General features: G+C 45.6%; 3 protein-coding genes and 1 long non-coding RNA gene across 6 annotated transcripts; 2 read left to right on the top strand and 2 right to left on the bottom strand.

Moving 5' to 3' along the window:
• Positions 1-39,279: 39,279 nt before the first annotated feature.
• On the bottom strand, positions 39,280-44,374 carry UQCRB (ubiquinol-cytochrome c reductase binding protein). The gene is made up of 4 exons (XM_069600575.1): positions 43,946-44,374; positions 41,113-41,184; positions 40,114-40,280; positions 39,280-39,466 (listed from the first exon to the last, which is right to left on the bottom strand). The coding sequence occupies exons 1-4, from the start codon at positions 43,962-43,964 to the stop codon at positions 39,389-39,391; spliced, it is 336 nt and encodes a 111-aa protein (XP_069456676.1). The 5' UTR covers positions 43,965-44,374; the 3' UTR covers positions 39,280-39,388.
• Positions 44,073-50,361, top strand: LOC138445961 (uncharacterized). Of its 2 annotated transcripts, none has more exons than XR_011259066.1 (3): positions 44,073-44,187; positions 46,768-47,186; positions 47,387-47,508. It is a non-coding gene; the product is annotated as an uncharacterized lncRNA (long non-coding RNA). The 2 variants fall into 2 exon arrangements; XR_011259067.1 differs by lacking the exon at positions 47,387-47,508 and adding an exon at positions 48,310-50,361 and having other exon boundaries at positions 44,085-44,187.
• MTERF3 (mitochondrial transcription termination factor 3) lies at positions 50,069-71,112 on the bottom strand. 2 transcript variants are annotated; one of them, XM_069600574.1, is made up of 8 exons: positions 70,754-71,112; positions 67,124-67,472; positions 65,476-65,628; positions 60,957-61,146; positions 56,379-56,526; positions 55,930-56,001; positions 54,392-54,553; positions 50,069-50,334 (listed from the first exon to the last, which is right to left on the bottom strand). In XM_069600574.1, exons 2-8 carry the CDS (start codon positions 67,455-67,457, stop codon positions 50,140-50,142), a joined length of 1,254 nt encoding a protein of 417 aa, XP_069456675.1. In that variant the 5' UTR covers positions 67,458-67,472; positions 70,754-71,112; the 3' UTR covers positions 50,069-50,139. The 2 variants fall into 2 exon arrangements, with proteins under 2 accessions (XP_069456675.1, XP_069456674.1); XM_069600573.1 differs by having other exon boundaries at positions 70,631-71,110.
• Positions 70,907-141,679, top strand: PTDSS1 (phosphatidylserine synthase 1). Its single transcript, XM_069600572.1, has 13 exons — positions 70,907-71,469; positions 85,770-85,861; positions 98,824-98,868; positions 101,609-101,733; positions 108,663-108,821; positions 112,521-112,672; positions 114,699-114,840; positions 117,555-117,667; positions 120,372-120,437; positions 129,137-129,236; positions 137,487-137,555; positions 138,559-138,628; positions 140,594-141,679. Exons 1-13 carry the CDS (start codon positions 70,985-70,987, stop codon positions 140,701-140,703), a joined length of 1,728 nt encoding a protein of 575 aa, XP_069456673.1. The 5' UTR covers positions 70,907-70,984; the 3' UTR covers positions 140,704-141,679.
• Positions 141,680-143,321: the final 1,642 nt, after the last annotated feature.

Here is a 143,321-nt window from a genome sequence, read left to right as displayed (position 1 = left end):
GAGAGAGAGAAAAAGATGTCTGTTTCATTCAGGAGTTTCACTACCACAATCAGAAGGAGAGGTTGCCAAAACTAGGGGTCCCCAACCCCAAGAACATGGGCCATGCAGCAGGAGGTAAGCAGCGGGCAACAGAGCAAAGCTTCATCTGTGTTTATAGCCACTCCCCACTGCTCACAATACCACCTGAGCTCTGCTTCCCACTCCGTGAACTCAATAAATGTAACATGCTTGAATCATCCTGAAACCCCCATCTTCCATGAAGTCGGTCCCTGATGCCAAAAAGGTTGGGGACCCGTGGCCTAAAGTAATGAAAAAGAAACATTCAAGCTGTTCTCCATTTAAGCCAAAAATCAGATTGGTCTCTCTTGTTCATTCATGGGTTCATTGACACATTCAACCAATACCAAGCCCCCACGTTGGAGGTACAGTAGCAAACGAAAGCCCCGTCGTATGACTCATTTGAAAAGACCCTGATGCTGGGAAAGATTGAGGGCAGGAGGAGAAGAGGACGACAGAGGATGAGATGGTTGGATGGCATCACCGACTCAATGGACGTGAGTTTGAATAGACTCCGGAAGTTGGTGATGGACAGGGAGGCCTAGCATGCTGCAGTTCATGGGGTGGCAAAGAGTCGGACACGACTGAGCGACTGAAATGACCAACTGATGATGATTACAGTCTATCGGGGGAGATGGACAATAAACAAAATAACCAAATGAACACATGCTATTCAGTTCAGCCTCTCAGTCGTGTCTGACTCTTTCGACCCCATGGACCGCAGCATGCAGGCCTCCCTGTCCATCACCAACTCCAGGAGTTTACCCAAACTCATGTCCATTGAGTCGGTGAGGCCATCCAGCCATCTCATCCTCTGTCATCCCCTTCTTCTCCTGCCTTCAATCCTTCCCAGCATGAGGGTCTTTTCCAATGAGTCAACTCTTTGCACCAGGTATCATAAGTTTATCATAAGTTTATGATAGGTATCATAAGTTTAAAAAAACAGAACAAGAATAAAGCATTGGGAGGGGGTGCCAGCAGGGCAATCTGAGGACATGAATTTTGATCAGAGCCCTGAGCTGGTGAGTATCCCTGCTCTGCCAGAGACAGCTCTTCAGGCAGAAGGAACCATGAGGGCAAAGGCTGGGAGGTGTGAAAGCCTTGGCTCATTGGAAGCAAGTCCTCACAGTCAGGACCTTCTGGACCAGCTCAGGGAAGCGGGCCACCTGTATCTGAAACTCAGGCTTCTCTGAGTTCTTCCTGCACTGTCCCTATCTAGAGCCCATCCGTGCATATAATGATGACTTGATGTCCCGAAGACACGATTGACTGGCAGCTAGGTAGTGCTGACCGACCTGTGGACGGGCCCCATCATCACGTGATCGATTAACACCACAGATTAACATGTATTTATAAGCTGTGCATATATTTGTACATGTGCCTTATTTTTGTGGTATATTTTCCAAGAAATATGCCATAGAGGTTTAACATACTGGGAAATGGTCACTTTATTTTACTCCAGACATCTCAGTATAGTACAAATGATGACAGAAAGATTCATTTGTTTATGCTTGTTTTTTGTCTTGATACTAGGGGATAACCAAGAAAACATAGTTTTTAGCATTTGTATCTCTCCTTCATTTCACTGGAGGGGAGCCCCCAGGGCCTTGTAATAATCTGGTGGACCTGCCTATCCCCTGCTGAGCTTAGCTCAGAATAATGCCTGGTAAACCCAACACAAAGGTGAAAGTGTTTGTTACTCAGTCATGTCCAATTCTTTGGGACCCCATGGACTGCAGCCCACCAGGCTCCTCTGTCCACGGGATTCTCCAGGCAAGAATACTGGAGTGGGTTGCTGCGTCCTCCTCCAGGGGATCTTCCTGACCCAGAGATGGAACCCACATCTCTTGTGTCTCCTGCACTGGCAGGCGAGTTCTTTACCACTAGTGCCACCTGGGAAGCAACATGATTCCTGGGAAACAGCCCCACAATGCCATTCAGAGCTCCCTCGTAACATCTTCATTCCTCTTGATAACATGTTGGCTTTTTCCTGAAAGGACAGCTCGTCTTCCTTTTCTTTTGCATAATTATAAACTGCCACAACCTTTTCCAAGAGCCCAAGGCAGGTCCTCTTCAGCATAAGGATCTCTATGCTCAGCCACCGCCACTGTTTCTCGTTGTAACATTCTGGGAGAGGAAGTGGAGGGGGCGTTTCAGATATGCTGCACGTATGTTTGTACACAGCAGATATTTGTACATGTTTGTGCTGTGGGGGGGCCGGCTTCCCAGTTGGTGGTAGTGGTAAAGAACTCACCTACCAATGCAGGAGACCTGGGTTCAATCCCTGGGTCGAGAAGATCCACATGGAGGAGGGCATGGCAAGCCATTCCAGTATTCTTGCCTGGAGAATCCCATCGACAGCAGAGCCTGATGGGCTACAGTCCATGGGGTTGCAAAGAGTCGGACACAACTAAAGCGACTTACCATCCATGCAGGTGCTATGTAGTAAAATACATAAAGTATATAGAGTGTCTAATGCTGTGTGTACATTTTAAAAGTATGAGGCTCACTTTTTATTCAATGCAATATTAAAATTAAATCAAATGTTGAATTTTTTAAATTAAAAATTTAAAGATATTAATACCTTTATAATTTATAATATCTATAACTCCTCTTGCTGAGTGACTCTTAATGACTTTTACATAAATTGTAATATATTAAATTACCATTGAAAATCAATTGATATAAATATTGAATAATAATATCAATGTGATCAAATTTTTCAAAACATCATTCTCACAGTCATTTTTCCAACAAAAATATAACAGTTGGAAAGTAAAGTAATTTCTTAAAATTATTTGTAGTGAATTTAACTTTTTATTTTAACTCAATATGAGAAAGTAGCTTTAGCTGCTAGATATTCATTTGATATTGCATTAATAGACTTTTTTTTCCAGCACTTGACCTAATTACTGGTGGAATAATTTTTGTAAAAGAGATTTATAAACAATAAACAGATTTTTATTAAGTTAACTCTTTGCATTTAATTCTCAAAGACAAAGGCTCTAAGGGGCAAACACAAACAATATTCACAAGGCAGCTAATCTCAGCCAACAAGCACATATAGGCCACCTCTCCAAATGCAATTCCAAGATGGTGCAGTCAGTTGAGAGGAAGACCTCCAATCACAGCCATCTCATCACCATAGTTTTGTAGCACTAATCTTCCATACATTTTGTGCATTTTCCATGAAGTCAATGTCAAAGGTGCTGGTATCCAAGAAAACCTATGGAGAGAAATTAAATAGGATTAAGATTTTGTCAAATAGAGTTGACCTTTGGAGGGCCACAAAGGACTGTACTGTGTTGTTTTTTTTGACACCCAAGAACCAGTGTTCACCCCCCGAGGTGCCCCACTGCCCTGCTAAGAAGCATGTGCCCTAAATTGTGAGCTCCTCAGTCATAAGGTCTGGGTCCTTTTCGTCCCTGTATTCCATCCTCAGCAGAGAGAATTTCATAGAGTTGATACTGTTTAAGTATTTGATGAGTGAGGGAAGGAGAGAGGAAGGTAATGACTGAGTTAGTGAAACAACCTGTGCTCAGACGCTCAGGCATATCCAGCTCTTTGCAACCCCACTAACTGTAGCCCATCAGGCTCCTCTGTTCATGGATTCTCCAGGTAAGAATACTGGAGTGAGTTGCCATTTCCTTCTCCAGGGGATCTTCCCAACCCAGGGGTCAAACCCCCGTCTCCTGCATTGGCAAGTGGACTCTTCACCACCGGTGCCACCTGGGAAACCTAGTGAAACAATAAATATTGTTAATCTGAGACTGTTGTACACTGGAGTCCTCAGTGGAAGAATGATGAAGGAAAAGAAAGAAAAAGAGGACATTCTTGGAAGGAGAAGCAGGGAAGGAGGGGCATGGAGTGGTTTTCAAGTAAGTGAGAGGAGATCTGGGCCTGAGGGTGATAAAGCTCTGTGTTGGAGAGGCAGCGTGGCCTGGCAAGAAAAGCAAGCATCTCAAAATGAAAGCTCTTTGCTTCACTTCCAAATCTAACATTGATTGGCTAAGATTTTAAGCAATTTAGTAGCCTCTGTCTCAGTTTTCCAACTTTCAAAATGGCGAAGATAAACGTGTTTCTTATAGAAATGATCAGAAGTAAATAAGATGTCAAAAGCTCTGCAAAGGGAAAGTAAGTATAAAATATTGAGCCTGAGGCGTGGAGAGAGATGGAGGGGCCAGGCTATGACAAGCCTCAAATGCCACGTGGAGATGCAGAATGGACCAAGGGGAGCACCGCTGCTACAGGTGATTGGAAAGAGCAAGAAGACTGACGTTTACTGAGTGGCTGTTCTGTGTTAAGCATGTATCCCTTACCTTACGTAATCTCCTGAGCCAATCTGTAAAGTAGATCCCGATATTGTCATTTTGCAGCTGAGAACACGAAGGCTCAGGAATATTAAAGCTGTTAGACTATTAAAGCTGATACAATTGTTGACGGATTGGGTAACGGCTGCCAGGGGAAAGGAAGGAACAAGGAATGATTCCTAGGTTTTTGCTTTATCACCAGAAGAATAATATTGCTACTTACTGAAACTGGGAACACTTGGCAGGACGAGGTAGGGGCAAGTTTAAAACTTGGTGTGGACATGTTGAGTTAGACATGGCTCGGAGACATTCAGATGGAGGAAAGTGGGACGTTGGAATTTTCCATGTGAAGCTCGAAAGAGAGGTTAGAGTTGGAGCTGTAATGTGGGGACTCATCAGTATAAATGTGTTTCCTTCTTTAAAACCATGTTACTGAGACTACCGAAGGAGTTATGGGTAGAGAGGGAAAGAAGAATGATGTTAGGAGAATGCCGCATGTAGAGGTTGGGAAGAAAGAACAAGCGGAAGCACGTGGTGCCCTGGTAACCGCGCGAGTCGAGTGTTTTGAGAAGGAAGGGGTCACCAACTGGGACAGATGCTGCGGAGAGGGAGAAGATGAAGACTGAAGGTGGACCTCGGTGGCAGCACGGAGGTGACTGGCAACTTTGTCCGGAGGGATCTCAGGGTAGTGATGGTAATACTGTGCTGTGCACAGTCGCGCAGTCATGTCCGATTATTTGCGACCCCATGGACTGCAGCCCACCAGGCTCCTCTGTCCTTGGGGACTCTCCAGGGAAGAATACTGGAGTGAGTTGCCATGCCCTCCTCCAGGGGAACCTTCGCAGCCCAGGAATTGAACCGGGGTCTCCTGCTTTGCAGGTGGATTCTTTACCAGCTGAGCTACTAGGGAAGCCCAGTGATGGTAATAGACTCCCTAAAATTGGGAGAGAATTGAGGAAAGTGTGAGATGAGCAAGAAGCAGTGAGTGTAAACATTCCTTTGCAAATTTTTTGCCAGGGAAGGAAAAGGGGCTGTATGCAGAAGGGGAGGTTGGGTGAACAGAGAGTTTTTTAAAATGTGGAAGATGTTACAGAATGTTGATATGCAGAAGGGAATGATGAACCGGAGAAAGGTTGATGAACCAGGAAACCGAGGGGAGACGTAGCATGAGTGGAGGGGCTCCGCATGAGATTAGAAACAAAAAAACCAACAAAATTGATCTTTCATATCGAGAGGGAAGGCAGGACATGTGGGTCAATGTACAGACAGGTTGTTCCTGTGGCAGACAGAGGAAGCAGTTCTCTTCTGATTGCTTCTAATTTCACTTCTATTTTCACTTCTATTTTCACTGTTGTGGAAGTAGAGGCCCTCACGAAGAGTGAGGGAGGGGAAGGGGGGACAGTTGTTTAAGGAAAGAAGGAAAGTATGAAATAGTTGTCTTGGGAAAGAAAGAATGAATTGACGAGAGAAAGAAGGTAGGCTCACGAGCTGGTGCAGAGGGCCTACTGGAGACTTATGTGTCATGAGTTTAAAGAAGGAAAAGTCAGCTTGTGCCTCTTCCCCCAGGTGAGTTAACTGCTGGGGTGCAGGCACGGCAGAGTTGTCAGAGAGTTGGACTTGATTAGAGCTGAGATGTTTCCAGTGTCATGGAGCAATTGCACGAACAAGAATTTGAGGGCACATGTAAGAGAGCGGGGCTTCCCTGGTGGTGCTAGAGGTAAAGAACCCGCCTGCCAAGGCAGTAGACAGAGGAGACTTGGGTTTGATCCCTGGGCCGGGAAGACTCCCCTGGAGGAGAGCATGGCAACCCACTCCAGTACTCTTGCCCAGCAAATCCCATGGACAGAGGAGCCTGGCGCACTACAGTCCATGGGGTCGCAAAGAGTCGGACACAGCTGAAGCAACTTAGCACGCAGGTAAGAGAGTAACTACCATCACAGACTACAGAATCCGAGCTGGGTAAAGAGGGAAACAAGCAGGTTGGGAGGGAAGAGAGGCAGTGGTAAGGGACAGTGAAAAAGTGGTAAAGTCAGTGGGTTTGAGATGCGGATAAGAATAAAGAAATGTTGGTGTGGGAGTACTAATGGAAGGGATGAATGTGGGATGCTGGAAATCACAATCTTGAAGGCGGTGCAGTTACTGAGAATGGCAAGATTTAGGATAAGACCACGGGAGTAGGTGGTTAACAGGGGCTGCAAGAAAAAGGTATGGGAAATGACGAGGTCATGGGACTGAGGCCAGAGTGTTGAGTGGATTATCTCTATGGATGCTAAGGCCACCAAATGTGATGACAGTGGGGAAGACTCAGAAATGCAGCTTCAGGGATCCTGGCACAGTGTTTCGTGATCCTCATGATGTTCAGTCTTCATGTAGGAATCCCCATCTCTGCAGCTGTGCTGAGTTTCCATTCCTCGCAACCATAAAGCCATAACGAGTTCACCAGGAGCTCCTCCTATTTTCCACTAAAAAAATAAAATAAAATTGACTTTCTATTTTATCTCCCTTTAATTATGCTGACTAGAGCTAGCAGGAGAGATAAGATGAGGTTGGGTCCTAAGGTAGACAAGCAGAGGAGAAGACTGAACACATTTCTATTTATTTATTTTTGATAGTAGACTGGACCAGGTTGCTCTAGAATTACTCTGAACTTGGAGAGTTTTAAGATATTTGGAATCTCCTTTATTACATACTCTAACTATGGTGGATATAGGCTGTGCTTGACACATGCAGGTCAATCAACCACATTTTGCTTTTTAAATTCCACTTTTAAACTTTGATCTTTGTCTTCAGTTCAGTTCAATTCAGTCGCTCAGTTGTGCCCGACTCTTTGTGACCCCATGAATCACAGCACACCAGGCCTCCCTGTCCATTACCAACTCTCGGAGTTCACTCAAACTCATGTCCATCAAGTCGGTGATGCCATCCAGCCATCTCATCCTCTGTTGTCCCCCTCTCCTCCTGCCCACAATCCCTCCCAGCATCAGAGTCTTTTCCAATGAGTCAACTCTTCGCATGAGGTGGCCAAAGTACTGGAGTTTCAGCTTTAGCCTCATTCCTTCCAAAGAACACCTAGGACTGATTTTTTAGATCCCTAAATATCCTTTTTTGCAAAGGAACCACAAAAAGTTTCCAGTCAGCTCATACTGGGTTCTATTGATTCTGGGACAAGATTTATGATGAGTTATAATTCAATTGAATCACTTAGAAAAAAATCATTTTCAAAAAAAAAAAAAGAAACGAAGGAATAAATGAGAAAATATACACAATGATGTCATTTGACAGATTTTGTTTCACCGAGACTCACTGAGTGGGCCTGAAATTTCCAACAGCCGCTATGTTTGGGCTGCCTTTGATAGAGGGGAACCTGCAGGGAGACATAGCTGTAGCTGTCCTTCCAAAACACAAAGAGATCATGCTCAGAAACGAATTCCTACAATGGTTGCTTAATGTGTGGCAGATGTGCCTCATGAGCTGGAATAACATCCAATTGCTGGTCTTTTCCCTGTTTCTCTGCAGAAAGACCATGTAACAGAAATGGATCTATCTGGTGAATTATCACTAATGTTCTCTAGATGCTTTGGTGTCCCTGTGGGTTGGCCCAGATAACTTGGAAACAGCTGCTGCCCAACAGAACACATGGAAGAGACAAACAAGTGCAGCACATCCCAAGACAAAAACAAAATCCTCAAGGACGTCCCCAAGCCTGTCATGTCATCCAAAGGCACTTGGCATATGGAATTCTTGCTTTCCTGCCCAGTGATAGCACCAGCAGTTTGGGAGAGGTATTAGAACCCAAGGCTCCTGTGGCTGTCTGCCTTTTCCTCACCAAGGAGTCATAAAGGGATTCTGGACATAAGCCAGAAAACTTGCCTACACATTCCCAAGTCCTAGAACTAACCACACTAAAACCTACAGCTCTGTGAACCAAAGCACTAGCAGCCCCAGCCCAAAACAAATCCTGGCACGAAGAAGCTCTGTTTGGTGAGTTATTTTCAGAATGGGTGCTTAATGCCACACTGTGCATGTACGTATGTGCATGTTTAAGCTCTTTTAGGTCCTGAGGCTTTCTATGAAAGAGGGGAGGGAGGCAGGAAGACTAACCTCAGTTCCTGGGTGAGAAACTGAGATGTGAAAAATAGAAGTAAATATCTGTATTAATTAGAAGAAAACTAACACCTGATGGAGAGTTCCTTAAAGGTGCAGACTGTATCTTACTTATCTTTGAGGTGTTTTGAGGATTAAGAACTAGTATATGACTTGAATGCAAATTGCATGTTGGAGGAATTTTGGTTGAAATTAAATGTGTTATACCTACAATGCTGCAGGTACATATAGTGTCTCATATGATCCTGGAAACTATCCTATCAGATAGATGTAGTCCCTCCCGTTTTATAGATAGGAAAGCAAACTCAGAGAGGTTCAATAACTATTTTGAGGTCACGCACAACTGGTAGAGTACAGTCTGTAAATATCAAGTCTTGACTTCTCCTCTCCTGATCATTCTTGTAAATTAGCAATTTTACTAAACCCTGCTCAAGGCAAGCCTTGACCACAGCACTTAAACTGTGTTTGTCTGTCTGTCTTTGCACCCAGAACATGAATTTCATGAAGGCAGGAACTTTTCTTAGGTGGTACGTTTAAAGGAGAACAGTATACCCTGGGGCTGGTGTCTTATTTGCCTTTGTATCCTTATTGTCTGGCTCAAGTCTTGGCCTGTTGTAGATAATTATATAAGTAGGTGGGAGGTGGGAAGGAAGATTCAAGAGGGAGGGGACATATGTATACCTATGGCTGATTCATGTTGGTGTTTGGCAGAAACCAACAAAATTCTGTAAAGCAATTATCCTTCAATTAAAAAACAAATTTAAAATTAAAAAATAAAGACACATAAAAATAAATAAAATTAAGACATAATGTAAGTAATAAAAACTTGAGTAAATCAATAAGCAAATTGACTGTGAGTCTAAACTAATCTGCTGCTGCTGCTTCTGCTAAGTCGCTTCAGTCGTGTCCGACTCTGTGCAACCCCAGAGACTGCAGCCCACCAGGTGCTCCTGCCCCTGGGATTTTCCAGGCAAGAACACTGGAGTGGATTGCCATTTCCTTCTCTAATGCATGAAAGTGAAAAGTGAAAGTGAAGTCGCTCAGTCGTATCCGGCTCTTTGCAACCCCATGGACTGCAGCCCACCAGGCTCCTCCATCCATAGGATTTTCCAGGCAAGAGTACTGGAGTGGGGTGCCATTGCCTTCTCTGCCAAACTAACCTACACAGGAACAAAACTCTGGACATGATCTGCATTCAGGAATTTTCATACATATTATTTAATGAGTGAGTCTCACCGTGAAAACGATTTCTCAGTGATTACTTCTTCCATCCCTTTGACCATGTATTGTGGAGACATGACTGGAAAGAAGCAGGCTCTTTTGGGAACAGAACTCTCAAAGCTTTAGCACAAAAGAGCTCTTGAAGGAGACCTCCAAGTATGACTAGGCCTGGTGATGGGGTCTTGTCATCCTCTCTCCAACCATCTGCCACCTACTTTGCCATTGCGGGTGTCCCAGAGGACCTGTGGCCCTCCACCCCTGATCCCACATCAGTATTATCCAATCTCTGGCCTTTTTGTCTTTGTTCACATGGACCCCTTTGCACCGGATTCTTTTTTTCCTGCTCCATCCTCTGCCTACCTACCCCCAACTCCTATTTAACGCTTATGACTCAGTTTAGATGCTACCTCTTTTCAGAGGCTTTCCTGGATTTCTTTCCAGGCTGGCAAATACAGCTTTACTTGGTATTCTCATGTGTTCTCCTGATCACATTTCTGCCTTCTACTAGGCTATGAGTTTCTCAGGGGCACAAAACTGTGGCTTACTCATCTTTGTCTCACCATATCAGTGGGAGCTTAGAAAAGAAAAAAAAAAAGAGGGAGAGAGAGGTTTTCCATAGCTGATGAATTTGGGACAGTGAAACATAAGGAAAGAGGGTAGAAGTTTCCAAAAGTGGAAGACTACTTAAAGAAAGACTAAACTGGCTGGAACATTTCAAAATATCAGAGAAAAGAATGCAGTTACAATAGGACCAACAGAGGGACAGAGACAGGAGGGAACAGAATGAACTTTCTTGGCGTTTGCTGCCTGTAGCAAGGGAACAGGCCATAGCAGAAGCAATCTGATTCTCTAGGTATAGACATTGCTGGGGTTTTTGTTTTCGTTACTTAAGTGATTCTTACGGCGTGTGCTGGACTTTTTATAAGTTTAAATGGCTGAGCCAGCTTTGCATATTGCACATATTCTGTAGAAATGAATATTTATGCTGAGTTAGTTGGACAAATACACAACTCATTGGAGTTTCTTTCCCCAAAGCTATCAAAGTGAAAGAAACGTCAAATCCATGTATAATGGGATTTGCTGAACCTTCATCCCACGCCTCTGCCAACGCGGGACTAGGAGAAAAGCGATTCCATGTCTGTTAGGTGGTTAAAAAGTAGTTGCATAAAATCATCACTGCGTATCATTTTCATAGGGCCCCAATTCACTCACACCAAGTAATTCTAGAGTTAGGAACCTTTCCAGAGAATTCCTGAGGCGCTATACCGGGATAAAATCTGGCCCATTGTGAATATAAAATGGCAATTTTATTTAAACAGTTGTAGCTCCTTGGGTCTCTTCTGGCTGACTCTAATACTGCTCCTTGTCTATATACTTTGGACACATTTTCACTTTCCTCTAGAAAGAGTTTTATTGCTTAATCATCTTCCTCTTGCCGCCTCTCCCTTCTAGCTGAGTTCTGTATTGGAACAATGGAATAATGTTGGCTTGGGAGCCTGTTGATGAATTTCATAGCAAAGCTATCACTAATAATCCCTAATGTATGTTCCTACCTTTGGCACAATGACCAAGCCTCTTAACCTTCCTACGCCATCATATTTCCAGCTGTAAAGTTCAGTTGATAAGTCTTAATGCCTCAAGTTTCTCAAATGCTACATAGCCTATCATTTCTTTGCCCAGAGTGAGTAATGACTTTCAACAGCCAAATCTAAAAGGCTGACTTCAGTTACTGTCCCACCTGTGACACTTCTCTGGCAAACATGGGCTAATAAAATGCACATGACCTGGAAAATCTGTAGTCCTTTTTTTGCAAGGTATTTCTAGTTTATGACCATGAATTGAACTGATTACTCATTGGCCAAATAATCTCATCATCAGATTTAGCCAACAGGATGAATGTGAACCTCATCCAATAATAGGTTATAATTTAGTTTTTGACTAGAGAGAAAAAATAGATTGATTTATGCAGCCAGGAAACAGGTGTTGGGTATGTGTGATGTGCCAGGCATGGTGAAGGGTGGTAAAGGTATTGGTTGGTTATATTTTCCCTAATTGGTGAGAATGAGCTAACCAAAAAGGAAAAGTCTCTTAGAGTTATGGGTAAAGCGGTTCCCATGACAGTGGGTGTTGACAAGGATGCTTACTGGAGCCCAGTGGGTAGTGTCTGAGCAAGGACTCCATCCTGGTTCCACTCGTCTGGTACCAGCTCCGGATGGCCACGATCTTATCCTTTGTCTCTACTAATCCTTTGGCCAGAGTAAAGGACAAAACCCACCTCTTTGGACACAAGTGGTGTCCATGGTAGGGATGGCACAGCTGCTGAGCCTAGATTTGGAAATTTCCTTTACAGTCTGTCCTAAGAATTCCCCTCAAGTAATCATTTTGTCTTTGCAACCAATTGTCTTGAAACAGAAGCCAGTGTTTACTGCCTTGATGGTTATCCCATTCTGTCCCTTCTTCAGCTCATCTTCAATGCCACTCACTATGAGATCTAATCATATTACTTTATGGCTCAGAGAGCTTTTTTTTATTTTTTATTTTTTTTGGCTCCTATGTATCCACCATGTCAAGTGCAAACAATTCAAACTGTTCATGTGAACTGAGGTCATTTCTACCTCTTTAATGAAATATATTACAGTGAGAAACCATAGCTAACCTTTACTGACAGCCTCATATGCACCTGCTACTGCTGCTAAGTCACTTCAGTTGTGTCCGACTCTGTGCGACCCCACAGACGGCAGCCCACCAGGCTCCCCCGTCCCTGGGATTCTCCAGGCAAGAACACTGGAGCGGGTGTTCTTCCCACTTTCATTTCCTTCTCCAATGCATGAAAGTGAAAAGTGAAAGTGAAGTCGCTCAGTCGTGTCTGACTCTTTGCTACCCCATGGACTGTAGCCTTCCAGGCTCCTCCACCCATGGGATTTCCCAGGCAAGAGTACTGGAGTGGGCTGGCATTGCCAGTGTGCTAAATGTTTAACTCATTTTGTCCCCGTAACAAGAGTATGAAATTTATATAGCTATTAGCCCAGTTTACAGATGAGCAAAATAAAGCCCAAAGAAGGGTAGTCACTGGCCCACAGTCAGCTGTCTCAGGGCAGAATTGGAAGTCAGACCTAGACCTGCCTGCTTGACCTCAAGCCTTCTCTGCTTGCTGCCTCTTGGCAGACTAACAGTGACCCCCTTCCTCCTCACCCCCATCTTAACAGGGTGGCCCAGGGCAAGAGGACAGGTGGGCATCCCCTGAAACCGTGTCCCTTTCCTCACAGTTCTTGACGAAGGCAGAGACCTGCAGACCAGCTTGCCAGCTGAAGGCCAGAGTCCTGAGGGACACAACTGCAGTGTGAAAGAGAAGGCCCCTTGGTTCTGAGAGACGCCGACAGCTCCCTCGCCCACCACCCCGAGACAGGACAGGGCGTCATAGACGTGTGGAGTCATGCTGGCAGACGCCTCCTTTGGACAAAGTAGAGGAGGCGTCCTGCGTGTCTTCGAGTTCATTTCCGCAGAGGTCTCATCTTCCTCCCCCGCTGTGCCCACTTCTTCAGTGCCGCTCACTGTGGGATCCGGTCACATCACCCCTCAAAGGGCTTCTCTGGCCACTATAGGTGCCCGTACGTGGCAACCCCACGCCACATGGCGTGACCTCTGCCTCTGTGGGGTCCACGGCACCCCACCCAGGTTCTGTCAGCTCGAGGATTTTGTTTCATGACCCCGACGGCCACTAAATCCCTTGAGGACCCACGCAGCGGCCTGTTTTTTTTTGGCCCCGGGAGCCCGACCATGCGGTGAAGGGTTGAGCTCCATCCTCAGCTCTCTGAGCGGCTTTCCTTTGCACCAACCCACCGGCCACACCTCAGCCCAAAGCAGAGTGAACAAAGCCCCCCGTCTGTGTGGCCTAAGCCCCGGGTTTGCGCCACCAGCAGAGCATTCGTGTTGCAGACGACAGAGTGCCTCTCTGGCCCCTGCTATCTGACCCCTGGCCATCCTCCCAGCCACGCCTCGTGGTTTGATCCGCTCCAGCCTCACCAGCCTCCCGCCGCTTTTCCAAACCAAGCCCGTTCCCGCCTCAGCGCTTGGTACACTCTGGAGAGTCTCTTCCCCCGCTTTCTTCAGGCCGTCTCAAGGGTCCCCTCCTCAGACAGGCTGCCCCCAGGCACCCTACCAAAATCGCAACCCCGACCCCCTTCTCCGGTCCCAGTTCCTCCACAGCACTGACCCCTGCCTACCAAATCATCACTCCCCTCTTCGTCTGTGATTGCTGTCACCTCCAGTAAAACATAGGTTCCTTGAGGACGGGAATTTTGTCTCTCGCCTCTCAGAACAGTGCCTGACACGCAATAAGCGCCTAGTGCATGTCTGTTGGATGAATGAATGACTTCCCTAAGGGACTGTGAGGGCCGCCAGAGCCGGCAGTGTGTCCCACCCACTCTAACCTCCAGCGCCTAGACGGTGGGCCCAGGACAGACCACGAGCCCGTTACTGACTTATGATGCGGATTAGAGGTACGTGGTGCAGAAAAGCACCGGGCCTTTCCTGAGTGCCCCGTGACAGACCCCTGCCATGTGCCTTGGGCGCAGGGCTTTGTTTCCTGCTCACGACATCCTGAGGGGGCTGCGCCTCCACTCGATGGGGCAGGAGACGCAGTGTCAGAGCAGAGGCCGTGTGTCCCCCGTCACGGCTAGTGAGGAGCAGAGCTGGGATTCGAACCCAGCTCTCATACCAAGCCTCTATTTCTTCCTTCGTCTTGCCTCTCCTGAGACCCTGGCTACATTCAAACAAATGGATATTTGATTCATATATAGTCCTGTAATTAATGAAGTAAGTCAAAGCGGAAAATTCAGAAAACTTTTTTCTAAGGAAGTTATTTTACCGTCTCTGACTTTGAAATGTATTTTTCCCATAGGTCAGTGATATTTTCAGCTTTCAAGAGGAAATAGAATGCAAGTGATTATGATAACAAACACAACAGGCATTGAAACCGATTGTGAATATAACGTGCTGGATAAAGCATAGCAATTGTGAGGCATAAGTTATTGTTATTGCCTTCAAATTAGCCACATCTTTCTCAGAAAAATTAATTAACTTGCTCTTGTGGCTCTTCTGCCTCAAACTCAACATAAATTTATTGCTCAAAAAAAAAAAAAAAAGACAGACCCCAAGGGGTTTTCAAATACACTCCACTCCCCAGGTCTCAGTGGAAGACTTCCTTTTCTTATAGGTGAGCTTGGGGCGTTTGGGCTGTGCCTTGCTGGGGTGTGAGCAAGAATGCAATACCAGACAGAACTCTTGCTCGAACTGTTCAGAGAGGACCGTTTGGAGACTGGGGGCATATTTTGCAAGAGGAGTGAAGCTTGGAATGATTTTATAAAATTACTGATTTTTAAATGTTTTGCATTTTCCTAAGTCTGAAGTCAGTACCATTGCCAAATGACGCCGTTATCCCAGCAGTTGCCGTCCGTGTGCTCAGAGTCAGTTAAGGACATGTCAGGAGCCAACCAATCTGCCTGTAGACATCTAGAGGCACTGGCTTGCACTGCTTTGACTCAATAAAGGTTTTGCAGCGTGATCATCCTGTCAATTAAAATGAAACAGCACAAAATGTAACAAAGGTTGCCCCTTTGGCTTAAGAGCTAACTTGTCTTGGCATTAAATACAACCTGTGTACTGTTGACTTGTCAGTTACATTGCCAGCCCCAAACCCTCACGTGGACTCCAGATCCATGTGTCAGTATCTCCATTTAGATGTCTAATAGGCATCTGAGAACTCACACATCTCTGCACTTAACTGGCCCTTCATCTCACCCGTCAAAACCAGCTTCTACCACTGTCTGCCTCATCTCAGCAGGGGCAACTCTATGTTCCCAATGGCTCAAAACAAAAATCCTAGAGTCATCCTTGACCTCTCCCTTCTCTCACACAAGGCATCTGGTCTACCAGAGAGCCTACTGACTTTGAAGTGAAGTGAAGTCGCTCAGTCGTGTCCGACTCTTTGCGACCCCATGGACTGTAGCCTACCAGGCTTCTCCGTCCATGGGATTCTCCAGGCAAGAATACTGGAGTGGGTTACCATTTCCTTCTCCAGGGGATCTTCCCGACCCAAGGATCAAACCCGGGTCTCCTGCGTTGGAGGCAGACGCTTTAACCTCTGAGCCACCAGGGAAGCCCACCTTTGAAATATACCCCGTCTGGCCCCTTCTCCCCACTTTCACTCCACCACTGGTGCTGCCCATCCTCATGGTTCATGTAAACCTCAGCAGTTGTCTCCTAACTGATGCCCCTGTTTCTGCCCCTTGTACCCCACACCCCAGCATAGTCTCCAAAGTGATTTTTTTAAGCAAATGTCAGATCATGTTGTTATACTACTCAAAACTCTCCAGCGGTCCCCCCATCACTCAGAAGATAAGTCAAATTCCTAATACGACTCTGGTGCCTTTATTACTTCCCTAGGTCTTCTGTAACAAATTGCCACAAACCGATCACTTAAAAAACAACAGAAATTAGTCCTTACCGTTCTAGAGGCCGTATGCTGAAGTCAAGGTGTCGGCAGGGCTGTGCTGCCTCTGGAAGCTCTAGGAGATAATACACTCTTGCCTCATCCAGCTTTCAGTGCCTGCCAGTGGTCCCTGGCTTGTGACTCGTCTGTCACTCCTATGTCTTTCCATCACCTTGTCCTTGGTATATCTACCTTATAAGGATATGTGCAATTGCATACAAAGCCCACGTGGTTAGTCCAAGATAACACTGCAGCTACAGAATCACTGTGGATGGTGACTGCCTCCATGAAATTAAAAGATGCTCGCTCCTTGGAAGAAAAGCTATGACAAACCTAGACAGCATATTAAAAAGCAGAGGTATCACTTTGCTGACAGAAGGTCCATATAGTCAAAGCTATGGCTTTTCTAGTAGTCATGTGTGGTTGTGAGGGTTGGACCATAAAGACGCTAAGCACCAAAACTGATGCTTTCTAACTGTGATGCTGGAGAAGACTCTTGAGATTCCCTTGGACAGCAAGGAGATCAAACCAGTCAATCCTAAAGGAAATCAACCCTGAATATTCATTAGAAGGACTGATGCTGAAGCTGAAGCTCCAATACTTTGGCCACCTGATGCGAACAGTCAACTCACTCGAAAAGACCCTGATGCTGGGAAAGGTTGAAGGTAAAAGGAGAAACGGATGGCAGAGGATGAGATGGTTAGATAGCATCACTGACTCAAAGGACATGAATCTGAGCAAACTCCGGGAGATAATGGAGGACAGAGGAGGCGGACACGCTCCAGTCCCTGGGGCCACAGAGAGTCGGACACAACTGAGCGACTGAACAAGTCAAGATCCTTAATCATATTTTTGTCATAGAAAGCACTATTCACGCTTTTGACAATAAGAGAATATTCACAGGACCCAGGGGTTAGGACACAGACATATATTCTGGGGGCCATCATTCAATCGCTGTGGGTCCTGCATAACCTGCCCTTGACTCCTCCCTGGCCTCATCTCCTGCTTCTACATACTCACTGGCCTCCTTGCTGCGCCTTATGTGTTGCTGTTGTTGTTTAGTCACTAAGTCGTGTCTGATTCTTTTGCAACCCCATGGGCTGTAGCCTGCCAGGCTCCTCTGTCCATGGGATTTCCCAGGCAAGAATAGTGGAGTAGGTTGCCATTTCCCTCTCCAGGGGAATCTTCCTGACTCAGGGATAGACCCCACATCTCCTATACTGGCAGGCGAATTCTTTCCCACTGAGTCACCAGGGAAGTTCAAGTTCATTTCTGCCACGGCCCCTTTGCATTTGCTGTTCCCTCTGCGGGAATGCTGGCTCTCCCACCTCAGGTTTTAACTCAACATTCATCTTCTCAGTAAGGTCTTCCCTGGACACCTATGTAAAATTCAAATGCCTCCTAGCATTTCATTTACCTCTTCCCTGCTTTACTTTTTCTCCTTAGCACTTATATTGCAGATTTTCCCATTTTATCTAACTTATTATCAGTTTCACATAACTGTCTATTGTCTGTCTTCCCCCATCAGGATGGAAACAACCCAAGGGCAGGGGCTTCCGTCTGCCTCATTCACTGACACATCCCCAGCACCTAGAACAGTGCCTCGCTTGGAGTCTTTCAGTGAATATTTGTTGAAGGAATAAACGACTGAGCACTTAGCTACTCGCTACACACTGTGCAAAGGGTCATCACCTCATTCTAATCCTCACAACAATACAAGATACAAACTGTTATCCCCACCTGCAGAGGGAGAAACGGAAGCTTCCAAATTTAGTAAGGCACCCAAGACCACACAGCCATTTGAAACCTATCCTGGATTCAAACCTGCCTGTCTGACCCTAAGCCTGTGTGCACAGTGGCTACAAATACCACTGAACTAGCTTGCTAGGGCTGCCATAACAAAGCACCACAGACCATGTGGCTTAAAACACAGAAACATATTCTCACAGTTCTGGAGGCTACAAGTCTGAAAGCAAGATATCGGCGGTGTTGGTTTCTTCAGAGATCGCTCTCCTTGGCATGTAGATGGCTCTCCCCTTGCTGTGTCTCCGTATAATCTTCCTGGTATGCATGTCTGTCCTGATTTCCTTTTCTTATAGGAACACTCAGTCAAACAATAGATGACATCACTCTAGTGGCAGAAAGTGAAGAGGAACTAAAGATCCTCTTGATGAGGGTGAAGGAGGAGAGTGAAAAAGCTGGCTTAAAATTCGACTTTCAAAAAAAAACTACGATCATGGCATCTGGGCCATCACTTCATGGGGAACAGATGGGGAAAAAGTGGAAACAGCGACAGATTTTATTGTCTTGGGCTCCAAAATAACTGCAGATTGTGACGGCAGCCATGAAATTAAAAAATACTTGCTCCTTGGAAGAAAAGCTATGACCAACCTAGACAGCATATTAAAAAGCAGAGATGTCATTTTGCCGACAGATGACAAAGCTATGGTTTTTCCAGTATTCATGTACGCATGTAAGAGCTGGACCATAAAGAAGGCTGAACACTGAAGAATTGATGCTTTCAAATTGGGGTGCTAAAGAAAACTCTTGAGAGTCCCTTGGGCAGCAAGGAGATCAAACCAGTTAATTTTAAAGAAAATCAACCCTGAATATTCATTAGAAAGACTGATGCTGAAGATGAAGCTCCAATACTTTGGCCACCTGATGCAAAGAGCCGACTCACTGGAAAAGACCCGGATGCTGGGAAAGATTGAAGGCCAAAGGAGAAAGGGGTGGCAGAGGATGAGATGGTTAGATAGCATCACTGATGCAATGGACATGGATCTGAGCAAACTCTGGGAGATAGTGGAGGACAGAGGAGGCTGGCATGCAGCAGTCCATGGGGTTGCAAAGAGAGCTGGGCATGACTTAGTGACTGAACAACAGTCAAATTGGACTAGGGCACTTTCTTAGGACCTCATTTTGGAGGCCCTGTCTTCAAATAAAGTTTCATGCTGAGGTGCTGGGGATGAAGACTGCAATATGTGAATCTGGGGCACACAGTTCAGCCCATAGCGCCACTTCTCCATCAGACAGTCACAAAAGAAAGGGCTCCCCTATTCTTAAATCTTTGATCCATACTTCATTTCTCTCTGACATCTTTAATCTTCTGATCTTGAGTGGCTCCTTCTGTTTCACCCACAAAAACATATAAATCCATTTAATTTTTTAAAATCCTGAGGTTTTCCATCCCCTTCAAGTTCATATCCGCTCTCCACTGCCAAACTTCAAAACGATCCTCTTTTTTCATCACTTAAAATCATTCTCCTCTCTGGGGAGGGAGGTGGGAGGAGGGTTCATGTTTGGGAACGCATGTAAGAATTAAAGATTTTAAAATTTAAAAAATAAAAAACTAAATGAGTTAAAAAAAAATCATTCTCCTCTCACCACCATTGGTATTGCTTTTGTTGAAGTCACAAAGCCCAGGCCAGTGGCTTCTTTCAAGCTTCCTACCCCTTCACCCACCTTTGCGCAGGGCCCAGTGGCCACTGGCTCTCACCTCATGCCCTGTGTTCATCTCTGACAAGAGGATGCTCCTTGGCTGCAAAAGGGAAAAGCAACTCGGGGGTAATTTCCGATTGTTGGAATAAGAGGTGATGTTTTCAGGGTTTGGTATTCAGGGTTACTACTTAGAACTAGGCCTTCCCTGATAGCTCAGATGGTAAAGAAACCGTCTGCAAAGCAGGAGACCTGGGTTCTATTCCTGGGTCAGGAAGACCCCCTGGAGAAGAGAATGGCAACCCACTCCAGTATTCTTGCCTGGAGAATCCCATGGACAGGGGAGCCTGGTGGGCTACAGTCCACGGGGCTGTAAAGAGTGGGACAGGACTGAGTGACTAACACTATCATTTAGGACTAACCCTAAATATAGGTTACCATGGCATAGTGGGGACACATTGATACTACTTGCTCACTGTTTATCTGAAACTCAAATTTGTTTGTTATATGGCAGTTCCATAAATATTGAATTTAGGTGAATGGCCTCTCCTGACTTTGCACCTTCAGCAACATCTACTAGTCACAGTGGTGATCTGGGGAGTGAGGATAGCAAGGTGGTGCCCAAAATGGGCAAGGATTTGAGGAAAGGAGAACATACATAAGAGACTGTAAGTTCAGCTGACTAGGAGAGAGGTAAGCCCACCTAGCAAATTCCCAGAGATCTGGAAAAAAGATGCACCAAGGTACCTACCTTATGAAAAAGAAGTTCAAGCCAGTTGATTTCAATATGAAAGGAAGCAATCATTCATATCATCTGTAACATAACTGAGAATACTTCAGCCAAGACAGAGTGATATATATGTACCCAACATGACTTCAGCGACTGGCTAACAAGAAAGCACTCTGGGAATATCCCACCAGGAATACAGTTAGCCTTTGGAAGATCCTGTGAAAGATCTGGCAGGTGTTCACGCGCTGTAGAACTGTCTCTAAACAGTGCTACGTCCACGTTAGTGGAAAGAGCTACTGAAGAAGTTTCAGCGCTACCATCAGGTTTGCAAACTAGCATTACGAATGTGATAAAATATGGAGAGAGTAACATGGAAACTGACATTCCCATAGGTAAAATAGATAGCCAATGGGAATCTGCTGTATGGCTCAGGGAACTCAAACAGGGGCTCTGTGACCGTCTAGAGGGGGGGGTGGGGAGGGAGATAGGAGGGAGGTTCAAGAGGGAGGGGACATACGTATACCTATGGCTGATTCATGATGATGTTTGACAGAAAACACAAAATTCTGTAAAGCAATTGTCCTTCAATTAAAAAATAAATTTTTAAAAATGTATGGGAAAAAATATCTCACTACAGACGTGAGTGGTGCTAAAGATATGGGAATTGGCTTGAAAGGCTGTACAGGCACCTTGTATTGAGTGGGACGTCAGATCCGGGATCCAGCAGATCCTTGGAAGGGCCTGTTTCACTCACCTCCTACTGACCCCACTGGCTATAGAGATGGCCAAACAGGTGACACTTGGCACTGGCCAGGTAAGATGAACAGCAGTTTATTAATCATGTATACTCACAGCCTGGGAGGAGGACCCTGAATGCCACATGAAGTCATGAGAGCACTGTACTCAGGAACTGAGTGAATAACCAGGGACTGTGGGAGGCAAGCTTTGTAGTATCAAGGTGTGTGTGTGTGTGTGGTGGTCCCTGGCTCCATCTGGAGATGCAGCTGGCCTGTTTGAATAATTCTGTGGGCTTGCAGGGAACTGGAGCCTTCTGTTCAGGGATGAGCAAGGACTGTGCTGGTTCCTGTGATGAGGTTTGTTTGGCCGGTGGATCTTACCTCCAGGAGCCATGTGGGAAGGGGAACCTGTAGTTAGGCCATTCAAAGCCCTCCTGATTTTACAAGAGCTGTCAAAGCAGCACAAAATATGGGGCCTTGATTTTAGACAGCAGGGCTCCCCCGGGCCCCGGCTCCCCTTGGTCCCACATGTTCCTTCTTCAAGGAGGATTCATCCCTGTAGCCTAAAGCTGGTCCCACCACCATGTCATATCTCCCCGAGACGAACGTGACATGCAAAGTATTGTTGGACATCTAGGACGCCACCAAACTTGAAAGAAAAGGTTGAAAGTATGACTTTTGCTTCACTGGCTAATAAATGCACGTGGCATCTTCTGAGGATTGCTGTTTCCATTGTACCGTACCTCCTGAGGAAGACAGCTTGTGGGAGAAACTATAATACTTCTCATGTACCTCTCGTCTTCAGACTTCTGTTCAAATCGTGAAAGGTCAACTGTGGCCCTAGTGGTCTAGAGGCTTGGAAATGCCCAGGGGGCCCTAGGGAAACACAAGCAACCCCTTCACATCTATTCTCAGCACCCTTCTCCCCTCACTCACACTCACTCTCCCATGTGTCTGTCCCTAGGGCTTTCTGTGGATTTTCTCAGGAGCACTAGCGCCTGGTCTACTCTGGAGCATCAGATTTACTTTCCTACCTTTGTGGTGAACATTTCCACATGACATCATTAATTAATCAATCCAACCATTTATCAGACATTTAGTGGGTAATAAGTGTTCTAGATACAAACATACCTGAGGCATCTTGCTGTCTCCATGGAGTCTACACTTGAGTGAGGGGTGTCGTCCAGGCACATAAACTCAACAGTTCCAACATATTATTACCATCTTCTATCCTCAGATTGATTCTTCCTTTTCCAACTAAAGACATCACCATCCCACTGCCTGCTAAACCTTACAGCTCCAAAGTCATATCTGTTTCCTCTCTTCACCATCCTCACACGTCCCACTGAGCCAACAGCATAGCAATATAATCTCAATAAATAAACGACTTTGTTACAGCCCCTTAACCTCCATCTCCAAGCTTACTACTCTAATATTTTAAGTTATCGCTCTTAAGGTGCCTTTTAAGCATAGATTATTGTCTACAAAGGGTTGTACTTTCTGCTTTATGCATATTGGCTATCTATCTTTAAAAGATCTTTTTAATCAAGGTTCTCCTGATGTTTAAGGTGAAATGTCTAAAACTTCAAAGAGTCTGAAAACTCCTTTGTCTAAAAGACCAAAACAAGCCATCAAATACGGTCTGGTTTTTTAAGGCCAGATCTGAAGTGGGGAAAGAAACATCTCCGCTGCTGAGAAAGATGCTGATAGTGCTGTTCAGAAAGGGACCCAGAGGACTCCAGTTTTAAACAAACTGTAATAACAAGACACTGTCAGCCAAAAGGGAAAGCTGATCCCCCGACGCGAAGGGTGCCAGCGATATACCACCTTCCTCTGCTCAGCGAGGCTGCTGACGCCCGATGACGCACCTCCCACCCGCTTTGTGGCAGAGCCGATCAGTTCCCTTTGAATGAAATCTTTATTCAGTTCAACCGCTTCAACACTCCTGGGGGAAGGGAGAGAGGACAAGAGAACGATTCCAGAAACAATGGAGCCCCAAACGCCAAGTTTCTGTTCTTGTTACTGTTCAGGTTTTGGCCCCGGGAAGACGGTCTCAGTTCCATGTTTTTCGTTAAGCTGGTTTGTTTGGCAAAATCCACTGATAAATACAAAACTCTGAGGTCAGTCTCACCTTACTCGGAAAAGGGGGGAGCTGGGAAGAAGGTCAGCTTTCTGTGGTCGAGGAGACTCTGGAAGCCACTGAGCTGCTGTTGACAACAGGAGGCAAAGATATGGGCCAGATAATTTTTTCTTTACAAATGTGTGAATCTAGAACTTTTTTTTACCCCCTCTTTACAAACCCAACATACAAACGATCCTTTGTTGAAGGCTTCATACCAGAGCCCGGGTGGGGGAGGGGAAGACAGGGCGGATGTGTGGGTAGAGTGAACCGGATGGAATCCATAGATAGAGGTCAAGATGTGGTTTTTTTAGGGAATAAACGCCCAAACTGATCCCTGCCTCTTCTCCCTTATTTTCTTATCCTCAGCTACTCATAGGCAGTCATGTCTTGCCCCGTATAAAGGCAAGACGGTGAGGGAAGTGGGAGAGGGCAAGGGCCTGCGTACCTGCAGAGCAGGTGGTCAGTCTGGGAGAGTCAATAGCGGCTTCTTGGGATCCAGACTTGTTTCCCTGGTGTTGTGACCCCCTCCGCCCCTCCCCTGGGCCCCTGCAGCCACTTTGCTGCTGCTGCTGCTGCTGCTGCTAAGTCGCTTCAGTTGTGTCCGACTCTGTGCGACCCCATAGATGGCAGCCCACCAGGCTCCACCGTCCCTGGGATTCTCCAGGCAAGAACACTGGAGTGCAGCCACTTTACTCCAGGTCAATAACATTAGCCATTTTTCTCTTCCCGGTATTGTCAGCTGCTCTCGCATAAAAACAGAGTCTAAATGTGAAGAGGAATCCATTTCAATGCTGGAAATTGAAAGGCCAAGGTAAATAATTTTGTGTCAACACTTGTCAAATCATAATAAGTGCCATGCTTTAAGTGCTTCCTAAGCGCTAAGCACAGCTCATTGGAAAAGACCCTGATGCTGGGAAAGATTGAAGGCAGGAGAAGGGGACGACAGAGGATGAGATGATTGGATGGCATCACTGACGCGATGGACATGAGTTTGAGTAAGCTCTGGGAGTTGGTGATGGACAGGGAAGCCTGGCGTGCTGTAGTCCATGGGGTCACCAAGATTCAGACACGACTGAGCGACTGAGCACCATTCTGCATGCTTACCTACTTATCACACAGTCTTATGAGATGGGTAATATTATCATCATCTCATATTATATAGGTGGGGAGATAGGCTGAGAGGCTTAGCAGCTGGTCTGAGGTCACACAGCTGGAATCTGAACCCAGGCAGTCTGACTTCAGAGCCTGTGCTCTTTAACCGCCCCCCACACAGACCTGGCCTGTCTCCAGTATGTGACTAGTGGCAAGTAACCTAGACAACACTCCCCCCTTTCCCCCACCACCACACACACACACCCACTTATTTCCATGGATAAAGGACAGCAAAGCAGGGTTGTCCAGAAGGACAAAGATAATCACAGTAGGAGAGGGTAGCAGCTGCACTGATTTCCTGAACCGGCTGAGATTACAGGTCTCACTGTGCTGGGCCAGGTGCACGCCCCTCCATGCCAGGATGCCAGCCAAGCACTCAGAGAGGGCTGAGCAGGGCCTCACCACTGTGTTGCTAGTGATGGGTGCTTATCCTGGTGGGAGGGAAGGCAAAGCTAGTAAACTGCCCTCCACTGTGAAGGAGACTGATGTGCTAATACTGGCATTTATATATATATGAAGTAGACATGTTGCATGTCATCCAGTGACCCACCAAAGAGATGTAGCTTGGATTCAGTCTGTGGACTAGAAAATAAACATCATGATGGGCATAACACAGCCAAAGGTCTCCGGGTTGGTGTCTTCGTCAGTTCGGGCTGCTCTGTACAGACAGAGAGGCCTAGGCAACAAGCATTTAGCTCTCACAGACAGGATGTCCAAGATCAAGGTACCAGCAGGACAACGTCTGGTGAGAAATCGCTTCCTGGTTTGTAGACAGCTGTTTTCTCATATCCTCACATGGCAGAGAGCCGAAAAAAGAGGAAGCGCTCTTGTATGTTTTCTATAAAGGCACTGATTGCATCTTGGTGGTTCCACCCTCATGACCTAATTACCTTCCAAAGGCTCCATCCAAATACCATCACATTGCGGATTGGTGTTTCAACATATGGATTTGGGGGGAGGGGGGACACGAACATATGGTCCCTAACAGATGCCATTCTATAAGTCTGCATCAGCATCGTTAAAAATTACGCACACGCACACAAGACACAGTCCTGAATTGATTCAGAGAGAGCTCTGGCTCACTGATGAGCACCTCTACCCAGGCCTCATGCAGCCAGAAACTGTCTCATTGTGTTCAGCGTGTCACCCTTGTCTCCCCACTATTCCTCTGCCTGGAATATAGAAGTGCTCAACTTGTTGCTGTTGTTCAGTCACCCGGTCGGATCCGACTCTTTGTGACCCCATGGTCTGCAGCACCAGGCCTCCCTGTCCCCCATCTTCTCCCGGCGTTTGCCCAAATTCAGGTCCATTGCATCAGTGATACCATCGAGCCATCTCATTCTCTGATGTCCTCTTCTCCCTCAGTCTTTCCCAGCATCAGGGTCTTTTCCAATGAGTCAGCTCTTGGCATCAGATGACCAAAATGCTGGAGCTTTAGCTTCTGCATCAGTCTTTCCAATGAGTATTCAGGGTTGATTTCCTTTAAGATTGACTGGTTCGATCTCCTCACTGTCCAAGGGACTCTCAGGAGTCTTCTCCAGCACCACAGTTTGGAAGCGTCAATTCTTTGGTGCTCTGCCTTCTGTATGGTCCAGATCTCACAACTGTTCATGACCACCAGGAAGATCACAGCCTTGACTATATGGATCTTTGTCAGCAGAGTAATGTCTCTGCTTCGCAACACACTGTCTAGGCTTGCCATGGCTTTCCTGCCAAGCAGCACTCGTCTTCTTATTTCATGGCTGCAGTCACCATCTGCAGTGATTTTAGAGCCCAAGAAGAGGAAATCTGTCACTATTTCCACCTTTTCCCTTTCTGTTTGCCATGAAGTAATGGGGCCAGATATCATGATCTTGGTTTTTTCATATTTAGTTTTAAACCCGTTTTTTTCACTCAGCTGCTACTGCTGCTGCTGCTCAGTCACTTCAGTTGTGTCCGACTCTGTGCGACCCCATAGGTGGCAGCCCACCAGGCTCCACCATCCCTGGGATTCTCCAGGGAAGAACACTGGAGTGGGTTGCCATTTCCTTCTCCAATGCATGAAAGTGAAAAGTGAAAGTGAAGTTGCTCAGTCGTGTCCAACTCTTAGCGACCCCATGGACTGCAGCCTACCAGGCTCCTCTGTCCATGGGATTTTCCAGGCAAGAGTACTGCAGTGGGGTGCCATTCACTCAGCTAGAACTGTTAAATTCAGTTACACAGACTGTCCTGTTTCTCCATGTAATTAAGGTCCATCTATACCTTCTCCCCAAAACTTCCAGTGCGTTCATACCTCACTTAGTGGCCCCTAGATTCTGACCACACTAAACCACCTCTATTGACTCACAGCAGAGATGGCTACAACTTGCAGTTATTGCCAGTATTTTCATAATTGAAAGGAAGCAAAATTTCCAGAGTAAAGATCATACTGGGTCAAGAAGAATGTAAAGATTTTCCAGACTATCAGAGAGAAATCTAAAAATACTAATATCTCTATATTTTGTTTAACTCAGTCACAACTCCTCCATTTAAAAAACAAATGTGTCCAGTGAAAGAATCTCTTCAAATATTTAAACAGCTGCCTTCATCCATCTCTCTACTCTCAAGCCCCTATCTTAAATCTCTGGACCAAAGTCCACAGATCCTTTCCTCCTAGGAATGATGAAGCTATGGAATTAAGGTTATAAATTCAGTCAAGCTCCAGGACCAAGTTCCAAGTTGAGGTGTTAAGGTCTAATGTTGATATTTTGCTTTTTAAGTCAACCAAGTCATAATTTGAAACAGTTGTTCATCGGCAAATCAATTTTCTTACTTTTTTCCTGATCTTCAGATAACAGTCTCAACAATTAAAAGTTTAAAATGGGGGTCAGTGAGCTAAGCTATGTTTTTAGGTCTCAATACTCAAGTTCGTTAACTCACAAAATCTTATACCAAAATTTCAATGTGAATTGGAAAGAAAAGCAACTGGGAGGAAAAAAAAAAGAACAATGAACCATTGCCCAAAAATGTCTGTTCCTTCTTTTGGCTCACGCATTTGTGCTGTGAATGTTTGAGTAAGGTAAAGACATAAGGTCCTCCCTCTAACCCCGGAGACCAGTTCCAGGCATGAGTCAGCATGTTCTCTGTCTTCTCAATCAATTTCCAGTAGGAAGCTCTCCCTCTGAGAAAAGGCATCTGATTGTGTTGCTTCTATGCCAAGTTCTGCTGACCAAGTTAAGTCACTGAGTCTTGCAGTTTTCCAGTTAAGGGCGTTAAGGTTTGACCCTTGCTTTGGAAGGCAATTTAGGACTTATTCTTTCTGTCATCGGCAAACTTCCAGGGAAGTACCACAAAAGCAACTTTTTCCTAGTTGGGTATTGAACATCATTCGAATGGTGGCAAAAAAAAAACACAATGGCTTATATTCTGAGAGCTCTGCCAGCAAGTGAGATCCAAAATACTTTATAGATGATAACAGTGACACAAGACATATTGAAGGGTGAGAGAGTTCCAAGATTTAAATTAGAATAGTGCTTTCTGGTGAGATGCATGCTATTAAGAACTAAAAGAGAGGGTGAAGAAATGAAGTTAAGGATTGGAGAATCATAAATATCTTACTTATGAAGAAACGAAGAGAGAGAAGGCATTACTGTCAGGGGAGGTTTGGAATTTTGCTTTTTCGTATGGGAAATACATACATGTTTGAAATTGGTGATCCTTAAGCAGAGGTGCCCAGATGATTCTGAGGATTTTTTTTTTTTTTTTTTTTACATACTAAATCAGAATCTCTGCAGCAGTGATGGGTGAGGGTTAGATATGGATTGTGGAAAAAGCACTTCAGGTAGTTCTGACATACACTCTGGTTAAGAAAGCTTGTACCGCATACATGTCTTTCTTTCTTTATTTCTAAACTACAGCTTAATTTTTCCAGTGCCGTTATATTAAAAAAAAAAAAAAGCTCAGGTTATAAAAGAAATTCATTGAAAATTTGGAAAACATGGAAAAGTACATTTAAAACGTCTAAAATCTCCTCTAAGCCTTTTTTGGGCTTCACTTCAGTGCTCGGGCTTCTCATTGCGGTAGCCTCTCTTGTTTCAGAGCACAGGCTCTAGGCACGTGGGCTCAGTAATTGTGGCTCACAGACTTCGTTGCTCCATGGGGTGTGGAATCTTCCGGGACCAGGGTTCAAATCTGTGTCCCTTGCATTGGCAGGTGGATTCTTATCCACTGCACCACCAGGGAAGTCTTGGCATATTGTCAATATCCCATGTACTTAGGTTACCTTTGAGAATATCACGGAGTCAATAAAATTCCAACAGCCATTCCCTACATTGTTGGACAGCGGTGCTATCCATAAGCTTGGAATTAACATCCATGTATATAAATCTCTACATTTTTGTCTATTTCCTTCCCCCCCTCCCCATTCTGAGATGTACCTGAGATTACCCAGAATCAGTGCGGCAAATGGCACGTCCTTTGAAAGACTCTTGGAATCTACTGACTTTGGGAAAGATCTTGTCTAACCTGCACACCCACCAGGAGTATATTTAAGTGAGAGTGACTCTGGTTTTTTGTTTGTACACTTTTAAAACAGATTGTGTGACTTCGATTTCAAGTTTTTTATTATAATAATAAAGTTCTTTTGGAGAATGGCAGCCTGATAAAGGACCCCAGTGTACTTAAATGAGCTGCCTGAAGAAGAAAGACCGAAGAACTCACTGAGTTCGTGTTACGCCCCCCTCAGGCCTCCAGCCCAGGCTCCTCTTCCTCCAGGATGATGCTCCTGGTGACTGGTTCATTCCTGCAGCGTACACATGGTGGCGTGTCCACATCAGGGCCCCCAGCATCCGAGCATGCTCTTGGCGAGTCTCAGGAGGTAATCCCCAAGTGTGAGTCCTGGTGGAAGGCAAAGCCCTTCCTCTTGTTACCAGAGCTTTAGAAGCAATGCACCCTCTTCTAGCAGTTGGCATGGGGTGTCTGGTCTGGGCTCCACCAACTGGATGTTCCACCTCAATCAAGATTTTGTCTTTTGGGGACAACACAGGCACAGAGCTAGAAATTAACCAGGCCAGCAGCAGGGTCCAGCAGCTGCAGTGGCCAGTGCAGGGCTTCAGCTTCATCCTAGGGCAGGACGGGGCACTGTGTGTCCTTGAGTTCATCCATCCTTTTCTGGAGGCTTCTCTCTTGCCTTCTGTGATAGGCTGAATAACAGCCTGCATCCCCAGAAATATCCTGTAAATCCTTGACAGCTGTGAATATGTTACTTTCCATGACAAAAGGGACTTTGCAGATGTGACTCAGTTAAGAATCTTGAGATGGTGAGATTGTCCTGGACTATCTGGGTGGGCCCAGTGTAATCAACAAAGATTCTTTATAAGAAAAGGTGAGGGAGAGGGCATTCGTGATGGGAGAAGGCCATTAGCTGATGGCAGCAGGGATTGGAGGGATGGAGCCACAAGCCAGGCAATGCTGGCAGCCTTGACAAGCTGGAAGAATAAATGAACAGAATCTCCCACAGAATCTGCAGAAGGAATCAGCCTTGCTGACCCCTTGATTTTAACTCCCTCAGACTTATGGGCTTCTGACCTCCAGAATGGTAAAACAGTAGATTTGGCTTGTTTCAAGCTAAGTTTGCCCTGATTTGTTACAGCTGCAGTAGGGAACTCATACACCTCATACACCTTCCATTGATTTCATGATATTCTCCAGATGAGATGTCTTTTGAATTCAGCCACAATCCATTCCAGTTGCTTATCACCCACCCTCAGCATGGGGTTGGATCCATGCTCCATGCTTCCACGTCATCCCCTGCTTTCCTTGATGAAGCCCTGCTCACTCCGAGTGGTGACACTCTACCAGCTGGGCTGCCTCCCTCTCCTGACTGCAAACTCAACAAGCAGGGAAGTTGAGTGTGCTCCATCTTTGGACCCCAGCATCTGGGACAATCTGTGAATAAATGTTAGTAAAATGAACAGATCAGACCTTAACTGTATGTAAACATGTGCCAAAAAGGTGAAAGCACCTTGTTGTCGTTTAGTCACTTAGTTGTGTCCAACTCTTTTGTGACCCCGTGGACTGTAGCCTGCCAGGCTCCTCTGTCCATGGGATTAGCCCAGGCAAGAACGCTGCAGTGGGCTGCCATTTCCTTCTCCAGGGGATTGTCCCCACCCAGTGATGGAAACCGTGTCTCCTGCATTGGCAGGAGGATTCTTTACCACTGAGCCACCAGGGAAGCCCTGAGAAGTTAAAAAAAAAAAAAATCATTTGAATAGATGGAGAAATATTTCACATTAAGTTCCTTTTCTATGTGTGTGTGATCCCATGGTCTGCAGCCTTCCAGGCTCCTCTGTCCATGGGATTCTTCAGGCAGGAATACTGGAGCAGGTTGTCATTTCCTCCTCCAGGGGATCTTCCCGACCCAGGGATCGAACCCATGTATCTTATGTCTCCTGCAATGGTAGGCAGATTCTTTACCACTGTGCCACCAGGAAAGCCCTCCTTTTCTGTAGACAATGGACATTATTTAAAAATGGTATACTTATCTGAAAGTGAAATTCTGCTCTGATTTATGACAAGAGTTTTAAAAAGCTGACTTTCATGTGAACATGAAATACTAAACATACAATATGTTAGCGAAATCTCTTGGACAGAACTGAAAGCAGAGCAAATGTAATCAATTTATGATATTACTAAATCCTAAGGGGAAATGAAATGTCCGTTTCAGGAACACTGGGCGTGTCCATGTTTCTCACACTTCAGTATTATTGTAGGACACTCCAGCGGCTCTTTGCAAAATCTTGATGGTCTGCTAAACCTGGCTTTATCCAGTCTGGTGTGAAACACACATTTAAGACACTTGGGCTTAAGAGAGCTCTCTCCCTCGCATGACAGGGAGTTTTAAAGGATTTTCTCCCCTCCCCACCCCCACTGTGTTCCCTAAATTTTTTAAGCCCTTGGACTCTATCCTACAAAAATGTAAAAGCACAAGTGCACACAGATATTCGCTGCAGCTCTATTTGTAACAGCATTCCCTTGGAAGCAACCCAAATGTCAATCACCTGGAAAGTGGTTGAATAAATTACAGGACATCCATAATCTGGAGGGCTGTGCATTCCTTAAAAAGAATGAGGTAGTTTTATACACCGAGTACCTGCTTTAAAATCATAGTTCACTGCTCTGCTCAAAACCCTCCGGGCCTTCCAGTTGTATTTACATAAAATCCAAACTTCTTCCCCGGGAAGGCGCTAGTCGTAACAAACCTGCTTCCCAGTGCAGGAGATGTGAGATGTGGGTTTGATGCCTGGGTCAGGGAGAGCTCCTGGAGAAGGGTATGGTGATCTGTTCCAGAATTCTTGCCTGGAGAATCCCACAGACAGAGGAGCCTGGAGGGTGATAGTCCATGGGGTCACATAGAGTCAGACATGACTGAAGCGACTTAGCGCACCCAGGGATAAAGCACCCCACGTAGGCACTGTGCCTGCCTCTCTGACCTCGGGGTTTTCTCTCCCTTCTCCACTGGGATTCAGTGTGATGGCCTTCTCCAGCAGCGTCCCCTTACTGGCTCCCTGCCACCACAGGTCCTTTGCATTTGGTGTTTTCTCAGCTAGGAACGCTTTGCACTTGACCTATGTCTCTCAGCTTTAGTTACACAGTAAAACCATCTGCATTCCAGGCCACATCCCAAACCGATCAATTCAGATTTTAGGGAGTGGTACCCAGGCAACACAGTGGTTTTGGTTTGGGTTGCTTATTTGTTTTTAAGCTTCCCAGGTGGTCTCCTGCACAGAGACCCAGGGTGGGTTCCCCTGGTGGCTTCTCTCCAACATTCAGGACACAGTTTAAATGTCACTTCCTCAGAGAAAAAAATGATTGCACTACTTTTAAAGCTGGATAACTGGTCGAGTTTAAAAAGAAAAAGCAAAGCAAAGGACAAGTACAAAATGACATCGAATTTGTAAACACAAAGACGGCAAGTATGAGATGGCATACCCCGAAAAGACAGCAGAGCAATATAAAAGCAGATGGAATTTAAATTTCAGTTTGCCCACTGGCTAACTGTGATCCTATAGCCATTACTGGCTCTCTATGAGCCTGTATGAAAAGCAGATAATCATACCCACCTTGAAGAGTTTTTTTAAGGAATAACAAGACCACATCTGGCACATACTGAACACTAGGTAAATAGTATTAGCCATGATTAAGTAACAAATGGTTTGTTGAAGCAGTAATGTCTCAGAATTTAAAAAATATAGAAAATGTCAAATGTCTGGGGATCAGAGAGGGCTTCTCCAAGTAAGTGGAATTTTACTTTTGTCTTAAATAAAGCTAGAATTTGGCAAGCAGAGAGAATGGTGAGGGTTTCAAGCGGCACCCCCAGGAGCAACAAAGGTTAGAAGCAGAATTTTGCAGAGTGCATTTGGCGAGAGGGAGTTAAACAAAAAGAAAGAGTTTGCCCAGAAAGACAGTGCAGCCCCATGTCAGGATGGGTGAACCTTCTGTTTTCTGTCATATAGCATCTTTTTAGCACTGGCATTTCCCTGAATTAAATTGTGTGGAAGAGTACATCTCTGATTGGAAGCAGATCCATCAGGCATAGAGGCAGAGAGGGGGTGGCAGGAGACACTGCCTTCGACAGGAGCTTGTGTGATCTCTTGGATGCTGACTTTGGGCTATGAATTGGCCAACCTCAAGAAAGCAGGCTTGTAAGTTTTCCCAGGGACAGACCACAGACTAGTTCTGCTGCCCGTGGTGCTCCCAAGGGAAACCTCGACTACCCTCAGGGCGTGGGAGACCAGCTCTGTGTGAGTCAAGGTTCTCAGCTGCAGGTCAGGCTCCTGCAACCAAGGGATATTCAACGAAGGACCTACTAAAAAAGGACAGGCAAGGTTAAGGGACCAACAAGAGATGGATGTGGGGAGGAGGAGAGCTGCGGGAGTCCTCCGAGGGACGGCCGACCGGCAGCCCAGCAGGAGTGAGCTGGGGGAACAGACACCCCAGTCCCTCTGCTTGTCTGTCCTCTTCTGCAGGTAACTTCCCATTGGCCGATCCCAAGTGAGAAGCCAGAGGACAAGGCGTCCGTAGATGCAGGCCATACACGTCAGTCTCTGGGGCGCAGAGTGGGATGGAGATGTGCAGAGAGTGGATCTGGAATATCCAGCAGGGGAAACAATCTTACAGAAAACAAGTGCACAGAAGGGGCTGATGACCGGCTCACATCCGATGCTGGGAAAGGTTGAAGGCAAAGGAAGGGAGCGGCAGAGTATGAAATGGTTACAGCATCTTTGACTCACGGGTATGAATTTGAGCAAACTCCGAGAGATGCTGAAGGACAGGGAAGCCTGGTGTGCTGCAGTCCATGGGGGTCGCAGAGAGTGGACACGACTCAGTGACTGAACAAGAACAACCCTCCACGGATCCCCCTTAATGGGTCTCCTCCTCGTGTCTCTTCCTCCCACCTCCACCCCTGCACATGAGCTTGATCATCCAGCCTTACCAACTGGACCTCCTGCTGCTGCTGCTAAGTCGCTTCAGTCGTGTCTGACTCTGTGCGACTCCATAGACGGCAGCCCAGCAGGCTCCCCCGTCCCTGGGATTCTCCAGGCAAGAACACTGGACCTCCTAGTATCTCTCAAAAATATACTCAGCTCACACCATATACCCAACTCCACAAGGATTAAAGATTTATGGTTTTACTTCTCACAGCTAATAGTACTAGATGAAAAACCTCACTGGATATTTATATAACCATGGAGTAAAGCAAGGACTTCTCAAACATGACCTTAAAGGCAAAACCACAGAGGAGAAGACTGATAGACTATACTACATAAAAATTAGAAGCTTCCATTCGACAAACCCCACTATAAACGAAGTTGAAAAGGCATCCAAAAAATAACCAGAACAACATTCAAACAACAGAATAAGAAAGTATCTTTTTAGCAAATTTGAATAAAAGGAGTACTGTCTAAATATATAAAGGTCTCATGCAAACCGACCCAAATTGGGCAGGGACGGGGGAAAGCAGGGGAACCAAGAAGAAAACTAAACAAATAAAGAAAATGCTGTGAAAATAAAAATAGATGCATAGGCAAAGGACATGAACATGATAAAGGAGGAAAAACAACTTGGTAATAGCATATGGAAACATGTTTAACTACTCAATCCAAGAAACACACATTTAAACAAGAAACCCTTTCTCCACCCAAATTCACCAAGATTGTTCTTAATGAAATACTTGGTACAGGCAGGCGTGCACTGAAAAGAACCCTCATGATTGCTTACTTGTTGTTGTTGTTTAGTCGATAAGTTGTGTCAGACCTTTGTGACCCCATGGACTGTAGCCTCTGTCCTTGGGATTTCCCAGGCAAGAATACCGGGGTGGGTTGCCATTTCCTTCTTCAGGGGATCTTCCCAACCCAGGGATTGAACCCACAACTCCTGCATTGCCAGGCTGATACTTTGCCACTGAGCCACCAGAGAAAGTACAAATTATTACAGTCTTAAAAAAGCAAATTGGCAGTTCAGGATTGAGAAACTTTTAACATTCATCCCCCTTAACCTCACTTGAAAAATTTTGGGGATTTTTACTTGCTGGAATCTACTCAAACACTCTCCTGCTCACAAAGTGCAAGCACCTCAATACGGCGTGCAGCTTCCAGGCTCCACCACCCTCACCTCCCAGACGCCACTCCATAAGTGTGAAGTCTCTTTCCTTGGCAGACGCCCTGCTTTGCACTTTCCCATTTGCCTTCCTCCACTTAGCTTGGCTGGCTGTGCTCACTCTTTTGGATTCCGCTAAGTTGTCAGTGGGTGTTCTCTGATCACCTGCCAAATTGACTTAGTTTTCCCTTTTCCACGTATCCGTAACACCCAATGTAGTTTTACAAGTAATTTACACACTTGTTTACATATATTACATATTTATACATCTATTTACATGTCAATCTCCACCATCTTGGTTTCTCCCTTTGTATCCCCTGTACTGGTGATTTTCAAGTAGAGGCAATTCTGTCACCCAGAGGAACATTTAACAAATGCCTAGAGACATTTTGGGTGGCCAGAACTGGAGGAAAATGACGATGCTACTGAACACTCTACAACGTACAGGAAAGCCCCACAACAAACAATTCTCCAGTCCAAAATGTCAACAGCGCCAATGTTCAAAAAGCCCATCCTACACCTAGCTTCTGCCTAGCATGAGACACAGAAAGCACACACCAAATATATATATATGTGTTGTTGTTTAGTTGCCCAGTTGTGTCCGACTCTTTGCGATCCCACGGACTGCAGCACTCCAGCCCTCTGTCCCTCACCATCTTCCAAAGTTTGCCCAAGTTCATGTCCACTGCATCAGTGATGCCTTCCAGCCGTCTCATCCTCTGATGCCTTTTTCTCCTTCTGCCCTCAATCTTTCCCAGCATCAGGGACTTTTCAAATAAGTCAGCTGTTTGCATCATGTGACCAAAATACTGGAGCTTCGGCTTCTCTGTCAGTCCTACCAGTGAATATTCAGGGTTGATTTCCCTTAGGACTGACTGGTTTGATCTCCTTGCTGTCCAAGGGACTCTCAGGAGTCTTCTCCAGCACCACAGTTTGGAAGCATCAATTCTCTCCCGCTCTGCCTTCTTTATGGTCCAGCTCTCACAACTATACGAGACCACCAGGAAGACCACAGCCTTACCATACGGACCTTGGTTGGCAGGGTAACGTCTGCTTTCCAGCACAATGTTTGTTTCTCATTGCTTTCCTGTCGAGAAGTAATCGTCTTCTGATCTCATGGCTGCAGTCACCATCTGCAGTGACTTTAGAGCCCAAGAGGAAAGCTGTCACTGCTTCCACTGTTTCCCCTTCTATTTGCCATGAAGTAATGGGGCCAGATGCCATGATCTCAGTTTTAATATTTAGTCTAACGCTGGCTCTTTCACTCTCTTCCTTCACCCTCATCAAGAGGCTCTTTAGTTCCTCTTCACTTTCTGCCATCAGAGTGGTATCATCTGCATATCTGAGGTTGTTGATGTTTCTCCCTCCTGTCTTGATTCCAGCTTGTAACTCATCCAGCCCAGCATTTCTCATCATGTACTCAGCGTATAGGTTAAACAAACAGGGTGACAGCAGACAGCCGGGTGGTACTCAATTCCAATCAGTTGTTTCGTACAGGGTTCTAATTGTTGCTTCTTTATTTTATATATATATATAGATATATATTTTAATGTATATGTGTGTATAATGAACAAGCCCAATTTCTTCTTCCATACGATGGTTGTAATTATATCCACGTCAGAAGGTTGCAGGGAGGATTAGAAGACAACACACGAACAGTGTCTGCTACAAGACTGATACTCCATCAATCAATATTAGTTGATCCTAACAATAAGTGCATAAATTAAAAATACAGACGAGGATGTTTTGTTCCTAAAATAATGACTCATTTCATAAACTGCTTCATTTTGTAGCTGAGATGTCCATCTTTAAAGGATAATGATTGCCTAAATAGTTGGCATCTAGTTTCTAGTTTACTGGCACACCACGTTTTAAATGTATGTATAAGGAATTAGAAGCTGAGTCTTGTAAAACAAATAATTATCTTTTCTGACTTATAGATACAATTTCATAGGCATGTATAAAAATTTTCTTCAAAATAGAATACTAATAGAACAATGATTCAATTGAATAATGTTAGCAGAAATTTCACAGGGATTTATTTTGAAATTACATTTTTGGCATTTATGCCAAAATAGGCAAATGTATTAAAATACAAAGTTAAGCAAATAATACATTTTTTTTCAACTGTAGGTGAGATATAGTCAGAATCCAGAATAACACTTTAAATAGTTTGTCATAATATATAACCCACTCAAATACTAACAAGCTTTCTGTAATCTATGCTAAAAATTAACCTTTTAACAATTCAGTTCTTCCTCCTTGCTCAATTGTTAACACATACAAAGAAATTTCTTAGCAAAATATAGTTCAGAGGCACCATCTGACCTGAGATCTCAGCTTATAACATGTTGTGGCTTTTATTTTATGTTTTTTTATGTTGTGGCTTTTAATATGAACACCAGTATAACCAGAATTTAAACAAATTATGGCAAATAAAATATATGTATTTTAACATCTTTAGACTTTATTAAGTGTTCCTTATACAGTCATCTGGTATGTTTAAAGAGTGAGCAATCATATAAAAGGAAATATGGTCAAAACTGATTGAAGTAATAAAATCCTGAAACTAAATAACATCTCATAATTCATTACTCTCATATATTAGATTTCATTACATCAGTATATAGCTTAGTAGTAAATTCTCCTGATGGCCATAAACCTCATAAGGTGTTGTCATCCTGAAAAATGAAGGGGAAGGAGTGGGGGTACACAGTGGATAAACCTTCAGCAGTGGCGGTGCTGGGTCCCTTTAAGTCAAGTTGTAGCGCATCGCCACCTAGTGGCTGAATCTAGTACCTCACTCTGATAAAGGAATCTTTCGCCCTTTAAAGTTTGTCAAAATTTTCTTTCTGTAACAAAAATATATGTCGAATGTACATACCCACTTCTGATTGTTTCAGGAATTTTAACTACAGGCACACTTCCTTTATTAGGTTTCACATATATATATTTTTTACAAATGGGAGGTTTGTAGCAACCCTGCGTGCTGCACGTTTATTGGTGCCAATTTCCAAGAGCGTTTGGAACTCATGTCTTTGTGACATTTTGGCAATTCTTGAAACATTGCAAACTCATTGTATTTGTTATGGTGATCAGTAATTTCTGATGTTATTAGTATAAGTTGCTGAAGGCTTAGATGATAGGAATTTTTAGCAAGAAAGTATCTTTTAGTTAAAGTACATATATTGGTTTTTTAAAGCAGTGTTACTACACAGTTAATTGTACAGTTGTAATTCTTACATGCACTGGGAAACCAAAAACTGTGACTCACTTTATTATAGTATTTGCTTTATTCTGGTGGTCTGGACTTGAACTCACTGTATCTCTGAGGCATGCCTCTAAATACAAAAATTGTTTTTCACACTTGTTCAAGGTAAAATCCCAGTTAGAGATGGTCTACCATACACAGCACTGGCTTGTGGAACACTGTAGACTGCAGGTTCCACGATTCCTTTCCCTACTTGCTGTGGTTCTGTGTTCTCACTTTCAGCGAAGTAAGCATTTTAGAATTTAGGGGTGGGAATGATGACATTATAGAATGGTTCTAAAATGTAACTGGACTATAGCTTTACTTTTAAATATCATTACTATCCAACGCTTACAACAGATCTTTTTTTTTTTTTTGGCTGCACCCCTAAGCGTGTAGAATCTTAGGTTCCCTGACCAAGGACTGAACCTGTGCCCCCTGCAATCAATGGAAACACGGCATCTTAACCACTGGACTGCCAAGGGAGTCCCACAATAGACTTTAATGGTCATTTCCTAAGTGGAAAAGCCACTGGGAGCTGGAAAGTGTCTCGCCTTTGTCCACTTTTTATTTTCTGATATCACATTCCTGGCAAACTAGGAGGTGCATCCTCTCTCCTTTTGTTCAGTAACTTTCGAAGTCTGAAAGCCAGTCTGTGTGCTGTTTATATATGTTATGCTAAGTCGCTTCTGTCGTGTCTGACTCTGTGATCTTATGGACTGTAGCCCGCCAGGATCCTCTGTCCACGGGGATTCTCCAGGCAAGAATACTGGATGGCGTGGGTTGCCATTTCCTTCTCCAGGGGACCTTCCCAACCCAGGGACTGAACCCACATTGCTTATGTCTCCTGCACTGGTAAGGATTCTTTACGACCAGCCCCACGTGGGAAGCCCCGTGCTATTTACTTCAGATAAAACAACGTCCCTGGTGTTTGTTTCTTGCTCCAGCCCATTCTTGTAAGGAAGGCCCTGCTGGGGCTTTGAGATATCTTGCTAATCTACAGTAGCAACATAAATTGAGTAGTTATTCAGAATAAGGTTTAGAACTCCAAAACTCCAACAATAATTATATTTATTTAAAGTAATACATTTACAGACCAAATAGTTCTACACTGTACGTTTCAGGTTTAACCAACTTCATAAAAATACTTGAGAACAGCTGAATTATTTCTTTGCCCATTCTTCTCTCTCTTTTCTTTCCCGAATAACCTCTTTCAGATACGGTTCAAGGTAGAATTTATCCTAAAGAATGAACAAAAGAAAAATATTATATGCCATCATCACATATTGATATATCCCAAATATTCAACAGGTATTAAACAACAAAAGAAATCTACAAAACTTATTTCCAACTTAAGAAAATATATTCTCAAGCAGACTAAAAACTGTCTGCTTTTCATTTATGTAAAATGCCACAAAAATACTGTAATAAGCCGTTCTGATAGGTTATCAGAGGGTCTGTCAAAGAGAAAGGAATGAGAGCCCACAAGTCTGGCCTAGTTTCAATGCAGCCCAAGGGGTGAGGGATTGCTTCAGAGTCCTTTCCAGGAGCCAGAAAGCCACTAAATGGGCCGATCACATAAACACCCTTTCTTCAGGCGAGCAGAGTGCAGAAGGAGAGCATGGCCTGGGAGGGAGAAGACCCGGATTCTACTCCTGTATCTCTGTCTCAGGGATGGGTTTAGTGATCCGGAAAGTCACTTCATCGCTAGATCTCAATGCGTTTATCTCGAAAACAGAGCTAACATTTGCTCTAAGCCCATGAGACTGTCGTAAGGATGGAGATCTGACACGACTTTTAAGAACTCTGAAGCACTATACAATCAATGTCGTTTCTAATATTCAGCCCTTAATGGCCAGCATTATCAAATACACAAAAACTGTCCTACCTCCTCATATTTTGTCCACTGCTCTTTAGGCAGGATCTGCTGCCTCATGCTGAGGTCCAGTGCTCTCTTAATGCGAAACACTCTGTCATTATAAAGGTTCTCAGGAAGCCTTCTTATGGCTTCTTTTACATCGTCATTCTCATGTATTGTGTCATCTCGCATTAAGCCTATGGTAAAAAACAAAGTTAGAATGAATATGCATCTTGAAAATAACTTTTTAAAAAATAAGTAAAATTTTGACTTATAACTTAAGTCATTAACTTGGGTGATATATCCAGAAATAATTATGATGGAAACTCAATGCTATTTCACATACAATAATGGGTTATTTAATGGATTATTTCTTAAATGGTACTGTGGAAACAATGAGTCTTTAAAATATATTTCCACAAAGTTCACATTTTATCTACAGTAATTTTAAAAACATTTAAAAATGTCGACTGTGTTTTTAAACACTTATCAATAAACCACATCTCTACCGTATTATAGTTTGTAATTCTGAGCTCAAGGAATTAAAGAACCTTAAAATGACAGTGTACTAAGGAACCATTAGCATTTAATGGTGCTTCCATCAGGCTTCAGTTACAAAAGATGAAGTTCACCACAAAGTATAAAGTTCTAAATAAAGTTCAGAATCAACTAACTGTAAAGACAGCAGACAATTTTAATATTTGAAAAATCTCTACTTTCAAAGTTCACATAACTTAAATTTTAAAATGCTAAGGAGAGGAGCTGAGAGAGGGAACATATAATAAGGAAAATGTTCTGCTCTCATATTTCAAGAACATAAATCATGTCCACCTCATACATTTGGGACAATTCCATCCCTCTCTTCTCAATAATAAAAAGGAAATGGATTTAACAATAAAATGACTTAATTTTAAAATTTAAGGTACACAGGTACGAATAGTTCATGTATTCTGAGGATCCATACTAACTTCTACAAAAGCACTATACTCAGAAAAAGAAGAAAACAAAATAAGAAGCACAAATACTCACCCAGTTTATTGAACCCGGCAGCGTTGTAATACCATTTTCGAATACCCTCCAGCCACTTGCTTGATGCTGAAACTGATAAGTCAGACTATTAATTGCTAATAATCCTACTTCCTATGCAAACACAGGAAGGAATTTCTTTTAAAAGCATATACTCTATATATTGTAGGTAAAAACTGCTTACCTTGTCTATCAACAAAAGTGACTGCAGGTAAAAACTGGACAGTAAGGAAAAAGGATAAACTCAAACACCTGAAAGACCTATAGGTATGATTACAGTCCCTCACTATCTGCAAGGGACTGATTTCAGGATCCCCCTCAGATACCAAACTCCAAGAGGCTCAAGTCTCCCATATAAAACAGTACAGTGTTTGCATATAATCCAAGCATGTTTTCCTATTTTAAATTTTCTCTGGGCTGTGCTTAGTCGCTCAGTTGTGTATGACTCTTTGCAACCCTATATGGATTGTAGCCCGCCAGGCTCCTCTGTCCCTCAGATTTTCCAGGAAAGAATACTGGAGGGGTTTGCCATTTCCTCCTCCAGGCAATCTTCCCAACCCAGGGATCAAACCCACATCTCTTGAGTCTCCAGAGGGATTCTTTACTACCACTGCCACCTTAATACAATGTAAGAGCGATGTAAATAGGAGTAAATACAAAATAAATGCTATATAAATAGATGGCTGAGAGCAGCAAGTTCAAGTTTTGTTTTTTTTGAACTTTGTGAAATTTTTTCTTCAAAATATTTTCCATCAGGAGGTTGGCTGAATTCTCCAGTGTGGAACCAGTGGATACAGAGGGCCAACTGTACTGCCACTCCAGCTTTTCAAAGTCAAGCATCCCATTCCATTATGTCCCCTTGCTGCTGTTAGAATTAAAGGAGTGGGGGACGGAAAAGAAACTGGGAACTTCTCCATCATTTGCAATTTCAGAAACAGGTTACAGGAAATAACTCTTTTAATAACTTTTCAAGGGAGCTGGAGTTGTATGAAAAGATGAGATTTCAGGATACACTAGCAGATTAAATGACCCCCATCTTCCAAAACTTTTATTTTACATTACTTTTATTTCACTTGGCTACTCTCTTTAAAAATGTATGTATTTCTGGGAGGGTTTTGATCCCATATGGACTAGTAAAAAGAGCACATTTCCCTCTTCCCCAGCAGCTAACTTTCCTTGGAGGGAATGAATATTTCAAAGCGTATGAGGAGAAACAGGTAATGTTAAAACTCTTTCCGAAACAGAACTGAGCTTGATGGGTTACCCAGTAGGAGTTAAAGGCAACATGACAGTGTCTGATGTTTACAGGAGAGATGTGGTACAGAGAGGGAGGTATGGAAAGTTTAAATTTTCTTTTAAAATTTTGTCTTAGGGATAGTCCCTAACCAAGGAAGGAAAACAAACTCTCTTTTGATTCAACCTCTTAGACATCACAGCTTTGGTAACTCTCTTTGGAAATTAAGCACCAGGTGTATAATGTTGCTTCTAAAATAACAACAAATCGTCAACAATCTACAGACACATTTGTAGGAGAGAATTACTTGAAAACATATTTACCAGTGATGGTAATAATGTTTAATATCCACTGAACACTTACTGTGTGCCAGGCACTATTCTATTTGTTTTACTCCCATGCCTGAGTTACTTACAACCCGCAAGTCCTTGCAAAAGAGCAATAAGTATTACATGAATTATCCCATCCAAGATCAGAGGCAGCCAGTGATGGAGCTGAGGCCAGGTCTATGTAGTTTGCAAACACAGCACTGAAGCACAATGTCTTCAGTAGTTGTCTAGTTAAGGAAATAATGAATTTTTAAATGTCTCCGCCACTCCCCCAAAGCTCAATGTCATTTAGGTTAACGAATTGTTCTGGTAATCTGGTGTTTCCTAATAGCTTCACAACTGTTGGGGATACCGAAATAGGGAACAACGTTTTTTAAAAAAGCTAGGAGGTATGTGTGTGTTCAGTCGCCTGCGACTCTGCGACCCCATGGACTGTAGCCCATCAGCCTCCACTGTCTATGAAATTTTTCAGGCAATACTGAAGAGGGTTGCCATTTCCTACTCCGCAGGATCTTTCCCCACCCGGGGTTCCAACCCGCGTCTCCTGCACTGGCAGGCGGGTTAGGGACTGACAAAAAAGGGGGGGTGGGGAAGGAGCGGGGAGAGGACTGTATTTTTTCACGTTGTTTAAATATTCCAGTAATATCTGCGTTCTATTCCATAATAAACACATCTGTTCCAATACCTAGAATAGATGCAAATGTCTCCAAACCCAAAGACCAAGTGGATGTTCCAGATAAGCCAAGGTTATTAAACTGAAGCTTCGCCGTAGCCCTCACTCACTCAGCTGCCTCTAAATTCCGTTTGAGAAGCGCGAGAGAGGTTCAGCGAGGCTTCCAATCCTGTTTCCTCCGGCCACTCCGCCTCAGTTATTTTACCGCCTACAAGGAAAACTGACACTGTCGTCCCCGCGCTGACAGAACGGACCTAGCTAACGCACACGACAGCGCCTGGCTCACAGTGAACGCTCGGTTCACTTCGGTTGAGAGCCACTATCTCCTGGTGCCCTTGAACTTCTTCTAAGGTCGAGAGGAGAAGGGCTCAGAGCTCGAGCATCCGGAGCGCCAGGGCTATGGGGGCCACCGCGGACAACTTCACCAACAGCCGGCCCTGGAGACGGAATGGGGGTGGGCCCAAGGTGGGCTGGAGCCGCCTCCTTCCCTCCCGCCATAAACCTGCCCTTTTAGACCGAGCACAGGGAGAGGAGCAAGTTGCTGCAAGTATAAAAGGTTCAGCGCAGCGATGCCCGCCAGGCAGGCCGCCCGTGACTTACCAGCTGGCCGGCCCGCCATGTTGACCTGACACAGAAGCGTTGCCTCCTGGGTAAGTCCTAGAGGTCGAGCAGGGCCCAGGGCGCAGGCGCGTTGCGTCACGTCGTGCGGCGCGTAGGGCGGGGAGACGCTCGCGCAGGCGCAGTTCTGGCGGCCAGCCTTTGGCCTCTGAGGTCGTACACCTGTCGGTCACGATTATGCTAATCTCGTAGGCGTGGAACCGCGACACGTTCCCTGCGACAAGGTGGGAAAAAACATTAGGCGAGGAATTAGAACTAGAGAAGGAAATGGCAACCTGCTCCAGTATTCTCGCTTAAAGAATCCCATGGACAGAGGTCCATAGGATCGCAAAGAGTCGGACAAGACTGAAGCGATTTAGCACGTACGCAGGCAAGGAATTAGAACACCAGATCTTTAGCCTGGCTTCTGTTAGTGACGATCTCTGAGAGGTTGGGCAGTAATAACTGCGCCCTTTGTGTCAAGCAACACGCTAAGCGTTTTATGGACTTATTTTAATTTCATTCTAACCCTATAAGATAAATACGGTGATTGTACCCATTTTAGAGAAGAGGAAACTGAAGCTCTGAAAGGTTGCGTAAATTGTCTAAGGGCGCTTAAACTAGGAGGAATCCAGATTCACCTTCCAGAATCTGAGACTCTAGATAAAATGTTCAGTTGCTAAATCCTGACTCTTTTGCAACCCCATGGGCTAAAGCCCAGTCAGGCTCCTCTGTGCCTGGAAGTTCCCAGGCAAGAATACTGGAATGGGTTGCCATTTCCTTCTCCACAGGATTTTCTTGACCCAGGGATCGAACCTGTGTCTCCTGCATTGGCAGCCAGATTCTCTACCACTGAGCCACCAGGGAAGCCCCAAAGATACAACTTTGGCACTCCGCGATCCTAGGGCCATATGCTACACCACTGACCCAGGGGAAACTAACCCTCTCTCACCTTCAGTTTCTCCAGGTGAAGTTCTACATCAAGCCATTTCAGTGATAGTCTTGTTGAGAAGAACAATTTAATACTAAATTTGAACTGTAGCAGAATTTTAATGCAATTTTAAGGTAAAAGTACATTTTAAAGGTTTCAGTCCAACTTAAGTCTAAAGTGTAAAAAACTAGGGACAGCAGGATCACAAATTGTTGAGGTAGAAGAATTTTACTTAAGGTTGCAGAACAGAATAGTTGGTTAATTTGTGGGTGAGACAGGCCCAGGGGACAAGTCAGACCATCTCTTTACACCTTTTATCAAAATAAACTCCAGGTGTATTAAAGAGATTTAAAAGTATTAAAACAACAACAACAACAAAATACCCTAGAGACAAAACAGTTGGGTTTGTTTACGATGTTTGATGCTTACTGAGTTACTGATGAACTTCTGCACCAATACTGTCTTGGGCTGCTCAGTGTATGGTAACAAATCATAGACTGGGTAGCTTAAAAAACAAATTTACTTTCTTACAGTTCTTTCCAGTTAGAAGCATAGGATGAAGGCACCAGAATGGTCAGTTTCAGTTGAGAGCTCTTTTCCTGGGGCTTGTATAGGGTGCCTTTCTTACTGTGTCCTCACGTGGTGGAGAGAGCAAGCTCTTTTGTATCCCTTACAAGGACATTGATACCTTCATTTAAACATATTATCTCCCAAAGTTTTGCAGTTTGGGCGGGGTGGGGGGGGGGTGGGTGGTGGTGGGAGGACACAATTTGGTTCATTGCAACTACCCACCAGAAACTACTTGTTTTCTTCTGTCCTAAGCTGAGATTTGGGGCAGTATAGAATGCCATCTAATTGTAAATTTGAAAGGTTTAGTGGTCTTAGTCACAATCCAGATCTAAAATCTTGTTGGCTTCTACCTTTTTTTTTTTTTCCTCTGTGACACCACAATTTCTCCTATTACTCAGCACTATATGCCATACTAAAAAGCTAATGAATGCCTGTTCCCAGACTAGATTAGCCAAAGTGAAGTTTGGAAGATAGGAAGACATGCAGTACATTTGTAGCTGGTAAATTGCCTTACAAGAACTTAGTAAATTGTTCTCCCTTCTTCCCTACCCTTCAAGTTTGTTTGCTGCTTAGAGGGTGAAGGTGGCAAGAGAAGGAAAACCTTTTCAAGGGATTATACCCAGGACTGTCACAAAATCCAGCCCCTAAAGAGAAGGCAATGGCACCCTACTCCAGTACTCTTGCCTGGAATATCCCTTGGACAGAGGAGCCTGGTAGGCTGCAGTCCATGGGGTCGCTAAGAGTCGGATATGACTGAGTGACTTCACTTTCACTTTTCACTTTCATGCGTTGGAGAAGGAAATGGCAACCCACTCCAGTGTTCTTGCCTGGAGAATCCCAGGGGCGGGGGAGCCTGGTGGGCTGCCGTCTATGAGGTCGCACAGAGTCGGACACGACTGAAGTGACTTAGCAGCAAAGGTATTAGGATGATCACAAGCTGGAATCAAGATTTCCTGGAGAAATGTCAACAACCTCAGATATGCAGATGATACTATAATGACAGAAAGTGAAGAGGAACTAAAGAATCTCTTGATGGGGGTCAAAGTGGAGAGTGAAAAAGTTGGCTTAAAACTCAAGATTCGGAAAACTGAGATCATGGCATCTGGTCCCATTACTTCATGGTGAATAGAAGAGGAAAAAGTGGAAGCAGTGACAGATTTTATTTTCTTGGGCTTCAAAATCACTGTGGATGGTGATTGCAGCCATGAAATTAAAAGATGCCTGCTCCTTGTCAGGAAAGTTATGACAAACTTAGACAGCATATTTAAAAGTATCCCTTTGCTGATAAAGGTCCATATAGTAAAAGTTTTGTTTTTTCCAGTAGTCATGTGTTGACAGAAGAGCTGGACCATAAAGAAGGCTGAGTGCTGAAAACCTGATGCTTTCAAACTGTGGTGCTGGAGAAGACTCGAGAGTCCCTTGGGCAGCAAGGAGATCAAATCCTCAAGGAAATCAATCCTGAATATTCACTGGAAGGATTGTTGCTGAAGCTCCAATACTCTGACCACCTGATGGGAAGAGCCGACTCACTGGAAAAGGCTCTGATGCTGGGAAAGATTGAAGGCAAAAGGAAAAGGGGGCAACAGAGGACTCTGCTTAGATAGTGTCCAACTCTGGTTAGATAGCATCAGCAACTCAATGGACATGAATTTGAGCAAACTCTGGGAGACACTGGAGGACAGAGGAGCCTGGTGCACTGCAGTCCGTGGGGTTGCCAAGTCAGACACGACTTGTGGCTAAACAGTAGGTATTAAGCCTAGAAAGCCTGGACATTTGCTGATAGCCATTAGAACTGATTAAAACATTTTTTATTTTCCTTCTGGCATATGGCAGGATTGCACTTCTCCATCCCTAAAGATAGGCATGCCTGTGTGATCCTTTGACAAAGAAAAATGTGAGAAAATTTTAACAGCAATTTTTCACATTCCTTTCCCCTTCCATAGATGGGCTACATTCCAGACATGATTGAAGCTCCAACCTCCGTCACTCAGATAATGTGGAACAGAAACTATTTGGCCCCAAGTTGGACACGTGTGAGATTAAAAACGTCTCTGGTTCTAAATCATATGTGGCTTTAGGGTTGTTCATTACAGCAGTATAGCTAGCCTGTTCTGAGTGGGTAGTTAACTAAGGCAAAATGAAGTTCTGAGCCTTAGAAAGACCAGGCAGTTTGGTTCCATGCTATGCCTCCTGGCTGAACCTTCTTCCACGTTCCCTGTTTACTTTTTATAATTTATTGTTGGTTGCACTGGGTCTTCATTTCTGCGAGTGGGCAGCAATGCTCTAGTTATGGAGAGCATGGGCTTCTCGTTGTGTGGGCTTCTTTTGCTGCAGAGCACAGGTTCTACAGCTCCTGGGCTATAGACCGTGGGCTTAGTAGTTGTGGTGCATGGGCTTAATTGCTCCACCACATATATCTTCCCAGACCAGGGACTGAACCTGTGTTCCCTGCATTAGCTTTAGCAGGCAGACTCACCCACTGTACCACCAGGGAAGTCCCTGTGTTCCCTGTTTATTGAGCTCATCTGTTAGAGAACTCCATGAAGACATGTATCTATGCCACACTCACCACTGTATTCTAATCTGTTGAGGGAATGAGTAAAATAGATTAATAGGAAGACCCCGACCAATTACGAGATAGTTTCTCAGTTTCAGGACATCTAGCACACAGAACCCCAGTGCACAACTAACTATCCCTAAAGTTAGTTGCTTTAAAACACCGGTGCTCCTAGTTCTGCTCCATGTGGACCTGCTGGGCCTCTTCACTCCCTTCTGTGGTGCTCAGGGGTTAGAGCTGGGTCATCCCAGTGCACCTTCCACCTCGTTTTCCCACTAGAATCATCAGACTTTTTCCATCCTGGCTCAGGGTTCCAGGGGGACAAGCACAGATGTACACGTGTTCCATGAACCAGAGTGACCAGAATGTGCTGCCTGAGTCAGCGTGGGAGCGGACTACAACGGGAGTGCAGATACGAGTGTGGCTTCCTGGGGGCCACCAGCGTCAACAGTCTCGTGATCCTAAGGCAGATATCTGAAGCCATGATGCCTCATCTCACAAATAATCAGACCCTGTGCCCAGGATCACGTGTCTAGATGGGAAACAGGAAAAAATAGTATCATTTCATGCTAAATCTTTATACCCCGGCCATAAGACAAAGGTTTGTTATGTGGCCTTTTACTACATCTCATTGCTGTCTTTCAAACGATTTTCCTATCCCTTTTTCTTTCCAGATTCTCAGTAGCCAACTGTGGGCAACTTTCAATATTTTTCTTTGCTCAGGAACATAACGGTGCAGACAAACCAAAATCGAATCTGTTCTCTGGCAAGATGTAAGAGAGTAGTAGTTACTAGATGGATAATATGGCATGCTCTGAACTCCTAACAGGTAAACAACCCAATCAAAAAAATGGGCCAAAGAACTAAATAGACATTTCTCCAAAGACATACAGATGGCTAACAAACACATGAAAAGATGCTCAACATCACTCATTATCAGAGAAATGTAAATCAAGACCACAATGAGGTACCATTTCACACCAGTGAGAATGGCTGCGATCCAAAAGTGTACAAGCAATAAATGCTGGAGAGGGTGTGGAGAAAAGGGAACCCTCTTACACTGTTGGTGGGAATGCAAACTAGAATAGCCACTATGGAGAACAGTGTGGAGATTCCTTAAAAAAACTGGAAATAGAACTGCCTTAGGACCCAGCAATCCCACTGCCGGGCACACACACCGAGGAAACCAGAATTGAAAGAGACACGTGTACCTCAATGTTCATTGCAGCACTGCTTATAATAGCCAGGACATGGAAGCAACCTAGATGTCCATCAGCAGATGAATGGATAAGAAAGCTGTGGTACATATACACAATGGAGTATTACTCAGCCGTTAAAAAGAATACATTTGAATCAGTTCTAATGGGGTAGATGAAACGAGCTGATTATACAGAGTGAAGTAAGCCAGAAAGAAAAACACCAATACAGCATACTAACGCATATATATGGAATTTAGAAAGATGGTAACGATAACCCTGTATGCGAGACAGCAAAAGAGACACAGATGGATAGAACAGACTTTTGGACTCTGCGGGAGAGGGAGAGGGTGGATGATTTGGGAGAATGGCATTGAAATGTGTATAATGTCACGTAAGAAACAAATCGCCATTCTAGGTTCGATGCAGGATAACAGGATGCTTGGGGCTGGTGCACTGGGATGACCCAGAGAGATGGTATGGGGAGGGAGGTGTAAGGGGGGTTCAGGATTGGGAACTCATGTACACCCGTGGTGGATTCATGTTGATGTATGGCAAAACCAATATAGTATTGTAAAGTCAAGTAAAATTAAACAACAACAACAACAACAACAAAGAAAATAGAGCTATCTTGTGATGAAATTATTTTAAAAGACCTTGAAAACAAGAAGGAAAATTCTCCACTGTTCCCACCTTTCCCAGGACAGCACACCAGCCTGGTAAACAGCCTCCCTTTCTCTAAGCTTGCTGTATTTTAGGTCTCTTTCCCAAGAAGGAAGGAAATGGTTGAGTCAAATGTGAGTTGAGTCACCAGAAACTTGGAAGAAGCATCTATCAGAAGTGTCCTCAAATTTATAATAGAGGTCTGAAGCTTTTATTTGAAAATATATTTATTCATATATACATTCACTTTACATTATTACATTTTAACATTCATCAAAAACTAAAGAGTTTTTAAGAATTTCTCGAAGTCTTGTACTGATGCCTTGGCCATCCCTTCACAAAATATTCCATCAGGCACAGATACCAATTTGTCTAAAGAGATGTAGTTAGGTTTTGTGGGGTCATACTGTGCTCTTCCTAAATAGGCAAGAAACAAATGTCTTTCTTTGACTTTAAACAACCTTGTATTAAATACCTAGAAAAGAAAAAAAGAATTAAAAAATATAGAATTAACCACATGTTCAATAAATATGGTAAATGCTAGAGTGTTTAAACCCTTTGGCTTCTACTAAGAAATTATGATTAAAAATTAGGAACTCAAAACTAAATTCAGAACAATTCTAAAATAATGAAGTGCTGCACTGTAGGCAAAGGCCAGATTTATTTGGAGAGACCGGAGGAGCTGCTTAAAAAGCAAACCCGAAGGTCCCACCCCAAATCTACTACATCAGAAACTTTGAGAGTGGGGCCTACAAGTCCTCCAAGTGATTCTGATGCTTGCCAAGCTGGAGAACCCAAGTAAGAGATGGTGCTTTATGGCATGAAAAATTGTGTAAGATTTCACAATCTGCGAAGCTTCCCTATTTCCCTTTCTTTCTTTTTAAATTCCTGTTGCTCCCTCTGACTGGTATTAAAATGAAATGAACCTGGACTTCAGGGGAGCAACTTAACTGCTTTGGAGTTAAAACTCCTGAGGAATGGGGTAAAAGTATAGTGTGCTAACTCAACACGAGATTGGCTTGCTTCTGGAACATCTTTTTCTCTCTCGGCAGAAACAAATTATGCGCTACTCTGCCTTCATTGTGGTAACTGTATTCTGATTATCGTATTATTATTGCTCAAAAGACGTAAGAAGCGTTTAGGTGTTTCTTATATATGACACGTCCAGTCACTCTCAGCTTACACAACATACAGACAAGACCACACATGACTCTGAAGCTCCCAAACTATTATTCATTTCCTAAATATAATAACGCTTTGAGGCAATTATACAGCTTACGACTAGATAACTATATTAGTTTCCCAGTGGTTCAAAGTGAATTCATTATCATCGATTTAGATTTGTATGATCTTTCAAGTCCCAAAGTCACTGCTGAAGTTTCTTTCTCTCTCTCGATCCCCTTCTGCCCTAACATGGACTTCAGCTCTGCCTTCACAGAAACCCATAAGGAAAGAGGAGAAACAAGGGATAAGCCTCGTTCCTGAAAGTGATTTCTTCCTTGTTATTACTCTCACTGCTTTTGTTACCTTTTACCTTCCATGGTCACTGCTCTGAAATGACTAAATTAACCCTAGTTTTAAAGTTAGAAGTGCTTCTCCATTTTTAATTAATCATAAAATTATGTACCAACCAGAACGGTCATTTGCATGAGAAAATGGTTTCATACTACTAAGATTTTAAAGCACCAGCCAAAACTCTTACGCCTACATCAGTTCCCTCACAGTCCTAGCTGTCAGTTTAGCCCATGTTTCCATTAATGAAGCTTTTCTTTTTCTAAAGGGAAAAAAAAAAAAAACCCTACATATGAGTCTGAGAATCCTCCCAATGTGGAAGCCACACATCTATAACCGGGCTTCTCAGAAGCTAGGATCTGGGGTACCTAACAACAACAAAAAAAATCTGTGTTTTTAAACAACTGATTTTGATATCTCTGCTACTGCTAAGTCGATTCAGTCGTGTCCGACTCTGTGCGACTCCGTAGACGGCAGCCCACCAGGCTCCCCTGTCCCTGGGATTCTCCAGACAAGAACACTGGAGTGGGTTGCTATTTCCTTCTCCAGTGCATTAAAGTGAAAAGTGAAAGTAAAGTCGCTTAGTCATGCTCGACTCTTAGCGACCCCATGGACTGCAGCCTACCAGGCTCCTTCGTCCATGGGATTTTCCAGGCAAGAGTACTGGAGTGGGCTGCCATTGCCTTCTCCGTTGATGTATCTAGTCAAGCTAATATTTTTCTCTACTTGCAAAATTTCTGTCCATTGTTAAACCCAACTCATTCTACTGACAACTCAAATGTCACTCCTTAGAGTAGCAGTAGATCTCAGGAGAGCATGGGTTTTCAAACTGACTGCCAGAGTTCTAATCCGAGCTCTGGCCCCTGTTACCTGGGTAACCTTAGACAAGCTACTGATCTCTTTATGCTTAATTTCTTCATTTGGGAAGTAGGGACAATAATACTACCTACCTTATATGGGCTGCTGTGAAGATTAAATGAATTAATACAAGTAAAGCAGTACAGCCAGAGCTGGCACATAGTAAATAAGCAAACAATAGCTGTTGTTATTTCTAAGATCTTCCTGCCTCTCCTAAATTAAATCAATAGCTGTATATGGTATCTGGCTAAGACTCTAACATAATGTAAAGCAATTTACATTCTAAAAACCTGTCTTCCACACTAGATTATAAGCTCCATGAGAATACAGACCATGACTCACTGATTTTTACATCCTCAAATCACCTTCTCTTATCATGCTCTAGTCTCACGGAATTATCTATCAACCAAGTGGAAAACTGCTATTGCTTTTTAGTTGAAGATTACTTACTTTATGATGGTTCCATAAAGCCAAATTTGCACCCCTGCAGGCTTCTAACGCTTCTTATAATGAATACTCATGCATTTGATGAAACAAAAATTCTCTATTAAGGGCCCATTCACAGTGAAATACGATAGGTAAATAAATGTTGTTTGTGAGGAAACTGTACCTAATGCAGGCTAGTTCTGAGAGTTGTATTAAAGTCATGTTTCATTGCCCACCTTTTCATTGAGAACACATGTAGCAAATGGAGGAATCACTTTAATGCAATTCAATCTTTCATTTATCCACTGAATACTTACTGAGTGTCTATTCACATGCCAAATAGGAAAGAAGGATGACTTTCATTCATTTGTTCAACAGATATCTATCCAGTACCTACTAATTGGTCCCCTCTAATTCCAGGTGCAGGGAATTAAGCAGTGTATAAATCAGACAAGATCTGCTTTCAAAGAAACATTCTTCTGAACAAGCAGATAATGTCACTCACCAGCTAAAGAACAGGAAAGTCTGATCAGCTTAGAAAACATAAGTATGGCTTTGGCATGATGACTAACTGGAGCTAAGAACTACATGCTTTGATAAGAGATCATTACAACATGGCTTGTTAACTAATGGATTTAGGCAGACTGTGAATAAAATACATTTAGAATGGAAAAAAATCTTTAAGTGATCTATTTCCATGTGAATAGAGAAGCACACAGGAGAGAACAAGTTAGATTCCAACAGGCTGAATGAAGATAAGGTAAAAACCAGAGAAACAGATTCATCGCTTATTTTTCCTCCAGAGATGTATATGGATACCCTTCTCTCTCACAAGTAATCCCACTATTACATTTGCTAGATTGTGGTCTCGATACAAAGATGGGCAAAAAGAAATATGGCCTTATATGACCCAGCAATCCCACTGCTGGGCATACACACCGAGGAAATCAGAATTGAAAGAGACACGTGTACCCCAATGTTCACTGCAGCACTGTTTACAATAGCTTGGACATGGAAGCAACCTAGATGCCCATCGGCAGACGAATGGATAAGCAAGCTGTGGTACATATACACAATTGAATATTACTCAGCTATTAAAGAGAATGCATTTGCATCAGTTCTAATGAGGTGGATGAAACTGGAGCCTATTATACAGAGAGAAGTAAATCAGAAAGAAAAACACCAATACAGTATATTAACGCATATATATGGAATTTAGAAAGATGGTAATGATGACCCTATATGCAAGACAGCAAGAGAGACACAGATATATAGAACAGACTCTTGGACTCTGTGGGAGAAGGCAAGGGTGGGATGATTTGAGAGAATAGCACTGAAACGTGTATTACCATATGTGAAATAGGTTACCAGTCCAGGTTCTATGCATGAGACAGGGTGCTCAGGGCTGGTGCACTGGGATGCCCCTGAAGGATGGGATGGGGAGGGAGGAGGGAGGGAGGTTCAGGATGGTGAACACATGTACACCCGTGGCTGATTCATGTCAATATATGGCAAAAACCACTACAATATTATAAAATAATTAGCCTCCAATTAAAATAAATTTAAAAAAAAAAGAAATATGGTCTTAATACAGCTCTCCGAACTGGACTGTGTTTGGTCTGATTCTTTCACAAACAGCACGGGCTTTTCACAAGCTGAGAGCACGGTGTGCTTGCGGGAGTTCTGGAGGAGGGGTGACGGCAGCTCTCCAGGACCGAGAGCTGGGAGCGCCTCACCTGCGGGAACCTGACCATGAGGTGGTGGGGCACGCGCATCACGTTGTGCACGTAGTCAAAAGTCTCGGTCAGTTTCCTTTTATTTGCAGTTAGCATCTTCGGGATCTTGGTGATCATGTGTTGAATTTCATTCTGCTGAAAACCTAGTTCCAGCTGAAAAACCTAAAAGAAAGCAGAGTTGTGATGGAGCACGAAAGTCACTGCTTGCTGTTGTTCAGTCCCTAAGTTGAGTCCAGCTCTTTAGAGACCCCGTGGACTGCAGCTCGCCAGGCTCCTCTGTCCATATGATTTCCCAGGCAAGAATACTGGAGATCTTCCCAACCCAGCGATCAAACCTGTGTCTCCTGCATTGGCAGGTGGATTCTTTACCACTGAGCTACCAGGGAAGCCCATGAATCGCCAACACAAATAGTTATTTTGGTGACATGTCAGAGGACACATTAATTCTTTCAAAATTTAAGGACATTAAAATCCGGAGATGGCTATGCCAGTGCCAGTAAGGGTTCGTGACTGCTTGCTTCTGGGGTAGCCTGAATTTTAAACCTCTCTCTTGAGGGTGAGCTACTCACAGCCTGATGACCATTACGAAGCTCACCAAAGCAGCCATCATAATTACAAGATAGAGGAACAGTGGCCACAGGAGGCCTGGTCAGGTTATCTGTATGGACCCTACACCACACAGACTGGCAGGAAGATTATCAAAGTGCTTTCTGAGCCTCTGCTCCCAAGCACACTCCTAATCATGTCACCTGGAAATGCTACATGTTAAAATTCCAAACAGAGATGATTGAAAAAAAAAAAAACAACTCCAATGTGGGATAGGTCGGTCCTCTGTGTGCATTCATAGTATCCTATGGTTCCCCACCATCCATCGCTCTCATCACTTTGCAGGCGATCCCTTCCACTGGACTGTAAACTCCACAACGGCAGGAACTGTCTCGCCAGAAAAGAACATGGGCAGTTGCTCAATACAAATTTCTTCAACAGCTGAGTATCGAACACCTTAGGCACCTCAGCAAATAGGCCTTATATAATAATTTCAAATCCCGTGACCACTGTGAGACACTAACACGTCAGCTGCCCCTGGTTCTACACAGCAGTAGCGTGTCTGGTGTGTTCTCTGATGGAACTAGAGCTGGGTCCTGGCGCAGCAATGTGCTGGCACTACCCTCTGCAAAGAAGCTCCCAGACGCTGCCGCTCGTCTCCCACCCAGGGGACAACGACACAGACCCTCATCCTGGGCAAAGGAAGTGGCTTCCAGGTCCCACCCAGATACCTAACCTGCTCCTCTAGGATTACGGTACCAAGGTCTGCAAGGCAACTGACTCATGTAACACCTGCTCAATATGTGAACAAATTATAAACTAAAATAAACCACCTGCAGTATATTTATCATACTATTTCCTAGGTCCACCTTCTTAGAAATCCATTCTTTTACAATCTGGTTTTCTTTAAGATGATGAGGGCAAAACCCATTACCTTCAGAGGACTTAAACACTTCAGAAGCAGGCTTCTCCAAAACTTACTGCTGTCCTACCTTCAGGTTTTCCTTCACAGGCTCCAGACTTCCAGTTAGTAGCCGTGGGAGACGAATTACCAGATCTCTAGTCTACAGTTATAAAACAATCTATTATTAATATACATGCATCTATATGTTTGGAAAAAACAAGGCGTAAGTAGGATATGAAAGTAAAATTTTAAATATGACCCAGGAGAGAAATGCTAAGGAGCCCAGCAATACAAATACTTATTACTGTTTGAGGAAAAAAACAAATGCCCAAAATAATAGTTAAGGAAGCCACTTGATGGAATTATCATAAAATGATATAGCAATATCATTAACCTAGTAAGGTAATCCATTCTTGTACAGAAAATATCAGGCATTGATAGAATGCACACAGGCCAGGCATCAGTTAGAAACATGAGCTTCAACAGTTACTAAATGTAGCTGACATGGAAACATACGAATTCTCCAGTTCTCTTTACCTTCTTCACACTAAGTTCAAGCTCTTTCTGAAAAAATCCCAGTCTGTTATCCAATCTCTCCACTGAAAAACTCAGAAGGAATGGTGCATTTCTGACCATCTGTGCAATATCCGCCTTACTGAAATTTTTTGACTGTAGATAAGCCACCCTAGAGAAACAAAATACATGCACATATTGTAAATATTTACTAGTGTCTTGCTATCTTCGAAAGTAACTGTTTTTAAAGCATTCACAAAAAAAAAAAAAAAAAGTTTAAGCAAACACATTCTATATAATGACCCAAATATGGTCAAACTAAATGGCTTTCCAGGCGGCACACTGGCAAACAATCGCCCGCCAATGCAGGTGATGTTAGAAACACGGGTTCAATCCCTGGGTCGGAAAGATCCTCTGGAGAAGGAATGGCAACCCAGTCCAATATTCTTGCCTGGAGAATTCCATGGCCAGAGGAGTCTGGCGGACTATGGTCCATGGGGTTGCAAAGAGTTGGATACGACTGAGCAAGCATGCACACGTGGTTAAAACAAAACAAGTACCCATCCAGCTTTTCCATTTATAATTAGAAACAGAAAATATTTCTGAAATCCACTAACAAACAGATTTGCTTTTCAGTTAATCTGACTTGTTTTATTGGTTGGTTAAAAAAAGAAAAGAGCTTCTGTTTTAGAATTTTTTTGCTGAGAATAGAAAACAGAAATTAAGAGATTCAGAACTCTTTTTACAAAGAAAAATCAAAGCATGCGGCTAAGACTGGAAAGAAGAATTTTTTTTTGGCTGTCTCATTGTCTCATGGCTTTAGGGTCTTAGTTCTCTGAAGGGAGCTAAGCAGTGGACACACAGAGTCCTAAACTGTCAGAGAATTCTTAGAATGTATTTTCATAAATAATTTTCACTATAGTCTTTCAGTATGTATTTTGTTAACAACTGAGAAATTTCCTGCTGTTTCTGGGAACCAAAATAAGGCAGTAAAGTCCAGAAAGTATGACTATAAAGTAACATTATTGATTTTACAATCTATAAGCATTAGTGAAAGCCATTTTAAATGCCTAAAATATTCTAGGACATTATTTTGTTAGATTCTCATCAGAAAAACAAACAAACCCCTGTAAGCTAGGTAAATTTCTCACATTGCATTTGAAGAAACACAGATTAAGAGAAGTTAAATAACTTGTTTTAGGCCACTAGCTAATTAATGACAGAGCTGAAATTTGAACTTAGGCATGCCTAACCCTAATGACTATGATATCTTTATACCATGTGTCAGAACTTATATTTTACACTAAATGACTATTACTCCTTTAAACCAGGCCCTTAGAGGAGATGAAAGAAAAAAAATTGATAAAACTACACAAAAATTTAAATGCAAGGCAAAAAAAAAAAAAAAATCACCAACCAAGTCAGACAAGTGACAGTTTGGGAAAAATATTTACAACGTGTCATAGAGAAAGAACTAATTTTGTTAATACATTAAAAAATGCTTACCAAAAAAAAAAGAAAAAGGCCCAATTAAAAATGGTAAAGGACACATTATAATTTATAGAAAAGGAAATGTAAACAGACATTCAACATATGAAAAGATCCTTCAAACATCTGATGGTCTAAACATTATTTCCAAAACTACAAGGTAATGTTTTTATCAATACAATGAACTGAAATTATAAAGCTCAATGACACTGTATTATAAGGATAATAAGGAAGCTGGCACACGTGCACACTGTTGGTGGGAGTGTAAATTGGAAAGCCTACACGAGGGGCATGGCACCCCACTCCAGTACTCTTGCCTGGAGAATCCCATGGAGGGAGGAGCCTGGTAGGCTACAGTCCATGGGGTCGCAAAGAGTCGGACATGACTGAGCGACTTCACGACGAAGACAACATGAAGGGCAATCTATCTATTAAAATTATAAATGCATATACCCTTTGACCTAGCAATTCTACTTCTAGAAATGTGTTCTACAGATATATACAAATATGTGTGAAATGATTTCTATGAAAGGGGAGTCACTGCAGCTTCTCTGTGACAGTAAAGACTAGAAAATAACCACTGTGTTTACCAAAAGGGGACTAGACAGATCTGTAGCATGAACCAAAAAAGGGTTAAAAAGAATAGGAAGAGCCAATAAAAAACTATCTCCGAAATAGAGTTAAGAATGTGAGGTGCAGCATAGTTGTGTAAACGCTACCAACTGTGTGTGTGTGCGCTCTTGTGTATGAGTGCATACAGACATACAGGCTGGTGTATGATAAAATATTCTTAGCTAGTTGATCAAAAAAATTGGTAATAGTACCTGCCTATGTAGACAGGTCTTGCAAGGCTGATGAGGAATAGGAATAAGTAGGCTGGAAAGGACAATTACGATTTTTTTTCTTTTTTTTTGGTCACAGGAGAGACCAATATCTGATTAAAAAACACTATTGAAACTGTTATCTACTGTGATAACTTTTCCCATAAAAAATTAAGATACAAGGCCCAGCCAAAAAAAAAATTCTAATAACTTAAATGTATACCATTCATTTGATTCTTAAAAATAACCAACCAGCTCTTTAATATGTTTCAAATTCTCTTCATTGAAAAGCAAGCAAGTGTATGCAGTCAGTGCAATCACAGAAATTCTAGAAAATAAATCTGTACATACCAGAGCCAGAAGCTAAGTTCAAAAACAGATTATACCTTCGCCTCTTCCAGGAGAAGCTTACTTTTTTTTGTATCACATTTTAAGTTTATGTGGTAAATTACCTATTAAAAAATTCCAAGTAATTCTTTTAAAAAATGTTCCAATTTAATTTGACAGCCAGGTTTAGGGCCCATTAGAATATGTATATGAAAATAATCTTTGTTATTCTCATATGTGTATGTATGATCTTGAGCAAGTTAACTTAACCTCCTTTTAAATGTATGCCTCCTTCATGGAATTAAAAGTAGGGAGGCAGTACAGTATAGTAGCGAGGACTCTGAAGTTAGTTAGACTAAGTGGATCTGAATCTCAGCTTTGCCACTTAGACTGGCTGGAGTATCTAGGGCAAATTATTTAACCTCTCTCTGCCTCTCCCAAGGATATAAATAATAGTGCATTGGGCAGCCTCTGACATGGTTCCCAGTGATCTCCACCTCTTGGTATGTACTCTTCCTTGGACTGCATCCTGAGCTAAAGGGCAAGCTGGTTTTTACAGGGGGAGAGGAGGAGTGTTCCAGTCAGGGGCAGAGCTGGCCACATCAGACTGAGTCCCCTAGAACCATTTCCCTTCCTTCCAACCTTTGAACTGTAACAGCCTGTCTGTGTTACACCAGACTATAAGTCACATGAAAGGAGAGAGGACATCTAAGTGCCTTGCTTATATAGTAAGGGCTCAAATTATTAAAGAATAATTATGTAAGAAATACGTTTTTTTGTTGTTGTTCTGTGTTTTCCTAACTCAGAGACCTTCAAGGAACTACGGAGCTCTCCAAAACTGGTGTGAGAACAGTCTGGGTGAGAAGATGAGAGGCAGATTAGTTAGGAGAAGGTTGCAGCATTCTTCATGTGAGACGACGGGGACCCGAGGTCAAGTATTCAAAGGGAAGATTAAGATTTGAGAGCGATACAAATAGAACCAACAGACCTTGGTTATTTCTTAGATGTGGATGACAAAAGACTCGAAGTCCAAGTCAATATCAGTACTTCCGATTTGGGCAGCAGAGTGAATAGTGCTCTCATGCAGTGGGTCTGGGAAAACCTGATTTAGGTGAGAGGTCAGAGTGACGATAAATCCAAGATGTGAACTTAAAAGACCCAGACTCTGTCTTACTCTCTGTGATGTTGCCAATGCCCAGCAGGATTCTCACCTCATAGGTCAATAGTACCTGACTGTATCAATTCTCACAAATTCAATAAATTCCTTGAATACTGAGTAAAGTATACAGATATTTATGAGTGCTATTTTTTTTAAAAAAAGGAAAAACCAAAATAGCCAACTGACAGAAGCAACTAAGCAAATTATACAGTATTTGCCAAAAGAAGGTTAAATATCTACCATCCAACATTGGCCAGAAACAACAATAGAAAACATCAGGCTTTCATACCTTCCATTCATACCCTAAAGTGTGCTCTCGGATAATTCAGCCATTTGTTAATGGATTAAAAAAAAACTTATCCCAGTTTCCAAAGAGAAACAGCAAAGTAGTGGCTTAGCAATAAATTGAAAGCATAAAAATAATAATAGGTAGCTGAACAAAAGAAGTAATTTAGATACTTAATTTTTTATTTATTTGGCTGCGCCAGGTCTTAATTGAGGCTCATGGGATCTCTGACCTTCACTACAGCATGCGGGATCTTTAGCGGCATCCCTTGGGGTCCAGTTCCCTGACCAGGGATCAAATCTAGGTCCCCTGCACTGGGAGCATGGAGTCTCGGCCTCTGGACCACAGGGAAGTCCCTAGATACTTAATTCTGATCAAAGAAGGTCCATAACAAAAAGTCTCATTCACATTCATTACGTTAGCAGATCCTTGTGCTGCTGAGACTTAAAAGAAAAACTTACGCATGTTATTTCTTCACAGCCCCTTCTTGGGTTATGTGAAAATCAATCTAACAGCCCTACCTGGTCATCAGATTTTCAAGGTCTTCAGAGAAAATAGCATAGTTTTTTGTCAGGAATGGTCCCAGTTGGGTGTCCTCTATGCCCAAATCTTTAAGAAACAGGAGCGTTTGCTTAATGTCTTTTTCAAAATCCAGTCGCAGGAGGAGGTTGGCTGCATCGGGATGTTTTTCTATCTTGGATAAATCCACTCCTGGAATAAATGACAAACCCTGTGTGAAGATACCTGTCTGGCTGAGTCATTAAACGTCATGTATAGAAACAGAAAAATTACTGATGAAGGCAAATGACCTGTCCAAAGGAGACCTGAATCAGGCCAACAGAAACTTCTAATTTGGTTGCAGAAATAAAAATACATTAAAAGCTAGTATTTCTTTCAAAGTCATGTATAAGGGGAAACAGTGCATTTGGGGCTAAATTTCCACCCATCGTCATCGTCATCTTTATCTAAGGGTTCTTGGATACTATTGCGGGTGCTTATGAGCCCTTACTGATCTCCATGGTAACTGCTTCACTGATCATTCTGCAGGGTAACAAGCCCCATGAACTGCTACTTTCTTTGAAGTTTATCATTTTAGTTATAAGCATTATTTTAAAAATTGGCGTATGAATCCCTACATAGGAAGAACAAAAGCGAACCCTATATCTTACTCAATTTACTTATATTTCTTTATTTATATTGTCTTTAGCATAAAGACAGGAGACTCGAAGGAACTCATTTAACAGCTCATGAAATATACAGTTCTCAAGTAACGACGAAGCAGAAAGGACACCACCTTCCACCTTCACAAGGTCTCAGAATCTGAGGTAGTCTAAGCAAATGAGACAAGAGACAGGAGAGGAAGTCAGAAGGGGGAGAAAGCAAGTTATTGGACTTTGGTTATGGATATAATTAGATGTCCACCTCAATTAAGCAGGGAATCAAAGTAACTTTTGATTCAAAATTCTCATGAAAACTGAGCATTTTATTCTCTGATTTTTTTATCTGATTTAAAAAAAAAAATCAAACGTGAATAGGAAAGGCCTATTCCTTATCGTAAACGTGAGATAATAAGGTATAATTTTGTTTAGATAGTCTTCTTTTTCTTTTTTAAACTTTATATTCTTAAAAATAGATCTTCAGGTTAAAAACTCTCAAACTGTTTTTAAGATGTAACTTTACAGTCTTAATAGATCCAAATATAATTCTAAACCCAAACTTCTTGACATTAAACAGGCATTGATATGATGATAAGTAACAGAAAAATAGATTATACAAACACACACACACACAGAGAATGAAGACTAAAAACAGATCCAAGATGAACTAAAAATCTAGTGTTCAAATAATAACATTTAAAATCAGTGGGGGAAAAGATGGACTGTTCATTAAAACACAATGTGACATCTAGCTATGTATTTGAAAAATAATTACTAATTCCTTCTCTAGCTGATACAAAAATTAATTTCAGATAGATTAAGACTCTAAATATACACTAACTCTAAAATTACTAGAAGAAAGAAAACACAGACTTAAAAAAAAATAGTAAGTTTGACTACACTAAGACATCAGACAGACCCATTGCATGGCTTTCTGTAATATATGCATTTGCTTAGAAAAAGGTGAAGCTCCTCAACAAACTGGCGATGGTGGTTACCTTCGTAACGCACAACTGGAGGTGGAGAGGAAGTTAGGTTCTTTCTCCTTAATAGCTACAGTTTTAATAACTAGATGTAATTCTTCTATAGTATAATTTTAAAAATCGTACTAACAGAAAAAGATTTTAAATTACTGGGTGGGTGGATAAATAGGATAGAAACTATCTTATTTATTTACTTGCTAAACTATCTTATTTAAACAAAGTTCTAAAAATTTGTGATAAATGTGGGAAGGTATGCTTTAAAAATCACATCAAGGGTTTGGACTTCAGTTTAACTCAGTATTGCAGCTGACGTGTGCTCAAGTGCCTCGCTCAGCATGAGCTGTCACGCCCTGACTGTGCTGAAACCAAATTCCTCAAAAGCTGCTTCTTAACAGCAAAAGGAGGGCAGAGTCTCACCAGGAGGGCACATTGCTGTCAGCACAAATCACGTGGGCTGACTCAACGATTTCATTAACTTGAAAAAAAATAGTCACTGATGCCTCTTAGGGACCAGGCAATTTCTGCGGATATAAAGAATGAATAATACATGATGCTAACTTCTAGGTGACCACAGCCCTAAGTTGGCTTTCACCCATCAGTTCAGTTTGGTTACACACACTCTGTGTATCAGCCAGCATCTGGCAGGTAACAGAGGTTGCCCGAGCAAGTTCAAATGAAAAAACTTTAATGAAGGGACTCTGTACAGTGGTGTGAGTGGTTACAGGAATAAACAAGGGCACCCCTAGTGCTAAAGAGACAGGGAGGAAGGAGTCTCCTGTGAACCCAGAGGGAGCTGCAAGCTATTAAGCAAGGGCTGCTCTCGGTAGGAGCTGTCTCCATGGAGCAAGGCAGTTACATGACCCAAGACAGGGAGGGGACACAGAAAAAATGCTCCCACCTGCCGTCCCCCTCCTCCTGCATGTGTCTCCCACAGCTAAAGCTGCTCAGAAGCCAGCTGGCAAAGGAGCCCGAGCACAGAGGTGAGCCTCCTGGGACACAGAACAAGCAGAGAAAGGCAGGAAACAGATCTGAGAAGCAGAGAAGAACCAGGACACTTGGGTCCTCAAAAACACTGTACAGCGGCTTCCTGGGTGGCTCAGTGGTAAAGAATCCGTCTGCCAAGGCAGGAGACGTGGGCTGGATCCCTGAGTCGGGAAGATCCCCTGGAAAAGGAAATGGCAACCCACTTCAATTAAAAAAAAACCAAAAACTATTTAACAATGGGACTGTGGTTCCTTCTAGGCCACTGTCTTTTAAGTTACTGCCAGGACGTGCTATTGAAGGATCAGCACATAGATGAAAGAATGGCTGAAACCTATTTCAGAACTCTAAGTATACTGACGATTATTCAAAGGCAGGGGCCACATGCCCTTCCTGTGGGACCTCTCCCAAGGCTGAGGACGTCCTAGGCTTCCCTGCTTGCAACGGATGTCATCTTTCTCTCTCGTTTGAGCCCACAGAAGACTTTTATTTGTATCTCTTATGTGGAATTTATCACTGTTCTTTTCGTTTTTGGATTTCCATTATTGTTTAGATGCTTCTTAAGACCTGAAGCTTCTTGAGAACGAAGGCCATTCCCTATACATCTGAGTAATTGTACAGGGACATATGTATAAACAATTATAAAGGTGTTCTTAGTGTCCAGACTGAGGTAAGCAGGGGGGATGCCTAGAGGAGAGTCACTCTGTCTGAAGGGTCAGAGAAGACATTTGGGAAGTCACTTGAACTTCAGTTAAGTTTTCCAGTTGTCAGACCTGGCCAAACAAAAAGGAGGGGAGTGGCAGGCAAGTGGAGCTGAAGGGGTGAGCAAGGGCCAGGCCAGGAAGAGCTCAGAGGATTTCAAGTAGGTCACTGACACAGTCAGATCTGCATTTTAGAAACAGCACTAATATTAGAGAGATTACCAGGGAACACTGCTCCAAGGAGGACTATCACGTTAGGAAGCTCCTAACTTTTTCCGGAAAACGAAGGCAGTGACCAAGACATGAGAGAAACAGATGGGTCTGTGACAATCCCGAGCCTATCCTGTTCCTCTCAATCCCTCAATTCATTATCTGGGAATGTAGAATAAGAGAAACACCAGATGCAGAGATAACGGGAAAAGCAGAAAGTTGCAATAAGGTGCTAGGTTTAAAAATAAAAGAGGACTCATCAAAGTTTGCAGGGAGATCTCTTGGCTGCCTTCAATGCTAGGTGCATCCTACTAGTCAACAAGCTAAGATAGTTACAGAGCACGCCTAAAGATGCCATCCAAAGCAGAACAGTGGGCTCCAGAGAAAGGTCAGGGGAGTAGGAAAATGGAAGGAAAATCATCTGAGAGGGTTAGGAAAAACTGTCCTGAGCAGCCACTGGAAGATGTCTGAAAGTTCAAAGAAAACTAAAGAATTCAAAGAAGGGAATCAAACAAAAAACAAAGCAATTACTAACTCCAAGAAAATGAAAGGTTGTACAGGAAGAAAAACAATCATAGCACACTTCCTAGAGAGCAGTGAGCAATATTTAGAATTATAATGGGATCAGTGACTAATGATTTATTTTTAAAATTGTTAATATAGCCTATTGGGAGAATTGAAGAGAATGAAGGGGAAAAGGACGTGTGTGCAAGAGATTAACTGTTATCTAAAACTAATTAAACAAGCAACAGCACTACAAGCGATTACATGGGCATTTAGAGATTAAATACCAACAGGACGAGCTGTAAAAGCAGATAGTCCAGGATGCAGGTCAGGAGAGATGAAGCTGGGAGTACGGTTTTTCACTGGAAGCCTTTTCACACTATTTGACTTTTAGGCATGTGCATGGACTTTGATAAAGATAGAAATGCTAATTTTAAAAGGCAAAAAAAAAAAAAACAAAAAAACCACACACACAAAAAAACTGTGTGGGTTACTTAGACTTACCCAGAAGCACTAATTTCCTCAGAGTCTCGGAATGATCCACATAATCTCGAAGTGTGACTGAAGATGGGGGCAATGGAGGGCCTGCGATAATCTGAACAGCCTCTTCGTCAGAGATCGGCTGCAATGGGGACAACAGAGGCACATCGTCCAGTCCTTTGCGGCCAGGATGTAGGAGAGAAGCAAGTTAGCTTTCTAATCTGTATACTTAAACATTCTTTCTACAAAGGCAGTCTCTTGCCTAGTTTGCTTCTTTTTAAATCTTGGCGTCATTTCTGAGTTAAACATCTAAAAATTCCATATATTTTCTCCCTTCTAAGAGGTAAGGTTAAGACTATTTAGATAACAACTACTATTCCTCCAAAGTAAGGAATGTGTTGAAGTCCAGCACAAAATTCCTTTCCTTCACTGTAATCAACAGGTATGAATGCTTAATGACCTATAGTACATTCTGAGAAAGATTGAGTCTACTACCATAGCTTGTTAACTTGGCCAAAAGTACAACATACTCTACCAGCCTGAACTGTATGGGTTAAAGTCTTCATATCCTCAAATGTCATTTTGATCGGATCTTTTCTCCTCCAAGTTATTCTCAAATATGTTTGTAAGAGGATTTCTACGATTCTGTTTTCATCAACTGCAATCCTTTGCCACAAAGTGACCCTCTCTAGTACAGCCTTGAGTCTGAGGTTTTGTTACGGCCCTAGCAGTAAAGAACCCGCCTGCCAAGGCAGAAGACACAAGAGACACGGGTTCGATCCCTGGGTTGGGAAGATCCCCTGGAGGAGGGCATGGCAGCCCACTCCAGTATTCTTGCCTGGAGAAGCCTATGGACAGAGGAGCCTGGCAGGCTACAGTCCATGGGGTCGCCAAGAGCTGGACATGCTGAAGTGACTTAGCATGGAGGCACCCAAGTCAAACACAGTATCAAAGACCCTGGGAACTGTAACCCACCTGGGGCTAAGGAATCAGAGCCTTGACTTTATGTTCTATTTTTCTGTCTCCAATCTCTACCCTTTCTCATTTCTCACAGCCAGTCTCCCCTCGCAGCCCTCATCCCCCAGCTCGCTTGTGTTTATAATCTATTTCACATTATCTCATCTGTAGTGAAGTATTTATTCCTTGCATAGGAATATTCCTAGAATGGGACGCACAGGCAGAAGAGTGACTAAAGAAATTTACACGAGGGAGTTTTTGGGGTGTTCTAGTTGATCTTTTGGTTCTATTTGTTGACTGTGGTGGCTGCTACAGAGCTTAAAGCATGATGTCAAGATGCATAAAACTGTATACTCAAAAAGGATGACTTTCACTTGAGCAAAATTATACCCTGATTAGGTATACAGAATAGGGTAAACTAGATCCTAATAAACCTTTTAGAAATATCTAAATAAAGAACATAGAAAGCAAGGGCTATTGGCATAGCCATAAAACAATCTTAAACATATTAATCTAAAAACTTTTTTCTTAGTAAGTCAGAGGCCTGATAAAAGCAGATTATTGCATAATAGAAGCAAATGAATAGAAGTGGATTGTCCTTTTTCTTTCCTGACACAAAGTATGACTTGAAATTGGCTAACAAAATATAAACAGGTAGCTTGTTCAAACTACCAAGGTGAGGCAAAGGGGAGTCTTCTGAAAGTTGAAAAAGTACCTTCTAGGGACAGCTCAGGATCAAGGCCAGGCATCTTTTGCGTCTTCTGTGGCGGCTCATTCACGGAAGGAAGCAAAGTGCTTTGGGCACAATTAATCTCTCGCCTACTTGAGTTGGTGGACTGGGAACTATTCCACGTGGAGGAAGTCTTGTAAGTCCTAAAACCCCACTGGAGAAAGCAATCCTCAGAGGACACACGGGGATGAGCAAAAATGCCACACGACAATGCTTTCCCTGGCCTCTGAAAACCTTTTCTGAGTTGCAGAGCAGTCATGAAGCTACTCAACTTAATTGAGTTGAGCCATCTGGGTATCTGTTGGGCTGACAGCGCCATTTTTCTTAAAGTTGCCTACAAAAGAAATACATAACCATCAAAAAAGAGAAATTTATTTCACTTAAACATTTAATACAGTATTCAAACCACAAAAAGATAAAACTGGAAATTATTTTTGCTGCTTAAAAGGTGTTTATTACTTTAGATGACTAAAGCGGTCAGATGTTTTCAAGCATGGGAAAAGCAAAAAACAAGGCAGTTTCAGTTACAAGCCAAAAGACAGAAACTTCCGAAATGAAAAGATAAAGATATGCTTTACAATTTAAAAGCAGAAAGCAAAATCAGTGGCATGAGAAAAACATTTAAAACAAACATCTGTAAATATTAAAATTACAGCTTAATCTGTTAACTTAATATTTAAAGAAAACAAGGTTATGCAATTAAGTGCTCTTGAAATTTGATTTGAAGGACATCTGAGAAGCAGATTGATGATCAAAATAACACTGAATTATTCAGATGCATTTTATATATGTACATTAGTCACAAAAACAAGAAGAATTCTACTTAGTCTTCAATGAATCATCAAAATATTATCATTGTAGAAGGTCATTTCTTGCTTTATTCTCAGGGTGGAGCACTATTGATTATTTCATAGGTAAAGCTGCTCCTCAAAAGAGAATTAAACAAAACCAAATTCTGTTTGACTGTAGGAACAAAGAAAAAGACTTTCAAAATGGAGGTGGGGGGTGGGGTTCAAACTAATAAGCAAAATGAACAGATAGAAATGTATTACAAGCAATCAGCACTGGATATATGTATATTTTGACTGAAAAAGTGGTTGTTTATAAAGAGATTTTTTTTTATCAGGAAATGACTTTTATATTTAGCCAGCTTAATTAAAGGGTAAATGATGCATTTTTTATATAATAAGACAATCCATTAAAATATAGCATAGAGTCCAGGATGTGGAGAATGCCCAACATGTTAGCCATATAATAATCATTATATTCACTGATTACACAACCAAACATAAATGAGTTCGGACTTAATTGCTGCATACAACTTTTTGATTTGTTTCTCTCCATACTGAATTTCAGCTTGTTTTATGTTTGGAATTAGACCAAATAAATGCTTCAGGGTCTAAGCTCTTCTTAGAGATGTGCAGTTTAGGAAAGTCTCCTGAAAGTAATATATACAAGTGAAATGTCTCTCTGTCATTCTGAAATGACTTTAGAGAGGAAAAATGTAATTACAGCAGCCTTATGAGTGATTTTTGTTAAACTCTGGTGGGAAATGAGCCTCCAAATCTGTCGTGTTTTTCCTCAGAGCTGCAACATCCATTCTCTGCACAGCAGTCTCATGAGGGCATTCAGCTGGAAGTCAGAAGACCATAATTCTGCTACTGGAAGATAAGTTTCTCAAGGTGGTTCAGCACAACTGGCCCATGATGGAGGATTCAATAACCATTCTTTAAAAGGCAAGTTTTTAAAAGGTTATGGGTACAATAAGATGATTCTTGAGCTCTAAAATGTTCTGACTTCTCAGTTTGTCCAAGCATTCTGTCCTCCTTCAAACTTCTGAAATCTCCGATTCAAAGTCTCTAGAGCCAGGCTCAAATCAAAACTCTACCCAAAAGAGGGGAGAGGGTGAGATGTATGGAAAGAGCAACATGGCAACTTACATTACCATTTGTAAAATAGATAGCCAATTGGGAATTTGCTGTATGGCTCAGGAAACTCAAACAGGGGGTCTGTATCAACCTGGAGGGGTGGGATGGGGCAGGAGATAGGAGGGAAGTTCAGGAGGGAGGAAATGTATGTATACTTATGGCTGATTCATGTTGAGGTTTGAAAGAAAACAAAATTCTGTAAAGCAATTATCCTTCCAAAAAAAAAAAAAAACCCTCCCCCCACATCAGAACGATCAGCTTTTGCATTCTATCCATATTCATTATACGGTCTTTATACAAACAATGGCACCCCACTCCAGTACTGTTGCCTGGAAAATCCCATGGATGGAGGAGCCTGGTGGGCTGCAGTTCATGGGGTCGCTAAGAGTCGGACAGGACTGAAGCGACTTAGCAGCAGCAGCAGCAGCGTACAAACAACTAACGTTTATCCTTCTGTTTTTCTTTACAAGTGCACTGTCTTTGCTACATCATCATTTCATTGCCATGTATACTTCTAACAATTGACTATTGTTCGTTCACGAGAGCAGGGCTCTCTGTCTTTATGCCTGCATGCACCGTCCCAATCTCTGTATCCCCCGGCCCAGAGTCTCGCACTGCTCTCGCGTTTTCTGGGCAGAAATGAATCGGTTGCAACTACGGTGAACTCATTTGCTTACAAAATACTTAAAATCTGGTAAAGGCGTCTGCGTCAAAAGCCAAAAGCCTTAAGTAAAATTTGAAGTCCACTCTGGTTATGTTTGTGGTTATGTATGGATGTGAGAGTTGGACTGTGAAGAAGGCTGAGCACCGAAGAATTGATGCTTTTGAACTGTGGTGTTGGAGAAGCCTCTTGAGAGTCCCTTGGACTGCAAGGAGATCCAACCAGTCCATTCTGAAGGAGATTAGCCCTGGGATTTCTTTGGAAGGAATGATGCTAAAGTTGAAACTCCAGTACTTTGGCCACCTTATGCGAAGAGTTGCCTCATTGGAAAAGACTCTGATGCTGGGAGGGATTGGGGGCAGGAGGAGAAGGGGACGACCCAGGATGAGATGGCCGGATGGCATCACGGACTCGATGGACGTGAGTCTGAGTGAACTCCGGGAGTTGGTGATGGACAGGGAGGCCTGGCGTGCTGCGATTCATGGGGTCGCAAAGAGTCGGACACGACTGAGCGACTGAACTGAACACATATAGACTAGTTCTCCACTGTACACCTTAGTAGTTTCATTGGCGCTTAAATACATTCGACGAGGGTGCAAGATTTCGACCTCTGGGAGGCTTAGATCAGGAGATTGAAAGATGGGGAGGAGGACGGCTTGGGAATCACGGGCCTCGGGAACACGGCCTGACCCCCCACCCCCCCCCGGCCATTCTACCAGGTCCGTTTTAGGTTCCCCCAAAACCAACTTCCGGAGGAAGCCCCCCTCACCACCTAGACCTCCTTCCGCGTGTCCCCCCCGCCCCATCACCCAGCGCCCCCACCGACCGGGCAAAGCGCGCTAAACACACCAGCGTCGCGGCGCGCCCTTCTCACCCGCCAAGAGAAAAAACAACATCGCTTACCCTCCGCGGGGCCGCGAAGGCCTACGGGGCCACGCGGTTCAGGGGCCCGGCCTAGAGCCGAGGAGGAGTAGGGTGGTGGGGGCCGGACCTGGAGCCCCCGGGCAGGGAGCGCGCCCCCTTTACCTGTGGCAAGGGCTTCGCCGCCCGCCCAGCCGGACCCCGCGGGCCGCCCCTCGGCGCCGCTCTGCCAGCCGGCGCTAGCTCGCCCGTCGGCCCACGTGGGCTGCGGCCGGAGTGGGCCAGACCATCGGCGCGGCTGCGCGGGTGGGGAGAGGGCGGCGCGCGGCGGAGTGGACAGAGCCGGCCGCAGGGGGCACACGGTCTCCCTCCCCTGTGGGCGCGCAGACCCTTGCGATGGGCTTGGGAAGGCGCCGCACGTCTCTACGGACGCCCCTCCCGGGATCCCGGGCCGGGCGAGCCGCCTCCACCCGCAGCCCGAGGCCGCGTGGACCACGCCGGCCCCTCCCTCCTGCGCCGGCCCCGCCTCCCCCGCGCCGGCCCCGCCCGCGGCTCGCCCCGCCCGAGCTGCTCACCCAACCCGGCCCCGGCGTCCGCCCGGCAGCCCGCCCGCCCGCTGCGGCTCGTCCGGCCCCCGCTCCCCGACCCCAGGCTCCCAGCCTCCGCGGGCCGGGGCCGCGCCGCGGGACCGGGAGGCGGGCCATGGCGTCCTGCGTGGGGAGCCGGACCCTGAGTAAAGATGATGTGAACTACAAGATGCATTTCCGGATGATCAACGAGCAGCAAGTGGAGGACATCACCATCGACTTCTTCTACCGGCCGCACACCATCACTCTGCTCAGCTTCACCATCGTCAGCCTCATGTACTTCGCCTTCACCAGGTGCGGGGCGGCCCAGACGCGCCCGAGGGCGAAGGGGAAGGGGCTGGCTGGGGACGCGGCGGGACTGGGGGCGGGGAGAGCCATGGCCGGGAGAGGAAGCGGGCTCGTTCTGCTCCGCGCGCGGGCTCGCCCGCCGGCGGCTCTGTCCCCGAACACACCCAGCTTCGCTCCCCTACTGCTCCTCGGGGACCGGCGCTCGTCCCTTCCCTGCGACCCACGCCCATCCTCCACCCACCCTCACGCCTGTCCTCATACCGCCTCTCCCCATGCAGCGCCTCGGGCCACCCCGGGAACACGCGTGGCCCGGCTGGCGCGATCGCCCTCCCTCCCTCCTCCCTGGCTCCCAGCATCGCTCCCCTCTCCACGCATCACGACACCGGCCCCCTCCTCTCGGGCCTCCGTCCCCGCCTAGCACACCGCATGATTCATCTGGTAGGCACCACTTACAGCACATGTCCCCGCTGCAAACACCCCAGTCTACGGGCGTCTTTCACGCGCCAAGCCCAGGCCCAGGACGTAACCCAGACCTTCCCCGCCGAACTCCTCCAGGGTTCAGCACTACCTGCCCACAAAAATGCACTCCACTGTGCGTTGTACGCCAGTCGTCTCGCATAACCCTTCCTGCAGCCCCAAACACGACCGCCTGTACCACAACACAAACTGCCAGCCATGCGCACACACATCCACAGCCAACATTCCAGTACTGCCACACAGACACCAGCCCATTACACAACACACGGTGCCCGCTCTGTTCTGTTCTTATCCCGGCATACATGCTGAAATGAGACATTGTCAGGCCACTGTAGCAATGCCCGGTGTGTTGTAGATGCTATGGAAAGGGTTAAATAAAACACGCACACCACACACACTATAGCACAACTCTCTTACCTCCTGAAAACATACATGCACACTCACTCAAAGCACTTCTAATGTACACCTGTGCCTAGGAGCTACCCCGTCCAACTCTTGTTGGCCCACGGCTTATAGCTACCTCACTGAACATGAGGTCCCTCAGCCCCAAGCCAAGGAACTGATTCATGCCTAAAGGACAGGTATACCTTGGGTCCTACTTATAAGGGTTCATATTTTCTGAATGAACCTCTTTAACAAAAAAAATGTGTGTTTATACCAACCATGCTTAAGCACTAACCTAGAGATGTGGAGTTTTGGAGGCTGACTAGTGGTCGCAAGACTATTTGTGTGACCTTGGTTAAGTTGTTTAGCCTTTCTCTGAGCCTCAAGATTCTCCTCTGTATAATTGGGATAAAATAGGTCCTTACCTAATATGGAGTTAGAGGATTAAATGAACATGTGTGAATGTGTTTAACAGAGTACCTGGCACATGATGCATAGTTAATGTCAGTGCAGTTCAGTTCAGTCGTGTCTGACTCTTTGCGACCCCCCGGACTGCAGCACGCTGGGCCTCCCTGTCCATCACCAACTCCTGGAATTTACTCAAACTCAGGCCCACTGAGTCAGTGATGCCATCCAACCATCTCATCCTCTGTCATCCCCTTCTTCTCCTGCCCCCAATCCCTCCCAGCATCAGAGTCTTTTCCAATGAGTCAACTCTTCGTATGAGGTGGCCAAAGTACTGGAGTTTCAGCTTCAGCATCATTCCTTCCAAAGAAATCCCAGGGCTGATCTCCTTCGAATGGACTGGTTGGATCTCCTTGCAGTCCAAGGGACTCTCAAGAGTCTTCTCCAGCACCACAGTTCAAAAGCATCAATTCTTTGGTGCTCAGCTTTCTTTATAGTTCAACTCTCACATCCATACATGACCACTGGATAAACCAAAGCTTTGACTAGATAGACCTTTCTTCTCTCCTAATATATTTATCCAACAATCAGTGGTTTTCAGCCCATCCACAGAAACTGTACGGGAGTATATTTGGTGACCTCAGCATTGAGGGAACTTCTGATATTTAGCAGGTGGGGGTTAAGGATGCTAAATGTGTAAACGCCAGGGATAGCATTTAAGACAAAGAATTGTCCCTGACTCACAGGCACACGTGAGCACCTACACACTTGTATACATGGCAAGTGCCAATGGTATCTCCCTTGAGAATCAATGCAACTTTTTCAGATTTTCATAAAACTGATAATGTCCTCGTACATCACACTTGTTCCTTTCCTCCACAACCCATTTAACTCTCAGTTCTTATTTTGTAAGTGTTTATCTATTTGTGTGAATCTATCTAAAGGCACAAAGCATATGAAACAATTAATGATTGAGGGAAACAGCTACTTTTATGGTAAAATATTCTGTGAATTCTCTGCTGTGGAGTAAGGACAGATATTTTCAGAGTATCCAACTAAGAATAAGCAAAGAATAAGCTTTGGAGAGAAGTCTTGTCCCTAATTATGGTTATCCTCAAATACTTATCATGTCATTTGATTTTACCACCTAGTATCTGTGTCTGTGTGGCCACTTAATATTGCTTAGCCCCTGCTTGCTTATCAGTACATAGGGTGAAAATATTTAGTAATACCTGATAGGATTTCATTTTAAATATTCATCTTTTTAGATAATCTGTATTTAGCTTGTGGGTGCTAAGTCTTGGTGACTCTATGGACTGTAGCCCACCAGTCTTCTCCGTCCATGGGATTCTCCAGGCAAGAATACTGTAGTGGATTGCTATTGCCTGCTCCAGGGGATCTTCCCGACTCAGAGACTGAACCCATGACTCAGGTCTCCTGCTTTGTCGTTGGGTTCTTGACTCAACGCATAATGAATAGCAATTGCTCAGTAAACGTTAACTATTATTATTACATCATTTCATTATGTGCTGCTGCCTTGTAAATTAGATTTTTCATTGAGTGAGGGTGTGGTGCGCTCTATAATTAAGAAAAAGAATAAAGACTTTGGAAGAATGGACAATGCTTTGCCTGGAGAACATATATGCCTGATTCATATTAACTTCAGTTTTACTTTGTCTCATGTGGGTTGGCACGGATGGAGTTAGTACAGGAGTTTCTTTGGAAATTGGAAAAGTAATTACGCTATTTTACTTTAAATAATAAGAAGCAAGAATGAGCAGTGTGTTTCAACCTTTTACCTTATTATTCTAGGCCCTTTCAGAACAGATTTCTCTTCCTCTTTTCTAATATAGAAAGTCACATTCTTTTGGAAGTTCCCTTTTGCAGCATGTCCTGCCAAAGCATTCAATAAATCACAGCAGTGAAAGTATAAGAAATGAGTGTGAATTTTAACAGCTTGTCAAAAGTAATAGAAAAGGCATAATCTGAACTGTAGGTTATGGTCTTTTCCAAAATTGATTATGATTTTACTTCTCCCACTAATTTCACAGAGACAGAAATCATACATTAAAGAACTACTTCAGAATAAGTTTCATGTTATATGAAATCATAAGCACCATTAGTACAATTAGTACTTATTGTCTTACTCATTTTTTGTAGTGATTTGTGACCCTTTAAACTGAGACATTACAGTGATCACTCTGTCTTCTTCCATAAAGATTGAAAGTAATGACTTCTTAAATGAAGATTAATCATTTTGTGCTCTTTTGCAGTAAGAACCTTATTTTACAACAGGGTTTGAGTTGGTGACTGTTCAGTGCAGTTCTTTCCGTAAAACTAAAAATATGTCTTAAAGTTTGTTTTTCAAAAACCAGTAGTTGAAGAGAGCCAGGGGTAGAATACTTTCCCGGTGTCAGATTACCAGTATGCATGAAACACTACCTGGGTCATGACACATGGTGCAGAGACACAGCAAGAATTTGGGATTGCAAGGGTTAGGTGCCTTACACAGAAGTCCAAGACAAGTTTGTATTCGTCCAGTAGTGCTTTTGTTAAATGGCAACTAGGCCAACTCACTGTTGAATCATGGCATTTCAGTCTCTAGTCCCTATCACTGTCATTCACAGTAAAGCCAGATGCTATTGAATCCTGCTGCCTAAGATCGGAAAAAGCTCACTTTGCCACATTTTAAGGTAACCAGTTTTAGAAATCAAATGCCTCAGCGTATGTCTTATAAAAGTGTATTCAGCCAACGTGGGGCGAGGAGAACATTTGTCTTAAGGTCTGAGCTTGCCTTTCACAGGTTGGTAAACTTGGACATGTTGAATAGCCTTAGTTTCAGACACTTGGGCTTTCGATTTGAAAATGCCAAAATTTACTAGATCTCATTGGTAACAGGTTGCTCTCTCCTCAGGAGGCGCCTGGCAGTAAAATAGTGAAATCATTCTCTCCAGTGACACTTGTCCAGCAAAAGTCATCACTTGCCCAGAAGAGATTGCCTTGCTGCAGCTTCCTGTTCAGAAGGGGTCATCCACTCACCTGGGCTAGTTTTTCTCCTTAATGTGGGACTGAGGAGGCGGATGAGGGCAGGCACATGGCCAGACTTTTGATTGATTGATTTCTACTTGTTCGTGATAGTGATTTTCACTTCATTTCCCTTAGCGGCTCTGGAGCTCCAGCTTTTCTCCACCTTCTGTGTCTCTTCCCTCCTGGAGACCTGCCAGCCTTCCCTGTTTTTTCCCTTTAGACCATATCAATTCCCATTAGAAACTGTCTCCTGATACTGCTGATTCAGTTGTCTCGAGCCTATTTCCTTTAGGTACAGCGTGTTCTGTCTTCCCCAATAACAGAAGGCCTTGGCTGTCCTTGTTCTCGGACACCAGCAACGTTAAGTGATTGTCCACGGCAGCTGTGTGCTGGGTGACACCAGCCTTGGAGGCAGAGGCGTGTCCTGTGTTAGGCCCCCTCTAAAGAGGTCCAGTTAACCCTCTTAACATTTCTCTTCCTCACTTCCTATGTAAATCACGGGTTTTTTATTGGATTAAAATAAGCGCCTGTTTACATCCTTTCTTGTCCTTATTTCTGGTGTTTTATGTCCTTAATTGGAGAAGGAAATGGCAACCCACTCCAGTGTTCTTGCCTAGAGAATCCTGTGGACAGAGGAGCCTGGTGGGCTGCTGTCCATAGCGTCGTGCAGAGTCGGACATGGCTGAAGCGACTTAGCATGCATGCGTGCGTGCATGTCCTTGATAAGATTATTCATTTCTCGAAAGGGAAAATATGTCATATTTCTTTGGGGCCTTTGTGTGTACCCCAAAGATATATATATTTCTTTGTGTCATATTTCTTTGGGGTAATGTATATCATGGGGTAATGTATGTAATATATATTTCTCTGGGGTAAATAAGCACCTGGGTGACACACAGAGCTACGTGGTTTAGCTGATGCTTACCTTGGAGACTTGCACGCCTAGTACTGCTGCCTAGTGTCTAGCACTTTATATATAGTTCTATTACCAATGACAATGCAGTTTGTCTTGTGATAGAATCCCTCTCGCCCCAGATTTCTGTAGGGATGTTCACAAGCTTTTTAGGGTCAACAAATGTGAAAGCCGAAGACTCGTTCAGGCAGCAAGGACTGCTTCCTGAGCCCTCGGTTGCACTCAGTGTAGTCAGCAGCCCGTGTTCTGCCCAGCCCAGGTCTCCGGCATCCTGGAGTTCATCTAGCTTATCTTCACCAGGTCCAGCCAGGCCTCAGTAGCGTTCAGAGCTGTCCTCCTCTGCCATGCCCAGGCTTTAGCTCACAGACCCCAGCTCTTTGGCAGAAGACACGCCCAGGCCTTGACTGCCCTTCCCTTCAGACCGTCCTCCACACTGCTTTCCTCACGACCTTTTAAAGTCAAGATCTTGATCCCGTTCGTCTACTTACAGTCTTTCCCTAGATCTCTATCACCTGTCGGGAGTGCCTGCTGGCCCCTGAGGGCCTTCATTATAGGGCCTTACACCTGCCTCCACTGTACACAGCACACGCTGCCGGCCCAGGCAGCCCCACACCTGGTGCCAGGCTGGTACCTCCCTCTGACTTGAGAGTGCCTTCTGCCTGCCCACGAGCCCATGGCATCCCTGGCAGCCTTCCCGATGGTCCCTTCCCAGACCCCTTTCTTGGTGGTTCCTGGAAGCTCAGAGGAAGAAGTGTTTATGTACAGTTAAGTCTCCTACATACGAATGGGTTCCTCCAAGGATGCATTCATAAGTCCAGTTTGTTCAGAAGTCCAGAATTCGCCAAGATACCCAGCTAACGCAATTGGATAGCAGGCTGCAGTTTCACTCAGGCCTGATGTTGATGGAATGCACATTTCACATCTCTGGACGTTCAAAACTTGAAGGTTCGTAGGTATGGGACTTACTATACTTCCAAATGTCTTTTATTAGTATTTCTCTCTCCTATTGTAATATTTGTTTTTATATTAATTTATTGAGGGCAGATATCTTAATCATTGCAGAATACACACCCAGTAAAATGCTAAATGAGTCAAATATAAAAAATCATTTATACAATATGAATTTTAAAAAAATATCACTCTTCTCTGTCAGTTGCTATTTCAGCTCTAATTCTCGAAAAGAATCTTTAACATTTTACAAAATGAAATGAATGTGGTCTTCAAAGCTAATGTCAAAGTTAGTTAACATTGGTCCACTTTGTAACTCAAGACTGAGTTTTCCATTGGGAGAGAGGCTCCTTAACAGTGCGTAGCCTCCTGAACATGACCCTATCTTTGTGTCTCAGTTTCAGAGATTCCTATTAAAGAGATGGAAAGGAGAAGATGGCAGGGGGAGAGGGGACAACCAACTCCGCATTTAGGAGTCAGGGTTAAGGATTCCTTACCTTCTTGGCCCCAGGAAGACAGCCATGGTTAAAGATTGGCTAGAGTGGAAAGTTAGCTTGTTGTCCCTGGTCTTTTTCTCACTGCCTGCAACCTGTTCAAGTTTAAAAATCCGAGGCCAAAGCTTTTAGTGTTCAAACCTTTGTTAAAAAAAATGTTAGGGCTTTCCTTTCACTTGTCCTGCTTTTCGGGTTCTGTCTTTGGTAGTTGTTGTTTAATCACTAAGTCATGCCCTACTCTTTTGCAACCCCATGGACCGTAGCCCGCCAGGCTCCTCTGTCCATGGGATTTCCCAGGCAAGAATGCTGGAGTGGGTTGCCATTTCTTCCTCCAGGGAATCTTCCCGACCCAGGGATCGAATCCATGTCTCTTGCATTGCAGACAGATTTTCACCACTGAGTCACTGGGGAAGCTTCTCTCTTGGGTAGTTACCTGCACTAAAACAGGGTGGCATGAGGTTTTTCAGCCCCTGGCTAGTCAGCACCGAGGCAGGAGAATCACCTGCAGGGGGCCTCTGGGCCTGGGCCGTGGTACCTCCTCGCGTTTCCTGGGTCACGCATCTGCTCCATCCTGGCCTCTTCCTCTCTCTGGCACCCACCACGTTGAGAAGGCCTGCTCTGTGCCAGGCCTTGTGCTGGGCGCTGGAGCTGCTGCAGATGAAAGAGAAGGGATCTTAAATGACAATTTTCCTATAGTCTGTCCATTTGGTGTTTTTGCTGTGTATGGTCAGGGCTACCCCAGCTTGCTGCTGGAACACCTCCTAAATTTAGCAGAGCAAGGGGAAAAGAACTTTGCCTTCCTGAGCTCTATGGGTCAGTGTAGCAATCTTGACCTCCAGCCAGCATTCCAGAAGCCCGGGCACCTACTTCATTCTGCCTCTGTTTGTTGTAACTGTGGGCAAGATAAAGCAGGAGCTTTATTTTCCTCATCCTTTAAGTAATGGAGAACCGTGGAGTGGTTCAACCAAATGGCAGCTGGGAAAGGTCTTTGGAAAGTTCAGTGGCTCCAAGACCGAGGTGCCTGTTGTTAGGAGTCTCAGAGGACCTAGCAAAGAGGTCAGGGCGCTGCTACAGCCTTGGAGTTCTAAGTCTGAAGCCCTCTTATTTTTTGTTGCCATAAAGCAAAATGTCTTAGTTGAGCAAGAATTCTGAGACCAGCAAAAGTCAAGATGGGGCTCTGGCAGCCCTGACTGCAGATTACAAGCTTCCCTGGGAAGTGGGACCCATATTGCCCCCCTGGCAAAGCCTGAGGAGATTGGTACCAACTCCACAAACAGGGGTCAATCTTGTGTGAACGATTGGGGTGGGTTTTTTAGGTTTAGGGGGTTTTGTTGTGTTAATCAGAGGCTGTTCCAGCAAATTAAAAACTTTTGTCTCAGGCCAAAGTTATACTAAGATAGTTATTTAATTTTTGTGTCTTAGTGTGTTTTTCATCACGATTCTCTCAAAGAATCAGGACTATGTCTGTTCATCTTTGTCCACAACGATAGGTGTTGGTTAGCTGAGGGAATGAGTAGGCAGAAATTACAAATTAATAACTGACAGGCCATCTGTGCCAGGCACTGTTCTAAGTCCCTCACATGTGTTAAGTTATTTTATCCTCACAGCAACCCATTGAGATGGAACTGTTACTCTCCTGTGATATACTGAGGAGGAAACCAAGGCACAGAGAGGCTGGATAATTTGCCCGAGGTCACACAGGCTGATAGTGTGAATTCAGAATTCGGGCCCAGGCTGTTTGGCCACAAACCTGTCCTCCTTGTCACTGCACCGAACAGCCTCCTAAAGGGGAAAACACTTAGCCTTTGGGGTCAGTAAAATGCAGATTGTGATCATTTCCCCCTTCAAGGGTGTTAGGAAGATTAAGAGAACTAACATGCAGAAGGCAGCTGTAGCTAGCCTTCTGAGAGGCACAGACCCAGTGGATGTCAGGAGATAGATGCTTCTCGTCCTCTGACGGAAGGTCTCTGGAATCCGTAGTGTGGTCTTTGTAGCCTTTGCCGCCAAGTTGCTTTTCATGATTAACTATGGAAAATGTCCATATTCCTTGGCGTGTGGTTAGGTCTCTGGATGACAGGGAGCTGAGGGTCTCACAAAGTGGCCCCGATCGGCTAGTGGGGAGGCTGGTGGGCGGGGGGCAGTCTCCTCAGTCACCCATTCCGTTCTTTCGATGCACCCACCTTTTGTAGGCACTGTGCGGGTGCCCTCTCTGCTCTCAGGAAACTCAGAAGGCCTAGTGGGGACCCCTGGTCTGATCTGACTCAGATTTCTTCTTTCGCTCACCGGCCTACCCTTTGGTCTGTGATCACAGGAGTGTGATCTTCCTGTACACATGTTTTCAGTTTTACCAAAGAGCTTGCTGTCCGTCTTTGATACTTTTTTTTTTTCTAATTAGGCAAATATAAAATGGCCAACTTTTCAGGCTCGCTGCTATTTTATTCAGAGTTAATCGGCCTTTTTTTCTTTTCTTTTTTTAACTCCCCAAACTAGGCCATTCTTTGATCCCATCTTTCTAGTAAGATTGCTCAGAATTTACACATTTGCAGCTTCATTGTTGATCGCCGATCTCAAGTTCTTACAAATTTAATGTTGATGTATAATCCACTTTTTGGAAAGTAATATATTACATTGCTTAAAATCCAAGATATTCCACTGGGTTTATGGTGAGAAGTCTCTCCCAACTCTTCATTTATTCTCCTTGGATAAAACAGAGTGACCGTTTCTTGGGTGGATTTCCAGACACCCTGTGGAGCTCGGAGCACAAGTTAGAAGTTACGTATACCTACGCGTGCTCTTTGTTTTGCACAAAAAGTTGCTTACTATACTCCTGTTCTGCAAATTGCTTTGTTTACTTCATGATCTCTTAAATTACTCTGTACCAGTTAATTAAAAGCATCTTCATTGTTTTTATGGCTGCCTACTTTGCTGACAAAGGTCTGTCTAGTCAGAGCTATGGTTTTTCCAGTAGTCATGTATGGATGTGAGAGTTGGACTGTAAAGAAAGCTGAGCACCAAAGAATTGATGCTTTTGAACTGTGATGTTGGAGAAGACTCTTGAGAGTTCCTTGGACTGCAAGGAGATCCAACTGGTCCATCCTAAAGCAGATCAGTCCTGAATATTCATTGGAAGGACTAATACTGAAGCGCCAATGCTTTGGCTACCGGATATGAAGAGCAGACTCATTGGAAAAGACCCTGATGCTGGGAAAGATTGAAGGCAGGAGAAGGGGAGGACAGGGGGTAAGATGGTTGTATGGCATCACCAGCTCTATGGACATGAGTTTGAGCAAACTCCGGGAGTTGTTGATGGACAGGGAAACCTGATGTGCTGCAGTCCATGGGCTTGCAAAGAGTCAGACACGACTGAGGGACTGAACAGCAACAAGTACTTGCTTGTGAGCCAGAGCCGTAATTTTTTAACATCTCCTTTAGTTGTTTCCTTGCTTTGCTAAAACATACAATGCTGTGGTGAGCAGCCTTGTACATATGTCATTTTTGCATAAATGAGGGTATATCTGTGAGATATATTCTCATACATGGAATTGCTGAGTCACAGAGTATATGCATTTATAAATTCATGTGTTGTCAAAGGCCCCCCATAAAGGTAGTGTGTGAGAATACCTGTTTATCAATTTCTTGCCTTTTTCCATAAGGTAAGGAAGAATCATGTTAGTCACTCAGTTGTATTCGACTCTTTGCATCCTTGTGGACTGAAAGCCCACCAGGCTCCTCTGTCCATGGGATTCTCCAGGCAAGAATACTGGAATGGGTTGCCTTTCCCTTCTCCAGGGGATCTCCCTGACTCAGAGATTGAACCTGGGTCTCCTGCATTGCAGGCAGATTCTTTACCATATGAGCCATCAGGGATAAAGCAGATAAAAGTGGTCTTTGTATTGTTCCAGTGTGTCCATATCTTACCATGAACATGATTGAGCATCTTTTTTTTTACTTGCCTGAGAGCTACTGGATTTTTTTGCTCAGTGAACTGTCTCTTCATATCCTTTGTCCACTTTTCTATTTGTTTTTCTCTGTCCATTTGTTGTTCTTTCTGTTAATTGATTTGGTAGGGAGAGCTTTGTAATTAGGCGAGTTAACCCTTTGCCTTCATATGAGTTGCAAATATTTTTTCCAAGTTTACCTATCACTTTTCCTTGGACTTTGTTACTGATTTCTTTGTCATGGAAATTTGTCAGCTTTCTCCTTTGTGACTTCAGGGGTTTGTATCAGGCTTTAGAAAGGCCTTCCCCACCCTGAGGTTGTGGTGTCCTTCACTTTTCACTGTCATGCATTGGAGAAGGAAATGGCAGCCCACTCCAGTGTTCTTGCCTGGAGGATCCCAGGGACAGGAGAGCCTGGTGGGCTGCTGTCCATGGGGTCGCACAGAGTCCGACACAACTGAAGCGACTTAGCCGCAGCAGCATAGGTTTTTTTTTTGTTCTACCATCATTTTTTTTCTAGAATTTTGTTTTGTTTTTAGTTTTAGTTGTTTGAGTCATCTAGAATGTATTTTGGTACGAGGCATGAGTTATGAGGCTCTATCTTCTTTTACTCGGCCACAGTTGCTCATTTTAGCCTCGCTTTTATTTTGTGACTTACCAATTGCATGCCCAGTCCACCTCTCGTATACCATCCCTGTGCATCTCCGATGAGTCAATCCGATGAGTGGGATTTAGGATGACAGGTAAGTTTTCATAAGGCAGTTTGGCAAAGGGGAAAGATCACTATCTTCAGAGTCTAGCAGGCCTGGTTTGGAAGCTGGCTCTGCAACTTCTTAGCTCCACAATCTTGAGAAAGTTACTGAACCTATGTGACCTTTGTTACCTCATCTGTAAGATGTGGTTGATAACAGCCCATATTGCAGATGGATTGTGACAATTAGAGATAACGTGTAGAAACTGCCTGTTCAGTGCCTGACGCACAGCAGAGCCTTGATAGACAGGACCTGTTACCCTGGCTGTCGTCGTTAGCAGTATCAGTAGTGTGACTTGGTCTGAATGAGGACGTTCTGTCCCCGCCCCCGCTGTGTGTAGCCATTCTTCAGTAAAAGCTAATGTTCCTGGGAGTTGGATACAGTGCTCCCCTACATAAGCCAAAGGGCATGGCAAGTGCCCTAGGATGATCAGCCTGGCATTTTAAAGTTGTGTTTATAACCTCTGGGCAAATGTGGAATTGTTAGGATGACTATTAAAATAAGATTGCACTTTGCTACAAGAAGTCTATCCTACTGTAAAGAATGGTTTTGTAATCAGATTTCTGAATCTAACCACCAAGTGTTGTTTGTCTAGGATGAGTTCAGTGCTGTTTGGCTATGTGATGGTCTAGGAAACATTTAAGACCTGTATGACATCTTATTTCAGAACCTTATGTCCAGTCTTGTCATAACTCTGGAAATAACTTCATGGGGTGCAGAAACTTCACGGTCTAAACAGGAGTTGGTACTTAAGTTAACACTTTTAAACCACCACCCAGGACTCAGTCCTTACTGAGGTAATAATTGCTTCATCCCATACCTTTTCATGTGCGTATTCTCATACTCAAGATCTTTTTTTTTTATGCAAACTTGGTTTTCTTCTAAGATTCTTTTTTGACCTTCTTCTTTTAGTAACATTCAATCTTCATTTAACATTTGTCTTTTGAAAACTTTCACTGTAGACAGTCCTCCTCCAGATAAACCCAGTTTCTTTGATCATTTTTAAATGTATTGCAACCAGTTTCATCATCTCGAAACTATGCCATTCCATTGTGTTTCTTCTCATATTTTCTCTTACTTATCCTACTTCTTTCTAAACTGGAACACTGAACTTCCCTCTCCCAAGCGTCTCGAAAATTATCAATCCTTCAGAAAATCTTCCAGTTGTTTTTCTGTTTTCCTACTTTTGTTTGCTTCTCTGAGCCCCAGATATGTTACTAGAATCTTCTTTGTTAATGTAAACTGTTAAAACCTAACATTTTCACCGTCAATGGTAAGAAAACTTCCATTTTGGGGATTTTTGTTGTTTAGTCGCTAAATCATGTCAGACTCTTTTGCAGCCCTGTACTGTAGCCCACCAGGCTCCTCTGTCCATGGGATTTCCCAGGCAGGAATGCTGGAGTGGGTTATCATTTCCTTCTCCAGGGATCTTTCCAACCCAGGAATTGGACCTGTATCGCCTATGTTGGCAGGTGGATTCTTTACAACTGAGCCACCAGGGAAGCCTTTGGGGAATTTTACTTCATTGTAAAACAGTAAGTTTTCTTCCATAATAATCAGTCCAGAAATATAATGAGGGCCTTCTGTGTCCCCAGGCTCTGTGGATACAGGTGTGAATAATTCCCTGCCTTTAGGAGTTTACTTTCTGCAGAGAAGACAGATAACATATAAACCAACAGATGTAATCATTTCTGTTTACTGGGGTTATGGAGGAGTTCTACACAGTAACACATGAGGAATGACCAGGCTGGAGCAGGGCGGAGCAGCTTGTCTCCTTCTTTACAATTCTTATGTTTAGAATTTAGATACAAGTTTAACTCTGGTCTTTTGTTTCCTCTTTATTTTTCCTGTAACATTTTTTACTAGTGCTTTCTGGTGGCGTTCCACTGCCCCGTTTTGTTCATCCCTTGGATAGCCAACCGCCCATATTTGACATGTGACTACATAATTTCATTGCCTCGTGTCCTTTCTCCTTGTTTTTTGAGATAATTTTTATTTAATTTATTTTTGGCTGTGCTGGGTCTTCGTGTGGGCTTTTCTCCAGTTGCGACAAACGAGGGCCACTCTCTAGTTGTGGTGCTTGGGTTTCCCCGTTGCAGTGGCTTCTGTTGTGGAACATGGGCTCTGGGGCGTGCAGGTTTCATAATCTTATGCTTCCTTTCTGATTCCTGAACAGTTTTCCGCCACAGCTTCTGTAGTGAAGGTCATCTTTGTGTGTGTGTGTGCTCAGTCAAGTCTGAGTCTCTCAGACCCCATGGACTGTGTAGCCCACCAGGCTCCTCTGTCTGTGGGATTTCCCAGGCAAGAATGGTGCAAGTTGCCATTTCCTTCTCTAGAGGATCTTCCTGATCCAAGGATTGATCACGTGTCTCCAGCGTCTCCTGCATTGACAGGTGGATTCTTTACCACTGAGCCACTTGGGAAGCCCCTTTGTAAAAGAATGATGATTCTCAAATGCTTGTCTGCGTAGAACATGTGTTGGGGTGTAAGGTTGACAATGCTTTTATCATAAGAACTGGACTTTACTATGAGAGATGTACTATTTTAGGAAATACCATACTGCTGCTGCTGCTGAGTCGCTTCAGTCGTGTCTGACTCTGTGCGACCCCATAGACAGCAGCCCACCAGGCTCCCCTGTCCCTGGACTGGGTTGCCATTTCCTTCTCCAGTGCATGAAAGTGAAAAGTGAAAGTGAAGTTGTTCAGTCATGTCTGACTCTGTGCGACCTCATGGACTGCAGCCTACCAGGCTCCTCCATCCATGGGATTTTCCAGGCAAGAGTACTGGAGTGGGGTGCCATTGCCTTCTCCGAGGAAATACCATAGTGAATAGTAAATAGTGAATGTAATGGCTTAGCTCAGCAAAATAAAGTTAGCAATCCCCAGGGTTTTAGGACATGGAGCTCGTACTCCTTCTAGACTGACTGTAGATTCAAAAATAACACTCAGTGTTCCTTTTCTGTTTTCAGGGATGACTCTGTCCCAGAAGACAACATCTGGAGGGGCATCCTCTCTGTAATTTTCTTCTTTCTTATCATCAGTGTATTAGCTTTCCCCAATGGTAAGTGATGTAATGCTTTATCACATTTCTCCCCTCCGTTGTGTCCTTGTTGGTATTTTTGAGATGCATGTCATCTAGAAGATGAAACTAGAGGGTGGAATTAAAAAAAAGAATCTGAACGTTGCGTGGTGACTCGGGGAGCAGGCTCTGGAGGCAGACTGCCCATTCCTAGCTCTGTCTCCTCTGTCCTCCTTTAAGACATTTCTGTCTGAAATGGAGAGAAGTACAGCGGTAGCAGTAAACTGAATTAATACCATAAAATACTCTGAACAGTGGCTGACGAATCATAAGCGCTCGGTGAATGTCAACTGTTGTTCTTCTTACTGTTTTTGGTATTATCAGCCAAGTTGTAAAATACGCAGTTACTGCTCATTTACTCCTTTTTGCTAAGGATGGGGTCAGTGCTTTAATGAATATTACTTAAATAACTTGCTGTCTTTAACTGGAAACTTTTCTGGGATATGAATTTCCATTATCAGGTTAAAAAAAATGATTATTGTGACATTTTCCTCTTTCAGTGTTATGGAGTGAGGCAAAAGCCTTGGTTTAAAAACTATAATTTCATATTCTGCCACACTTAAGATTCACCCCTTTCCTCTGAATGGTCGCTAACAAGTTATATTATTATTTTTTTATTCTGCTTCAGTACTTCCTCCCTGGAATATTCTTTACTTATTCTCTGCAGGTGATTTTCTAAATATTCACTTTTTGTATCCTGTTTCTTTAACATTCAGGGTATTTTGTAACTGTTGCCGTCTTTTTTCGCCAGTTGTGCTCCATGAGCCCTGCTCAGGTTTTAAATATCATGATTTAAGATGTGCTTCTTCTCCATCCTCCTATCTATTCAGTAGAGTATGATCTATAATATACTGAGCTCCTTATGAACGTTACCAATGCTACCTGGAGCTGCACCCTGGTGATAGGATTCCAATACCAATTCCATTGTGTGTGTGGGTATGGAGGGGTGGTGTCCATTGCTGAACATCAGCTGGGCATCCTGCAGTTCTACTCAATTTGACACTGTCTGCCTGGGGATAGATTGGATTCCGCAGGTTAAGTTCCAACCAGCTGCTCCTGCCTCCACTGAGATGCCAGTCACAAGTCCAGGGTGTCCCCTGTGCCTCTGACCCAATGCCTGAAGATCAGAGGTTCCCTTGACCTCCTCTTCAGGTGTGATTAATTTGCTAGAACAGCTCCGGAGACCAGTTTACTCTCAGATAACTGAGAATATTAACCGACAGCCAGATGTAGAGATGCTTGGTGGAAAGGGGGGAGCCTTTTCCTTGCTTTCTCGGGGCGCCATTTGCACCAGATTTCCACGTGCTCACCAACCCAGAAGCTTTCTGAGCTCTATCCTTTTAGGTTTCATCACGTTGGTAATGACTGATTAAATCTTTCAGTTCAGTTCAGTTCAGTCGCTCAGTCGTGTCCGACTCTTTGCGACCCCATGAATCGCAGCACGCCAGGCCTCCCTGTCCATCACCATCTCCCGGAGTTCACTCAGACTCACGTCCATCGAGTCCGTGATGCCATCCAGCCATCTCATCGTGGGTCATCCCATTCTCCTCCTGCCCCCAATCTCTCCCAGCATCAAAGTCTTTTCCAATGAGTCAACTCTTAGCATGAGGTGGCCAAAGTACTGGAGCTTCAGCTTTAGCATCATTCCTTCCAAAGAAATCCCAGGGTTGATCTCCTTCAGAATGGACTGGTTGGATCTCCTTGCAGTCCAAGGGACTCTCAAGAGTCTTCTCCAACACCGCAGTTCAAAAGCATCAATTCTTCGGCGCTCAGCCTTCTTCACAGTCCAACTCTCACATCCATACATGACCACAGGAAAAACCATAGCCTTGACTAGGCGGACCTTAGTCGGCAAAGTAATGTCTCTGCTCTTGACTATGCTATCTAGGTTGGTCATAACTTTTCTTCCAAGGAGTAAGCGTCTTTTAATTTCATGGCTGCAGTCACCATCTGCAGTGATTTTGGAGCCCCCCAAAATAAAGTCTGACACTGTTTCCACTGTTTCCCCAACTATTTCCCATGAAGTGATGGGACCAGATGCCATGATCTTCGTTTTCTGAATGTTGAGCTTTAAGCCAACTTTTTCACTCTCCTCTTTCACTTTCATCAAGAGGCTTTTTAGCTCCTCTTCACTTTCTGCCATAAGGGTGATGTCATCTGCATACATGACTACTGGAAAAACCATAGCCTCGACTAGACCGTTGCCCATTGGTAATTGATTTGCCCGCCAGCCCCTCCCCCATCGCCAGAGGTCAGGGCAGGACTGAAGGGTTCCTATCTCTAATCACCTTATTGGCTCCACTGGCCTCCTTCCTGAGCCGCTTCATTAAGGTAACAAAAGACTCTTACACTTAGGAAATTCCTGGAGTTTAGAACTCAGTTCCAGAAAGGGGACAAAGATCAAATACTTGCTTCTTATAGATCACAGTACTCAAGAAAGTCCCCTGCATACGAGTTCTGTTCCAGAATGCATTCGTATGTCCAGTTTGTTCATAAATTCAACAACGTTGGGTATCCAACTAATACATTCGGCCACATAGTACATTGCTATAATAGATTTATTATTTGTTATTTGTGTTATTCACACAAATAACATATTTAAAAAAACAAACCCAAAAGATAAAGCATTGTTGGTCTCAGAGTACAGTACTTTGAAAAGTACGGTGTGTTAGTCGCTCAGTCGTGTCCGACCCTTTGCAATCCCATGGACTATAGCTCTCCAGGCTCCCCTGTCCATGGAATTCTCCAGGCTGGAATTCTGGAGTGGGCTGCCACGCCCTTCTCCAGGGGATCTTCCTGACCCAGGGATTGAACCTGGTCAAATTCTTTACCATCTGAGCAAATTCTTGACCATCTGAGCCCCGAAGGGAGCCTGAGAAGTGCAGTCGCACCAGCTATACCGGGGTTCTGGACAGCTTGGGCTTGAAATAAAGACACTGGACCGCTGTACTCTATACCATGAAAGTGAAAGGAAAGTGAAAGTGAAAGTTGCTCAGTCCTGTCTGACTCTTCGTGACCCCATGGACTGTGTAGTCCATGGCATTCTCCAGGCCAGAAGGCTGGAGTGGGTAGCCTTTCCCTTCTCCAGGGTGTCTTCCCAACCCAGGGATTGAACCGGGGTCTCCCAACGTTGCAGGCGATTCTTTACCACCTGAGCCACAAGGGAAGCCCAAGGAGACTGGAGTGGGTAGCCTATCCCTTCTCCAGCGGATCTTCCCCACTCAGGAATCGAACCAGGGTCTCCTGCGTTGCAGGCAGAGTCTTTGCCAACTGAGCTCTGAGGGAAGCCCACTCTATACAGCAAAGTACACAAAAGCACAAGCACTTGTAGAGGATGCACACACGTGAGAGTGCACACCAGATGTGCGAACTAACTTGTGTGATTGGACACACAAATGCACGTTCGCACCGTTGAATGTTTACAACTTGAAGGTCCATATGTAGGGGTCTTACTGTGTAATAATGGCAAGTCTTCCAGGTTTTGCAAAATGCTGCCAGTGGAATTTTGTTCTGTATTATTATTTCTTTTCATGAGCATTTTCTTTTTCCACATTTTTTATATTTATTTGTGTGTGCTGAGTCTTAGTTGGGGCATGCAGAATTTTTAGTTGTACCTTTCAAACTCTTAGTTTCGACATGTGGGAATCTAGTTCCCCGAACGGAGATTGAACCTGGGCCCTCGGCATTGGAACCGTGGAATCTTAGCCCCTGGACCACCAAGGAATTCCCTGTTCTGTAATTTTGTGGGTTCTGCTGGTATCGTAATAATCCAACCAGTAAAACCATGATTCTGAATCCTTCGGGGAGTGGATAATTCTAGATGACCAAGTTATTTGGCAGCTGAGTCTAGTTCTCCAACCCCTCAAGCTTTTAGATTTTTACTCTTATTTTTGTGTTTTTAGTGAAAACCTTTCAAGATATGAAAACCTGTGTCTTAGTGTAGGCTGCTGTGATAGAATACCGTGGACTCAGTGGCTTACACAGAAGATTTCATCCTGTAGCAGCTGTGAACCTGTCAAGCCAAGCAAGCTCCGTGCTTACAGAATACGAGAGCCAGCTAGGCGCAGAGCAGACACTGCCAGTCCCAAAAGAAGAGACTGGGAGGAAGGAAGGGGGGACAAATTCTAGGCCAAAACTTAGGAAGGCAAACTGAGATTTCAGGGTTTGAGAATAATCCTCCTGGACTTGACGCTCTGCCGTCCAGACCCCCCTGGGGCAGCGGTCTGCCCCCGCAGCTTGCCCAGTCGGGGTTGAATCCCCGAGACTCCAGCAGACTCTTCTCCCCAGCCCTACTGGGCATCGGTCTCGCCCTTTGAAACCAAGGTGGAGGCCATCCTGCTCCTGTCCCCTCCATGGCCCTGATGGATGATCTCTGAGCCACCTTGGGGTCCCTCTTCCTATGTCTAAAGGATAGCAAATGTTCACAGTCAAGTAGCTCTGTGGTTTGGCCCTGAAGGATCCAGAAAGGCCAGCCGTCTTCACCTTCAGGGTTAGAATTTCAACATGTGAATTTGGGGGGATGCAAACCTTCCGTCCACAACACCTGCATACGTTACGTGGATAATGACCAAACATGATTTGGCCTTTCCTTGGTGGTGAAAGTTCTTTAAATACATAGTGATTGCAGCATGGAGAGAAGATGTTCAGGATACAGATAGGTCATGGAATGAAGGGGAATTGGCCCAGCTGTGATATCTACATCCTAGGAAACATCCCCAGTGTTGAACAGCTTCTCAAATTATTTGTCTTACTTTCTTTTTCCTCCCGCTTTCAACACACAAGGGCTTCGCAGGTGGCATTAGTGGCAAAGAACCTGCCTGCCAATGAAGGAGACATAAGAGACTCTAATTTGATCCCTGGGTCAGGAAGATCCCCTGGAGGAGGTCATGGCAACCCATATCAGTATTCTTGCCTGGAGAATCCCCATGGAGAGAGGAGCCTGGTGGGCTGCAGTCCAAAGGGCCACAAAGAGTCAGACATGACTGAAGCGACTTAGCACGCATGTAGGCCCCAGCACACAACATCTCAAGAGTTTAGGTTTAGGGACAGCTTGGACTTCACGGAGCCCATCCTCTCTTTCAAGGGCGCTGTGCCGTCGTGCAGCTTAAGTGGCCACTTGGGGCATCGAGCATTTTCTACACAGTGGTGGTCCCCCTGAGCTCTGGAACCTGGTCTTAACAAAGGTGGCCTAAGAATATAGCCCAGAGTAGATAGTAAACTGCATCTTGGGTTTGCTGCCAACACAAGGTCTCCGGGTGCCTGAGCCCCAAGGGAAGATGAACAGGTGACAGTTCAGCTGGTGGCTCCTGACACTCCCTCAGCCCCTGCCTGCTGTGTCGTGTGTAGACCAGTGGCTTACTTCCCAGCCATCGTGTGATGCCAGGACCGCTGTTGGTCTGTACCCTCTTTTCCTGTTTCTTATCTCATTTGTCCCCCACCATCTTTTTTTTCTTTTTCTTCTAATTTTTATTTTAAATCAGTCAGTGAGAACACAGTATGTGCTCAGGAAACTAATCAATCCAGAGATGTGTCTGTTCCCCCAGCCTCCTGTTCTCCTTGGCTGGGTGTTAATTCCTGCGTGTTTTTTCACAGCTTCGCAGGTTTCTTTTCTGCTTTTTTAGAAACATTTAGGCTTGCTAATTCTAAGAGCTGTGCTGGAAGTTTAGGGATTCCCAGACTCAGCCCTCCATAGCTGCGATTTTAGAGCCTTCCCTGCTGGGGGACTCCAGCAGGCACTGGGGCTGTGGTGCTTTCCTTAAGGTCCCCAAAGCCCTGGACGGTGGGGACTGCATCTGTCGGATGTGACATTTCGAATGCTTTCTGCTCTTTTCCCTCGTGAAGACCTGTCGTCTTCAATGTCCGCGTCACCGGTTCAGTCTCTCATGGTGGGCCTGGGCTTCTGTTTTCCCTTTTGGAAAGATAAAGGCTGTTTGTTTTCATGCTTTCCCTGGCTCCCCTGACCGTGTGATAACACGCAAAGCAGGGAGGACCCACAGGGTCCTGCTTGGTTTACGGCTGATCCCAAGGCTGGCCAGTCACTCCTGGACCGCCCTCAGCCGCTGCCGCCAGCCTGGGGTTAGGGCCCAGCCCTGCACGGTCCTGTGCTCAGCAGAGCCCTGGTCTTGTCTCACACGCGGCCCATCATGGGGTGCCTCGTCTCTGTCTCCTGTGTGTGTCTCTCTCTCTGTTTCTCCTTCTCTCTGCCAGTCACTGGCTCTTCTTTCTCCCAGGAGCACTGTCTCAGGGCCTCGGTTGGCCTGTGTCTGGGATGCTTGGACTCCACGTCCGCAGCGGGGAGGCTGTGCCTTTCCTTCTCTGGTGATCAGACCCTTCGCCCACAAAAAGGACAGAGACCTTCAGAATTCTGCGCAAGAAGGGTTAGGATGTCAGGGAAGCCGTGCTTGGAGGGACTGTCTCGCAGCCACGTGTACTGAGCGAGGCCACTATTGTCTGCCTTGTTCTCTAAAGAGCCAGTTACTCTACGTCAGATCAGTAAAACCATAAGTTTCCACATTAAAGAATGCTGTCCTTGAATATTTTTTTGAATCAGGAGGTGGCATGGAGTTGATGGGACTGGGGACCTGGTTGGCCCTCCTGGGAAAGGGTCCCCCCTGGCATGTGACTGGCCCCCACCCCCAGCTGGCATTCAGATGCCAGCCTTTGTGGGAGCTGTTCCACTGGATGGATGAAACTCCATTTCTCTGAGTGGTGTGGACCTGCCTCTTCCCATTCCAGTCTTGCCACCTCGTCTTCCACTCTCCCCACCCTTGGCGCAAATTCTCGAATTAAGTATTGGAATGAATGGGAGGAACGGAGCCCAGCGTCTGCCTTCTCCTTGAAAGGCAGTTTTGGGGAAGTGCCCACAGTGGATGGCATTCCCAGAATGGCTCTGTTTTGGCAGAGTCACATGCATTTCTCCTTGACCTAGTAAAGGTTGCCCTAAATGTTTACGCGTCAGCCTGAATTTGGTTATCTCCCTATGTCTTGTGTGTGTGATCACGTTCACGTATGCTCTCTGTGTGCCAGGACTGGTCTGCTCCTACAGGAGGGGGCCCTGTGGTTCTTCTGGAACAGAGTCCAGATGACAAAGACCCTTGACTTTCTCCATAAGGTCTATAACAGCTGGTATGCTTTTGGCCTCAAATAATAGGAGATGTCTTTCAAAGTGGCTTAAAGAATAAATAAAACGTTTGCTTTCTTGCATCCACGAGAGGTTCTGCGAGAGAGTGGTTTAGGGTTGGCTAATTGAGCAGCTCGGTGACACGTGAAGACCCGGGCTCTCTGCCTGTCTTGTGGCCTTGGGACAGCTGCGGCCCTGCTGGCGTGCGGCTGTGGGCGGTGTCCAGCTGCAGAGGGGCCTGTCTTCCCCTGAATCTTAGAGCGAAGAGGGCTTTTCTAGAAAGCCTGCAGCGCACGTGCCCCCCATCTACTTTGGTTAGGCTTAGGCCCCACCCAACTCTGCCCCTGGCTGACCTGAGGACAGGCATTTGGTGGTTGGAGGACCTCCCAGGCACATTCATAGATCTCCTGTAGATCTCCGCTGGCTGGAAGAGTGGAAGAGAACCAGGATTGCCTCCATCAGCTTAGAATTTACCGCTGGGGTTCATGGAGGAGGAGTGGAGGAGACTCAGGCAAACTTTTTCATTTGACAGTCGACAGAGTGACGGGGTGGGTTCCAGAGTTCCTTCCTTGCATTTGATAAACGCACAAGGAGAGACACCCCAGGGGGAGACCCGGGAGGGAGAGGGTGTGTTACCTATACCCACTTCTTTTCTGTCACCTTTTCTCCCATTCTCTCTCTTCTGGTTTCCTTGAAGAAAACATTTTAAATACTGCCTCCACCTCCTTAGAGCAACTGGCCCTCCCATGGAAGTGTAATTTTAACTATGCCACTGTGGCATTGGAGTGTAATTATAACCGTGTCACGGTCACCGGAGTGAAATTTAGAAACCCGCTGCCTCTCCAGCTGGCTGTGAGATTCCTTTCAACAGGTGACTTCTGTGTGCCTTTCCAACTTCAGAGGGCCTCCTTTACGCTCCTCCCCTTCCACCCTACCCGACCCCAGCCACCCCAGCCTTATCCTGGGCCCCCGTTGCCCAGCCCACGGTGGTCTTCTCAACAGATACGTGGTGAATTAAGTAATGAATCTGTCAGGAAAGAAGTTCACAGAATTAGCCCTCTCTTGTCCTCTTCTCATATGCAAGAGGAGCACCGTTGAGCTCTTCTTCAGGGTATTTTGAAGAGGGTGAGATCTCTAGGATGTCTTGATTTTTCCGAGTTTACCCTTCTATTTGTCCTCATCTGATTTCTCTGAGCTTAGATAGTGCGAATCACATCTCCTTGAGGCATAAAGGCGATCCAGAAGATTCATTGTCTCCTAAATTGAAAGAAGGAAAAAATGGTATAATCTCCCCCCATTCTCTGTCTTCTGCCCCACGCCTTTTTTTGTTTTTTGTTTTTTTTGATAGAAAAATTATTTCTTAGGTTTGAAATTTGCTGAGAGATCGTTTTTTTCCCCACCTTTTCAGGGTTTTTCCTAGAGGAATTTAAACTTTAAACTAGTACTAATCAAATATCTTGCAATTTCCTTTGTCAATTACACCCGATAAAGCTGAAAACGAGATAATAAAGAGAGAAGGCAGATTGCGAGGCTCCCAGGCACAGTCCTTCCGCTGCTGGAAAGGCAGCTTCTAACTTGGGTTAAAAGGATTCTCGCTCCCTCGGGTTGGTTCGTGGAGCTCAGATGTTCGTGGATGTGACCATAGGTTGCTGGCAATTCAAGCTGTGATCTTATGTTTTGATTTCCGAGGAAGTGTTTTAAACGCGTGCTCTCCGGTGGCAAAGATGTTTGGTTTCTGTTTTCTTTTGAAATCAAACTGGCTCTTAATATCTGATTGAAAATGAGGTATTCCAGTCATAGGGACTGATAAGAAAGTAAAACATGTAGATTTCATAATGTGTCTTGTGCGAAAACCACCTTCCTAAATCAAACCAGCACTGGTTTCTCCATCACCACCCCGAGACGCCTGCCCCGTCTCTCCTGCATAATTGAACTGAGGACCCAGACTTTTCCAGGCAGCTTTTACGAAATCAGAAATAAAGTATAGACAAGAAGTCCTGCCACCTCCCCCTCCACCGCCCCCGGCCATGAGATGGGCCACCCCTCCTGGGTGTCCTGGCCGTAACACTGAGCAGAGGAAGACCACCGAGAAAATAGTTTGTGGGGGGGTGAGATCTGTGGGCAGGTATTGGGATGAGGTGAAGGATCCAGGATGGCTCTGCCCACCTGGGCAGGTGGATGCTGGAGGAGGTGTGGTTTTAGAGGTGACCTGATTGGCGTAGCCAAGTGTGCGTGAACACCAATGAGTGTAAGTATCAAGGCTCATCCATCCTATAGGAAACCGCCAGCCTCATCCTCCATCTTTTAAAAGGCAAAATAGTATTTTTAGCAATATTACTGTCTCTGATAGTGAAGAGTCTACTGTTTGTGAGTCATACTGCTGGCATCTACTTCTGAAAATACTACACGAAAGCATTCAGAATTTCTTCTTAGAAAGAAGAGGGGGTATTGGACAACTGAAATAAGGCCTGGTTTAAAGTTAGCTCCTGAAAGATCACCTAACATTCCAGGCTGGCCTTATATCTCACCTTTTGTAGGTAAAAGGCCCTGGTGGTCTATTCCCGCCCACCTAGTTCAGGACAGAGCTCCTTGGGGCTCCTCTGTTTCTCTTCTGAGACTCCCCCGCATCAGATTTCTGAAGTTTTCCTCAGATCAATGCAAGGAAGAAAGGGCAGTTTTTAAAATCGTATTTTATGAGAAACATTTATGATGTAATATTATGGTATATAGGTGGGATATTGGAGAACAGAGGGAAAAATTCCATAGCCGTAAATCAAGATAAGGCTTTAAAAAACCGAACTGCAGTGCAGTAAGATGGACATTCTCTTTCCAGGCCCTGGGACATGTCTGTATCAGGAATGACAGCCAGACAGAGAGACATAAGTCTTGTGCTGAAGCAGTTGCATGTTGGGTTGCAGAGAGCTTAAGGCCCCATCAACCCTGCATTCCTCAACCACCCCTATCCTCTTACTTACTCTGAAATTGTCCTCCTTACGGGTTAGCCAGAAGAAGGGGCTGAGTTCTGCTTTCAGAAGGCCACTCGTAGAGTAACCACAGGCTGACGATAACTTTGGAGGCCTTTCTGCTGGTCAGTGTGCGGGGTCTTGTATCAGTTCCCTGCCCTCTCATCCTTCCCATCTTTCCAGACCTTATCAGTTCCACATCGAAGCAGCGCTAAGCTCCATTCACTAGCTTGTTTCTCTCTGCCCCTTTCCTGGCCCCGAGACAGTCCTGGCTCAGACCCTCCACTCTGTGCCTCCTCCCCAGCCCCGGTCTCCCGAGCTGGCCCAGTTCTGACAGTTGATGGAACGGTACCATGAATTCTGCAAACCTGAAGTGGAGTCCTGGAGAGGTGTGGCCGTGAGTGAGTTCCTTATGCCCTGATGCCTTTATCTGTAGAAAGGGAACGATGGTGATCCTTGCATCACCTGCCAGGAGGACTAAGGGGTGGTGTGTCTCATCCCCCGGCCTGCTACCCAGTAAGGGTTAAGGAAAACACTGCTGACTGTTAAGAGTCAGGAGTGCTCTTGAGAATAACACTCTGTGGTTTCAAAGTGTCAATCTGGCATGGAATTCTGTTGCAAGCCAAATAATAGATTCAGTTTCACCTTGTAAAAGGAAATCATAGAGAAAGCTGGAGTCCCCTGTTCGGTCTGAAAGGTTAATTCAGTAGTTTGGATGGAGTAACGCTTGCAAACCAGACTGCTACTGAAAGACAAGTCATTCCTGGTGACAAGTGAAGCTATTACCTAGCATCCGTGAAGAAGAGCATTTGAAGGAGAAACTTAACTTAAAAGATGACAAATGTAACTATCAATTTTCCGATAATTTGCAAATAAAGTTAACCAGGTTGTGTTACCTGGAAGAGGATTCTGGTTTATGCTTCACTTTGCCTTTTTTGAGAAAAAAAGCAGCTGATTAAAAAGAATACAGGCATCCCTTGCAATCCGAATCTTTGCTGTCAGAACTCAGAAATCAAACAGAGTTATTAACCTGTTATTAAATTCCTCAGTATCTGAGCTCTCGCTGCTTGCCATCCAAAACTCAGACACCATATTCACTTGGGTGAATCAGAGTCCCTCACAATCTTAACTTCAAAACTCTCAACATGTAAACCCAGAATCTGAGCCAGTATTCCTCATGTGAATTTGGTTCATCCAAAGAAAGCAGTTAGAGTATGTTTCAGTGTAGCCTTTTTAAGAAGAAATAGGCCATTTGGAATGAGTTACAGAATAAAAATTACAATGTAATGTTTGCTTCAGAGAGGATTCCAGGTCACAAGCAACAGAAGCTGACTCTGCTGATGGAAGAGCCTGTTCTAGGATGTTAACTGGCTGGAGGAATCCTGGGAGGGCTAGGAAGCCAGGCCCCGCCCCTCCTGGCTAACCTCTGAGCTGGCCCGTCACCCAGACCTGGTCCATGAGTGAACCTTGACCGGAGTCTGTGCCACTGTTGCGTCTGCAGTGCATACTAGATGGAGCCGCCTCTGCTGTGGCGTGTCTTCACCAGCGTGAGGGGTGCCGCCTCCCACCACTGCCCCTGGCACCAGGACCACAGCGATGGAGCGGGGAAAGCAGCGCTCAGCATACTTCCCTCTACTGTCCCCAGCCCCTGACGTTCCCTGGCACAGGTGCAGCTATAGGATCGGGACCCAGTTATAAAGAAGGCTGGGCTGCAAGTTCTGGCCTCTCTCCCGGAGATAAGGAATCATACCGCTGGAAATCCTCCAAATGCAGGAAGGCCTGGGCAGCCCCAAACTAGGTCAGGGGCCCTCTAGAACAGTGGTCAGTATTTGCCAGCTGTAACCCTTCAGTTAGTGGTAAATCAGTTTAGTGGATCAAGGCCCAGATTACTTGCATTCATCTTCTGTTACTTTTTTTTTTCTTTTTAATGAGATAAAATAGAAGGCAACGTATTGTTGTTTCACGTGTAGTAAGTTTCATCCTGTGAAATTTTGGCTTCCGTTTTGTGAAATCTGTATCTGTGTATCTGAACTGGTGAGAGGTGTTTTGTTACCAGAGGTCAGGATCAAAGGCCCCCGCACCAGCATGTTCCCGGGCTCCAAGGGTTTGCTCTCAGGGTCACTCCCCATCGCACTTGTTTTCCAAGCATGGTGTTTCTCCCTTTTATTGTTGGTCCATCACAGTCTTGTCTGTGTGTGTGTGTCTCTCATACACACACACCCCCTCCAAGCACGATGTTTCTCTCTTTTATTGGTGGTCCATCACAGTCTTGTTGGTCTGTCTGTCTCTCTCTCACACACACACACATACACACTCCAAGCATGGTGTTTCTCTCTTTTATTGTTGATCCATCACAGTCCTGTCTGTCTGTCATATACACATACACACACACACACTCCAAGTACAGTGTTTCTCTTTTTTATTGTTGGTCTATCACGGTCTTGTCTGTCTGACTGTCTGTCTCTCTCTGTCACACACACACAGGATGTCCAGAATGGAGCTGTGAAATTTCTTGTTAAGATCCAGTAAGTATTACATGCAGTGAAAGGCTGGTCTGGTGACCTACTCACTGTCATTGTGTCTGTGGGAAATTATCACCTGATTCTGAAGACAAAGCTTTAAGGGAAAAAAAAAAGCCTCTGTTGTAATTCATGCCTGTTACAATTGTGGGGACAGTTCTTACAATGTAGATAAAACCTTTCAACCTAGACTTTGACCTCCCAGAGTTTTCCTAGAAAAAAGTTTTGACAGTAGAGAGGGTTTTTTTAACTCCCTAACTCTGTGGGAATCAGCCGCACTATCTTTATTTTGGTCTTGGTTTGAAAGCCGTCTGATCTGACCTTGTATTATTATCTCCGCAGGTCCCTTTACCCGGCCTCATCCGGCCTTGTGGCGAATGGTCTTCGGTGAGTTACACATTAGTCAGTTTCAAAATCCATTCTACTCTCAACAGATCTTTTTTTCCTATATGTTAGAGCAGTTTTTCTTACCGCTCTACTGTTAAAGCTTAGTGTTCCTGGTACCAGTTTGTTATTAAAATGCTTTGCCACGAAATGATGTGCTGGTGATAGCAGAAATTCTCGTACATAGGAACTGTTTCAATCCCTCCGCCCCCACCCCGACCCCGCTCCCCACCCCCGCCCCGCCCAGCCTCCCAACACTGCTGTCCATTAACGCACAGGATCTGATGGGAGGGAGTGCGCCTTGTTCTTCCTGACGGTGCTGTTCGTTAGTGAAGCTCACGTGCATTGTATAAGCGTGTTTGCCTCATCAGCATCCAGGAGGGAACAAAACCCCAGCAATCTCCCTGGTGTTGCAAGTGGGAAAGAACTCAGAAAAGGAGAGGTCTTAGCAGAGAGCCCGGATTTGAACTACAGATTAGTGATGAGCGTCACATTCACCTGTTGGGTCTCTTACCACGTTTACTTGATTTCTAGTCCAAAGAGTGAAACCACCCAAGTGGATTTAAATCTGATCTTCAAAACTTTGGGGCTTGGCTTCATCTTACCTAAGTAATCATCCAAAAAAAATTATTCAGGGTTCAGAAAGGGCAATCTTATGTAAAGGGACCCTTAAAATGGAGATTATGCTCGTCTGTTTATTTTTCACCCTTCAGAGGTCATAAGTAAGTCTCTCTGAATTCAGTGGTGAGTCTCGGTCGTGGGCTCAGCGGGTGTTCACCGAGTCCTGAGTGGGTGGCTCCTATGGCCCTGAGCCTGCAGGCGCAGGGGCCGGGGGGCGGGGAGGGAGGGCAGCTGTAGCCAGCACACTGGGAAGCAAATCAGTAATCTGAGCAGAGCAGATGTCTCCAAGTAGCAGGAAGTTTATTAAAACCACAAGAAGCGACATTGACTAAGTAGCTGCTTTCACTTGGAGGTGATGGGAGGCACAAAGGAAGTGTGCTTATGCAGAAACCTGCCTGCAAAGAAGGATCCAGGCAAAGATACTAGAGGCAGGCCAGACCAGGAGAGGCAGAGCTGGGCATAGGTGGGACTGCATGGCTTGGGAAGGGCCGGGGGATGCCACGGGAGGGTTTCTTTCTTTTTTTTTTTTTTTTGCAGGTAGGTACGTGACTCATTTCCGTTTCTTAAAAGATAGCTCTGGTTGTATTATACTTACAGCTCATGGACTTAATATGGCCACTTAAAAGTTGTGAGTCATTTTCAGCTAGATGGCTACATCTTGTTTTTCTAATTTCATATGGTCCATTCTAGGTAATGAGCAGTTTCATTTCTTCCCTGGAGTCCTGGAACCCTTTGATAACCTGATGAGAGCTATAGACCCTTTCCCAGTGTACACACACACACACACACACACACACACACACACACAGGCACACATACAGTTTTGCATATAATATTCAGGCCTTCAGGGATGTTGAAGCCCAGCTGTGAACTCTTGTTCACAGAGGGCCTCCTGGTCCACACTTTCTTTGTATCCCAAAATAATTATTTCAAAAAGGTCATAATGAGAAGGTGTTGTGGGAGGTATTTGCAGTCAAAGTCTGTAAAAGTAGCTGGTACATAATAATACATAAGAAGGCTATCTTACAGACTTGTCTAAAAACGCATGCACCCTGGGCCTGGGATACACGACCAAGTCAGCTGAGTGTTCTCAGCCAGCCCCCGCCCCGAGGACCAGGAGAGGCCCTGTCCACCAGCCCGCGCTGTAGCCGCCTCGGAGGATTCCATTCCAGCCACAGACACTCTCTCCTCTGGAGCGGCTCCCTGGGGACCAGTGCCAGCCCACTTTGGATGGGGTGCTGTGGTCCAAGGTCGTTTGTATCACAGCGTCTAGATGTCCTCCACAAGCATTTTCATCCCAGCAGATTCTGAAAGAAGAGGGAAAGTAAAAGGGAAAGCCATTGGTGGCTGGTTCTCAATCTTGCTAAAATATCTCTGCAGGCTTTTGCCTTCTTACGGTAGATTATTGACTTTCTTTTTTAAATGACATGGGGCGATTATTAGGCTACCACTTACAATATGATATGACCGTATCATAATGCCCACAGGGGTTAATGTGGGGTGTAAGTGGGGGGATGAGTGACCTTGGGCCACTTCTCACCCCTCAAACCCCAAACCGGGCCATCTGCTAGGCCTTCCTTGCCTGCCTCCAGTCCAGTCTCCGTGCAAGTGGCCAGAGGCCATCTCCTGAAATGTTCCCCAGGTCACCTCATTTTCCTCTTTGGATCCCATAAGGGGCTCCTTCTTTGACTTCAGGTCAAGTCTGCGGTCTTCGCAGTAGCCCTGAGCCTGGCCGTCCCTTCCTAGCGGCCTCACTCCCTTCCCGTCTCTGCCAGCTCCCAGCCACGCACGGGCTGCGGACCTCTTTCCAGGAACCCACCTGCTCGCCTCTGCCTGCCTTCCCAGCCCGAGTGCAGTGTCTTCTCGTCCACCCCCTTGCCGGTCGTCTGCCACCCCTCCAGCTCCCAGCATCAGCACCCCTTTCTCAGAGGGGGTTTACTCCACCCTTCGGTCTAGATGAGGACCGAGTGTCAAATTCTCATCGAAGGAAAGGCCAGCGTGTTGCGTGAGGGGTCTCCACAGCCCACATTTCAGCACCAGTGTCTGCTTGGGGCTGTCGAGCATCTTGCCGTCTGACACGTGCTCCCTTCCCGGACCTGAGGGTGTTTCCTGTTTCCTGCAGGGCTCAGCGTGCTCTACTTCCTGTTCCTGGTGTTTCTCCTCTTCCTGAACTTCGAGCAGGTTAAATCCCTGATGTACTGGCTAGACCCGAACCTTCGCTATGCCACGAGGGAAGCGGATGTCATGGTACGTACTTATCCGATGTGTGTTGGAGAAGCTGGTTGACCCCTTGGGTGTAGGAGGTAATGTTGGCTTCACATATTAAATTGGTGCTACGTAGACATTTTCCCCTTATTTCCTACGAAGATAACCTCGGCTGCATGTCTCTGGGTGGGCTGGTGTGGTGCCTGGTTCCACGACGAGTGATCCAGGCCAGGGATGTGAATCCTCTCTCGGCCCAAAGAGGGTGGTGGGAAGAGATGAACGTTACCATCAGCCATAGGTGGGAACTCTGCCCCTGACACTTGTAAGCTGTGGGGCCTTGGGCTGTGGACCTGTAGCCTATTCCCTCTTTTGTAAAGTGACATAATACTTACCTTGGATGTTTACTGTGACCTAAACGAAGGCCTAGCATGGTGCTTCACACCATGGTGCCGTCCTCCAGTGGTGGCAGCTCAGCTCCGTCAGTGTCTCTCGCAGACCCTCTGCCCCCCGACTCCAGCCCTGATGCCCCGATCCTTCCCCCCTGCTTGCCACGAAGGGGCCAAGTTGTAATGAGGGAAGCCATTTCATTCATTACTTTTATGAAGCCACAATAAGTAATTTTGTCCTTGGCTAAAATGACTAATGTGCTTTGGCTTTTAGTGAAGAGATTAGTTTACACTGTAATACTGTTCCTTTTCCAATTTTTAAAAGGCCTGATGTTTAGTACAGGTTGAAGAACTGCCTAGCGACAGTCAGAAAAGAAGAACAGACATTTAGGCCATAGGTGGGTCCTTGTTTAACAAGCAGGAATGGGGTACAGAGGGAGTTAGCTCAGAGTCTAAAAAGTGATCATTCTAGCATCGCTGAGATTGGTCAGACCTTTCTTGGAGTGGTATTTCCAGATTGTGTCTTTAACTTTTATGAAAGGACGTGTTAAAAGACAAAAATAAGAAGGCCGAAAATTATTTGAAAGTCTCAAGGAGCAAAGTCTGCCTTGAGATTCTTCCTCTAAGGGAAGAGAAAGGCACAGGGTGACTGCCAGTTTCTAACGATGCTGATCATAACAGTCAGGGTGAGGTTGACACCAGTTGTTTTGATTGTGGATTATCTGCTTGGCCAGGCCGAGCTGGGTGCTTTATAGATAGTGCTTTACATATAGTGTGTATGTTCATATCCCCATTTTACCAAGGAGGAAATAGAAGCTGAAAATAAGATCCAGCTAGGTCCAAAACCTATACTTCCCCTTAGGACAGTGCCTCAGACATATAGTTACAATAACGAGTGTTTGATGCTCCCAGCTGTCTTATGAAATGGAGACTAGGAGAAGGATATCCCAGGTTATAGTTATTGCCCGCCACGAGTTTCTTGAGTCAGAATGGTCATATGATGAACTAACTTCCAGGTAGATTTGCTGGTGTGTCAGGCTTCTTCTCACAGTGGGTCGGGGAGAGGAAATCTCATAACACTCTGACATCCACCTTCCTTAGGAACTTAACATCACAGGGACATCCAGTTGTCATGTCAATAATTACAATCCCCCAAAGAGCTGACACTGGCATTTAAAATCTAGTTTCCAAGGACCGGCTAATTCTCTCTCAGCAAACAAAGCAAAGCCAGAGGCAGTTTTCAGCTTCTAGAATTCCAGCTGGTGCTAGCCTGGCCTTAGTCCTCTCCATCTCTAACTCCTCGTCACTTTTTACTTCCTTAAAGTAAGCTTTTACAGTTCTGAGGACTTGTTCCTTGCTGGCTGTAGAGATACGCATTCCTTTTTTAGGACTTGTGGTGAGGAGAAGTGTCTTTATGTAATAAGACAGAAGCCTCTAGTCCCTGGTTCCCTGGGCCTTCTGTCCTCCCCATTCCTTCAGCCACCACTGGTTCCTAATCCTGATACCTGGCTCATCCATGGCAGGCGCCACATGTTGGAATGCAGACACCCTTCCCCCTGAAAATTAATATTATAACTTGGGGTTGGGAGGGTAGTCATTGAAATCCTATGAGAGACAGTCTTTTATGTAATTTTCTGAAAAGTTTACTATATTTCTAAATATTTGTTCTGTTCAAAAATATGTGATCTAAGGTTCAGACAGGCTTTCAAGCGCATCTAATTTATAGACTGGATCGTCTGGAGCAGCAGTCTGTTGTTCAGTAAATACTCGCTGGGTCTTTTCTATGTGCTGGACGCCATGCTGGTGGTAGTGGGGGAAAGACACCCCCGCCCCCTCCACCTGCGTGTCCTCTCGGGGCCTAGAATCTACAAGAAGGCAAATTAAACAAATTAATTGCTGGCTCTTTTCCTTAGAGAATTGTTTAAGATAACTTCGATAAGTTTTAAACATTTTATCAGCGCATGCCTAATCTTGTTTCATCCCACCCTCTCGCTTCCCCTAACACACACACATCTTATTATCAGACATCAATATTTAAATATATGGATTTTTAAAAACGTAACCACAATGCCATTTTTAGTTGCTTAAAGTTAACGGTATGCAGTGTTCACATCTCTTCCCCAGTTGTCTCATAAAGGTTTCTTTCTTCTTTTCTTTAATGGTTGACTTGTTCGAATTAGGATCCAGACAAGGTCTCCATGTTGCCTTTGTTGCAGCTCTTGTGTCTCTTAATCTGCAGTCCCTCCATGCTTTGGTTTAACATCAGTGTTTATTTGTCAAAGAAACCATATTGTTTATTCCACAGAGCCTCTCACTTCTGGATTTTGCAGCTTGCATTCCCAGGGTATCATTAATGCATCCCTCTGTCTCCCTGTCTTTCCTCTAAACTGGAAGTTAGATGTAGAGGCTGGATGGGATCCAGATTCCAGGCAGGTTTCCATGGCAGGGCTGCTCGTAGGTGGTGCCATGTACCGCACTGGGCCTCACAGTGTCCAGGGGTCTCTCTTTTATGATGTTCAGCTTGATCATAGGGTCAGCATCAATTGTATGATGCCCTATCAATCACCTGTATGATTTGGGAGGAGAAAAGTGGAATATGAGCCAAACATTGTAGTACATTGAAAGTGAAAGTCTCTCAGTCACGTCCAACTCTTTGCGACCCCATGGACTATATAGTCCATGGAATTCTCCAGGTCAGAATACTGGAGTGGGTAGCTGTTCCCTTCTCCAGGGGATCTTCCCAACTCAGGAATTGAATCCAGGTCTCCTGCATTGCAGGCAGATTCCTCACCAGCTGAGCCACCAGAGAAGCCCAAGAATACTGGAGTGGGTAGCCTATCCCTTCTCCAGGGCATCTTCCTAACCCAGGAATTGAACCAGGGTCTCCTGCATTGCAGGTGGATTCTTCACCAGCTGAGCTACCAGGGAAGCCCAGTACATTGAAATATTCACCTAATTCTCAAAATGCTAAATGTGAAAAAGATGTGTCATAGAATCAAGGAAGTGTAATGATTTCAGTACACAGTGCAGTGGGATAAATAAAAAGATCTGGGTGCTATTAGAACTTGTTTACTCTGAGAGGTCAAGGAACGCCTCTGTAAGAGCTGATGTTTATTCTTGTTGTTCAATCATTAAGTTGTGTCCTACTCTTGCGACCCCCTGGAATGCAGCACACCAGGCTTCTCTGTCCTCCACTATCTCCCGGAGTTTGCTCAAATTCTTGTCCATTGAGTTGGTGATGCTGTCTAAGCTTACAACCTGAAAGTGAGTGGGAATTAGCCAAGGAAAGTGGGAAAATAGGGGGCCGAGGCCATTATTCAGGAAGAAGGATCAGTCTGCATGGAGTCCCCCGCTGGGGACCTGGGATGAGTCAAGAGTAAAGGAGAGAAGGAATGAGAGGCAGAGGAGGGCCGTTCCGGAGGCTGGGAGGTGTGGACAGGAGGTAGGGTTACTTTGTGAATGTAGTTAAGAGACCCTGAAGGTTTATAAGCAGAGGAGGTACCTGATCTCAACTGATAAGTGGGTCGGTAAACATCATGCCCCATCTCCAGTCTGGTTTTGAAAATGGGGGAAAGAAGAGTGTACAATATCAGCTGACTTCTTCCTGGTTAAAGCTCAGCGGAGCAGATGGCTTTAGACCCAGGCCACGTGGCACTACTAATCCCTTGCCCCAAATTAGGTTTCTGCTCCGCTGTCCCATTGGACATCCACGGGCTTCCTCCCACAGGGCAGAACCCGACTCACAAACATTTCTCCAACGGTGAGGGGCCTGACGGGACCCTGTGCTGTCTGTATGCGAGTCATTTCCCAAGAGGGGGCCCTAAAGAGGGTGGGTATACGTGTTCTTTCTGCTTCCACGGTTACCAGCTTCCCCAGGGAGGAGTGAGCGACAGAGCAGGGCAGGAGGCCCAAGATCCTCCCACACTGGAAAGGCTGCCCTTCCAAACACACACACACACACACCCAATCACGCACACACCCCCAAACACACCCCCTCAAATATCCCCAAGCACACACTCCCATACACTCACACACCTCCAAACATGCTCAACCCCCAAACATGGACATACCTCCAAACACACACATACATCCAAACATGCACACACACACCCTCAACATGCTCACACCTCCAAACATACATATCCCCAAACATCACACATCTCCAAACACACACACCCCCAAACATGCACACCTCCAAACATACACACACATACACCGAAACATGCACACACCTCCAAACACACACACCCCCAGACACACACATCGCATCCCCAAATATGGACACACTCCCAAACACACACACCCAAAGCCACACACACCCGAACACACACACATTCCCAAACACGCACACGCCCCCAAACACACACATGCTCCCAAGAGCACACAAACCCAAAACTGTCTGATTTATGATCTGCAAAATCGTTTCATTTATAGAGAACTGATTTCAGAGAGACCCGTTAAAAGCTTTGCAGTCTTAAACTGGAGGTGGGTAGTCAGAGTGTCAGCTATACACTTTATAGTTTTAGAAAGCTATCGCAAGCAAGAAATAACAATGGCATTGAGTTGGAAGAAAAAACACATTGGGAGGTAAAGTGTTTGGTCTAGTGTTGGGCAAAGAGCGGAGAGGTGGAGCCGTCCAGACCAGTGGCGGGTCGGCTGGGAGGGCGGGCTCCGTGCTCCCCCTGCTCCCTCCTCCCTGCAGGGCCCTCGGAGTCCTCACTGCACGCCTCTTCCTGCCGCTTCCAGGGCTGTGCCTGTGTGTGCTCCCCACCTGCCTTAAACCGCGGCGCCCGGTGTCCCTCCCACGACCAGGACCTCGACCTCAGGATCTTCCAGATGTGACCGCTGGCACATTTGTTCCTAATGATTATTTGATAATATGATAGTTATACACTAGCAGACACACTTAGCTCTTTGTGGTGCCTTCAGAGTACCTTCCCGTTTGTTGAAGCACAGAAATATTCTCCTAGAGAGTAGAAAGGCCTCCAAAGTGGTCTTCAATCCATGATTGCCCTCAGAGCAGCCTTCTGAAGATGGAACTCAGCCCTCTCTTATCTAACCCTCCACCGCGCGCTGCAGCATAAGTAAGAGGATAGGGCGGCTGCGGAAACGGGAGTTGACCGGGCCTTGAACCCTCCTTAACCTAATGAGTAACTGCTTTAGGCCGAGGGTGTCTCTGTCCTTCTGTGATTCCTGTGACAGGCACGTGCTCCAGGGCCTGGAAAGAGAATTGTCATCTCATGGCAGTGCTGTTTGGCTTTTTAAAAGCCTTATCTTGACTTGAAGTGAAGTTGCTCAGTCCTGTCCGACTCTTTGTGACCCCATGGACTGTAGCCTATCAGGCTCCTCATCCATGGGATTTTCCAGGGAAGAGTGCTGGAGTGGATTGCCATTTCCTTCTCCAGGGGACTTTCCCAACCCAGGAATCGAACCCGGGTCTCCCGCATTGCGGGCAGATGCTTTACCTATCTTGACTTACCCCTGTTGATTTTTTTCCCCTCTTTTTTCCTAGATTTTCCACTTACACATCATCATCCCATATTAGAAAAAAAAATAGTTTTTAAAAATGTCCTTTCAGCTTTGCAAATTAGAGTGCATTTGTTCTGAGAAAGCTTCAGAAATCTGAGGCGGTGGGTTTCAGAAGAGAGAGAGGGGCACCCCGGTACTGTTTTTGCTCCTTCAGAGAGTATTGTTTCTAGGATTTGGAAATATTATACTTTACAGGAACTCCGCCAGCTGACTGAAATCTTACTCCTTCCTATCTGATTAATTTGGGAAAAGCGAATGCGAAATGTAGACCTCTCTGAGAAGTGTTGTCATATGATAACTGCTTTCATAATAAATACAGAAATCAAAGGGAATTGATTTGAAAGGTTTTCAAAACATATTAAAAAGAAAAAGATATTAGAGATGGAACCTAAATTCTTGAAAGCTTTATAGTGTTTAAATATTTCGATTATGCAATATTATACATTGTTGGGTAGAGGAGTGATTCTGCTTTCTTCTAATTTCTGAAGTTGGATATTTCAGCTTTTCTTCTTTCCTAATAAAAACATTTAAGAGTGTGTATTTTCCTCTAACTTCTGCGTACTAGTATCTCATCATTTTGATGTGTCGTATCTTCATTATCATTTAATACTGAGTGTATTTTAAATTTCTATTATGACTTCTTTTTAACTCCATGATATTTAGAGGTGTGTTTTAAAATTTCCAAACCTATTTGGTTTCTGTTTATTCTTTATTTATTAGGATTCTGTTTTTGTTACTGATTTTAACACAGTTGCCCTGTGGGCAAGTGACATGGGCTCTGTGATGCCACTCCTTTAAGATGGGTTAAGCCTTTGTAAAATGATTTTATTTCCCACTTTATTTAAGCTTTTGCAATTCAGAACAAAGCAATTCTAGTGTATAAACTCTCATTCTTGTCCATTTTTCCTCAAACATCTTCACTTACTAAAACTTTTTATTGGGCAGGACACATATTAGTTGTCAAGATCACATCAGTTGTTTTCATTTTATTGTCCAGACCCTGAAGCAAGTTGATTTCTAGAGCATTACTAATTATTTCCGTTTTATCTTAAACAGGAGTATGCTGTGAACTGCCATGTCATCACCTGGGAGAGGATTATCAGCCACTTTGATATATTTGCCTTTGGACATTTTTGGGGCTGGGCCATGAAGGCCCTGCTGATCCGAAGTTATGGTCTCTGCTGGACAATCAGTATCACCTGGGAGCTGACCGAGGTAAGAAGGGGGCGTGGGCTGCTGTCTAGATGCTATAGTATAGACAGTTTGTAAGTAGGAGGGAGACAGTCCGTCAGTTAGCAGTCACGTAATCTGTTCTCCAGCTCCTGTAGCATGAAACTATTTAAATCCCAAGGGATATTTTAAGCCTTTGTCAAACACACAGAGAAGCTCCTTGTCCGCTTCAGGCCTGCTCTATCTTACAAGTCTTAAAGAGAAACAACTGGGATCAAGCTAAAGAATGTAGTTAAAATCCCAAACAACACAATTCAGTGGTAATGAGGACTTCCGCTGAGAAGTTAACAGGCGCTCCACCCACTAACTAGTTTCCAGTTTGAGATAAATAGAATTGTGGTGTTTGGGTCTTTATGAGTGCATCTAGGACGCTTTGTAGCCGAAAATGAATTCCCAGTAGAGCTCAGCTATCTCAGTAATCAAAAGTTTATCTCATTTACTGAACTGAAGAGATATATTCTTGAAAAACTATTAGTGAAGTGACATTCGGGGAACTGGTTCATTTATTGTTCAGTTATTATATTCTTCTTAATCATTCCCAGGGAACAGAATTTGGCTATGTGCACAGTTATTTCTTGATTATGATTATTCATCAGTGATCGTGCACAGGCCCGTCATTGCCCTGATCGTAACTTAGCGAGGGTACCGGTTAGACAGTCACTTCTATTAACATGCCTTTCGCAGCCCCGGAGGCTGGAAGCCTGAGTTCGGGGTGTCCGCCTGGCTCACTGCTTCCTAGCCTGTCCCGGGCTTCTCCTCGCTGCTGGTGGTTTGCTGGCTGCCTCTGGTGTTCCCTGGCTTATAGATCACCTCAGTGTCCACCTTCGTCCCCACGTGGCCTCCCTGTGTGGCTTCACGCGGCGTTCTTTCTATGACACTAGTCACCCTGGATTAGGGGCCCGCCTTCCTCCAGGATGACCCCAGCTTGCTAGTTACAGCTGCAGTGACTGCATTTACAAATAAGCTCACTTTATGAGGCCCTGGAGGTCAGGACCTCCACCGTATGGGCCTTAAGGGGGCCACGATTCAGTGCGTAACGGTGCCTGCCACTGTTTGTATGTCATCCAGAATCTTCCCCGTGGCCTGGAAGGGTGGCGTGTACCCCAATGTAACAGTGGAAACGAGCTCCGAGCCGAGAGTGGATCCAGGGATTGCTTGTCCGTGAGCACGCCCGTGTCTCTGCCCCTGTACCTCACACTCGCTCTCCGACTTGTAGGCGTCCTCAGGACCTCACCGCCGTGTGACCTGTGCGAGGCACTCGGCCTTCCTCACCTCCCTGGCCTCCTGCCCTTCCCTTCCTTTGTTCTCTGGCATCCTGTCATCCCCAAGTCCTGACACCTCTTCTCCAGACACCTCTCCAGGTCATCCCTCTGCTCCCACTTGTATCTAATCTACTCTCAGCTGAATTTCCTGTCTGCTCCCGCAGCACTGTCTATTTCAAAGTGATCCTTATAGACTGCAACCCCATCACATGCTTCTCCTACAAACTCTTCCTTGTTTGTCCATTGCTCTTAAAGCAAAATCAGGATGGGGGGCCAGGGCTCTGAACAGCCTGCGAAGGCCAGTGTTAGGGTGTTAGCTGGCCCTGCTTCCCCGAGACCTCTCACCTGCCCTCTGCTTCCTGCCCTGCCCAGTTGCTGTGTCCTTACCTCCCAGGAAGCCCTCCTTTGAGTTCTTCCCTCTCTGCCCTGCATCCTCCGCTGGCCAGGCTCACGTTGGTGCCCCTGCAGGTAGAGCACAGCCCTTCTCCAGCCCTTCTCCTCTGAAACACTCGGCCCATGTTAGATACATGACAGGTGTCTCTTTTCTGCTAAACCTCATGCCTCCAGAGGGCAGGGCCCACGTCTGCCCAGTCCCAGACCCCAGGGCTTTGCCTCACACGGGCAGACGCCCCCAGATCCATAGTGAGTGAGTGAAGGTGACTCTTTCCAGCTCCCCCGACTCCTCTCTTTCTGGGCTGTCTCACCCCTGAACCTGGCACTCCCAGGAAAGGCTCCTCAGGTGGATGCCAGTGCTCCACATCCACTCGCCGGCAGAGTTCTGTTTCAGCAGGTCTGTGTCATGGGCTTCTGCAGAAGTTTCTCTCTGCCTCATGTGAGTTAATGCTCCATGTCATGGCTCGGACCTCAGAGTCAGTCCCAGGCAGTGCGCCGCCTGCCAGGGCTCAGCCCACAGCCCCTCACCCTCACACACAGTAGCTGTTCTGTATCTTCTCAGCAGCAGGCGCATCAGGAAGACAGAATCCCTGTATTTGTGTGGTTTTGCAGTCTGTGAAAGGGCTTTCTACATGGCACTAGTGAAAAGATCCCACCTGCCAATGCAGGAGATGTAAGAGATGTGGGTTCGATCCCTGGGTTGGGAAGATCCCCTGGAGGCAAACAGGACAACCCACTCCAGTGTTCTTGCCTAGAGTCCCACGGACAGAAGAGCCTGGTGGGCTATAGTCCTCAGGGTCGCCCAGAGTTGGATAAGACTGAAGTGACTTAGCACACCTGGGTGCAGTTTATGAAATGCTTTCGTGAATAGTTCTAATTTGTAGCATTTATTTTATTACTTCAGAGGTTTACAGTTATGGGGTTGCCTCTTTCCAAGCATTATCTTTATAATTTCAGACCCTCTTAAAAGCGAGTCTTCACGCAGTACATTGCGCTGCTCTGGACACAGCAAACAGGTCCTTTGTTTTGGACAGAACTATTTCTGTAAAAGACTTCCGTTCCACCCTTGATCTCACTGTGCCTCTTTTCTGGAATATCTTCACTTTCTTGTCCATCTCTTGAAACCAGTCACTACTGTCCTTAACCACCCCACTCCAGCCTGTCTCCCTTGCAGAAATCTGCCACAGTTGCCATCTCTCAGAATGCATCTCTTCAGTGTCTCTGCGGTTCCCATTTATGTCCCCATTGTAACACTTGCCACAGCTTACGTGATTCTGGGGTTCCGAATACGTGTCTGGTTCTGAATAAAACTGGCTTGAGATCAAGGACCTTGGTCCGTTTTGTCTCACCACCTTGTATCGCTACATTGTGCTGCTGCTGCTGCTGCTGCTGCTGCTGCTGCTGCTGCTGCTGCTGCTAAGTCGCTTCAGTTGTGTCCGACTCTGTGCAACCCCATAGATGGCAGCCCACCAGGCTCCCCTGTCGCTGGAATATTGCTACATTGTAGGCACTTAATGAAAGGTCATCACTGCAAATCGGTTAGTGTGATATTTCCTGTTAAGCTAATTTACAGCTTACTGTTTTATTCAAATATCTGTAGACCATTTCTGAAATAGACAGCTTAAATTCTCAAGCTGCTAGTTTCGAGGATTCTGCCAGTGCTCTGTAGGCAGTTGAGAAAACTTTGCTCCCTTCCTTCTTCAGGGTCCAAGTTACATTGTCATGAGCCAAGGTGATTTATTGGTAGTATTTTTCAAGATGGGTCATCATTTCTTTAAAACCCTTTGTTAAAAATAAATTTAAAAAGGCGCTGTTTGGATTAGCAGTATTTGCAAACTGTCATGAAATAAAGAATAAGAGCCTGGTTACAGAACTTGGTTTTATTTGTTTTTTTTTTTAAATACATTCAGTGAAACCTAAAATGTCAGGTTTGAACGAAAGAGCATACTGTTAAAAGGAATGTTATCTTTCAGGATGGTGCCCCAGGTCTGTTTTATTTTTCACAACCGTCATCTCTCGTGTTTCCCAGCTTTTCTTCATGCATCTTCTCCCCAATTTTGCCGAGTGCTGGTGGGACCAAGTCATCCTGGACATCCTGCTGTGCAACGGGGGTGGCATCTGGCTGGGCATGGTCGTCTGCCGGTTTTTAGAGATGCGGACTTACCACTGGGCAAGTTTCAAGTGAGTCGTCCTCCTCCGGGCCCTGCGTCACCATTTCTCATGATGTGAACTTAACTGCTCAGTATCCCACAGCATGAGTGCGTTCTCTGATGACGAGGAGTAAATTATACATTGGTCACTGGAGCTCAAAAATGGTTCTACAACCCAGTTTCGGGCACTGATCCGGAAAACGCTGAATCATTTATGAGTTTCTCAAATCCACCCCCTCTTTTTATATCCTTATTCCCCAGCCTGCATTCCGACTCCCACGGCTGGATTGATGACTGCCCTGTCCCCAGGTTAACCCCTCTAAGCCTTCCGCCACCATTGCCTGAGAGATGGTCTCAGGACCATCAGAGCTATCACATCATTCCCCTGTGATGGTCTCTCATGGGCCTGAGGACAAAGTCCACGGGCTTGGCGATTATAAGTAACCTATTTATTACGTGTCAGATTAATTTGGGCAAATGGTATAAGGGGAAGATTTCACAGTGTACTGGATCTGATTAACCAGTTTACTCCATCCCCTTCTCGAGTAGTCCTTTCTTTGGCCACTGACTTGAAAGGACTTTTTAATATATTGTGAGCAGTGTATAATGTAACAAAATCTGTAGCAGTGCTGGATTTTGCTCTCAGCAACCTTCATACACAGTATCTCATTTGAGCCTTACATCAACCCTAGGGGTAGACACACCACCATTCTTTGCATTTTAGGGATGACAGTACTGTGGTTTCAGTTTGGTAATTTGCCCGAGGACATTCACCTAGCAAGCTGAGTCTGAATTTGCATCAGGCTGCCTGGTTCCTTAAACACTCTGTTATGCTTCCCTAATTTCGTACATTTATACTCAAATTCAGCTTGAGAATCATTCTGTCAAGTTCCCAAGACATAAGCACAACAAATGAACAAAAAAGGCCCCCTGGTTTCAAGTTACGTTAAACATGAAGGACTACAGATCAGGTTGGATTAACCTCTTCACCCCGTTAAGTGTCCAGGTCTCCATCACATCGTATCTTTATCCCCATCTTTCTCTACCTCTTTCCGTGAAGTTTCACCATTTTCTAGTACAGGCCCTTCCTCGTTCTTGTTGATTTTGGGAATAGACTCTATTTCTTTGTTGGCCTTGTGCTGCAAGCCTTCTTGAAGGAGGTTTTCTCACCGCAGGCTTGTTGATGGGCAGGTGAGTGGGTAAAGAAACAAACCTGGGTTCCCTTACTACCCCTTCTATCCCCCTCCCCACTTCAAGAATGAAAGGCCTGGTCTGTTTGTCCTTGCGCCTTCAGCATCTGAAACAGTGTCCAAGACCTGAAGGTCCTCGACATAATGTTCTTGTTGAATTAAAAACTCTTTACCATTAATTAAATGCTTGGATTTTGGCTCCCCTGGTTTCTCCCACGAGGGGACCAGAATCTGCCCCCAGCTCTGAGGCTTAGGAGGTGCGCCGGCATCAGCCAGTCCGTGTCTTGGAGCCTCAGTAGTCTCGTTTGTTGGACTGCTTGTTTCTATCACTGGAATATAAAATTTTTAATTGAGTGATTTCTAGGATGAAACTCAAGAAAGGTTAAAAAAGTCATGGTTCATCACCTGAAACTTAACCGACACAGCTATAGGGCCAGGAGCCGCTACGGGTCACCTCCTGAACAGAGCATGTTCTGTGTTTTACCTTGCGCCCCCAGGCTGGGGTGGGGGCGGTGAGCCACGGTGGGAGTTGCCTCATTGCACCGTCCTCACCCTTCCTGGCCTGGCTCCAAGTTGCTGTCTTCAGTGTCCCTCTGCGTCTCTTGTCACCAGCTCACAGACTGTGGCCTGTGATGGCCCTGCAGTGGCCTGGCCTTTGCGTCGTACCTGTCCCTGCCGAGGCTCCCCGCCAGGTGTGATGCTCTCGGCGCCTCACCTGTGAACAGAGGCCGCTGTTGGACAGATGCTCAAACAGGAAGGGGTCTTTTGTTCTGGGTACTGGTTGTAAAATAGTCAGTGCAGTTTTTTTTCTTTTTTGTCCTTTCTTATCTCTTTGAATTTTCAGCAGAACTGTTTCTCTCCTTTCAGGGACATCCACACCACCACCGGGAAGATCAAAAGAGCCGTGCTACAGTTCACTCCTGCCAGCTGGACCTACGTGCGGTGGTTTGACCCCAAGTCTTCATTTCAGAGAGTGGCTGGAATATACCTTTTCATGATCATCTGGCAGGTAATTTTTTTTTCAGATGCTCAGAAGTAGGAAAAAAAACAAAACCAAAATAAAAACCATCCATTGATTTAGGGTTCATGCTAGTTGACATTGCTTATCAGCTCCATGCGTTAAAAGATGTACTGTTCTACAGCTGACATACAGAATAATTCAACAGTGATGCTGTTACATTTAAGGTCTTGTTTCATTGTGAAGATGTTTTAAAATACGGATCATTGAATTGCAAATTGGAAACAGATTAAAATTCCCTGTAAAAACCTTGTGCTCAGCATCTATCACCCAGTGAGTTAGGCATTGGATTGCTTTCTATCCATAGAACGGTCTTTTCAGGACCAAAGTAACAAATGTAAGGCTTTTTTTTTTGAATAGTCCAGACTCAGTGTTTGAGTGCTAAGATGATGCCTCAGCTGTTACCACTTTAGGTAATTGGTGAAGCGCTAAATAAAGAAGCTCGCTGAGGGGACTGGAGCCCCTTGGGGACCTGGGTCCTCTGGCGTGGTATCAGCAGTGGGGAGAGGCCCTCCTTCCAAGCAGACTGACATGATGCAGACAGCCTGGGGTCCCGGAAAGAGATTACCAAACAACTCTTTTCCTGGAGGCAGCCTTTTTTATTGACTCTCCTGTTCACAGGTTAATTGTTCCACAGCTTTGGGAGAGTAGCTAAGGAAAACTAGTTTTCACCTGAATTGTCTTCCAGAATCTTCAGACATTATATTTTGAACATATGAACAACATATTCCCAACACAAGGAGACAATTGGCTTGTGTCACTTGAAAGATAGTCTTTGTCCACAGAAGGATGTGGATGAGTAGGTATATAGTCACCATGGTGTGGGGAAGTCAGTGGATAAAATGGGCATAGGGACTTCCCTGGCAGTCCACTAGGCGGGACTTCACCTTCCAATGGAGGGGGTTGCAGGTTCAGTCCCCAGCCAGGGAGCGAAGATCCCTTATACCTCGAGGCCAAAAAACTAAAACGTGAAAACCAGTAGCAATATTGTAACAAATTTAATAAAGACTTTAAAATGATTTCCATCAAAAAAACTTTTTAAAAAGGAGGGGGGTTATATAAGTGGATGACGGTCAAGTTTTCCCTCCTGGGGCAGTGCCAGGGCAGGGAGAGGTTCCCTTTGATTGTGAGTACCTCGGAAGGATTTGGATTTTCCTAGGATGGCAGAATTCCATGGCCCTCTGTTCCCTGGACTGTGAGCGCTATACAGGGGTCAGTTTCCTATACGTGGTGATGATGAGTGAACCGTTCTTATTTTATATCCTTAAAATCAGCACTGCTACTGCTAAGTCACTTCAGTCGTGTCTGACTCTGTGTGGCCCCATAGACGGAAGCCCACTAGGCTCCCCCGTCCCTGGGATTCTCCAGGCAAGAACACTGGAGTGGGTTGCCGTTTCCTTCTCCAGTGCATGAAAAGTGAAAGTGAAGTCACTCAGTCATGTCTGACTCTTCGCAACCCCATGGACTGCAGCCTACTAGGCTCCTCCGCCCATGGGATTTTCCAGGCAAGAGTACTGGAGTGGGGTGCCATTGCCTTCTCTGAAAATCAGCACTATGATCCTCCAATTAAAAATAAATTTTTAAAAAACCCAGTACTGTGGGGAAAGATGCACATTTTAGGTCACTGAAGTGAACCTGCTGGTCATGTGATGTACGTTTTTCTTTTTCTTAATAACTGTGTTAATCTTGGCCGTCCTGGGTCTCTGCTGCTGCACGGGCTCTAGTTGCAGTGAGGGGGTCTGCTCTCCATTGCGGTGCTTGGGCTTCTCGTTGCGGGGCCTTTTCTAGTTGCGGAGAACAGGCTCTAGGTGCACCGACTTCAGCAGCTGCAACACGTGGGCTGAATGGTTGTGGTGCTCAGGCTCAGTTGCCCCGTGGCATGCCGGACCTTCCCAGACTAGGGGTTGAACCCGTGTCTCCAGCATTGGCAGGCGGATTCTTATCCACTATCACCAGGGAAGTACTCATGTGCTCTTAAAGTAGTGACCTTTCCTAATCTCTGCTGCTCACTTCATCTGGAGGGGACAGGAGGGGCCTCTGGCCATGGAGCACGGATTTCCTGATAGACACGTTTTGTGCTGCCAGGATGGGTCACGTGTTGGCACTGGGTGCTGCCCTCAAGGGAGCAGTCTCACTGCCAGGTGAAGCCTGGACCAGCCCCCACACCCACTTTTAAGAGCTTTTCAGCCTTTCGTCAAAGATCTGCTTGGTTCCCGGCACGAGCTGAATGAGCCCATAGTCATCTCTCAGTCACGCACAGCATCTCAAGCTTTTTTTGGCTATTAAAGAGCCTGCTTCCCTGCTGTCAGATGTCTTTTTGACCTGGCCTGATTTCTGTCCAGCTGCGAAGGTGTTCCTCAGCACAGATTTGTTTTCCTGATTTTGCTCTGGAAGCATCTCCCTCCCAACTGTCCCAGCAGCTCATGCCTATGAGCCAGGTCACAGTCACATGAACCTGGAAACATGCTGAATGGCCGATGCCCCTCTCAGCACCCAGCACCTCCCCTGGACCCCTGCTTGGTTGGTGCCCATGTTGTCCTGGCTGTACCTGGGCTTAAATAGCAAACCCTTAAGAGACCCGATATATTTTCTGGAGATGCTTTGAACATTCCAGTTATTTTTAGCTATAGAGTGTCCATTGAAGGACTAGATGCTCATGACTTAGCTCGAAGCACCAGGTTGACTCACGCCTCCTTCTTTTGCAGCTGACCGAGTTGAATACCTTCTTCCTGAAACATATCTTTGTGTTCCAAGCCAGTCATCCATTAAGCTGGTGTCGAATTCTCTTTATTGGCGGCATCACGGCTCCCACAGTAAGGTAATTCTGTGTTAGCCTGACAGTCATTTGAACATGTTGACCTGCTTTGCAGGTCATTTTGCCCATCATTTCTCCTGTGTAGCATTAAGGAGGTCATATAAACTAGCAGATTTTCCATGAGAATGTCATTCTAGACAATTGTACTTCCAAGGGAACAGAAAGACTTATATATCCAGAACATGAGGAAAACATTCTGCTTCTCCAACCTCAGTAACATGAAGACTGACACCACCCCATTACATTCAGACCCCTTATGATCTTCCCAGCTGTTCTTTTCCCCTGTGCTTGGTCACCAAGCTGTGTCTTTATGACTCCACGGACTGTCGCCCGCCAGGCTCCTCTGTCCGTGGGGCTTCTCCAGGCAAGAGTACTGGAGTGGGTTGCCGTTTCCTTCTCCAGGGGATCTTCCTGACCCAGGGATCCAACCTGTATCTCCTGCATTGGCAGGCAGATTCTTTACCACTGAGCCACCTGGGAAGCCCTTTTTGCCCCTGTAGCATCCTATTTAAAACAAAATGAGGAAGAGACATACTGAGGTATTTTTCATGAGATTATCAAAAAATGCAAACATTTTTATGGTGGATTGAAGTCATAAATTTTGTTATTTTTAGAGTGAAACTTTATTAGTTCCATTAGAGCCAGTTAAGTTAATTTCCTTTTTCAAATGTCTTTCCTGTGGTCCTCCAGGATAGCAGGGACAAGCTTGGGTGTTCATCCTCCAGGGAAGCTGTCCTTGCCCTGGAGTCACGATTCATGAAGGACCCTAGAGATGAGGTGCTGTTCACAGACTGGAGTCCTCCACACGGACCCATCCCAGTGAACTGCAGAGTGAAACACTTCGATCTGTTTTGTTGTTCCTGTTTGCAAAGAGCGATTAGGGTTTTATAACTAGTATGGCGTCTCCGCATTATCAGTAGAACAGTTGTTCTACATTGTTTCAGTAGAAACACCCAAAGTCTGTGCACCGCTGATTCAAAGTAAACTTCTTTGGGAACTGTGGGATAATCTAATTAATTATTTTTAATGTGTGAGTGAACTACACAAGTAGAGGGTCTTGTTTGCCAAGGAGAGTGGGTGTTTTCCTTGGTCAGACATAGCCCTCACCCCCAGCTAGCACTTCTTATTGTCCTCATTCATTATTACAAATATATATTAATGTATACAGGAAGGTAACAGTTGGTACACTGCAGCCCTTAGGCACTTTATGGACTAGTGATCTGCTGAAATAGTTACCTCATGAAAGCAGTTTTCCTTTTTGTGGGTTGGCACTTCCTTATCATAGTTAAAATTTGATTTAATCTGAGGCTTACTGTTATTTTCAGGAAAGATTAGCAGCAGTTCCTTCATAAAATTAGGAGCAATCAACAAATAAGTGGGGAAAGAAATCTCTTAGAAAACAGAACAGCAAATCACATGTGATTTATCATGAAATTTCCTTATTGTTAAATATTTCACAGCAAAAACTAGAGACTCAAGCAGAAACTAAAAATCCAGTGTTTGGGCTCTTTGAGAGCTCCTTAAAATTTTTGCCAAACTCTACGGGTTTTCAAACAATTCTTTCTTTTGTTTAAAAATTAGCCACTTCCTCTGTTCCTACATCACTTGAGGCTAAGGAGATGGTTGACAGGCATCTTGGAAAGATGGAAATGCTAATGGATTTTAGGTTCCAATGAGTCAATGGCAGGTCCAGAAAGAAGCGAAAACTCAGGCTTCAGTATCAATCATATATACTTACCAGGTCTCTCTTTTCCTCTTTTTTGGTTAGACTTTCATATGACTCTGCTTTGAGAAGATATTTGAGTGAATATTCTTTTAGTCTAATATAATGTGCAGTATAAGGGCATGGATGCAGTTAGTAAAGTAGCTGAACTGGTAAAAGCAAGTTAGGTAATGAAAATGTGAAGTTAGAGGAAAACCTGAATTCTTTACAGCTAGAATTCTTCACTTTGGGGTACAGAGCCGATAGTTCATGAATGAGCTTTGGGCATTCGTGAACCCTCTGAAGTTTAATGCAGAATTTTGTGTGCATGTTTCATGTGTGAAAAGATTAGCATTGAAATTATTTCAATTTTATGTGCCTTTATCTTAGCTTTCCTCAGACCCTCAAAGGGGAGTCTGTAACCCCAGCCCTTACCCCGCTGGTTCAGATGTCACCTCCCCAGGGATGGGTCGAGTTTCAGGGGCAGCTCTAAGACTCCCAGCCTGTGTTGTCCTATAGGCAGCCTCTCCCACATGTGGCTACTGAGCACTGGGCGTGTAGCCAGTCACCTTGAAATATTTCTGAGAGCCAAAATGTGTAGCTTTCCTGCCTGGTTACAGTCAGCAGCCTTTGTCCTGGAGATAGCCAGAGGAGACAGTGTAGCTGAGCTTCTGGAACTGCCTCCATGGAGAGAGACTGAAGCGCCCACCTGGGGTGACTTTGGCTCGGGAGTGTGGGAGTCTGCCTCTGAATCAAGACTGCCTCTGCCAATAATCTGGCTCTTTAAACCACCTCCCTCCATCCCAGTCCAAATTCTTAGCCTCTTACAGGAAGGTTTCAGCAGGCACTGGCTTCCTATTCCTTTGGATAGAACTAGACCAGGCGGCTTGAGTATGTGGAACAAGGCAGACAGTTTTTATATTCACACTGTCAGAGTGAGTGAGTTCTGTATTGGCTTGCTGGTCTTCCAGAGGCTGTCAGTGAATTCTACCTTTGTTCTTTCAGACAGTACTACGCTTACCTCACCGACACGCAGTGCAAACGCGTGGGAACACAGTGCTGGGTGTTTGGGTGAGTAATCTGTTATCATTTGAAACCACTTATGTCTGTAGATTTCTTGAGTTCTTTCTTGACCCTGCATTAAGTGACTTTCCGTGCAGTTTTATTTCTGTGTGTCTTTCGCTTTTAACATTCCTGTTTCTGATTTAAATTTAGACTAGTTAACTGGCAAGTTATAGAAAGAGGATGTAGAAATTATTTTTTTTAAAGACAGTAGGAAATCAAAAGATATTTTCCACATAGAATTGGAGGCCTTGTTTCCTGAAATAAATAAGGAAATGAATTGTTTGAATTCCCTCTGAAATCGATAGTAAGTTTGGGACAATGTCTTGTGATGGGCTTGACCACGCTTCATGTTACTTTCACACCAAAAAGGGTCTGGTTTTATTGTCCCAAAGAAAACTAACACGTAGCCACATGGTCACAATTTATCATCTTATTATAGATACAAATGCTGTATCTGAATTTATAATTACTTAAATGACTTGAAAGAAAGCATAGATTATCCAGTTTCACCCCCAGTATTAAATGTGAAATGCTGTTCAGTAACTCAGGTAATTGCTTCCTCTGTACAACACCATCCACATCTCACCATGCTGTCTAGCAGTAGAAGTTCCAGAGACGTCCAGCACGTGTGTGTGTGAAGTTCAGTCACTCAAGGAGCCTAAATTCAGGACCTAATCTAGATTTTAAACTGAGCATAAAGAAAATCTGATGAAAACCACAACAAATTTTTAAATGGAATTTTTTTTCCATGTAATGCATATTGATAATGTAGAAAAGAATAAAGATCATCCAAAGACATCGACTTTTTAGAGATACTTGCTGCTCACGTTACATTGTCATTTCTTCCAAACGTGTGTGTGTGTGTGTGTGTGTGTGTGTCCAGCTCTCACCCAGATTCTGGAAGGGTTACTCAAGTTTCCCACCGCCTTCTTTCAAAAGACAAAAGGCCTTTGTCACTGTTTCTGGCAAACTCTGTGATGTAAGCTGATTTTCCTACCCAAAGTAGCTTAAAGGGTAATAGGATATATTCAGTTTCCATTGTTGACTGCTCTGGTGGGAGAGAGAATCTACATTTACCAGACTCCTTACATACTTTTGTCGCAGGAAGGCAGGTTGCCTTCTTACTGTCTTGTCTGAGGACTGGGGATCTTCTCTGCCTTTGAGCTCTTCCTCTGTCCCATGCATCTTCTTTCCATGTGCATTTTTCTTTTCACATTTATAAGTCCTTGCCACAGTCTTATTCTGCTGTGACTAGAGAACTCTGTCTAGTCACCTGTTGAGGAAAAAGGAGATGGTGGATCAGAAAGACAGGCAGTTCTCCCTAATCTGGTATCTTGAAAGTTTAATCCCTGTGGTGGGAGAAATAGCCAAGAGCTAGGCCAATGGGTGGGAGCAAACACAGAAAAGCTGCCCCTTACTGGAAAATGGTGAAAGAGGGTCAAATGCAAATGATCTGAAATAAATGCAAGGTCATTTGGCTGATTTAGGATGCTCTGTTGAGAATCAAGGACTCCCAGAATGGTGATGTCAACGTCAGTGGACCTTGAGATTAGTGGGCTGTGCTGAAAAACAGCAAGTCCCTCTTCATAAATCGCGCAGGGTGGACCCACCTGGAGTGTGAACGGGCAGGAGCAGCCTCTGTCTGGTCGGCATGGTGGGCCCGTGATGGTGCAGCAGGAGGCCTGGCCTCCAGTCTCTTCTCTGGTGTTTGCCTCTCGGGGGCCACCACCTCCCATCTTTTTTTCTTTCCTTCCTCCGGCTTCCCTGCCACCTTCGTTTTTTTGGTTTCTTTCATCTTCTATCAAAACAGCAAACACCGAAATGTCTGACTTCCTTTAACAACTTTGTTTTCATCACTAAGTCGTGTCTAACTCTTTAGTGACCCATGGACTGTATAGCCCACCAGGCTCCTCTGTCCATGGGATTCTCCAGGAAAGAATACTGGAATGGGTCACCATGTCCTTCTCCAGGGGATCTTCTTGACCCAGGAACTGAACATGTGTCTCTTGCACTGGCAGGTGGGTTCTTTATCACTGAGCCACCAGAGAAACCCCTTCTTTAACAGCTGGTTGATGCTTTATAGTTTTCTTTTCACTAACTTTGGGATGACTTTCACTCTATCACAGTATGGAGATGCAAGGGAACAGAGGTGAAGCCCATGTAGTGGGCACTTTTCTCCTTTGTAAGTGTTACACCCTCAAAAAGCTGGCATTAATTGTCACTATATGTAATGAAATACAGACCTTCAATGTGGGCTCCACAGTTGTGCCATGGAGCTGAACTTACAGCCTTTGGTCCCTAAACATCCTAGGCCCAACTGAGACAGGACTCCATCCATCCGGAGAATGGGAACCCATGGGGAGAAGTCGACGTGGGAGAACCTCTTCTGGTTACTACATCTTTGTGGGTGTCAGGGCCAGATCAAGGTGGACAGATGGCCCAGGTGTGCACGTGAAACTGTCTTCATCTTCACCTTTCTCCCCCTCCCCTCCCCATTATAATTGAGTTTCTGTGCCTCCAAAGGAGAGCATTGGGCTAGTTGATGAAGAAAAGAGGTTGGATCCCTTGGCCCTGGAAGGAAGGCTTCCAAGCTGTGGCTGTAACAGGAGTGAGCAGTCACCTTTCCTCCTCTGGCCAGTCCTTGGGTTGGGTCTCCAGGGGTTGGGTCAGAGCTGCTGGTCCCCAGGGCCCAGGCCTGGAGCCCGGTTGCTTCCGAACTGCCTCTCACCACACTAGCTTCCTCTCCCAAGTTGTCCCAGCCCTGCTGTGACCTGAGACAGTAAGCGTCTGCCTCTGCTCCTCTGCACATCGCGCTGTCCAAGGGCAGCTCCACGTCGGCACGTCCTTCTCCACCCTCGCCTCTCCCGTCTTCTCTGTGGCCATCTCTAGACTGCCATCAGTCTGCCACAGTCTGCCATCTCTAGACTGTTTCCTTCCTTCTATAGCAGCTGCCCTGCAGGTTTTCTTCCTCCGTTGCTGCTGCGTCTCAGTCTCCTTTGCTGGCTTCCCTGCCACCCCTCTCCCCTCCACAACTTCTTGTAATTACGCTTCAGTTCTTCCAGGCTTCTTCTTAAGGGTAGACACAGCATGCAGCTCAGTGTCCTTACAGGAGGAGGGAGTGTTTGGAGGGAACGGACAACTGGAGGAAGCCTTTCCTGCCTCCTCCACCTTCCCCAGCACTCCCAGGCCACCATCATCTTCCTGCCGACCGTTGCTCACAGCCTCTCATACTGCCTTCCCTCTGGTCCACATGCATCTCTGTTTCCCACCCTCAGCCCTCACATTGCAAGGGCAGCATCCTTGCCAGGTTCCCATTTCCTGTTTCCAGTGTCTTCTCCTTCATCCCATCCTCCTCCAGACTGACCACCCTTTGTCCTGCTGCTCCCTGCTCCCTTGCTCAGAAACACCTAATGACAAGCCCCAGTCTTCTGCAATAGTCACAAATCTTTTTCAGCAACTGAATCCTTTTTCTCCAATGATATCTTCCTCCAAACCCTGATATACAGCAAAACAACTGAGCAGGATCGTTCTGGGCGTGCCACCCAGGACCCTCCGCCCCCTTCTCCCCCTCTTCATCCTGCCCCGGGGCTTCTTAGGAAGTTCAGATGTTCCATGGAGCACAACTGAAAGAGTTCTCTACCTCCTTAAGGCCCAGCTCAGCGCTCACTTCCTCCCCAAACCGGAACTGGAACTCATCTGAACCGGAACTGGAACTGCCTCCTGAAGTTCTGCAGTGGCTCCTGGCTCCCTGTGGGACTGTATCATAGTTGTGTCGCTTGTATACATGGCTTGTTTCCACTGGTAGAGAGTCAGCTCCTGGCCGCTGGAGAGTGACCTATCTGCGCCCCAAGCTCTCGCGGCCAAGTGTTTTGTGCAGCTGCAGGGCTGCATCTGTAGGATGCACACAGGCTGTGGCATCTTGAGAATCCAGGAGCAACCTGTGCTACAGATAGAAGTCTCTGCTCGAGGTTGACTTGTCTATGCAGCTCACACACACCAGGCTGAGCGCTTTTGTGCCCCAGTTTCAATAAGACCGTGACACATTCTTGTTGTATCCACCGAGGATTTCCTGATGCCGGGTTCTGCATTAAGGTCATTTTTATTTATGAGTGGCCAGCCTCACACCAGGCAGAGGCACCTCAGGCAGCCCAAAGTTGATTTGACTCCTGCCCGTGAGAACCTGCTGGTCATAGCAAACACTCTCTACCAACAACCCAAGAGAAGACTACATGACCATCACCAGATGGTAAACACTGAAATCAGATTGATTATGTTCTTTATAGCCAAAGATGGAGAAACTCTATACAGTCAGCAAAAACAAGACTGGGAGCTGATTGTGGCTCAGATCAGGAAGTCCTTATTGCCAAATTCAGACTTAAATTGAAGAAAGTAGGGAAAACCACTAGACCATTCAGACATGACCTAAATCAAATCCCTTATGATTATACAGTGGAAGTGACAAATGGATTCAAGGGATTAGATATGATATACAGAGTGCCTGAAGAACTGTGGATGGAGGTTTGTGATACTGTATAGGAGGCAGTGATCAAAACCATCCCAGAGGAAAAGAAATGCAAAAAGGCAAAATGGTTGTCTGAGGAGGCCTCACAAATAGCTGAGAAAAGAAGAGAGGGTAAAGGCAAAGGAGAAAAGGAAAGCTATATCCATTTGAATGCAGAGTTCCACAGAAGAGCAAGGAGAGATAAGAAAGCCTTCCTCAGTGATCAATGCAGAGAAATAGAGGAAAACAAAAGAATGGGAAAGACTAGAGATCTCTTCAAGAAAATTAGAGATACCAAGGGAACATTTCATGCAAAGATGGGCACAATAAAGGAGAGAAACAGTATGGACCTAACAGAAGCAGAAAATATTAAGAAGAGGTGGCAAATAGATGGGGAAACAATGGAAACAGTGTGAGACTTTATTTTGGGGGGCTCCAAAATCACCGCAGATAGTGACTGCATGAAATAAAAGACATTTGCTCCTTGGAAGAAAAGCTATGACCAACCTAGACTGCATGTTAAAAAGCATAGACATTACTTTGCCAACAAAGGTCTATCTAGTCAAAGCTATGGTTTTTGCAGTAGTTACGTATGTATGTGAGAGTTGGACTATAAAGAAAGCTGAGCACTGAAGAATTGATGCTTTTGAACTGTGGTGTTGGAGAAGACTCTTGAGAGTCCCTTGGACTGCAAGGAGATCCAACCAGTCCATCCTAAAGGAAAGTGAAGTTGCTCAGTCGTGTCCAACTCTTTGTGACCCTGTGGACTGTAGCCCAACAGGCTCCTCAGTCCATGGGATTCTCTAGGCAAAAATACTGGAGTTGGTTGCCATTTCCTTCTCCAGTCCTAAAGGAAATCAGTCCTGAATATTCATTGGAAGGACTGATGCTGAAGCTGAAACCCCAATATTTTGGCCTCCTGATGTGAAGAAGTGACTCATTGGAAAAGACCCTAATGCTGGGAAAGACTGAAGGCAGGAAAAGGGGATAGCAGAGAATGAGATGATTGGATGACATGACCGACTCGATGAACATGAGTTTGAGCAAGCTCCGGTAGTTGGTGATGGACATGAGTTTGAGTGAGCTCCGGGAGTTGGTGATGGACAGGGAAGCCTGGTGTGCTGCAATCATGGAGTCACAGAGAGTCAGATACGACTGAGTGACTGAGCTGAACTGAACATGCTCCTTCACGATAAGGACAGCAACAAGCATGAAGGGGAGGGAGAGTCCTGGGTTCTATCCAGCCACAGATTGGCCGCCTTGCTCAGCCTGGTCAAGATCCGAGATTGAAATTGGCTCTAAGTTGAGGGCAATACCATGGAGGGGCTGCCCAGGGTGAGGTGGTTGGTGTTGCCTCAGCTGCCAGGCTTCATAGAGGCTCCCACAGTACCCAGGCCTCTGGCCTCAAGCCCCAGGCCGACAGCAATTTGAGCCCGTAAGGAAGTGGTGTTGACCTCCCATGAGGGTGTTACGTTTCAGGACTCCCTCTAAGGGCCAGCATTGCTGGGTATGGGGTCTGTGAATGGCTGGGGTGATGCATCCCTGTTCCTGCTGCTCCCCACATCCCACATCTCCTCCAGGTCCTCACCTCCACAGTCTCCTCACAGCAGTTCTCTTCCAGCCGCCAAAATGAGTCTCCACAAAATGAAACTAGTTCAGCCTTCTGCTGCAACGCCCCCAGGATTCTCAGGTCCCTCAGACTGAAAGCCGAGCTCTGGGGTGGCCTTCGAGACCCATGTCACCTCGTGACCTCACGCTGCCCCTCCGCCTCCGTCCTGACCCCCCTCCCCCACCCAGTCTCTACTCAAGGTCACCTCCGTGGACAACAGTTTAGCTAAGATTCCTCAGCATGTGGGGACCAAGTCATCCTGAAGTTCCTGACTGCAAAGCACTGGTCTTGAGAGCAAATTTCAGGCCGTTATGAAGTCACCGGAGTGAGTCATGACCAGCATTTTTCTGACAATGAAATAGGGTAGGAAAATGTCAGCAAGGGGACAGTTGTTTTGTGTGTGTTGGGGCAGGTTGTTTGTGTGTGGGAGGGGGAACAAAATGAAAATTGTGTTTCCTGCCGTGGGACTCAGGTCACAGAAGTCTGAGAAACACAGCTCTAATCAGCTGGTCACCGAACTCTCCAAGGGCGCCTCGGTCAGTTGACTATTTAGAAGCCTGTCACAGTAAAGCCCGCTGTTCTGTCCGCTCAGGGCGGGTGGGCAGACTTCCTTCCGGTTGCAGTCCCTCAGGCGGGCTTGCTTTCTGTGTCCGCCCACAGGAGCGCTTCCCGAAGCTGCTTTGCTGCCCCCTAGTGTCGGCTGGTGGTCTCGATCTCAGGATGACACCGACCTCAGCCCTGCTCCCTCTGGCCTCCCACGATGCTGGGCTGAAATGCGGCTTTCTCACAAGGGCTGTGCTTTATTGGGCCGGGGTGTGTGTGTGAGTGTGTGTGAGAGTGGTCTTTAAAGATTCAGGCAACCACTCCTAAACCTTGTTCGGTTTGTCCCAGGGGACAAGACCACCCCAGACTCACTAGAGATCCATACTGGAGACTTCCTGCTTTGGTGGTTCTGACTCCAGGTGTTCAGCTGTTTAGAGCTGTCCATCCATTTGACCGTGGCAGTGACCTCTGTGTCTGCACTGGGGAGGGGTCCTGGGGTCTTCCGGGCCCCTTCCTGCCTGATGTCAGAGATTATGCCTGCAAAAGGACAAGTCCCTGATTGTCTCGCTTCCTTCCTGAGCAAGGAATAGCTAGCGTGGCCTTGTCAGAAATCGCTGTTTCTGGGCAGTCACTGGGATGAAGGGATGAGCTGTGGTACCCCACCTCCTTAGTTCTTACCTTCAATTTCTGAACCGTAATAAAGGCCTGATTTTAATATTCATAAATGAAATTCTATAATACAAGATTTGCTTTTTTCTTTGATGTTTTAATTCAGGAGTAAAACATGAAAGTTTTTTTTTAAACATTTTTTTTATTTAGCAAAATTCCTTACGGATGCAGAGAATAAAGGGTTTTTATTGTCAGCAGAACTGGACATATTAAATCTGGAAATTCCTAGATGGCTGGGAGGGAATGTGATCACTGCCTTCAAGTTACTGAAAGCCTCACCTGGAGGCTCACGCTCCCCTGTATGACTGTAGAGGGCAGAGTTAGGACTGGGGTGGGAGGAGGCAGCTACCCACTGGAGATAAGGAACAACTTCCCCAAAGCTAAAGAGACTGAAAGAGCAGAAGAAGTTGCCCACAGAGGTGGTGGATTTCCTGTCTCTGCCAGGGTCTCAACCAAGGGGGTGTCTGTCCACCTGTCGTGATGGCTCTGACCGAGATGACATCAAGTGGCCTGTGGCTATGAAAATGTACACACTTGAGATTGTGGTCTGTGAGGAAGGAAGATGTGAAAAATAACTTATTTCCAGGGAGGAATAAAGGGATGAATAAGCAGAGCACAGAGGGCTTTTAGGGTAGTGAAACTATTCCTTCTGACCCTCTAATGGTAGATGTATATACACTAAGTCGCTTCAGTTGTGCCCAACTCTTTGCAACTGTAGTCCATGGGATTCTCCCGGCAAGAATACTGGAGTGGGTTACCATGCCCTTCTCCAGGGGATCTTCCCAACCCAGGGACTGAACTTGCATCTCTTACGTCTCCTGCCTTGGCAAGCAGGTTCTTTACCACTAGCACCACCTGGGAAGCCCAGTGGTGGATACGTTACACTTTGAACATCTATGCAAACCCATAGAATGTACACCACCATCAGAGTGAACTCTGAGGTAACCTGTGGACTTTGGGTGACTGTGTTCATCATTTGTGACAGATGTGCTGCCCTGGTGGGGGATATTCATAGTGGGGAAAGCTGTGCGTGCGTGAGGGCAGAGAATGGTCAGAAATCTGTACCTTTCCCTCAAGTTTACTATGAGCCTGAAAAACTGCTCTAAAAAAATAATCTGAAAAAAAGAAGAGAAGAATAACAGTAAAATAGCTTGTTTAAATTAAATCTATATATATATATATATAATACATATAATATGTATTGTCTCTAAAGAAAGCACAGTAGACTAGAACACTGTCATTTTGTAGGGGACTTCCTTCCAGTGTTTGGAGCAGAAATCTTTTGACCTGTTGAACTTTCTGATGGAATTATGCATGTTTCTGGTAATGCGTTACATTCTGATAAGATGAGTTTGTTATTTAACCTCTTGTTCTGTGTCACAGGGTCATTGGTTTCCTGGAAGCTATTGTCTGCATAAAATTTGGACAAGATCTCTTCTCTAAGACCCAAATACTCTATGTTGTGCTTTGGCTTCTTTGCGTGGTAAGTCATTACTTTTCTACCTTGAAGTGCTAAACTCCCCATGGTCTCTTCTAGAACAAAACAAGACCCTCTTGTGCACCAAGGTTTCTTAGACATTTATAGACAAGACATACTACTTGTAAGTAGCCCAAAATTGGCCATGGGATGAAGTTCAAGAACAAATACATAGGACCACATGGCACCCCAAATTGGTCCCCTTTGTAGGTCTGATCACATGCCCCCAGCAGGTACATTATACTCTCATTTGTTTCACTTGTGAGCATTCGCCTGCGTTTGCTGAGAATGTCAGGTCTGCCTCGAAGGGACGATAGTTACTGTACCCTGTAATGTGTGTATTACCAAGTGTTTATATACAAAATGACAGACTGTGGTTTACAGGCCATGTAAGGGGAGGGGGTTTGGAGGTAATCAGGCCACGCAATTTCTTTTCCCCAGGCCAATGTTATAGGCCATGCTTGTGTTGGGTGTGTTTTCCTCTCTGAAGGGAAGAGTCCTGGGGGCCTCCAGCTTCATTGTCCTGGGACTTTTCCCTCATCTCTCAAATGAAACAGGATCTTACCTAAAAATTTTTAAAATTTAAAATTCTGTGATTACCCTTCTTAATTTGTTTTGTTACTCTGGAGAAAAGTCTTATTTTACATTTAAGATTCTTTGCTTTTACTTACTTAGTCTAGAAAATTAACTCGGGCTTTTAAAAATGTTTATTATTATCACATAAATTTCAAACATGTCAAGTAGATAAGGTCGCTCCCCCTTCACGTACGCATCACCCAGATTTAGCAGTTACCCACCAATGGCTGATCTTGTGTCCTTCTGTTCCACACGCACTATCCCTACCCCAGCTTACTAGAAGCAGGTCCACTTTTCCTATTTCAGGATGTCTCTCTAAAAAGACAGGAAGGCTTTTCTTTTTATGACATTATCACACTGGAAAAAGAATTCATGCCTTCATACTGTTAAGCAGCTGATCAGTGTTCACATTTCTCATGTTTCCTTCAAGTTTGTATTTTCTAACAGATTATTTGAATCAGCATCTACTCATTGCAGTTGGTTTGCATGCCTCTTTTAATCTACATGTTTCTCTCCATCTCTAGCACTCTCTGCTTTGCAGTTTATTTGTTGAAGAAACAAAATCTTTTGTCCTGTAGGTTTTCCCCTCATCTGGTTTTACTGATGCCATCCTTACTGTCATTTATCAGATTTCTTTGTCTTCTGTATTTTCGATAAATTGGTAGCTGGATCTAGAGGCTTAATCAGATTCCAGTCTTTTTTTGTTTGTTTGTTTGTTTTTTCCTTTTGGCAGGACTGAACTTTGTATTTTTTAAGTGTTTTTATTGTCTTTCATGGTGTCTATTTTTAGGATTACTTGTTAGAAATCCTAACTGTGCCAAGGTACCTTAAGCCTGTGCATTGAACAGTGAAAGGGGAGAAGGATCTCTTTTGTCCTCAAACTCCAGAATTCATGCTCAGGTGTATTTTTTCTGTCACAGTGAGACAAGATGTAAGGATTGGTTCCTAGTCAGACGGGCCAGGAAATGTTACCCTTTGCTCCTCACGTTTCTCTCTGGCACGGGCACCCTGGCTCTGTGAATTGTAGCGGGTACTCATGGCGGGCAGGGGTGGGCACAACCCTCACCTGGCGCCAACGGGACCACAGGCAAGTTAAGGCCAGCGAGACTCCTGAGATGTGGACAGAAGGTGCTTTTTATCACAGCCTATTGCAGGGCCTCCTCCAGGGGCATCAGTCGCCAGAAGAGTCTCCCCACGGCCAGCTGTGTCCAATGAGCTGTCTCCGGGCCCCTCCAGTCTCTAACTTTTAGAGACTTTCACTGTGTTTTACTGATTAGACACTTAGCATCCCCCTCCTTAGGTTGGTGAATTTTGATGCACCTTGGTGTCTTTGCGATGGTAACTGTATTGAGGACATGACCCGTTTCTCAGTCTCTCCATCCCTTAGCGTGGTCCCTTGTAAGTCCGTCACATGGCCGAGTGCTCCTCAGAGCTGCCCTAATGTGGAGCCGCACAGGTAGGTGACTGCAAAGATGAGATTTATTCATGCTTACCATGCACCAGGCACTGCTGGAAGCACTTTTCACACATTGTGTATTTGAGCTTTACACTTTGAGGGGAAGTACTTTGTTATCCTCTTTCCCAGATAAAGGCACAGAGAGGTCCCCTTAACTTACCTAAGGTCGTCCTGGCTGAGCCAGGGCTCAAACCCAGAGAGTCTGGCTAGAGATATCCCACTCCCCCCTCCACGGGGGTCCCCCTCGGAAGCCCTCGAAGGGCATGTGGGAGTTACCTCTGCCAACTACTGATACTCAGATATCATCTTGGTGTGTGTGCACAGAGCTGGAGGAGCTCTGGAGAGAGCAGCCGACAAGCTGGGGTGCAGCTCAGCCGATCAGGTGTGCTCGGGGTCACCCGGGATCACAGTGCATGGGTCCTCCCATTCCACGGGCGCCCAGCCGAAGCCCCGAGGCGAGGCGGCCGCCGCCTCCCAACGTCACCTCTTTGAGTCAGCCATCAGGTTCCCTGCCATGTGACCCAGCTCCACCCCATCCTCTCCCATCTTCTCCATCCTGTCCTTCAGATCCGTTCTCCACTCTGCTGCCAAGGCGGTCTTCCAGAATTCAGAATTCAGGTCGGAATCCCTTCCTCCCCGCTTAGAATCCGTCCCGATTGCTGGGGCTTGAGAGGGCCCAAGAGAACAGTATTCCCCACCCCGCCCCCCCCCCCCCCCCCCAGGTTCAGAGCAGTTAGGAGACAGGCAGGAAGAACGAGGGCTGTGGAGTCAGAAGCAGCCGCTTTATGACTGAGAGCCCACGTTCTCAGTCTCCACGTCCGATGCCAACGAGGGCCTTCCAATTGCGAGCCCCAGGAGCAGACACACTTTCCTCTCCAGCCTTAGAAAAGCCGGCCTCCCCACGCTGAGAAAGGAAATGGCTGGCTTGCTCATCCCTGTTCCCCAGTCAGTTAAGACACACCGCCCCCTGGGGAAGGGGTGAGGGAAAGCGCAGGGTTACCCCTGGAAGCTCCCTCTGGGGGGCAGAAAGGGTGGGAAGGAAGACGGGTCCCCAGCGCACACCCAGCAGCGGAAATGCGAAGTCGTGCCCGCGTGTTCGGGCCGTCACTGCCTGGATGGTTCTCACACCCAGCCCTGCAGCCCCCCGTCCTCAGGCTCCACCAACCTGTTCCCGGTTACCGAACACCTCAGCGCATCGTCCTTCCAGACCTGTCCTGCCTGCACCCGAGAGGTTTCCTTTGCCCACGCTGAGTGCTTTGTCCTGCCTTTTCCTCCACCTGGCGAACCTTAATGCCAAGACCAACCTTCCATCTGCGCCCCGCGTGCAATACACTCCGGCCTGCAAGGCAGACAAGAGGACCCCCTCCTGGGGGGAACCGTCCCATTCTGTACATACCTCCTCAAGCTCTGGCCCCAGCGTGACATTTTCTGTGGTGTTTATGTCGGTCTCCTCAACCTGGCACTTCCTGCTGCTCACAGAGAATAAGTCTCCGTCGTCCTTCGGTCCCACAGACGCTAGCACAGCGCCTGAGGCACGGGAAACACTCATCAAATGCGGGGAGACGAGGGGGATGAGGTCCAGAGACGGAGACCAGGGGACCCAGACACGTATGATGAGACAGGCAGGTGTGAAGACGAAGCGCCCCCGCGCGCGAGGCACGGGAAGATGGCGGCCTGTTTGAGGAGCGAGGGCGAGAGCAAGGCGCAGGACGAGGGGGCGGGACGTGTCTGCCTGGGACCGGCCCTGTGTGTCGGTGGAAATTCAGGGATTTTTCGGTGGAAAGACTGCCTCACGGAGTAGCCGGAGGCCGGGAGAGCGTGGAAGGGAGGGGACGGAGGAGGGCCGAGCCTGAGGGTGTCGCTGGGAGCTCAGGGAGGACCTGTCCCAGGCAGTGGCATTGAGGGTGCAGAGAAAGGGCGGCAGGAAGCCGGCCGAGCAGGCGTCCCCTCGGCAGAGCTGGGGAGGGCGGCTCCGGCTTTCCTGTTTGGGCCACTCGTGGCTTCCAGCACTAGTGACAGGTTGAGGCGTATCCGAGAAGCTCGTTGAAAGGAGGTGTGTTAAGGTGTGAGGGGCCATTAGACTTTGCAGGTGAAGGTGTCTTGTGTCATTGGAAGTTCTGGTCTGTCCAGGAGCTCTGGAAAGACTCAGCGATGGAGACGCAGGAGTCAGGAGGCGTCCATGCTTGGGGTAAATGGTAGGAGACATCGGCTTGGTAAGAGTCGGGGGCCATAGTGAGGGGAGGAGAAGCCACATTCTAGACGCTGGGCCGGGGACGAGAAACCGCCACAGGAAAGAGGACTTTGCAGATAAGTAGAATCCCCCAGTTAGTGTTGTCAGTGACGAGTGCCCTGGAAGGGGAGCTGGCCTGAAGAGAAACCTCTGGCTGGGATGATTAGGAGTCCCCACAGCCTTGCACATTCATCAGTTAGAGAAAAAGAGTGGAAATAAAGTGTGGGTTTAATAAATATTAAAAAATGTGTGTGCCCGGCACATTTTATAATCACGGTTTTTTATTAAAGATCAAGATTGGTCTCAGCCTTAGGGGGCAAACATTTTTCAGTAAGAGAACACAGTTTACGCCATGTCTCCACGCTAAGAGAAACAAAGCCCCCAATTATTTGCCTTGATTGGGAAGAGAGTATACGCAGAATTTGTGATGAATGTAGAAATAAAGGCCCCGTATGCTGGTTGATAAGCTGCCACAGCACCAGTTGTCTAATGAGTCTGGGTGGATTTGAATGCTGGTAACCATAATATGGAAGCCACACCTGGGTCTGTGTGGTGCCTTGGCTCTTAGCCCTCACGTTTTTTCTTTTTTCTTTTTTTCTTCTCTTTCTTTAAACAAAATCTGCACAATTGCTATTTAAATGCCAGGCCTTGACATTTTAAGTGGGTACTTGCCTAGATTTCCAGAGGTGTGATTGCAAACCCATAAATTACAAGCTTTTGTCTCCTGGGACAAGTGTGAAAAGGGCCTCTTGTACCCAGGTGAAGTGGTAAATGTGGCTACCACAGCAGGTCCTCTGCATGGCTCGTGATGATAAGCATCTGCCACGCAGCACCTGCCAGTGTTTGCCTGCCCTCCTACAAAGCAAGGTCTGCCCAGCTGTCTGCTCCTGGAGCAGCCCCAAGCTGCCAGTCTGCCCTCCAGGGCAGGAGAGAAAGCTTGGGGAAGACGAGCCCCGCACGCCTGCCCTCTGGTGGGCGAGATGCGCAATGACGACCCTCGCAGCGCAGTCACCGACTGGTCCCTGGAGGTGGACCCCCACCTCCCTCCCCTCCTTGTGCAACCTAGGCTGTCCTGCTCTCTCCCCCAAGGAGCTGACATACTTAGTTTTACGTGCTACAGATCCCCTAGTCTTTCCGCTCTTGCCATGCCATGAAAACGGTACATTTAATGATGCTGTATATTAGAAATCTGAACAAGTACTGGACTGTGTTAAAGATTAGAAGTCGTTTTTTCATTTTATAATTTTAGTATATTCATTCATGGCTTAATTTTTCGATGGGGAGATACGAGCTTTCTTAAATTAAAAAAACACCCTAATATACACCAGTTTCAGTAAGGACTTAATTTTTAAAAAATGAACTAGTGGGTCTTCTTATATTTCGTGTTATCTCTCCACCATTCCACTATTCCCACTTCACTGGCATGGAAGGACCAGGGGAGCACTCAGACTCCTTTCTTTTTTGACCCGTAAGGTGACTCCGTGCACCCAGCAGACACTCTGTGAATGTCACTGACCCGGAGGAACTGGACCCGGGCTATGCTACAGGCCGCCCGTGACGAGAAGGCGCAGCCCCTCGTCCCCCTGCAGTCTGGGCTCCATCCTCCGGACTGCGGGCTGGGCACACTGGCTCCTCCCATGATGCCTTTCTTCCCCCAGGAACGGGTAAATGGACAGATAAATAATGGATAGCACTCTAAAAACATGTAGACCTGAAATTCGCGTTTATTTTGATAGACACCCCTAAAGTTTGATCCAGGTATGTAAAGAAACCGGTGTTCCGGTTTCAATCTTGCCACCCTCTAGCTGTGCATCTTTAAGAAGGTCATTCACCTCTCTGAGCTTTATTCCTCTACTGTGAGATGAGGATTAACACTTCTAGATTTAAAGTTATGACTCTTAGGAAGAACTGAAATTATTCAAGAAGTGAAGATTACAGCATAATTTCACAACTATTCCCATGACTGAGTCAAGGGGACAGGTCCCCAGCAGGAAACGCAGTGGAAGAGATGGAGGTTAGACCTTGAGGAGGATGTTCTGTCAGTGGGTTCCCAAAGTAAGGAATTCTGAAGAAACAGAACAGAAGCGCTGAGGAATTGATGCCTTCAAACTGTGGTGTTGGAGAAGACTCTTGAGAGTCCCCTGGACAGCAGGAGATCCAACCAGTCCATCCTAAGGGAAATCAGTCCTGAATGTTCATTGGAAGGACTGATGCTGAAGCTGAAACTCCAATACTTTGGTGACCTGATGCAAAGAGCTGACTTGTTGGAAAAGACCCTGATGCTAGAAATGATTGAAGGCAGGAGGAGAAGGGGATGACAGAGGATGAGATGGTTGGATGGCATCACCGACTCAATGGACATGAGTTTGAGTAAGCTCCAGGAGATGGTGAAGGACAGGGAAGCCTGGGCATGCTGCAGTCTGTGGGATCACAAAGAGTTGGACACGACTGCGCAGCTGAGCACCACCACATAACAGCAGAACGGGCACTTGTTTGCTTGGTTTTGGCGACTCCCTCATGGTCACAAGGGGAAGCTGAGGCCCGGCTGGGGTCCTTTCCTGTCCTGTCACATGGTGTAGTCCAGGCAGCCAGGAACTTCCCCCAACTTTCAGTTTTTTGACACATTTTTAAACTCTAGATTTTTAGGTGCTATTTTTTCCCTTAAATTAGAGCATAATTTAGGGTATAGGGGGGCTGGTGGGGCACACCAGGGGGAGTGGAGGTGATGCCAGTCTCTGGGTAACCATGGACTATGCCTGTGTCTTTTCACACAGTCTCACAAGACAACTTGACCTTCTCTTTATTTTCCTATCTACCTAACAGAAAAACAGAAGCAGCCAGAACTGGGGTTGCAGTGGGGCCGCTGAGACTAAACAGCAGTGCCACGCCTAGGGCAGTGGTGTCCTGCTGGGCCCTGCCACCTCCACGTGGGCCTGTGTCCTCAGGGTCCCCCAGCACCACTGTGACCCTACACGGAAGGAGAACTGCTTTTTCATTCAGAAACCCTCTTCCTGGGCTTCCCTGGTGGTCCAGTGGTTACAAATCCACCTGGCAATGCAGGGGACGCTGGTTCGATCCTGGTCAGGGGAAGATCCCACCTGCAGTGGGGCAGTCAGCCCCTGTACCCCAACTCCGAGCCCACGTGCCCTAGAGCTCATGCTCTACAGCAAGAGGAGCCAGCATAATGAGAAGCCTGCACACCGCAACGGAGAGGGGCCCCCGCTTGGCACAACTAGAAAAAGTCTCCATGCAGTAAGGAAGGCCCAGCGGAACCAAAAAATAAATATTAACCAAAAAAATCCTGTTTCCCTCAGAAGGTGACCGGCTGAGTCCTCCTAACTGACTCCAGTGATGGGGGCCAAGGTGCAGAGGATGGACTGTGAGAATCAGACCCCCAAAAGAGGTACAAGATAGAGGCCCATACGTGCTCTTAGTCAGAAGCCACAGAGCTGCTCAGAAAATGCACCTACCTGATCCCACACCTGGAAGAGATCTTCATTCTGACGGCAGAGTCACAGTGATAACCACGGAAAGTGAAGTGACGTGAAAGTCGCTCAGTTGTGTCCGACTCTCTGCGACCCCATGCGCTATACAGTTCATGGAATTCTCCAGGCCAGAATACTGGAGTGGGTAGCCTTTCCCTTCTCCGGGGGATCTTCCCAACCCAGGGATCGAACCCAGGCCTCCCACATTGCAGGCTGATTCTTCACTTTACCAGCTGAGTTATCAGGGAAGCCCAGCCAACCACGGAGACACTGGTAACCGAGGTGTCCCAGCTCCTCTCTCAGAAAGCCCTAGCGGTCTTCCCCGCTGCCTCCCGGGGGGTCGTCGCTGCTGCACCCAGCCGTGCTGTAACCGGCATCCTGGGGCAGGAGGCAGAAACTCCTCAAGACGCCATGTGTGAATTCCCATCGAAATCCTAAAGTTCAGGAAAACGGAATTTTGGGTTGCACCCTCACTCTAAAACTGTTCTGTGCTTGTTTTTCTCTTCCAGGCTTTCACCACCTTCCTGTGCCTGTACGGCATGGTTTGGTATGCAGAGCACTATGGTCACCGAGAAAAGGTATAGAAGGGAAGGTAGAGATGGCTTTTTGTGTCTGATCACGCCCTCCTTGGCACTGTAGCCGGGAGCACAGTCACGGAGGATGGGGCGTGGCCGGCAGATGGGGCGTGGCCGGCAGAGCGTGGGCAGGGCATCATCCCCCCGCCCCGCTCCCCCCGCCCCGCTCCCCCCGCCCCCCAAACACGGCCGGTTCAGAATTCACTTCCTATAATTTCCGTTCTTGCTTGGGACTGCCCTGTTCAATAGCTCCCGTACTTTTATCCTTATTTCTTAAGAGGGTTAAAACTTCTAAAATTATTTGTTAATTCTTTTTGTTTGTTTTTAATTGCGGGGCAAGCCCTGGACTAGTTTTTGCAAAGCTGGGTCTTTCACCCTGTGCAGGCCTCCTCCTGCGTCCCAGCCTGGGGCTCCCTTGCTGAAACTCTCGCCCTGCTTACTTCGTTTGCATGCATGTGTGCGGGCATGTTCAGCCACTCGGTTGTGTCCTACTCTTTGAGACCCCATGGACTGTAGCCCGCCAGGCTCCTGTGTCTGGGGGATTTTCCAGGCAAGACAGATGGAGGGGGTTGCCATTTTAGTCCTCCAGGGGATCTTCCTGAGCCAGGGATTGAACCCGAGTCTCCAGTGCTTCCCGCGTTAGCAGGCGGATTCTTCACCACTGAGCCACCTGGGAATCCCTCCATTCCTAGTAGAGGAGGATTAAGGTAGAGGATTGATGTGAGTGGGTTTAAAACGCTATAGCAGTCTCGTTTAAGTGAAAATAGCAGCTTTCATCCACTATTTATCCTTTTAGCCTAAGGAGCTAAAGGCACTTTCTGGAAGATCTGTTCTGCATCACTTGGGAGTAGCCTTGCTCTTAGGGCTGAGAGCCTGAGCACCAGGCGGTCCCGCCCTTGCTGGTGGGGGTCCCTAGCCCCAGAGAGGCCGGGGTGGAGCACCCTTCCTTGTTTGCTCTCCCCCTGGGAGCAATCCATCCCACCGCTAAGCCTGCCTCTCTCCCTAGACCTACTCAGAGTGTGAAGATGGCGCCTACACTCCGGACGTCTCCTGGCCTCACGGGAAAGGTTCAAAAGGTATTTCTCGCCCTCTTTCTCCTGCTTATTGCTCAAAGCTCCCAAAGCCCAGTAAAGGGGTTTCTAATCAGAATTTATCCTCTGAATACTGATAAATATCTGGAGCCCTAAATGGTCTCCAACCTACTCACTTGCATGTCTCCTGTCACTTATTAAAAAACAAGCAAAAAAAAAAAAAAAAAGAAGCAATGTACTCATAGGTTCTGCCCGAGAAACTTGGCTTCATAAGAAGAGGCACCATGTGGTTCTGCCTCTTCTGAGATAGGAGGACAGAGCGAGACCTCACTGTCTCAGCCATCCTGATGGAGATGTTCCTTCCCTTGGCTTTCATTGTGAGTGAGAGGGGTTAGGAAGATTTGTGTGCCAGGAGAGAAGCCTTTCAAAAAAGAGGCGGATCTGCTTGATCGCGTTGATTCAAGAGACAGACCATCGTCAGAGGGATTTCAGCAGTGTAGTCAGGGATCTCCCACTGGCCTTTCCCCAAAGAGCATTCTGGAAAGATCCGGGGCCACCTGGTTATTTTTAAAGAATTTGGCTTGTAGAAAAATGATCCCAAGGAGGCTCCACTAGACAGTACTTGCTCGTCAGTTATGAACTGATCATGGGACTTGACTAAAAGGAGAGAAGCAAACACCAGAGACCTTGAATGTCAGCCGTAAGACTGGCTCAGCAAAGCGGGGGTGAGGGAGGGACAGCTCTGCTGAGTCACTCTTCTGAGTTCTTCCGGGTGAGGCTCAGCACAGCTCTCCCTGGGAAAACAATGCAGAGTGCTGGTCACCCTGCTGGGGGCGGTTTCTCCTGAAACTGTGGAATGCGGATGGAGGTGGGCACAGGGTTTCTCCCCCCCGGGCGGCTCCCTTATTCAGAACCAACCCCGCCCCCGCGCCCCCCCCCCCCCCCAGCCCAGAGATGAGTCCATGGCACTTCCAGGTTCTGCAGTGACAAGACTACAAGATATAAGCGGTGGTAGAGATATATTTAAATGAAAGGTAGGGCGATGGTTTAGAAAACAAACAAAACCTGAGCGCTGGAGCAGAGAATCTTGGCTCCACTGCTAGGCCAGAGGTGGTCCACGTGCCCAACTCTGGGGCAGAGCCAGCCTCCTGCCAGGAAGTTCTGATGACCTTCCAGACCTTACACACCCCCTGCCCAGAATGCCCACCCCCACCCCACCTCCACTGCCCTGGCCCCACCGTCCAGCTGGCTGGGAACCTGCTGATTGCTCAGCACTCAGCCCATGTAGACGCCTTTCTCTGAGCTCCCACACAACGGAGCGTGACAAAGGATGCCGGCCCTGTAGACCCTGAGCCTCTCGAGGGCCTGCGGCGTCTTCCCGGGTGACTTCCGGCTGCCCGTCCTGAGTGGTGGGAGGCCTCCAGGTCAGACCCCAGAAGTCGTGTAATAGCTTTCACACCTGTCAAGTCAAGAATTCGTTCCAGTTTAGGGATTTAGAAACTACGGTTTGCAGCTGACCAAGGTGGGGGAAACTTCACTGGTGCACCCTTTGGTTGCGAAGGTAGACTCGACACCAACGTGTTGTAAGTTTTCACGGGGTCTCCTCTGTGCTCTGACGTGATCTGTGCTCTCACTTCTGGCCCCCATCGCCATGGACCACAATCCACCCTGCGGGGATGTAAAACATCCTCAGGACACCCAGGCCCTAGCTGTGCTGGTTAGCCGAGGCCCGGGGCTTCCATCAGTCAAGTCAGTCAGTTCAGTGGCTCAGTCGTGTCCGACTCTGCGAACCCATGGACTGCAGCACGCCAGGCCTCCCTATTGATTCAAACTCGCGTCCACTGGGGTGTCTATGTGTTGGTTTATTAGCAAGGCCACTAGATGGCGCCCGAGGATCAGTGGAGGAGCAGCGGGCGGCCCGGGCAGGGAGAGCTGGGGCAGAGGGGCAGAGCCTGGGCCCGCATCCCGCAACGATGCTGAGGGCTGACGTATCCGATTCCTCTCGACCAGGTTCTGAAGACGGCCCCCCCAAGCATCCAGGCAACAGCGAGAGCCATTCTTCCAGGAGAAGGAATCGACATTCCAAATCAAAAGTCACCAACGGAGTAGGAAAGAAATGAAAAGACCCTGGTTCATAATAATCCAAGATGTGTCCAGGGAGTGCCTAGAACTGGGAGGGGACGGAATCGGCTGGACTTGCCGGGAGGAGGGAGGTCGAAAGGCACAGCGTGATCGGGAAGGAACGGGGGCTGGAGGGGGGGGTCGTTATTTGAGAGCGTGGGTCTTGTCTCCCACAGACCCGGCCCCGCGGGGCAGACGATTGCGGGCGGGGGTCGGGCCTTTGGGGGTCCCTGGTAACTTCAGCACTTGGCCGCTGGTAGCAGGACGGGAGACGGTAGCTCTCTACTCAATTGCCGGAGCAGCTTTATGCTTCCTGTGTTGTGGGTGCGGTTTAAACATCTTCACTGAGACAGGGCATCCCACCGGGACAGTTGATGGACAGGTCACCACCGTTTTCTTGCCCTTCCACTTGACTGACTGGTTTTAAGCCCACTCTACTTGTGTGTGTTTTATTTCCTTACTGCTTGTTTTTTAAGTCGGGATGCTTATATAAGCCTTCAGAAGCCACTGCTGAAGTTGAATTGGAGGAGGGCTCCCCTTCTCTCCTAGAGGAAAAAAAGTGGGGAGCTTTGGTGTTACATTTAGCAACCTCCTCCGCCTTTTAGGACCTGAAACCACATGTGGCAGGTAGAAACAAACCTGCGGAAAGGTTAGCTCCCCACATAGGATCCTGGGCGTTAGACCAGAACGTCCCGTTCCCTCTCCAGCGTCACTGGTCCAGACTTAGCCACAGCGCACTGGCGGGAACCTGCCCGGAGGCAGTGCTCGCGCGACCCCTCCCCCAGCCAGGTGCCTTTTCCATTTTCTTTGTTTTCTTTCATGGTGTGTTGCTGACATTGTCTTTTAGTCCCATGTGAGGTGCTGGTGAGTATTCCCTTTCATCCGTGCCATGCTCTAGACCACTGACCCTGATAGTTCACCACCTCTGATGGATCCCTGTTTTAAATAAAATGGTTCGCGTTAAAACCCATCAAATTTGGCCTCCGTTAAGTGCTCATTTCTTTGCATCTTATTGATGCTTTTCACTGTTTGTAAGCAATCGCTGTTTTTCAAGTGGCTTTAGGATTCTGTGAATATGTTTGTGTTTTATGTAGTGAGAAGAAAAGAGAAAATATATATGTGTATTTTAGAGGGCTTACAGACACATGTTCCTTTTCCTAAACTTCCCAAGGGATCAATGACAAGATAGTCATTGTTGTCTTTTGCGTGTGTGCGCTAGGGGAATGGTTACATCAGCCAAGTTGGATTGATTTTTCTAATAAGTGACCAGTACCCATTTGATTTTCTCATAAACTCGCTGAAACCAATCGCTTTGTTCCTTCCTTTCACAGAGCGCAAAGGTTTCGATGCCTTTTCCTTCTTTAAGGAAATCTTTAGCCGTAGCCGTCATGTTTTTCTGCAAAGAATTCCGGGGTGGAGGGGTTAAATGAATCATTCAAAGCTCAGGTCACTTCCTGTGCCCTGGGCCTCTGGCAGCCACTCGGTTGAGAGCCCACGCAGACTTGCTCCAGAGAAGTGTCGCCAGCCGCTGGGCTGGCGCGGGGGGCTGCGGGGGTCGCCGTGCCGGCCGCAACTCTGAGCGTGCACGTGCTCTTAGAACAGCAGCCACATCCTTCCGATTAAAGTCCCAAAGAGAAGCCAAGAGGCGCCCGCTCTGTAGACCCGTTTGCGCTTCCATCACTGTCTTAAACAGGCACCGTGTAACACTTGTCTTACTTCGGAAGTTAGGTGAGTGTGTTTTGTTTGGCTTCTCTGAGAGCTTGAAGGTACAGAATGTGTATCCTGGACATAGTGTTCAGTTCCACTTCCTCGTGCTGGACCACGTCCCTGAGCATCTCCAGGTTCATCTGACTAGTAGCTGGTCCAGCTAAGGAAGGGGTTGCTTCTCCAAGGCTGCTCTCAAGGAGGCCCTGCCCAGTGTGGGTGACCTGGAAGCGCGGAGCACACCTGAGACATTGTTCCTCCATGGCCTTGTACAGAATGGCCGGGAAAGTTCCCAGATGCTTTCCACACCCTTTCTTTGCCATGAAACTTCTGTTTCCCCTTTCAGTAAGAGCTCTTACTACAGTGGTTCCAAAACCAGTGCTTCCCTTGGCCAGCCAGAACCACAACTGCCGCTCCTCCTAGAAGCTCTGACTCTACTTTTTCCACCCGTTTCTAGGAAAGTAGGCTTCACCTTGATGGAAGGAGATCTGAGTTGTCATGTAATATCAGAAACAATTCAGTTGCAAGTGATCTCACCTTTGTCATTTACAAAATGCCCTGTTATAAGACACCATTGTTTTGGAGGTGATCCTCATAGAATGCTGTGTGTATATTTCTCTGTAAGTAGCATCACATCAAATGTTTCGTTGTTCTTTTTGTTTGTTTGTTTGTGTTTCGTTGTTCTTGTTCAGTGTCTTAAGTCATGTCCAACTCTTTGAGACTCCATGGACTGTAGTCCGCCAGGCTCCTCCGTCCATGGAACTCTCCAGGCAAGAATACTGGAGTGTGTGGCTATTTCCTCCTCCAGGGGATCTTGCCGACCCGGGGACTGAATGTGTGTTCCCTGCATCTCAAGCGTATTCTTTACCACTGAGCCACCAGGGAAGCCCCAAGTGTTTTTGTCGTTTTCCTC

The sequence above is a fragment of the Ovis canadensis genome, chromosome 9 (assembly GCF_042477335.2).
Source record: "Ovis canadensis isolate MfBH-ARS-UI-01 breed Bighorn chromosome 9, ARS-UI_OviCan_v2, whole genome shotgun sequence".
NCBI lineage: Eukaryota > Metazoa > Chordata > Mammalia > Artiodactyla > Bovidae > Ovis > Ovis canadensis.
Note: the sequence above shows the minus strand (reverse complement) of the source record. Positions and strands in the feature narration are given on the sequence as shown.

What these genes read in the sequence shown, in the direction of transcription:
- UQCRB (XM_069600575.1), bottom strand. An exon ending in TGCCGGGTTCAATAAACTGG is followed by an intron (nt 40,281 to 41,112) that starts GTGAGTATTTGT and finishes TTTTTACCATAG; the next exon opens with GCTTAATGCGAGATGACACA. An exon ending in AGTGGACAAAATATGAGGAG is followed by an intron (nt 39,467 to 40,113) that starts GTAGGACAGTTT and finishes TTCATTCTTTAG; the next exon opens with GATAAATTCTACCTTGAACC.
- MTERF3 (XM_069600574.1), bottom strand. Translation starts at nt 67,457, where the DNA reads ATGGCGCTGTCAGCCCAACAGATACCCAGATGGCTCAACTCAATTAAG. An exon ending in GAGGAAATTAGTGCTTCTGG is followed by an intron (nt 61,147 to 65,475) that starts GTAAGTCTAAGT and finishes CATTTATTCCAG; the next exon opens with GAGTGGATTTATCCAAGATA. An exon ending in TTGAACTTAGTGTGAAGAAG is followed by an intron (nt 56,002 to 56,378) that starts GTAAAGAGAACT and finishes TTATAACTGTAG; the next exon opens with ACTAGAGATCTGGTAATTCG.
- PTDSS1 (XM_069600572.1), top strand. Translation starts at nt 70,985, where the DNA reads ATGGGCTTGGGAAGGCGCCGCACGTCTCTACGGACGCCCCTCCCGGGA. An exon ending in CGAGGGAAGCGGATGTCATG is followed by an intron (nt 101,734 to 108,662) that starts GTACGTACTTAT and finishes TATCTTAAACAG; the next exon opens with GAGTATGCTGTGAACTGCCA. An exon ending in TTTTCATGATCATCTGGCAG is followed by an intron (nt 114,841 to 117,554) that starts GTAATTTTTTTT and finishes CTTCTTTTGCAG; the next exon opens with CTGACCGAGTTGAATACCTT.